General features: G+C 38.1%; 3 protein-coding genes and 1 pseudogene across 18 annotated transcripts in view; 2 read left to right on the forward strand and 2 right to left on the reverse strand.

Moving 5' to 3' along the window:
• The window catches only part of DENND2D (DENN domain containing 2D), a 19,167-nt gene extending 7,435 nt beyond the window's left edge, over window positions 1-11,732 (forward strand). For 3 of the 6 annotated variants that reach the window (XM_045896983.3, XM_045896978.3, XM_064588661.1), the window contains 8 exons: window positions 404-481; window positions 1,618-1,758; window positions 2,884-3,032; window positions 6,528-6,705; window positions 9,710-9,751; window positions 10,162-10,246; window positions 10,567-10,806; window positions 11,229-11,732. In XM_045896983.3, coding sequence (XP_045752939.1) covers window positions 404-481; window positions 1,618-1,758; window positions 2,884-3,032; window positions 6,528-6,705; window positions 9,710-9,751; window positions 10,162-10,246; window positions 10,567-10,806; window positions 11,229-11,305 — 990 coding nt within the window. In that variant the 3' untranslated portion in view covers window positions 11,306-11,732. Of the gene's footprint in view, window positions 1-403; window positions 482-1,617; window positions 1,759-2,883; window positions 3,033-6,527; window positions 6,706-9,709; window positions 9,752-10,161; window positions 10,247-10,566; window positions 10,867-11,228 lie in introns of all 6 variants that reach the window. The other 3 variants (XM_064588663.1, XM_064588665.1, XM_064588662.1) reach the window with 3 other exon arrangements.
• Window positions 11,733-13,589: 1,857 nt separating this feature from the next.
• Window positions 13,590-51,502, reverse strand: CEPT1 (choline/ethanolamine phosphotransferase 1). 5 transcript variants are annotated; one of them, XM_045896990.2, is made up of 9 exons: window positions 51,475-51,502; window positions 43,997-44,406; window positions 38,485-38,632; window positions 36,320-36,461; window positions 23,265-23,349; window positions 16,445-16,576; window positions 15,592-15,750; window positions 14,963-15,088; window positions 13,590-14,368 (listed from the first exon to the last, which is right to left on the reverse strand). In XM_045896990.2, the coding sequence occupies exons 2-9, from the start codon at window positions 44,333-44,335 to the stop codon at window positions 14,249-14,251; spliced, it is 1,251 nt and encodes a 416-aa protein (XP_045752946.1). In that variant the 5' UTR covers window positions 44,336-44,406; window positions 51,475-51,502; the 3' UTR covers window positions 13,590-14,248. The 5 variants fall into 5 exon arrangements, with proteins under 5 accessions (XP_045752946.1, XP_045752944.1, XP_045752943.1 ...); XM_045896988.2 differs by lacking the exon at window positions 51,475-51,502 and adding an exon at window positions 50,947-51,068; XM_045896987.2 differs by lacking the exons at window positions 23,265-23,349; window positions 51,475-51,502 and adding exons at window positions 30,449-30,533; window positions 50,927-51,067.
• Window positions 51,069-71,866, forward strand: DRAM2 (DNA damage regulated autophagy modulator 2). Of its 7 annotated transcripts, none has more exons than XM_064588670.1 (11): window positions 51,069-51,205; window positions 52,278-52,402; window positions 53,481-53,543; window positions 55,934-56,066; window positions 57,097-57,241; window positions 61,652-61,719; window positions 62,993-63,132; window positions 68,843-69,020; window positions 69,538-69,620; window positions 70,870-71,089; window positions 71,495-71,866. In XM_064588670.1, the coding sequence occupies exons 4-10, from the start codon at window positions 56,039-56,041 to the stop codon at window positions 71,053-71,055; spliced, it is 828 nt and encodes a 275-aa protein (XP_064444740.1). In that variant the 5' UTR covers window positions 51,069-51,205; window positions 52,278-52,402; window positions 53,481-53,543; window positions 55,934-56,038; the 3' UTR covers window positions 71,056-71,089; window positions 71,495-71,866. The 7 variants fall into 7 exon arrangements, with proteins under 7 accessions (XP_064444740.1, XP_064444736.1, XP_064444741.1 ...); XM_064588666.1 differs by having other exon boundaries at window positions 70,870-70,962; XM_064588671.1 differs by having other exon boundaries at window positions 70,963-71,089.
• A 25,753-nt stretch (window positions 71,867-97,619) lies between these two features.
• Window positions 97,620-98,308, reverse strand: LOC123860281 (beta-1,3-galactosyltransferase 6-like; annotated as a pseudogene).
• Between the last annotated feature and the right edge of the window lie 45,871 nt (window positions 98,309-144,179).

Below are 144,179 nucleotides of genomic sequence, written 5' to 3' on the forward strand. Positions count from 1 at the left end.
CCCAGGACTAGCTGCCTCGGGCCCTGGAGCCTCCCAGAGCGTAGACCGGGATTCAGACAATGATTCTTGGGTCTTGAGAGGATTCTCCAAGTCACTTTTACAGTGTTGTCGTCTCTAGCCATTCCCTCGTCTCCACAGCACTCTTGTTCCCTTACTCTGCAGACCCCAGGTGGTGCTGGTGCTGGTGGTGGCAGGGCTTGGCCCCTTCCAGGCCATCTGCTTTTGACTTGGGTGGCTGCTCCGGCCTTCCTGCTGTCCGTGCCACAAACAGAACCTCTGCCCACCTCTGCCCACCCCCTTCCCCCGTGAGCCCCCCAGCCCCAGCCTCGTGCCCCATCAGCCCCAGTTGGGAGAAGCCCTAGGGAGGCTGCAGCACTGAAGGAGCCTCTCTGTCCCTCCCCAGCCTGCCGGTCGTGGCCCTCGCCTTCCCAAGGTGTACTGCATCATCAGCTGCATCGGCTGCTTCGGCCTGTTCTCCAAGGTAGAGGTGGAGCGGGATTCCTCGGGGCCTGTTGGGCCCGTTCAGCTCCCAGGTCTGCCTGGCCACCTGACCCATCTGTGCTCCCGGGGCCCTGAGTGGAGCTCTTCCCTCACAGCCGGGGGAAAACCAAGGCACATTTGGGCAAACTGAGGCAGAGAGGAGCTTGGGCTCAACTTGATTTTAGAGAAAAGTGGGCGCTGAACCCAGGGGCCTGTCTCCCCTGCAGAGAGCCCAGGCTCCCCTTCTGGTCAGGGAAGAAAGCACTTGGAGCAGGAAAGCAGGGAGAGCCCCAGGTTAGGAGGCGGGATTTTCCCGTTCCTCATCTGGCAAAGCTGTGCAATGATCCCTCACCTCCCGACTCACGGTCTGGCGCGAGGCTCCGATGAAGTGACGTGAGAAACACGGAACACTGAACAAATAATGAAGATAGTTACTATACAGAGTCATAGTATACTATTCCGAGACTCCCTCCGACTCCTCGGAGGGTGGAGGTCTCTCGGGCTTCTCCTGCTGGAGTAACTGGGGCGTCAGTACACCTGAGTTGGTTCCCAGAATGAACGGGTGTGTCTTGGTGGCCACGCAAGAGCTTCAGTGTGCTCTGCCCCTAGCAGGCCTTTGGGAGGATGGGGAGGGGACACTGTCACCTTTGCTTGGCGGAGTGTTCTGAGGGATGGAGTCTGGCCCTGGCTCTGGGGAGTCTCCAGTGGAAGTAGGAGGGCCGAGTGTCACCCAAGAGGCCCACGCTTCGAGCTCCCACTGCATCCAGCATGACTGGACATGGTACCATCGTGGATGATGACTTACTCTGGGAGGACTCCTGGGGGAAAGGCAGCTAGGAGGAATGGGGCCTGGTAAAGAAGGTAAGAGGAAGAAGGCAGCAGGTCTCGTCTTGCGCAGGAGATAAACAGCAGACGGGGCTCTGCCAGAGAGGAGAGGGAAGCAGTTGGTGGAGGGGCCTGGAAGGTCCTCAAGGATTGGCTGGACCAGGGCAGGGGTGGGGTTCGTGGGGTAGTGGAGCAGGGCAGGGATGGGATTGGTGGGGTAGTGGAGGGGGGAGGCTCACACGTGGGGCCTCTGCCGCCTCCCAGTGGCTCCCTTTGAGCCTTGCCTCCCACAATCCATATCTTGCCTTGCAGATCCTGGATGAGGTGGAGAAGAGGCACCAGATCTCCATGGCGGTAATTTACCCGTTCATGCAGGGCCTCCGAGAGGCAGCCTTCCCTGCTCCCGGGAAGACCGTCACCCTCAAGAGCTTCATCCCCGACTCAGGCACGGAGGTGGGTTACTGAGTACATGAGCCCCTCCCTGGCTGGAGAGGGCAGGCTTGGCGGGGGGTGGGGGGGTGGGGGGCACCGCTCTCTCAGTCCTGCCATCCACCAGGTTAGCACAGACAGACTGAGCCAGGCAGGGATGGGGGCCCGACTGGAATTACCGACAGAGCTGAGAGTCAAACCCATGGTTTCTGATCCTCCCAACCTGAAGCTCACAAGCACCTCGTTACTGTTCAAGCCACCGAGACTTGTATTTATAATAAACCATGTAAGCTGAGGTTCCTGGTGCTAGAGTGGACGATGCCCACAGCCCCCAAACTGCCACTTGTCTCCATTCCACAACCCCCACAACCCCCACAACCCCCCCCCCCCTCGTCTTCCCGTGTGTGTCCAGGATCTCTACCTGATGGCCTCCGTCAGTCTACTTATCATCCATCCCCACCCATGCCTCACGGGGATGCTACAGTTGCAGGCACTAAGCAGACCGAGGCACCAAGTAGGACATTGTTTTAAGAATCCCAGTCCTGACCCTGGGGACTGCGGAGGATCCGTGTGTCTCTCTGAACCTTGGCTTCCCCACCTAAAGACAAGGGGAGGGACTAGGCTTTTCCCCTTTCTCCCAAAATAAATACGGAACGCTTGCCATGCGCCAAGCTGTACTATTTTCTGGATATGAAGTGGTGAATACAATGAATGCGATTCCTGACCTCCTGGAGCTTAAAGTCTAGCAGAGGAGACAGATGTTCAATAAGTAAACGCACGAGGAAAGTATATTATTTAAAATGGCGTGACAGTGATGAATGGGAAGGCACAGGATGCTTCCTGAGAACATGATGGGAAACACACATCGAATTGGAGGGGGCCTCTGAGACGGAGGGAGGCGGAGACCAGGGGGCCTGAGCCGCGAAGGCCCTTGGGCAGGAAGAGTGCATGGAGGGGCGGGCGCAGGCCAGCCTGTGGACCAGGCTCCGGACCGGTCTGCAGGGCCCTGAGCGCGAGGGAAAGGAGGGGAGGGGCGGGGTCCGATGTACGTCGGAGGGTCGAATGGAGCGGAGGCCGGTGGAGGCCCAACATTCGAGGCCCTGTGATTTTTCAGTGTGGCGATCCCTCCTCTCTCTGATTCCCCTGCAGTTCATCTCCCTGACGCGGCCCCTGGACTCCCACCTCGAACACGTGGATTTCAGTTCTCTGCTGCGCTGTCTCCGTTTTGAGCAGATCCTTCAGATCTTTGCCTCTGCGGTGCTCGAGAGAAGAATCATCTTTCTGGCAGAAGGTCTCAGGTGGGTCCAGCCGCTGAGCAGCTCTCCTGGGCTGACAGGCACCCCCGGGTTCAGAAGACAGGCTGGAGGGCTCTCTGAGGGAATCCGGCTGTAGGACCTGCGTGCCTCCAGGTCTGATTTTGTACTAAGCCTCGTAGAGAAACAGCTGTTGCAATTCCCCTGCTTCTGCCTCCAAACTTGATTGCTTCCTAAGCCTAAAGAAATTTCCAGATTTAGCTCTGAGCAGGGCTTGAAGTGTTCCTGGGACAGCTCAGGCGGAGACCAGTCAGGGTGGGTGCAGATGTGATTCTACTCCTGATGGCTTAGGGAGGGAGGCAGGGCACAGGACAGGGTGAGAAGGCGTATGCTGGTATGGAGGCCAAGCCCGTCATCCTTAAGGGCAAACACATCTCATCTATCCATTTATTCACTCATCCAACAAATATTTATTGTGTGTCAACATCAGGAAGATAGAGACAAACTAGACATGGTCATTGACATCTTAGGATATGTAGAATTCTCTAGTGGTTGAAAGCAGAGATGTTGAAATCAGCAGAACAAGGTTCAAATCCAATATATTCTTCCACCTTTAGCTGTATGCTTCCCCTTAGGTCAGTTTCTTAACTTCTTGAAGTCATGATCTCCTTATGTGTAAAATCAAGATAGCAATTGTACCTACCTTATAAGGTTGTGTTGAGGGTTAAATGAAACAGTGCACATCAGGTACCTACCACCTTTCCCAAGTGCATACATATTGGTAAGAGCTAGCTGGGATTTTTTTTGGGGGGGGGGGTCTTTTAATTTTACTTATTTTATTTATTTTTATTCTTTTGAATATTACTTTTTATTAAGTATAGTTGACATAGAGTGTTATGTTAGTTTCAGGTGTATAGCATATTGATTCAATAATTCTATACATTATGCAGTGCTTACCCGGATAGATGTAGTCAATGCCTGTCACCATACAATATTATTACAATATTATTGACTATATTCCCTATGCTGTACTTTTCATCTCCACGACTTATTTATTTTATAACTAGAAGTCTGTACCTCTTAACCCCCTTTGCTTATTTTGCCCATCCTTCCTCACACTTCCTCTCTGGCTACCACCAGTTTGTTCTCTGTATGTATGAGTTGGTTTCTGCTTTTGTTTTGTTTTGCTTTTAAGATTCCACATAGAAGGGAAATCACATGGTACTTGTCTTTCTCTGTCTTACTTATTTCACTTAGCATAATATTCTCTAGGTCCATCCATGTTGGTATGAATGGCAAGATTTCATTATTTCACATGGCTGAGTAATATTCCATTGTATATACATCTTCTTTATCCATTCATCAATTGATGGACACTTGGGTTGTTTTCATATCTTGGCTATTGTGAATAGTGCTGCAGTGAACATAAGGGTGCACATAGCTTTTCAAATTAGTGTTTTTGTTTTCTTTGGGTAAACACACAGCAGAATTACTGGGTTGTATGGTATTTCAATTTTTAATTTTTTGTGGAACCTCCACACTGCTTTCCACAGTGGCTGCACCAGCTTGCATTCCCACCAACAGCGCACGAGGGTTCCTTTTCTCCACATCCTCTCCAGCACTTGTCATCTCTTGTCTTTTTGATAGTACCCATTCTGACTGGTGTGAGGTGATATCTCATGGTGGTTTTAATTTGCGTTTCCCTGACGATTGGTGATGTTGAGCATCTTTTCATGTGTCTGTTAGGCCATCTGTATGTCTTCTTTAGAAAAATGTCTATTCAGGTCCTCTGCCCATTTTTTAGTCACTTGATGATGATAATTTTTGGTGCTGAGTTGTAGGAATTCATATATTGTAGATATGAACTCTTTATCAGATATATCATCTACACATCTTTTCCCATTCTGTAGGTTACCTTTTCATTTTATTGATGGCTTCCTTTGCTGTGCAAAAGCTAGCTGCTATCCTTAATAATAAGTTAACAGTTGAAGATATCTCTGGGCACAGTCAAAGAAGGGTACTGTCATGTCTTGGTCTCTGCCTCTTAGGGGCCTCAAGTCTGAGAAAAACATGGGGAGACATGTGACAGAATGGAGGAGAAAAATATGAAACAGTGGGAGGCTGACCGTCTATTGCTGTCTGGGGAGGGAGAAAGCCAATGAGATTGGGTTGACAACCCTGGTTCTGTCTTTTAGGGAAGAAGAAGAAAAGGACGTTAGGGACTCAAATGTTAGGCCAGAGGGTCAGGTGGATATCATGGGTTTTAGAGGAAAGGAAGTTTGGGCAGGGAGTAAAGGCTGTGGGTTGAACCTTCTACAAAATCAGTGATAACCAAAAAGGCACTAATTGTGAGCCAAATCCTTAAGGGAAGTGGTGTAATCTTTCGCTCTGGAAATAGCACTTCCACTTTCAATCCTGTAGAAGAGAAGGTTCTGTTGTGGCTAGGGCTGGGGTTCCTGCCTTTCCCCTGAGATCAGTGTTAAGGAAGTGAGGGTGACTCCAGGTGCCTGCTGACCTGGATACAGGCCCAGGTTGGTAGGATTCGCCACTCAGGTGCTCAGTTTCTCCAGGGGGATCCCACCACTCCCCATTTCCTTCCCACACGGAGTTTGCCAGGCTCCCAAAGCCCAGGTAGGGAGGGGACTTCCAGTCAGCCTCAGCCTTGGCTGGACCCTCAGAGACTCAGTCTTTCTAACTCAGGAATTGTGAGCTCCATACCAAGAACTGGAACAGGGTTCCTGCATGCGTGTTTTTATTGGCCTTGGCAGGAGGGTTGTTTGGAGAAATGGAGAGCCATGAAGAGGCCGTGGAGAGGAGAGAGAGCAGGGCTGCGTGTGTGTGTTGGAGGGTGGGTGGGGTGAGGAGTCTGCCTGAGCCGTGACCAAAGCAGTGATCACGCAGGGAATGCTTCACTGGAAGGGTGGAGGAGCCACCTCTCTGGGACTTTCCGGCTAGCAATCGCTGGGCAAAGGTTCCTGGAATCTAGGAATTTCCCAAGCTAACTCAGGCACCAACCTGTTAACTTTAAATAATCTTGAGGGGCCAGAGGGAGCTGGATGAGGGTGGATAGCCACAAGGAGGAAATAGGTCTTGGCCTCTCTGCTGTGTTCCTCTGTTTACATGTTTGTCTCCTTAACTACGCTGTAAGTTTGTTAAGCAGGGTCAGTGCCTTGGACTTCCTGGTCTCCACATCCTTAGTGCAGTGGCAAGCCTATAGAAGGCTCACCCCATGATTCGCTGGAGTGAAGGCATTTCCTCTCCCCTCCTCTTTGGGGCCACTAGTGTTTTTGTGCAGAGGTGAGAGAGAAAACTAACTGGGAAAAGAAGGATCAGAGAGAGGCCCTGTCCTTGATGAGAGGAGGCTCAGCCTCTCCTGGTTTCCGTCACTCCGCTCCCAGCTACCCATCCTCACAAGCTCTGCGACCAGCACAGCTCCCAGACTTGCTTCTGCTGTTGGCGGGGGAGGGGCCATGGGGGCTGCACAGGGGTGGAGGCACAGGGAGGCCTGTCTGACTCGTGTTCTCTGTGCCCTGTCCCCAGCACCCTGTCTCAGTGCATCCATGCTGCTGCCGCGCTGCTCTACCCCTTCAGCTGGGCACACACCTACATCCCCGTTGTCCCCGAGAGACTTCTGGACACTGTCTGCTGCCCCACTCCCTTCATGGTCGGAGTCCAAATGCGCTTTCAGCAGCAGGTCATGGATAGCCCCATGGAAGAGGTACGGTGCTAGAAGAGGGCATGACTCGGAGCCAGGCACAGCTGGAGTCAGACCTGGGCTCTGCTGCCAACAGCTGTGTGACCTGGAGCAAGTTGCTTCACCTCTTTAAGCCTGAGCTTCTTATCTGTAAAATGGGGATATCGGTGTTCAAGTGCTAGGGATTTGAGGGGAAATAACCTGCAAAAAGCTCATAGCCTGGTGCCTAACATAACTGATGCTCAGTAAGTGGCTGCTTCCTCCTCCTGAACGATTTCCTTTTGGATGTAAGGGGCAGCTTATTCAGGGGTCATTCAGCTGTCCTAGGTCAGTTAGTTCCAAAGGGCAGGCTTTGGGCTGTCCTATCTCTCATCTGAATGGACAAGCACAGCTGGTCTATACAACACACAGCCCACTAGAATTCATTCGCATTCCTTGCAAGTGAGCTAACGTAGCCCTCCTACAAACTATGAGTCTTGAAAAATGCAGATTTTTGTAGCAGGAGTTAACTTTTTTATAATTTTAATTAATTTATTTATTTTAGGGTGTGTGTGTGCATGCAAGTGGCGGTGCAGGGGGGGGTTGGGTGCTCAGAGGGAGAGGGAGAGAATCTTAAGCTGAGTGCGTAGCCCGATGTGGGGCTCAATCTCACAAACCTGAGCATGACCTGAGCTGAAATCAAGAGTCAGATATATAACTGAGCCACCCAGGCGCCCCAAGTTATCTTTCTGATTACCTCAGAGCGCACTTGGCTAATGAGGAGATAGGTCCAGATCCCCCTTGATTTTGTCATCTTATTTCTTAGCAATGCCCCAGACACACCAGAGGGCTCAGTGGTGAAAATGGGCATTGGTAGCATAAAGCTATCTCCAGTGTTGGAAAAACAACTCAAAACGTGCACTCTGCTTTGAGTTGTCGGTAGCCACTTTCCAAAGATCACCTTACTGTAATCTCAAGCCACCAGAGCTACTTAGTTGCGTCTGCACTGGCTAACCATGGACTCCCCTGTGCAAAGGGCTGACCAAGGGAAGAGGCAGGGTCTCGTAAGCTACTAAAGAGGCAGGAACCAGCCCTGGTGGGAGGACTTCTTCCACTTGTGTAAGAAATAACGGAGGTCCAGAGAACTCAGCTGACTCACTTGAGGCCACACAGGCAATGATGGAACCTAGCACCACAGATGCAACCAAAGCCCTTCTTATACAAAGTGTTGCCGGGAAGTAAAGAAACAGGCTGTTTCCCTTCCTCGCTTCCTTGGCCTTCGCAGACCTCAGAAGTGCTGAGTAGATGGGCCCTTTGAAGCAGCCTTTCCATGTGACTAACTGGGTCAGAGTAGCAGCCCCATGTTTGGCAATGACTTAAAATGTCCCACCCCTAGGAGTTATGAAACCTGCTGACGCTGCAGTTCCAGCCCCCCCCCCCCCCCCCCCGCAACAGCCAGGCAGGAAGATACCCCAAGGCCAGCCAGACTGCAGCTCCTGCTATCCAAGAGCCTTGGCCCACTTTAGTCCTCAGCAGCTGCTCTGTGAAATGGGCAGGGGATGAGGAAGGGGGAGGGCCAGGGGCCAACTGTGGCTGTGGGGGGATTCTCTGCCCACAGAAGCTCTGGAAGGGATTCCTCGACAGGCAGTATAATATAGCAAATACTGGAAAGATTTGGGGGAACTTCACAAAAAAATTCTTCATGCACATTCTTAGCTCCCTGAAATGAACAGCCTTCCCTGAATAAAGAAAGGCATCTGAGCCTGTGTCTTCAAGAGGTCTCAGGCCTGGGCTAGTTCAGCTTTTCTCCCCTGAGGATGAATGATTACACTGCCTGTTCTGTCTTTTGGCACACTTGCCTGTTCCTCTTTCCCTTTATTTGGAAGAAGGGCGCATAGAAGGATCATTCACAGTACTGAAATACGGAGAGTCTAAACTGAAAAGATGGGCCCAACAGGCATTTAAATGACCAACCCAGACTCTGGGGGATCCTGGTAAACTGCGAAGCACAGGTCCTGCCTAAAGGAGGCAGCTGCACTCCGTTCCATCCGAACATGGTCCTTTAGAAACGTGGACCAACCAGTGTTAGAGCTACTGACTTTTCAGAAGCCCCCAAAGCAAATTTGATGTGAAATTTTCCAATTTAAATATTGGAAACCAACTCAATTGTTTAAAAATACTCTGAGGCTCAAAGAAACAGATCGGCAGGCTGGACTCTAACCGGCAGGATGCCAATTTGTAATGTCAGGTCTAGACGGAGGGCCGCTCCGGCAGTGATGAACTCAAGTGCCAGCCTTGTGCTCGCCTTCCCCGCCGCCTGCAGACACACGGTCTCCTCACTGCCTTTCCTTCCCTGTTCCTGTTGCCCTGGGCTCATTTCCTTTTCTTCCTGTTTCCTCCGGGAAGGCCCAACGATCCCAGGGAGTTTTTCAAGTAGGACTCCCGGGCAATCGTACATAAAGTTGTTGCAAGCACTAGAAGATCAAAAGGTGTACACTGCTGGCCTAAATCTGATCAGAGGGCAGGGAGCTGAAGGCGTGGGGAGGAGAGGGATGCAGTACCTAGGACAGCTCGATCTAGGCTTGGAAACCGGTTCTACTATTTGTAGGACCTCAGGCGACTTCTCTGGTTCCTCATCTGCAAAATGGGGATAGTGCCTCCTTCTACAGGAGCGTGGGGAGGATTGAGGGAGAGAAAATGTGCAAAGCCTGATCATGTGTGCCGTGTGCTCAATGTTCCATATATAGAAGCCATTCCTACGATCAGTGTTTCATTAGGAGAGTGACCGGCTGTGGCTTCCCCAGTTGTAGTCTCTCCTACCTCAGCGCTCCTCCTCCCCCTTCCTACACCCTCCTACCTTTCCCCAGGAAGGGACCTGGGGTTTCCAAGGATGGTGAGAAAGGAGGGTGTCAGGCAGAAGGGAGAGTTGCCGGTGCTGATCTTGTTGCCCACTTGGGCCGACAGGTGCAGCCACAGGCAGAAATGCAGGTGCTGTGCTCCTGAGGTCTCTGATGGGAAGAGAGAAAGCCATTCGTTCTGTTTATTTCAGGTCCTGTTGGTGAATCTTTGCGAAGGAACCTTCTTAATGTCGGTAAGTATCTGGGCTCCGGCCCCCTGCAGGCCCACCACCAACTCCATCACTCTAGTGTCTCCCGTGCGCCACCTCCTCGCACAAACTTGAAGTGCTTTTCTTGGGTGAGAACCCATGCTAATAAGATCTCTCTCTAGGAGCCCGTGGCAAAGACGCAAACGGCTTCACTACCAGGCAATCGGTTTTGGTGCCTCTAGAGCAGGGATGTAAACCCCGTGCCACAGGGATACAGGGGAGAGTTGCTAATGTTTACAGTCAGATGGAAGGCCAAAAAGCGGCTTCTGTTGCTTCTCTCCTACGTGACCAACTTGGGGTGGAGTCGGGTGTAGAATTCATGCCCTCCTCAGGCTTTCTACCAACACTGCACACCTCCTCCCGGACTGCTTGACTTCCGAGCTCTCCTCTCCTAGGTTGGTGACGAAAAAGATATCCTTCCACCCAAGCTTCAGGATGACATCTTAGACTCCCTTGGTCAGGGGACCAATGAGCCACAGAGTAAGTCCTGGGTCCCCCTTATTTTGGGTTTCTCTACAGAACCTGAGGGCAGGATTCCCAAGTATCCCAGCCAGAACCCAAATGCACTCACTCAGCAGTCCTAGGCCAGTCTCAGGGGCCTAGATTCTAGGGCAAGTCTGAGTGTGAGATTTTAGTCTTCCCAAGCAATGGTGAAGAACCTGTACCCAGTCTCCCATTTTAATCAGTAATCATGAGCCTGACCCTAGCTGCTTCCCCAGGAGCTTTCGGCCTGCCTCAGAAGCCACATGGAGGCAGGAGTGGGTGGTTCTTCTGAGATGGCCTGTGTGTGTCTCCTGCAGCTTCAGAACAGCTCAACGAGCATGTTTCGGGCCCATTTGTGCAGTTCTTTGTCAAGACGGTGGGCCACTATGCTTCCTATATCAAGCGGGAGGCAAATGGGCAAGGCCACTTCCAAGAACGGGCCTTCTATAAGGCTCTGACCTCCAAGGCCAACCGCCGATTTGTGAAGAAGTTTGTGAAGACACAGCTCTTCTCTCTTTTCATCCAGGAAGCGGAGAAGAGCAGGAACCCCCCTGCAGGTATACGGTGACAGCCTCCTATCATTCCAAGGCCAGAGAGGGTCACTGCCTCCAAGTCAGGTGTGGCACTAGGATGAAGAGCATTGGCTCTGGAAGCCCGCAAAATAGACGGGAGTCTTGTCGGTGGGGTTGGACCGAAATAAGCTGAAGCCTCAGAAAATGCCTCTGGGCTGCCATTTTGTCCAAGTTGTTGTTTTAGTCTGGAGCTAATTTCTATTAATTATTCTATTTGTAGCCCCGGTTTGGGGCCAAACTGAGTACCTGGCTCTCGAGAGGCCCATGAGGACATGGGAATCCTAACAGGAATGTGGGTGTGGCGGGGGAGCACGGGGAGCAGAGAGGTTACTTCTGATCCCCATTGCTAAACTCATCATCGTCCGCCTGGCCAGATGACATGCCTCTAACACCTGTATAACCCACAGGCTACTTCCAACAGAAGATACTTGAATATGAGGAACAGAAGAAACAGAAGAAATCAAGGGAAAAGACTGTGAAGTAAGAGCTGTGGTCAACAGGAGGGACTGGACTCACAGGCCCGTTTTGGACTTTGGCCCCTGCCAGCATGGTGGATCGGCAAAGCACGCCACCGCCTCCAGAATCCACAGCCTTCTTCCAGGTCCTGGTAGCCAGGTCTTGGGTTTGGGACCCCTGGAATCAGCTTTCTCTGGACTCTGGGAAGGCTCCGGCCTGTGTGCTCAGAGCTGGGCTCCAAGCGGCATGTTCTGCACGGGCAGCGCAGGGCAGCAGGCCGCAGTTAGCACAAGTGCTGAGGAGCTTCAGAAGCCGCCGTGACTGCCCTCTTCCAGGAGCCACTATTACAAAATCCTCAACACGGAAAGCACTTGTGGCCCAAAGGCTCCGTCTCTCCACATAAAAAGAAGTCTGTGGACATGTGAAGCTAAGAATAAAGATGAACATCTCCTTGTTGTCTATGTGTTATCTTTGGCTTCCACTCTGGGGGCGGGGGGAGAACCAGGAGCACAAGGCCACAGATGAGAGTAAACGGACTGGGAGGGGGGACGTGGGCACAGTGGCCCCGAACTCTGGGGCTGTGTCTGCTGCATTGGGACAGCTATGCGGTCAGCAGCTCTGCTTCTAACAGAAGGCGGGGGACACTGGTTGAAGCAACAGCACTGGGACAGGGCAACAGTTCTTGGTTCCAGTCACGTGTGCCTTCCAGAACCTGGGAGGAAAGGCTGCTGGCCAGGGAAGCTTCTGCGGTCTAGGGCAACTTGAGGGTAAGAAATTTCAGTTCCCAGAAGCTGGGAAAGAGCTCTACGCTGCCTCCATGGACAGGTCTGTCTGCCCATCACTTCTGGTTTGGAGCCTTCAGTTGTAGACATCCAACTTCCTGCTTGGTGATTTTGAGAAGCCCAGTTCAACTCTTTAGCTACAGGTAGAGGGTTTGCTTCAATGCCATTTTTTTCCCTTTCAGAAAAGAGTATTATAATCTTAAGCGTCCAAAGGAGTTTAGTGGTCACCTCAACCATCTTCCCGCCATACTTTTTTTTTTTTTTTTAAGATTTATTTATTTGAGAGCGAGCGAGCGAGCATGGCAGGGAGTGGGACAAGCAGACTTGGTACTGAGCACAGAGCCTGATGTGGGGCTCGATCCCACAATCCTGAAGATCATGACCTGAGCTGAAATCAAGAGTCGATGGCTTCACTGAGCCACGCAGGTGCCCCTTCCCTCTATACTTCTAATGGCAGCTTCTGTTCCAACACTGCAAGGGGTGGGAAACTTTTAGAAGCCTCTGGTCTTTCAAAACTTTCACCTTTTTAATGTGTGTATGTGCCCTGGCATTTTCCTGCATGCACTTCTCTACCCCAGATGCTGGAGAAGTTGCTAGCAAGCAAAAACAGAGATTTCTCTTTACTGTTAAAGTCTAGCAAAGAAATGGAAGGTTTCACGGCCACTGCTACTCAAGATTACATGGGATTAATGGAAGCGTTAAGAGTGCAAGAAAGCAGAGTTCCGCCTGCCAGCTGAGGCAGTGCAGCTACTGTTCACCCACGGTTACGGAAACAGGGTATAAATAAAAACCAGTAAGAAGATACCTTGTTTTAGCCAATAGTTTCTTTTCTGCTGTCCCCCTCCATTCAAGCAACTGTACTATCTACACACAATGGAAACAGATCTGGATTATAGTTAGTGAAGAAACCTGGTTCTCATTTCCAACTGTAGTATACTGCGGAGCCAGAATAGGAGTATGACTTTTTAATAACTGCCCAGAGAGGCCTAAGCCTCTCTTCTTGATAATTTGGGGGAAAGGTTTGAGATTCCTAAGACATAATCTCAGGGCACCTGGGTGACTCAGTCAGCTAAGCCTCTGCGTTCGGCTCAGGTCATGATACCAGGGTCCTGGGATCGAGCCCCGCATTGGGCTCCCTGCTCAGTGGGGAGCCTGCTTCTCCCTCTGCCCCTCCCCCTGCTCGTGCTCTCACTCTTAAACACATAAATAAATAAATCTTTAAAAATAAATGATGCTGCCTTTAAAAAAAAGACAACTGCAACAAAAAGAAAAAAAAGAAAAACCTATTGAGAGGGAAAATGAACACAGTTCTCCTATGTTTCATTTTTTTGTTTCCTGTTTTTTAGTTCTCCTAGGTTTTAAATTAAATAGCTTATACAAAATAGAAAGATCGCAGGACACATAATGACAAAGCAGCTGACCGAATTTCCTTATTTATTAAAGAAGAGAAATAAATTTTGCTTGAATTTTTAAAAATGACATTAAAACTTAGTTATCTTTCCACTGAATAAAACTGAGAAAAAGGCTGGCTTTCAGGTCATATATTTATTTAAAAAAATAAAATGGATCAACAAAGTTACCACATTATTCTGCATGCTAATCAGATTTCCCAAGCCCATGAGAGATACCATTTCTTGAACAATAAAAAAAATGACTTCCTCACCAATGTAAAGATAGGAAACCTTTCAATCCAAATTCAAGGTCTTTATCACTAATTCCATCTCATAAGCTAGTGGGATATGTCTGTGCCACAAGCTGAGCTCTTTAGTTAAAGAAAGCCTGAGAAGACACTAAACAAGGATGTCACTAAAAGATGATGATTTGTTAAAATTATAAAGCAACCATCTTTTGGCCTGCAAATATTTTACATTAGACATCTCCACCACTGGGGATCTGCTCCCCAGGACAATTTTATTCTGAATCCAGGATAATTACAAACACGTGGCAATTTTTCCTGCATGCTTCCTCGGGCCAAACCCTGTATGACAACATGTACAATTACAAGATGGGACCTGAAATTCCCACTCTCACACAGGATAGTTAAGGAGTGTTACTAATAACAAAGAAAAGTTATACAACATTGATTATTATAAATTATATTTGTTCTTATCCACCCCATTCTCCTTAATATGTTCAGATTCTTTCCTGCAGAAAACAGGAGTTTCCTATATAACACCGAGTTTACGTCATTAATGATGATTAGAATGAGCTGTAGAGACCTTGATTCTGAAGACATGTATGTGCAGGTGTGACGCAATCTGATTGCAAACACTGACACAATAGCGGATCAAATCAAAGAAAGAGAAGACCTGGAAAGAAGAGAGACCGTTAGATTCTCAGGACCTGCTTAGGCCATCCCTGAGCTTCCTGAAAGTAAAGAGGAGGAGCTTCTCTGACTTTCTTCCCTTCTTTTCAGATTCGTCTTCAATTCCATACGATTTAATAACTTAATTTCCTCACAGACTCTTCCTTTACACTAAAGATCAACAAACTCTGAGAGACAGTAAATATTTTAGGCTTTGTCTGCATCTCAACTGCTCAACTTTGCCACCGTAGCATGAAGGCAGCCACAGACAATACAGAAATGAATGGCCATGGCTGTGTTCCAATAAAACTTTATTTACAAAAAACAGGTCACTGGCCCACAGGATGTAGTTTATCAGCTCCTACTTTACAGTCAGAAATCTGGAATTTTTAAGCCCTGACAAAGGCAGGACTAGTAAGAATAATGCAAAAAATGGCTCAAAGACAAAGCCACAAGGAACTTGCAAAGTCCCATAATTGTGGTTTTCTGGCATGCCAAATCATTACAATTATATGATCTTATCTTTTGGGACTGGCCCACAGAAACAAGAAAAGAAGTGGCTTCCAAATCATGAAATAGGACACAGTACAATACTTACCAGGGCAATCCAAAGTACAATATATTCATCAATAAAGCTGTTAAAATACTGGTCCAGAAACAAAAGTGCTGGGCCTATGAATGCTGTGTCGAGCAAATGCATTTCACTTTTAGTCATGTGTGCCACCTGCAAATAAAAGAGAAACCGTGATGTAGGCATTTTCATACTAGAGCAACTGTGAGCTACACAGTAAATCAGTTTTGTGCTCAAATCACAAGTTTCAAGAATTATTTAGCAATACTGAATAAAAAGTCGAATTTCCAAAACTAAAAAATTGACAAGAAGTATGTGTGAGAGCTATACACCAAAGGGACAGCCCATGTAGCGAAGCCCCCCAAAAGATGCTTTTCATAAAGAGCCTTAATTTGAATGTACAGACTGAGACTGGAGAAGGCAGATAAACTAAAGCACCAAATTAAGCTGCAGTAGAAAGAAGTGTTGCGCAGGTCCACGGAGCTTCTGGTAATGTCAAGTTGTAGCTTCTCAGAAGAGAAAAAGAGCTCCCATGTTGATGGAGGACAGCAAACTCTAGAACTGCTCGGGAAGCTGTGGAATGAAAACTAGGGCCATAAAACCAAAACAAGATGAATGTTAAAAATAAATAAATAAATAAAAACTCTGGTGCTTACCACAAGCTTATTAGTGATTTTAGCAGATACAAAACCAAATGTCAGTATATAAAGACAGGGATGCTTTTCAAAAAGCTGAACTGCCGATTTCTTATAGATCATTGCAGCTAGGGCAATCACCGATCCAATATGGAGAAAAGGAGAGAGGACGCTTGTTCCCTGTGCGGAGTAAAGAGAGGGGAGGGGTTAACGGCACTCAATACTGTCAGATACCACTTGGATCTGCTGTAAGGCAGATCAGCTCAAACTTCTGAGAGCCTCATGGTGCCTGCCAGCCAGCAGTTTCTGTAACTGAATACCAGAACAGCTAAGGAAGAAAGCAGTAGCATGGGCTGGTTAGGCCCAAACTGAGGATTTTACTTACATGGCCAGGTTCATTTTACAAAGCAGATCATACTTCTATTTACTTTAAAATTTTTATTTATTTATTTGAGAGAGCACAAGTGGGGAAAGGGCAAAGGGAGAGGGAGGGAGAAGTCCCAAGCAGACTCCACACCAAGTGTGGAGCCCGATGCGGGGTTTGACCCCAGGACTCCCAGAACATGACCTGAGCTGAAACTAAGAGCCAGTGGCTCAACCGACTGAGCCACCCAGGTGCCCTCGATCATACTTTTAAAAATATATATGTGCATAAATATGCATGTGTCTGTGTGTGCATGCACAAAAAAAAATGCATGTAAGCATATAAACGTATGCACGTATAGATAGAACTGAGAAGGTTTGGATATCACGTTTGTTTAAGACTAAGCAGAAACTCTAAATTAACAGTATTTTATACAATTCAAATAAAAAAAGCAACTACAAAACCAAGTCCTGGTATAAACAATTGCTGGAAATCTTAACATGTACTCACTGCTATCGTTGATCCGTTTTTTCCAACACCACCTGTGAAGATTACACGGAAGTAATTTGTACAGGAAAATATGGTCCCTGCTACAGTACAAAGTGCAGGAAAAATTTTCATTTGAATATTCAGCACTGGAATCTTTAATGGGTAGAGAGAGAGAACAATTAAAATATATACAAATTAAAATAAGAAAATACAACAAACATTTGATTCATATTGACATATATCCTCCATTCCTTCCAGTTTAGCAAATACTTAAATTAATGAACATTTCCCTCTTTCTATTATAAACAATATAACCAAGATAAGAGGCTATATAGAAATTAATCTCACTTCTGACACCAACCTTTAAAAAAATTACTGATCCAACTTTATTAATTTGTGCCACTCGCTAAGTAGAGTTCACCTAATGCATCCCAGAAGTCTGGCAACCGTGGTACAGGCTGTCTTCTGGACTTTGTATAAATGAAGTGTACTTTGCCTTTTTCTCTGTACATTTTTGGAACTCTGCCCTTAAATCTGTAGTTTGTTACTAATTGTTATGGGAGAGAAAGTGCAGAGCATAAAAGACTAGAAATATTTGCAACTAGATTTAAAAATTCTGCAAACTAGGGAATGGAAGACGAAGGTTGTACTCAGAAGAGTTCCCAACTCCCAACTGTTAGGATACAAGCAACTTGAAAAAGCAGAGGGCAGCCAAGAAGACATTCATATACAGGACAAAAAAGACATCAAGCACATCAAAGCAGGTACAATTTTGTATCCAAAATTTTAACATGTTTAGTTTCCTTTTCAGAATAAGCAAATAATGTACTTTTATAGTGTACTGAAATATGGATTGATTTACCTAAAAGTAAGGGGGGCTGAGGGCATTGGGATCACGTATTCAATCTTGCAAGCATAATATCCACCATTTCAAATGAAATACACTTGTACTAACTTTTTAAAATCATTTAAGATTTTCTTCCTTTTTGCACCTCTCATTCCAGCTTTTAAGAAGGCTCACATTGTGTCCAATATGGGTTGAAATTAAAGCAACATAAAGCGATATATTCTATTAATAGAAACAAATGAGTATAGGTACAAAATTTCAGAAGCCCACAGAGTTTAATAGGCAATGAGTTCTTATAATGAAAACATTTTAATTAGGGCTGTTTATACTTTTTAGGGATACCATTTCAAAACCAAATAGGAAATGTCACATTTCCCACTTTTTTTCTGTACATATAAAACCCAAGTAAAATTGGTAAAGACATAAATCTTAATGTTTAGATACTCTATTTCTTCAAAACTCTGAAGAACTCAGTTTATTTACACAACTCTATGACCTCTTGCAAAACTGCAGCTCAAAAAAAAAAAAACTGTAATCAACTGTTCAAATTTCAAGTTGTACTATGGCAGTGTTTAGTTTTCTAAAATGAAGTAAGTCAACTTAACAATTAAGCCCAGAACTTTACGGAGCATCCTAAATAGTCCTCTTCCTTCCCTAATTCATTTCTAAACCCTACAGCCCAAATCAAAACTTGTTTACAGTAAAGGAGAAAATCAACACCATGGATGCTTTGAGCTCCAAGAGATTTTTCTGCTCTAGTTCAGAAAACTAGGGATATTGCAATCTTAATCTGATGCACCTGGCTTAAATTTAATACCCTTGCTAGTTTCCTTTTCCCTCCAGATACAAAGGACCTGTATGGCAAAGGGGGAAATACTATAGTCCCTCAGATTTCAAAAGAAGCAAAGCATTAAGCCATTACAGGGGCATGCCTGTATTAGGGCCAGGGTATCAAATGAGTGCCAACCCTAGAGCAGCAATAATCTGTGCCACAATACTACTACAATTATAATTAAAATTTGGTGAAAATGCTCTTAGGTAAATGGAAACTGTTGCCTGTTGAAAGAAGAAAGAATAAACAGAAATATTGAAGAAGCCAGGCAAATTAGTAAATGGCTTGGACCACAAAGTAAGCAAGCAAGCTACAGACTTAGGAGAAAGGTATCATAAACATTCTTAAGACCCTCTCCACTTCCATCATATAGGATAGCTATATACACCAAACCGTAAGCTCCTGAGTGTAGGATTTTGTTTGCACTGATTTTTATATTCTCTGTAGAGCCGTGCATAAGTGCTAAATATACACTTGTGGAATGAAGATTAAGATCTCCCTTTCTCTTACTCTCTATACAGAATTATTGTATGGGAGAATATGAAGACACATCTTGCCCCTATATTAAGAAGGAAAAAGGATGTTAGCTAAGGAAAAAGGATGCTAGCTACAAGAAAATCTGAGGCAAAGTGAAGGAAAAGCTAGAATGAGAGGAATCCCAAGGCTCACCATGCAATCCCTTAAAACTCAGCACCAACTGAACCACTTATAAAAAGCACTAAAATTGTTGTTGCCATTTTCACCTCCCACCCAAGATCAAGGAGGGTGGGCACATTCTATCTTCCTCAATTTTTCCCTTTCTGTCCTCCTTCTCTTGGAACTTGTCTAAAGCAACCAACATGTATACACTCTACAGAAATAGCAAGGACTGATATTGAAAACACCTTCATCAGAGCTCTGGGTCTTTTGGACTAGGGAGAGTAAGAACTCCCTTGGGTCATGGTTTTTGCTCTACAGCCAGGGTAAAACCCTCTGGATTCATGCTACCACATTATGCATTTAAATAGTACCAATCCAATGTAATTCATTTTAAATAAAGTTAGAGATAGAAAAGCATTATTAAATTCTCAGATTTACCAGATTACAATGGACATGTTTTGGTTCAACAGTTTGGATCAATATAGAATATCAATTATTAATTTGTTAAGACTTAGGAGCATAAAATGTTCTTATAGGCTTTGCAAATTTCAGCAGAAATATAATGTATCACTTTGAGATTAGATACTATTAACTGTCTTCCAAACAACATGGCAATGATTGTTTATAAATACTTTTAATATAAGTGATTTCCATCTAAATTTAATATAACAATGATTACAGTGTCTACCAAGTGTTTAAGGAAAATCACCATGTCTTAATTATTTAAGTGTAAGGGTACTTCTTCAGTCTTTTAGTTTAAGAATGAGACACAAATAAATTACACTACAGAGTAAGTCTTTAGTTCTACCTAGGGAATTCTGAAACTTCACCTGAAGTCTCTCATGACTTGCCTTAACTGGATTCCAGAAGATATCTCATGATATAGTACACATTTAATCAACTACTACATTTAAAATAATCAAACATCAGTGAAAGTGACCATGAGGGGATTACAGGTGAGTCCCTTTCAAAGTGATGATATTCTCCTTAAAAAAAAAAGAAGAGTGATATGACAAATGATAGTTTCAAGACATTCCAAAAGAATATACTCTTTTGGGGAAGCAATACAGAAATCAACAATACGGATTGTTGTTTTATATCTTGCAATGTGTAAACCTGTGCACTGACTTTTGTGCATGAAAATAATTTCTTTCCTTAAAAAAAAAAAAAACACTCCATAAAAAACCACCAACCCAAACCAAAAGAACTAATTACAGACTTTGGTAAAAACCCATCTTCTCTGAAGAAAAAAAAAAAGCAGCAGCAAGAAATGGGTAATCTATAAGCAGCAGATATAAATCACTTATCTTTGCAAAACAGCTGATCTTCTGGAATCAGCTTTATGAAGACATTTGTACTGTTTTTGTTTGTTACCACAAATTTGTTTCCTAACTATCAGTAAAAGCCTTTTATGAGGATTTGGAAAGCAATGTCAATTTTATGCCCTCGACTTCAAAAGAGATGAAAATTTCACATCTGGGCCCTAAACAGGTATCTTTGCTCCATTTTGGCACACGAATAAGTGAGAATATTACATGTAATCTTTCCTAAACTAACATAATGCAATTTGAAACACCATATTCATGGGGCGCCTGGGTGGCTCAGTCGTTAAGCGTCTGCCTTCAGCTCAGGTCATGATCCCAGGGTCCTGGGATCGAGCCCCACATCGGGCTCCCTGCTCTGCGGAAAGCCTGCTTGCTTCTCCCTCTCCCACTCCCCCTGCTTGTGTTTCTCTCTCGCTGTGTCTCTGTCAAATAGATAGAAAAAAAAAAAAAGAAACACCATATTCACTGATGAATATGGGCCAAGTAAAAAGAAAAAAATATGGTGGTCTGAGGTCAATTATGGGAATCTGTACTGGGAACTGCTCAAAGAATACACAGTATTTCTCTGAGCCTCCAAATATCACCAGAGAAGTCAGGCCCTTCCCTATCAGTTTAATGATGGTAACAGTATGGCCAGTAACACTAAGACAAAGGCCTGGGAATCTGTTTCCCTATTGCAACCTAACCTCATTACTACTGGAACTGGATTGCTGGGCCTGGGGATTTTCAGTCTTCGATCTGAGACTTCCTAAGGTCACTTTTTAAAATATATAATAAAAAAGGATGATTATATTAATTATCGATAAAGACTGAACAAAATATTTGATCCTTTTAAAAGAAAAAAAAAATCACTTCTGTTAAGTACATGTATATAAATCCTAGTAAAAAAGGTAACAAGTGTACCTGAAGCAAATTCACTGCCAGGGACCAACTAAAAAAAATAAGGATATATACGGGCTCAGTCCGTTAAGTGTCTGATTCTTGATTTTGGCTCAGGTCATGATCTCAGGGTCACGAGATACAGCCCTGAGTTGAGCTCTGTGCTAGGCATAGAGCCTGCTTGGGAGTCTCTCTCTCCATCTGTCCCTGCCCCCACCCCACTGTGCGCTTTCACATGCGTGCTCTCTCTCCCACACACACTCTAAAAAAAAAGATCCTCTCTCGCCCTCTGCCCCTCCCCCCTCGCTCTTGCACTCTCTCAAAAAGAAAAAAAGGATATATGTATAGTCTATAACTTCATTTGCAATAATGCTTTATGTATTTCCATACTGATAAGGATAATCAGGTATATATAACCAACGCTGACTTGTTTTACAATGATCAAGCCAGAAATCAGTTTTTGGTTACTGGTATGACAAAACTTTATTGGTAATTTATATATGTTTAAGATAATATACTTAAAAAATTTTGGAAGAGGGGGGATTTTGGTATAAAACACAAAGTCTATGAACATAATAATCAACATAGTCAAGAGATACAAAAAATTTAAGTCAACATACAATTGACCCTCGAACAACATGAGGATTAGGAGTACCCACCCGCCCCCAGCTCCATGCAGTTGAAAATCTGCGTATAACTTTTGACTCCCCCCCAAAACTGAACTACTAATAGCATACTACCAACCAGAAGCCTTACTGATAACACAGTCAATTAACACATATCTTGTGTATATATATTATATACTGTATTCTTAGAGGAAAGGATATGAGAGAAAAGAAAATGATATTAAAAAAATCATAAGGAAAATACATTTACTGGGCTGTATGAAAAATCTTTTGCATATAAGTGGACTCTCACAGTTCAAATCTGTGTTGTTCAGGGGCCAACTGTATATATAAAAATAACAATATTTTTAACCTACTGGAAAGTAAAATAAAATTTTCTCTATATATGTATGTATCTATATCCATATATCTATCCATAGAGCTCAGATTTCACTAGAATATATCTTAGATTTCACTAAAGACCCATTGGCTTTTGAGACTAATATGTAGGAAAGATATGAATTTGCATGATATTATATACATAACTGGGTAGTTTCAGAATTTTCCTGGTTGACTATGGATTATTTTTATTCTTTTATCTCCTCCCTCCTCACAACCCTATCCCTCCCAACAAAAGGCATTAAACAATTTCTGGTGATGAATACTCAGGGAAGTATGTCAATTACACCTCCTCAAGTATCTAATTTACCATCATAAAGTGAATTAAGTATGGGAAAGATCTTGTTCAATTTCCCTTATACCTTAAAATTCATCTGAATTTTTAAGAATCGTTTGTTTGGGAGTAGTACATCTTTTGGTTAGATCACACCAAACAAACTGTAAATTCTGAAGCAGTGGTGGTAGTGATCAGCAGTTACCTGGACCAGGGCTTACAAACTACTGTGGCTCAAATCTGGAAGGAGTAATTCCAACTATAAGAGCGGCTTTCACTGATACTGTAATTGATACACACTGTTCTAAAGGCTTTACATGTATTATTCATTTAACAAAAAAGAATAACCCTATGAAATAAGTACTGTGATTGCCCTCATTTTACAGAGGAGGAAACTCAGCCACAGTGAGTTGAGTAACAGATGGTGTTCACATCATAGGCAGCGGAGCCTGGATCAAACTCAGGCAGTCTGGTTCCTAAGTCTTGGCCGACATATTATATATATTATGTCCCCTCTTTCAGAAATTTGTGGAAAACATATTTGTGTTTATAGGTCAGGTTGAAAGTCAAAGTCCTGGCTTGTTAAAACAATTCTATGTCACCGATTTCAATAAGCATTTGTTCTATTTTGGGGCTAGTTTATTTACTACCCCAAATTTGTTAATTCAGCTTTAAGCATATGATAGAAAAACTAGTAGACTCATATAGCTCAGAAAGAGAAAAAAAGTCTCATCTTGTCATTGGTTAACTTGGTATACTACCTGCTGTTTCCTCAGATGTAAAATGGGATGACAAATAATAATTCAAATAGCCTTCAAAAACAATAGCCCTGGAATGGACCTAATGTACCACCTAACTCCAAGTAGTAAAATTCACCATTCCCTAAAAAGAAGTTTGTGTCCTACCACTGCTGTGGTTTTTCATTTTCATAAAAAATAAAATGATTTTACATATCACCCTTTAACTGGATTATCCTATATTAGAAAACACAAGCAAAAGACAACATGCATTACATGGGATACACAATGTGAACAAAGTTACCATAGATTGCCAAAAAGGTGGTCCTCCAATCACTGCCAGCAAATGCATGATTATTATGAAGATTTGCACTTCAGTCACATCAATTCTGATTAGGTACAAAAAGCCAAAAAAGCAGAATTACTCAAAACAATTTCAAGTTAATACTTGCAAGCTTAGCAGCATTCCTCTATCATGCACAATAGAAAAAAATCTCAAATATTGAGGAGAGGGGAAAAGGAGGTGTCAAAAATTTGTTATGAGCAAAATCAAATAAAATCCAGAGGCTTTTAATTTAATTTGATGAATTTCACAGAGCAATAAAAACCCCTCCTTTCCATAGGAAATTTCTGACTCATTGAAGTTGGGCTGAAACTATAGCTTAACCTTTCCCACCAAAAAAACAAAAACAAAAACAAAAACAAAAACAAAAAGAAAGAGGCTGGGGCAGGGTATGTGTGTATTAAATTTTGAGTCTCAAGCAGAGAGGACTGCATTGTACTGCTATATAATATGAAATCTTGAAACAAGTGCTTTGTAATACCAAGTGGAGGAAATGGTGAGTTTTTACTAAAGCAACATAAATCACTGAGATCTTACAAAACTTACTGCCCTTTAGTTATAGTCATTTAATGCCTTCCATAGTAGGGGGTTTGAAAAAAAAAATTTCACTCAATTCTCAATCAAATTCTTATGCTTATTAGGTCAACTACCCTAAGATCTCTGGAAAGAAGAACTAAAAGCAGCCAAGAATTAGTTTTGAGGTTGCTGAAAATGATCTTATAGTCAAGAAAAGACAAACCTGGTACAAAAACAGGGCAGTAGAAATTAGAAGTCTGAAAGCCTGGAAAAAAAGAATATGGACAAAAAGACTGAGGAGCAAAGCACAAACTGGTATTCCTTTCCTTCTATAGACTAGCACTTTGTATAATCTTGAGATTATCATTCTCAGATTATTGGATCCAAAATTAAAATTTTCAGAATTTATCCTAGAGATATGGTAGCACAAAATGTTTGCACAAGGTTATTTATTACAGCATCATTTATAATAGGAAGATTTCTAAAATAGCCGTCAGTGCGGGAGTAGTTATAGAAATTCTGGTACTTCCATACAATGAAATATTTGGTAGTTTTAAAAAAAAAGAGTGGGCAGCTCCCTACATAGTGATATTGAAAAATATCAAAGACATACTAGGTGAAAAGGAATGTTGCAGAGTGTATAAATGGTATTTTTTTGTGTAAAAAAGAGGAAAAATAATATTCTATCTTTATTTTTGCCAGTAATTACATAACAAATTTCTGGAAGGATGTATACATTACAAACTAAGAACAGTGGTTACCTATTGGAGAGGACAGTGTGGGAATAGACAGCTGGGAGATGAGGATGGGAAGGAGACCATATACTGCATACCTTTTTTATGTTAGTTTTAAACAAAGTGAATAATTTATCTATTAAGAAGGTAAATTTTAAAAAAAATTAGTCCAAGAAAAATAGATATCAACAGTAAGGGGATTCAATTCCCAGAGTAGAATGGAGCCCCCATTTCTAAAACTGACACTTAAAACATATAATGTGAGCTAGATAAGTAAGCTTTCATGCCCATAATAAATAAGTTGAAACCAGTCTCTCATAACTAAAAAAACTGAGCTTTGTTTGCTCAAGAATGTTTTTTGAACAGAAGCTTATTAAATTGCAAACATATAGTGATGTAGTTATCTTTAAATACACATTTATTGGGGGGAAAATGGACTGAATTAAGCTAAAAAGAATCTGTAGAGCTGACCTGATGAGTGGTGTTGCCAATAAGGGGAATTACACTCAGTAGCAGATTCAGGAGACTAAGCAGGTGTCAAAGATGATCGACTCTGTCTTGGGTGGAGGAGGGTAGACATCTTACAACATTTTTCTGGATATATGAAGTAGCCTTTTGGGAGGGGAAGGGCCAGAAGTATAGAATTACAAAATAAAAATGGAGGGAACCTCATGCAATTAATCTTTGTACCTTGGATGAATGTAAAAGAGAATAGGAAACATGAAAGATCTTTACAAAGCCCCCAAATGGGATTCCTAGGTTAAATTTTATGGATTAGCTTGTTTGGAAATTTTGGAAGACAGAATTTTCTAAACCATTCTGATACTGTCATTGTATTTAGATCAATAATGCCTTAATGTTAGGAGGGAGAGCCCAGGAAAGCTTACTTACCAGTTGTAGGTAGTTACGAATATTTTTTCCTGTTTGCTCATCTGATTTAGAGGAGTACTCAGTACTCCTGAATGAGCCCCTCCTGCTCTGAATCATGAGAACTGCCTATCACCACTCCTGGAGGTGTGGCTCTAATCTTGACTGTCAATGAAAAAGGGTGCAGTAAGAGGCCATCCCCAGAGACAGGAACTAAGCAAGTTAAGAGGACAGGAGGCAGAAGCTATTAACAATGAACAAAAAAGTCAACAATTCTATTGAGGAAAGAGGGGTTATGTGGCAGTTCATCTTCCCACCTTTCCACTAAGAAGTCTCTTAGTATGGGCTGAACTTATTGTAACATGTATTAGGACAGGGCTCATTTCACTTCTTTTGGCTGGGGAGGAAAGGCAGTCATCCAGAAGGAAGAATGTTATAGAAAGGTAGGAATCTGGCACTTCTGTAGTCACCTCCTTATTATTATTTTCAAAATAATAACATGGGTGATAAAATTCCCAAATGTTGGGAATTCTCAAAACAAACAAACAAACAAATCATCCTCCATAACTACATCAAAAATAAGCCCTTCAAGATATAAAGAATATATGGTAAAAGAGCATCCAAAACACGAGTGATTTTTTTTTTTTTAAGACATATGGGAAAACAAATCTCTTCTCCACAGCATTAGATTTCCACAGCCTAAAAGTTTCAGAGGGGGAAAACTCAATGATAATACACTTCATTTTCTATAACCATGAACGTATTTGAATATCCTGAATGGTACTGCTTTAAATAATTTCCTATTTCTACTTTATTTTAGTATAGGTTGTCAAAGTACAAAAGGAACTTCCCCAACGCTGTGTTAAATCACTACTGCAAGCCACCAATAAACAACATTCTGATGGCTACCACAGAAGACAAATGGAAAGAAGCAAACCAGTTGTGGAGACTAAGCTCCCTCATTCTTCTGATGGGGAGGCTCTAATGTGGCACTCAAAGTAACTTTGAATAGTCATAATAAATCCCCTGGGCCCATCACTCCTAACAACATCTCAACGGTCTATTGACAAAGAGTTAAAGAGATCAAGGTACCTTAAATGAATATGAGTAATTTTAACTTCTAAACAGGGGACAGAAACTCTCTCTAGTTGGAGAGAACTCATGGGGCCTTCATCAAAACAGAAAGGCAGCCTAGATCAGTTATTACATCAAAATTACAGGTTTACAATATGACTCAGGGGTGTAACAACCCCAAACTATCTAAGTTAACTAATTATGAAGAAAATTTCTGTTTTGAATTTCATTTTTATTTTTTAGTGTTTAGAGAGATACCTAACAAATGCATTTGGCTTGAATTCCAAGACTCAGGAATAACAGGGATGTGAAAGGACTTAAATGACATTCTGTGAAAGTTGGTAAGCATGTTAATCTTTTCTCAGAATGTTTTATGTCTTTCCACTTTAATATCAGAAATAAGACAAGTTAATCTATTTTTCTTGTACGTGTAACATATGCATTCAAAGATATATTTGCAGCTAATTGGCAAACATAATTTGTTATACCACACATAGTAAATGTAATGGTGTTATAATCTGGGTTGCCTATTAGCTTGGTTAACACAGAATATGCTCTAGGGCTAAATTCACAACATCAAAAACCCCCAAATTCGTACAACTTGACTTGTGAGCTATTTATTATTTAAAAAGAAGAATTTTGTTTGAAAAGACATCCACTGGGGGCGCCTGGGTGGCTCAGTTGGTTAGGCGACTGCCTTCGGCTCAGGTCATGATCCTGGAGTCCCGGGATCGAGTCCCGCATCGGGCTCCCTGCTCAGCAGGGAGTCTGCTTCTCCCTCTGACCCTCCTCCCTCTCATGCTCTCTGTCTCTCATTCTCTCTCTCTCAAATAAATAAGTAAAATCTTAAAAAAAAAAAAAAAAGACATCCACTGAGGGTGTCTGGAATCCTATTCAAGAATTTGATTGTTGGGCGCCTGGGTGGCTCAGTTGGTTGGGCGGCTGCCTTCGGCTCAGGTCATGGTCCTGGAGTCCCGGGATCGAGTCCCGCGTCGGGCTCCCTGCTCGGTGGGGAGTCTGCTTCTCCCTCTGACCCTCCCCTGTCTCATGCTCTCTCGATCTCATTCTCTCTCTCAAATAAATGAAATCTTTAAAAAAAAAAGAATTTGATTGTTATTACCTACAGATTTGCAATTATCTATAAATGGATCTGTAGTTCTAGGGAGCTTATACGTAACCAGAACACTTATTATACCAGAAATACCATGGGTGGGGTGAAATCTTGGTAGACTGCAATGAAGACTGGCCTAGAAATTGATCACACTGCCTTCCAATATTTTACTTTCTACTCTTGATAAGGGACAAACTGGGCATGGCAAGCTAAATGTTAAGTAACATTAACCAGACAAGTGAATTATAACTATGATATTTTAAAATCAAGTGGTACATACAGAGAAATTCTAAGCATCTATTTTTGAGATAAGCTGAATTATTTAAAACCGTATTATCTACCACATGAATGACTACATGGATCTTTTCGATTATCTGAGAAGACTAAAAAATACGAACAGCAGCAACCCATCCAGGGATTTTTGAGTAGGAAGACAAAAACAGCCAAAGGCTAAAACATAGTAAGTCCTCTAAGAAGAACTCAAGTTCAGGTCTCACATTTAAGGGGACAGCAGACTCTTACGCCCTTGGAAACAGAAGAATTAGGAGAGTCCTCTCACCTCATTTAGTAATAATGTTGATGGAGTTAAATGAAGGGATCATGGACCTATTCTTCCTCTCAAACTAGCACAATCAATTCTGGAAGAAATCTGGAAACTGTTGGGAATTACTAACACAGGTCTTAAAATTAATATAATGATAGTGGTAACAAACACTACAGACCAGGCGCTATAGTTAGCACATTACATTTTGACTTTTTTAATCTTCACAGCTATCCTAGGAGGTAGGAACTACTGCCACCATTTTATAGATGAGGAAATTCAGTCAGATAGGTTAACTGACTTTTCAAGGTTAGAGAGATAATACATGGCAGAGCCTTGAAAGAATCTGCAAGTGTTGTACCTACACAATGCTAAAAACTCTTTAGTTTACTGATCAACTGGGGTAAAATTTGTCCTAAGTTTTTAACTTTTTATCACTAAGGAGCCCACACAGGATGATGTTTCTTATATACTAACACAACTTAAATTGGTAGAAAACAACAGGCAATAGAATAGGAAGTTTAGACGCTAATAAATTAAATTAACTCGAAACAAAATATAATGAACAACTCTTTCTTAAGCTTATTTTCCCCCTGAACTTTGTAAAAAAAGAAAGAAAAGAAAAACCCACAAAGAAAAATATGACAGTCTCATTTCAATGATCAAATCAGTTAAAGCAACAAATATTAAAAGCAAATCTCTGCAAGTTAGCAACTGATAAAAGAATGCATTTCCGAAAGATTTTTCAGGACGTTAAAATTAAAATGCATTAGTTTCTAGAAACATTTTAATAGGAAAGGCTCTATAAATACAGGTACTTTGTTATCATAAACAAGGTGAAAGTCATTTAGTCAGTATTCTATTTTCACTAAGAACACTGGGAAAAAAGACCTTTGGTGAGTGTAAGTAATTAATAATTATAAATGAGCCATCAAAAATTATAAATGTAGACAACTGCAGTGAGCATAAATTTTCAGGTCTTTGAAGAAAGTGCCAGAAGACAGGTTATGGGTAGAGGGGTGCTAAAAAATGACACATTCTTAACTATGCACATTATTTTACCCTACGAAGGACTCCCACAAATAATTATGCAAATACATTGTAAATTCAAATGAAAATGGCTTTTGTTTTGCTGCTAAATCATGCCTATATAGTACCTCTCAGTATTTTCCAAATTCTAAACTTATTTTGAAAAAAAGATGTACACTATCCCTCTCTATTAATCTGTCACCAAAGACGTCACTATTGCCACTGAATAAAAGGATTTACAATGCTGCAAGATACCTTTCAGAAAGAACTCTGCTACCAGACTTACTATTTCTATCACATTATTGAAACATTTTTGGGCATGGGGATTCAATATAGGAAACCTAATGCAGCCTTGTATTGCTAGAATGATCTGTTAGGTGTCCATATGAACAGTTCCCCAATACTCCCTGAAAGCAAGATAAATGGAATTTAAGTTCTATTTTTCTTGTGAATAAACCTTTCATACTAAAGTGTGAAGGATTCTTGGCTATTCTACTGGGAAACCATTTTCTAATGAATCTTTTCGAACTTTTAAAAGTCATAAGGTCAAAATTATAATTCTAATATGAGAGGAAAAGGAGATATTATTCACTCAGCATTAATTAAGGAAATACGGATTTACTAAAAACAAACCAAACCTGAAAAAGGAGGGTATTCAAAAGATAGCTATAGTAACATGAAAAGCAAAGGATACTTAGTTTTAAAAGCACAACTAAGAGAAGAAAACAATAAACAATACAAATAGGAATGAGAATAGTTTCAAGCATTAATTTTTTAAAAAATCAAGTTCATCGAAAACAGAAGAAGTGGTACTAGATTGCTTAAATAATGTATTCTAAAAGAGTTAAGAGAATACACAGAATCTTTCCTATTACTATTAAGAGTCCTCTCAATTTACTTATCTAAAGGGCAACCCTGCTTTATTCTATTTTCAAAATATAAATATCAAAAAAAAAATCTAGTTAATGGTGGAAAGGTATTTGTTTTAAAAATATTACATAGAGCAAAAATCATATTAGGTATAGTAGGTAAGTGAGATAGATATTTTTAGCATCAAATCACCAGAAATATTATCTTCAAAAAATTTTAATAGGGTGGATTTTTATTGCCCTATATATATTAAAATTATTTTCTATTAACCTGTTTGTCTGTGAAATACCACCAGAAGACGTTTTATTTTTTACATTTTAATTACTCTGTGCATGACAAAGGTGCTGTCTTTATTGAGTTCACGCCACTGTTCATTGGACAGCATCAATATTCTAGCAGTTACCGTGAAGTTCCAGAACCAAGGTCCCAGGGTTCCTGTGAGAAGCTGGCATATTATAATTATGATCTGGGACTCTGTAACATCGAATCTATGCATAAGGAAACAAACATTTCAAAATAACTTTACTCAGAGCTTTTGCCAAAGAGCCTTACAGGTAGCAAAAACAGATTTAGAAGGTAGCATTCTCCTTATAAAGACATCTAAAGATTCAATGATACAATTTATACAGTACTACTGTTATCCTTATGCAAACATGTATATTTCTTACCCAAACCAAAACATTAAGTGTAACACACTGAATAAATGACTTGTAAATAGGGAGCTGGTAACACTAGAACTAAAAACACAGTCAACTCTTAATTATCTTAGTGAATACTACTTGCCAAATAATCACATTATCTTTAACATAGGTCCTGTCAGTGCCAGAACCTACCCAGACTTCTCTGGAGAGGAATGTTTTCAGAAACCCTAGGGCACAGTCATCTATGTGTTTGAAGAACCACGAATCTATCCCGCACCTCTTCACTGCCCCACATCTCATCATACTCCTACCTCTGCTATCTCAGTAGAATTAGCACATGCATGTGGAAAGGACATGGGGAAACTGTGACTCCTTTGGATACGGTTAGAACCAAATCAACTGGTCAACTCCTTGTCCTGTTTCCTAATAATCTCTAGTCCAGAATCTTATCCTCTTTCCTCTTTTTCTTCCCTTAATTCCATACCAGCATTATAACTCTCTACTATATCGGATTAGTTTATTAGTGGTAAAAATTAGTAAAATGTCCAATTCAATCACTAATGAAGTTTTGGAACACAGATGGTGACAGAAAAAGACTTGTGGTATAGAACAGGCTTCAAATCAAAACCATGTAATCAAAATTAAGAGCTGAGGAATGCTAAAGAAGATAGAAACTAGTCTACGATTTTACCTGATGATCCAAGAGTCCAAACTGCAATCTAGGCTTTATGTTAATATAAATAGGTGTTTTAAGATATGTTCTATAACAATTTAACAAAATTAAAATGAGCACAGTCCTAATGACTGAATCATTACCAACAATAAAAAATACATAGGGAAACTAGAAACTGAAAGGAAAATCTCTGATATTTGCTTATGTGATCAATCTTAAACTTTTAAAGAGGCAAATATCCTATACAGGCATTCAATAGGAAGTTTCCTAATTCTTAATCCACAAAAAGTGGATTATACATTAACAGAGAGTTTAGATTATAACATTAACGGTTTTTAATTACTAGGGTCTCTTCAAATATTTATTCTTTAGAGGTTTCTTGGGTAAGAACTGAATCGGATTTGTTAGACTACAAGTAGACACATAACCTATTGACTTTTCTCATTTAACTAGAAAAGAAAAAGTCAGAAGTTATCTACTTACATAGAAATAAATGTGGTAGCAGTTATTAGCTAATGTAAGTGTGAAACATGAGAGGCATGAATTCAAAAATGTAATAAAGATAAATACTCTGCCTGCTATAATTATAAATAATTAAGTACATTGGAAACAACATCTGTGAAATTAATAGACTTTCAGAAGGAAACTTAGACACCATCAAATCCAAAACTGATTTACAAATTAGGAAATGAAAGTTGTAGGCCTTGCCCAAGCTGATAAACAGACAATAATTTGGAGATAACACCTGAGGTAAGATATACTGATCTGGTTCAATTCATTATAATTTTTTTGTCTTGTGAAAAGAGTGTCCTCCCGCCCCCCCCACGCCCTGCAAATGATAATTTGAGAAAGAATTCTACTTTTCACAGTGTGGAGGGTTTTTTTAAGGCCAGTATTTTGCATAAACAGTTTTATTAGAGATTGTTTAGAGTTTCTAAGCATTTAATTCATAAAAATGATTCCATATATATGTAGAAATTACCGATTTTAAAATATCTAGATATACAGGGTTTAAGCCTTAAGAGAGGAAACGACCACTTCCATTTAATATAATCCATAAACATTTTAAAGAATATTTTACAAATATTTACAAATGAGCTTCAACTCATAATTCTTATCCTCTTCCACCGGCCTGTTCCTTCTGTGAAGGTCTAGCCTCTGAGCCCATGTCCCTCCTGTCTTTCAAATCCAAGCTAGTAAAAATCCTAACAGGCTAAGCTAGACCAAGAAGGGTCCCAATGAGCAGTACTCATCTTTGTCAGATCTCCATACTAGCTTGGTCCAGAAGGACTGTGAGGACAGGGGTCTGTCTAGATGTGAAAGGTACTAATATTCTCTGTATAAGGAAGCTTTCAGCTGTGGTCAGAGCAAAGTGCTGAAAGATTTAGCTCATAATTTCAGGGATAATGTATCCAAATCACATTGGCTTTCTCATAATATCAGACTTTGAAAGGAAATTACTTATAGATGAATTAAATTACGGAGCCTATTTTTGATTGAGATACTATGAGCAAACTTAATAGCAACTAAAAATTATGACATTAGGAGACTAAGAAAAACAAATAAAAATCTCTTATTTGGCAAATACGGTATGTGGTTATTAAACACACAACAGCCTAAATTGGTTATATATAAAAAAGAAATCCTTGTGACTTTTTTCACTTGTGTGTAAACATCAAAATAAAACAATTAAAATAAAAATATTTTAAAATAAAATTTCCAAGGTACCTGAAGCTGCTTTCACTTTTTTCCAAAAAAGGGAATAAGAAAAAGCAAGGGATTTAAAAAAATTTCATTAGTCAAATTCCATTTCAGAGTTTATCTTATTATTTTCTAATTAAACAAAATAAAATTTGGACTTTCTCCTCCATACATAAACTTTAGTTCTATATTAGCGTATTATACACCTGCCTATTCTCCCTGCTCTTGAAAAGAATGTGAAATCTAAAATAGCATTTTTTAAAATTCTTTAGGAATATTGCTATTATTCCATATGCCATTACATTGGTATTTTGATAAATACCTCCTTAAATGTAAGCACTCACAGCACATTTCTATGAGTGCTGAGAACTGCTTTGACTTTAAAAAAGAAATAGTGCAGCCTTAATATGAATGCAGGATTTCAGAAAATTGTATTCAAATTTTCAAAATCAAAACCAATTTCTTGTAATACTAATATGTGATTTAAATTGAGATATTATATTCAAACTGGCCCCAATATTTCTATATAGATAGTCTCATCATAAGAAAGCACTAGAGTCTCAGGGGGAGAGTGTCCTCCCATGTAGCCCCAACTCTGGTCTTGCATTTTCAACAATCTAGCTCCATATACCCATCTCTCTCTTTTTTCCCCAAATGTCGTCAATCTCTTCTCTAGTCAATTTCTTCTGTGTAAATACAAAACCCTCCTTTCTTTGAACCTATGTTTTCTTCTAACAGATGCCTTGCTCCTTCCCATCATCACAGCCACCCATCTTCTAAGTCACCTGTACTAAATGTGTGCTTATTTATTCCCTTCACTTGTCATCCCCTACAATCTGGCTTTTACCCTACTGCTACAGAGAAACGACTCTGGATGGCCTCACACTGCCACATTCAGTGTACAATTTTCTGTCCTCATTTTGAGTCTTGGCAGCATTTATCGTTGTTCTCTTTTGAAATTTCTGGCTTTTCATTCTGGTATGCCTCCTCTGGCTGTTCAATCATTTTCACGGGCTTCTTTCTAGGCTTGCTTTCTAAGTTTTCTAAGCTATTTTCATTCCATTTGGATGTCTAAAATCCCTCACATACACGTTCTAGTAGAACTCTCCCTTTCACAGAGGTTCCTCTGCCTGTAGTGCCTTTCTCCACTTTCCATCCAACCACCCATGGAGGGGAACTGGGAGTTAAGTCCCTGCTCACTCATTCATTCCCCATATGCAGACAGAGACGAAGTCCTACAGTTTCTACCTCTTAACCTCCCTCCAACGTATGACTTTCTCTCTGATTGCACTGTCATCACACTAGCTTGGGCATCAGCATTCCTCACGCTGATGATGCTGATGACTTCTAAGGGTCTCCTTACCTCTGTCACAGCCCATTCTAATTCACCCTCCGAATATGCCAGCCTGCTTTTTCCAAACTGTCCTTTTGTCATTTCCCTGGTTTAGGTCCTGCAAAGGCTCCCCACAGATTCAGGACAAAAGCCCCTATTTCTTGGCAGGACACAGAAGTCCCTGATTCTCTGGATCTCCTCCAGCCTTATCTCCTGCCACTCCCTACAAGCATCTTATGATTTAACGGTATAGAACTGCTCATAGTTCTCCAAGTACATATTTCATTAAAAGAATACACCACAAGGGACATTCCAAGACTGGCAAATAGAAAGCTGTGATATCAAATCGCTCCTAAAAACACTATTTATTCTTCCCCTCCTTCCATGGTTCCTTCGCTCTCCTTCCTTCAGTTCCCATACCACATGGTTGGTGCTGCTTTACTTGAAAGGGAAAGATAATTAATTAGAGCTGATGATACATAAGCTTTCAAAATAAGGGCTTGAAAGTTAACTATGAGATAACCCCCACTGAAACAAACTATGTCAAATTCAGATATTACAAATTCTGCTATTTTTGAAAACAGTAACATCACTAAAAACTAAAAGTGAATTAGGGCGAACCAAGTGATCTTAGAAGTCTAATATATTTTGTGGTTTCACCAATGCAGAGAAATACTATGAAAACATTATTGAGATAAAGGCTATAAAAACAACATTGAGAAAAAATACATCTGCACGTAATATTTTCAATTACTGCTTTTTTTTCTATCAGAAATCCATAATATTTTCTGAGCACTGATCATTTTATAAATTGCTGAAGAACATAGAGGCATAGGATTTTCAATTGGACACACATGTCCACTATTGTCACTAAGGGCATTAAGATGGGCTTTAAATATGTTTTCTAAACTTCTAGGACATGTCTTTTAGTTAACATCCAAAATTTTAATAGTTACTGTTACTGTCATAAGTTAAGAACATCTTAAGTTCTATTTAAATAAGTTTAACAAAAATCATTTGAACTAAACTTGTAAGGAACAGCTGAATTTCTGTGCAGCCTAGTTCTTACAAGACCTAGAAAACTAAGTTAATTCGGGATCTAAAAATTTAAATATCCACTAATGATTCACCTTAAAGGGACTAGGTTAAGATGTTCTATCATTTGCAATCACAGATTTTTATTTGGCTATTTCATGAAGTATTCAGTCTTTTCTCAAGTTCTTTGTCTTTTAATCCTACACCACGAAAAAAATACTAACTTGAGCAGGGTAAACAGGATCTGTGATACTTAATTAAACACTGGTTGATGAATTCCATCCTTTACCTCATTCTAAGACTAGTTTACTCATTAGTATTTACAGAAAAGTACTGATCATCAGGTAGAAACCATTCATTTTGGAGTTTGAAAGCAGTATGTATTTCATTTTTTAAATTCTTGGGCATTTTGGTGGTGGTAGTAATCTACATGGTATGTCATGTCAGCTGAATTATCAAGAGCTTAGATTTTTATAGATTCATAAAGAATATGAAAAGAACAAAATCTAATTAAACTATGATATTTAGAGAGGAGAGTTGCTCTTTGCTCTCATAAACTATCTTATTTTTCCTGAAAACGCATTTCGTATGTCAAAATAAAACATGGAATTACGGTGAATAACAATAGGAAAAATACAGTGAATTTATCTGAGGGAAAAACAAGTGGGTATGAGAGAGGAGGGACAACTGCTTTTCATATTATTTAAAAAATATTGGTTGGGAGGTTCTAATAGTTCCATTAGGCAGCTATGATAATGAGTTTTAAATTTCTTTTATTTGTTAAACTAATTTAATGCTTTGATCCATTCCTAATATTGAAATACTTAAAAGCAACATTCTCCATATCTTAAAGAGGAAACAACAACAAAATCACCATTAAGTGTTACTTACATTCCAAATCGCAATGTTCCAGAAACATATGTCTGCCAGTGTGCACAATAGAACATGAATGTCCCAGCAAAACAACAAAAAAACATCCAGTCAGGGTTTGTCCCCAGCTGCACTGCGATACAAGTTCCAAGAACCACGAAAACTGCAAGAGAAAGATCACAATTAAAACTGAATAATCTGAAAAATCAACATTAACTGAGCTGGGAATGATTTTAGACGAGGCAAAAAGAAGACATGCTATGAATGTACAATCTTCTCTCTGTTATCCAAGGTACCAGAAAAGCAGGATGTAATCTTTTACCCCATATTTTCAATTTCTTCTTTCAATACACCACATAGTGGAACCAAAGGTCTCAAAAGCAACTAAAATACTGAGCATTTTTTGGAGTATACTCCCAACTCAGTGATACTAATGAACAGTAAAAAATTATAGACCAGAGTTAAAAACAAAACAAAACAAAAAAACACCCCCTGTGCCTCCGCTTCCTCATTTGTAACATGACGATCAAAACCAGATAAAATAGGGCGCCTGGGTGGCTCAGTCGTTAAGCGTCTGCCTTCGGCTCAGGTCATGATCCCAGGGTCCTGGGATCGAGCCCCACATCGGGCTCCCTGCTCCGCGGGAGGCCTGCTTCTCCCTCTCCCGCTCCTCTGCTTGTGTTCCCTCTCTCGCTGTGTCTCCCTCTGTCAAATAAATAAAATCTTAAAACAAAACAAAAAACCAGATAAAATATATCAGTATTGTAAAGGATTTCAAACAGTGCCTGAAACATATTAAACACTATGTGATTGTTGAAAAAAAAAAGAAAAACTAAAGGCCTACATAATTCAAAAAAGGACTCACTTTTTAGATTCATAGCTATCTTTTCTTAGGTAGCAGATATAATTACGGGTGACTTATATAGAAAAATACTTCCTATAAAAGTTTGGAACTCAAACTACAGCACAAAAATGACTATCACTTAAAATAAAAAATAGGATACCTATCATTCCATAGTCACCTAATTATAATATCCTTTCAAGACGCCCAACAAGCCTTTATATTCAGTGAAAGTCTTAAGTTTTTCTTGAGTCCTATAAGTTATAAGTGCTTAGCTATTCACTCTCCTCTACTAAGCAGGCTATTGTTAGGACACACCAAAACAATGATTTTCACATGAACCTACATCTGCAAATCTGAGTTCAGGAGCTAAAATTATCATGGGTTTTTGTTTATTTTAAAAATATTTAAAATGCTATGCCAAATGACAAGAAATCAACAGAAAAACTAAGTAAAAATATGTGTGTGTGTGTGTGTGTGTGTGTAAGGGGGTGGGGACATTCCTATCAGGAAGGCTAGACAGAAACTGTCATTTAGTTTCTAAGTCTCTTTTTTCCCTTTCAAAAAGTACTAAAATATTCTTAAAGTACTAAAATATTCTTTTTAAAACAGTACAAATAAAGATATATCAACTATAATCTAATATATAGTAACTCATCTACTGCTAGCACTTTAGTATATTTCTTTCTAGTCTTTCTTTTTTTTAAAGATTTTATTCATTTATTTGAGAGAAACAGAGATAGCGACAGAGATAGTGAGAGAGAGCATGAACAGAAAGGAGAGGGAGAGGCTCCCTCCCCAAGCAGGGAGTCTGATGTTGGCCTAGATCCCAGGATCCTGGGATCATGACCTGAGCCGAAGGGGGATGCTTAAACAACTAAGCCACCCAGACGCCCCCTTTCTAGTCTTTTTATCCAAGCCCATTACCAGTTATACTCCAAGTCTACAACATAATCTTAAACATCCACAGAATATCCATTTAAATATAAAGACCATGAATTTCCTAGTCTCCCACTATTGTACCATCTATAATTTCTGAGATTTTTGATGATGACAATAAAATCTTTTAAAAAGATTTTAAAAACGGTAGGTGCCAAAAGAATAATATTTAGGTTTAAAAATAACTTCAGTAGAAATAATTTCTAAATTAATTTCTAAATTTCCCCATACAGGCAATAGTGAACAAACATTAACTGTATTTATAGTCTTTTGAAAACATTAAAACTTGATATAAATCACTTATTCGGATAACTATCATAACACCATAAACCTCTTATTTATTCCAACACTTTTCTCACATTAATTTTTTCACTATTAATCATTAACATTAAAAAATCAACAATACCTGTTGATAGTGAATCACAACCATGATCAAAAAGTTCTCCCAAAGGAGAACTGCTATTGGTTCTTCTTGCCTGTTTCCCATCTATAGCGTCCAAAGATTGGTAAATGAAAAGGCCACATGCACAAGCAATATATGCCCACAGAGGAGCCTGTGAAACAAATAAGAAACATAAGTGTTATAAAGACATTCATTACTATGTTTTGCTGATATATTTTTACTCACAGATATTTTATCTTTATTCTCCAGAGAAGTACTACTGGTTGGAAGCTATGGGAGAGAATCCAAGAACAATGTGATGAAAAACTTTTTGAGACAACTGGAATTGTAAAAGAATCAAAATTCTTTGCTTTGTAGGGGTGCTTAAGCAGATGCAGGATAACTACTTCATAAGGTTATATAAGAGATCAGACTAGGTAACTTCCATAACATTCCTCCTAACATTTAGACTCTAAGAGTCAATTAAAAAATAATCTAGTACAGTTCTTCCCAAATTGTATCTTTCAAGATGTTTACAGGTCTTATGTGAAGAAAATGAATTCCACGCTAAACTCACGTGGGAAATACTGGATTAAACAATGTTAAACAGACTTCTCTACTGCAGGACTTCTGCCAGCCATTAATCTTGCTAATACACACTGTGAATATTCAAGAAGGGGGACACAATATGCTGCCATTTTCCAAATTTATTTGAGCATGTAACCTATTTTTCAACACACTTCTTCAACGTTCCATGGAATTACACTAGGGAAATGATGATCTAGTACAGAGTGCTTAGAACATTATTTTTCAAATATTTATGGCCACATTTTCAAGGAACAATTTCTTTTCCCAGACAGAAACTGAACCACTAATACAGGATTTAAACGTTGTGTTAAAAAAGGGAAGCTTCTATTTGACATGTTCTCTTTAAGAATGTAGAAGAGTGTTTTTTATGACTTTTCACTATTTTCCCATGCCCAAACCATGAAAAAATTTCTTTAATCACAAGGTTGTGATTCACTATTTCTCAGATATTGGTTATCAAGTTAAACCAAGTGTTAAATGCTCACAGCAGCAAATTAAAACTACTCAGAGCTGCAAATAATATTTATATTCTGCACTGCAAAGAGGTTTCTCTCAAAGTGCTATTTAGTTCTCAGTATTAAAGGTAAGGATCTTCTCTTAAACATTTTCTTAGAGTCTCATATTTTAGAACACTGAAGCTGTCAAAAGGACCATAGCATAAACCAGAGTTACAAACCCTGAAAGCAATCACTGTAATTGTGTAATCATACTTTATGTGCAAGCTCACTGGACTGATTAGTCCTGAGTGACTAAGAACCCCACCTTCTAGACTTTAAGTCTACTGCTCCTTGCTCCTAAAGGAATCTAGTAACTCTCTAGAGCTGCTCTGTCCTACATTAGCCATTTTAGTTTAGATTATTAGATATATTTTAGATTATTTTAGTTTCAGTTTAGATTATTAGATTATTTGGATTAGCTATTTTAGTTTAGATTCACTAAAATAATAAAACTAAAAACTCAGTTCCTCAGCTACACTAGGCACATTTCAAGTGCTCAATAGTCAGATGTGGCTATGGCTACCATACTGGACCACACAGACACAGAACGTAACTATCATCACAGAAATTTCTATTGGACAGTACTGCTTTACAGGACTAGAAAGCTGGGGACTTCTTGGGGTCCAAACTTTGGATTTAAATGGGGGCAAAGTGTTAGTCTGAAACAGAGACAGCTTCAACTATCAGTATACACAAAGTCCTAGAAAATGGCAAAATAGTAATTACATATATATATATAAGAGAAAGCAAAGTCCTGTAGTCTTCGGATCGTTCTTTCTTCCTGTGAATCTGTAGAATACTAAACTAATATTTACGTATTTCTTCCTTGTTCCCATTCTTTCACAAGTCATAAGTGTTTTAGGAAGAAAGCTTTCTCGGGGCGCCTGGGTGGCTCAGTTGGTTAAGCGTCTGCCTTCGGCTCAGGTCATGATCCCAGGGTCCTGGGATTGAACCCCCACTGGGTTCTCTGCTCAGCGGGGAGCCTGCTTCTCCCTCTCCCTCTGCATCCCCCTCTGCCTACTTGTACTCTCTCTCTCTCAAATTAATAAAACCTTTAAAAAAAAAATAAAAGGAGGAAAACTTTCTCATTCAGGAATAAGCCTGGTCTCAGCTGGTTTAAGAGCCTGAGAGATACACTGAATCAATAAAGGAACACATTTATCACTCAGGAAAGCATCACACCCTGATAGGTGGGTGGAGAAGAATCTGCATAGGAAAATAATCTTATCACAATCAGGCAATGAACTGACTTGCAAAATCTTGCAGAGATGTTCTTATACAAGTCAACTCATGTGAAAAAATTCTAAGAAACATGGTTTTATGGAGCTTTTGAAACAGAACTGTGGGGTTTACATTCATACAAATATGTACATAGGCTGATGCAATAGTGTTTATTTTTTTCTTTTTCTGGGAGAATATATCAAAAACTTATTTACATTATGTACAAGAAGAGGAATTAGAGGTAAGAATGGAAAGGGAAGTCAGGTAAAAAAGATTTTACTTTTGTTTTATTCCTTTCTGTTTGAATTTTTCCAACTATGTAGTTTCCCTTTTCAATGTCAGTAGGAGTCTGGGCAGTAAGATTATGGGCAATGTGCCACTTTAATTTTCTTTCCAATCTTCTATATTAAAAAAAAAAATCTAAGAAATTTCTTAGCAAATCAGATCAAAAACATTAAATTTGGCAATATAAAACAAAAACAAATGAACGTTAAAACAAAAAACTCTTATGATCATATTCCAAAAAGTTATATTTAAACCTGATGGGAGCTCTCACTGGTAACAGCACATAGCTCAATTCTGGTTTTCCTGTGTATAAAATAGCTAATACCAATTTATCTATCTTATGCAGCAAAGGTAACTCAAGCATGTGTAACATATATCAAGCTGCAAGATAAATTCCAAATTAACTTAGGAAACTAAAACCAAAGCTACTAGCTGATAAGATTTAAATACTTAGGCTTAGAAATAGATCATGAGGATATTATGGTATCCATATAAAAAGGGCTAAGTCTACATTTCTACCTTAGAACCGTGAAAAATAAGGGCTGATTTTCCTTTCTTATCTACTGGAAAGTTATTTTTTAACAAGAATGGCAAACTCCACCAAAACCATCACAATAGTGACATTCTTTTCTACTAGAAAGATTATCTGAAACTCTAATGTATTAAAAGAAAATCAGTAACATAAAAAATATATGGAAAGTTCACAACACCTGGTGACATGAAATTTAATGTTCACCCACTGGGACAAGGCCTAAAGGAATTAGGGCTAAAATGAATGAGAATGTCCCTGGGTAATAAATTTATGGAACACTTTGACTCCAAAACAGTGATTAAAAAATAAATAAATAAATTCAATTAAGGACTTAAATAATTTGTGATACCACATATATGTACTATTAGGGGAAATCAGAATAAGAGGAAGGTTGTGGGAAAGAAAATGTTACATACTTAATGTTTTTGACCAATGAAATAATAACCAGTTATTGAGCATTATATGTTAGGCACTCTAAATGGATAATTTTTATTTCTCTTAATACCACAAAATAAAATTTCAAAGGATAAACTGTGACTTAGAGAATTTACATAATTTACTGAAGATCACAGAGATATAAGAAGACATGGAAGACAGCCATGACCTATTTTAATGCACTGTGATCTAAAGCCTAACTAGGATTTCTACTGTGCAGCTATAAATGCATCCAGGCATAGCCTTTGTGGACACTATCTTCCCTAGCAGAGCACCAAACAGTAGCTCCAGTCATGTTCTACCTTGATTCCTCCTAGCAGCAATTCTGAAAAGTTCTCTGTGATTAGAATAGTTCCCATTCAGGAAGTTTCCTCAATAAATGTATTCAATAAATGACTATTAGTGGTTGAGCTACCTTTGAACTTCGCTCAGTCCCTGATCCCCATCATGGAACTAGCTTAGGATTGTTGGAGAGCTTCCTTTAGAATCAACACACCTCCCTGTTGTTCTGCTGTATCTCTAAGGATATGTGAGACCTGGACCAAGTTCCTCTGGAAGTGGCTATGAGGTCCTCAAATAAGCCACAGGTAAAATAGTTCAAAGGACATGTGATAAAGAATCCCAGAACACATTTAAACAGTCATACTGGTTTTTGTTTTTTAAGTTTCCTGATTGATATAAAGGAAGATAGTTAAGAAAGTGATAAAAACCAGAAATATATTCATACAATCTGTATGAATATACAATCTGTATGGACGGGATTTGTATAGTAAAAGAGGAATTAAAATAAAAGTATTCAAGGGTGAGGAAAAAATGAACATCTGGAAGAACACAAAAAAAACAAGTAAACGTGTTTTATAGGTAACTGTGAAGTTCAACAGCCATTTACTTTAAGAGCTATATGTGGAAACAAATAAATTGATGATAACCAAAAAGGACAGACGGAGGGTTGTATGGTGATAATTTTACTGCAAAGAACAAATCATCTGAAAAGACTACTTAAATGATTACTTCAAGTTTAAAACAAGGACTATTGTGACCATGATGATTTCATATGGTTCAGAGTCACCTCTGACACCTTCAGTTGAGGATCACCTTCTATTTTCTTGATTACCCGCGACTGATCCCTTGGATTAACATAGGCACAATAAATGTTTCTGATTCTCTTCCATTTACCTATTTTAGTTCCCTTTTTATCAAGGAAATTTTAAAACCAAAGAGATAAATATCGATTTACTTATTCTGATGAAGAGCTCTAGTTTCAGTTTTGGTTTTAAGTAATGGGTACAGAGGGTAAAAGAGGGACCAGCAATAGAGACTTGTGCTTAAGAAAGCCCAGGAAGAAAGTCTTCATCAACAATAACTGCTCCCCTTCTTAACAGCAGCCATTGCAGAATACAGAACAGGAAATGCATTATATTGACTTTTTCTTACATGTCTTTTGCTTTGTTAGTATAAGAGAGATATACCTGAGGCCTATCAGTCACATATATTTACAGGAAGAGAAAAGGGATATTCAAACAATTCTCACAGGAATGGAGAGGAAACCACTTTTGATAAAACTGATTTACAGCTGTGCCATCTCATTACTAGGGACTTTTTCTCTCTGATCGTTTTAAACTTTGCTAAGATTTCATTCAGCTATTAAAAAATTAAAAAAATTCACTCATTTTTAAAAACTTTTTTTATATTGAGATTTACTGATTTTAAAAGGAGTATCTTTACGTGTTAATCCCCGATAACATTAATTTACCTACTAGAATCAGATTCCACCTTTTGCTTCTGGGTTTCATAAACAGAGGGTATAAAATAGACTGCAGTTATAATCTTTATTAATAGTATGTGTGATATGGTATTTTAAAACAGCTGATAAACAGCTGTCAAATCATCTTATCTTTAGCTAAAGTGACCTAAAAATCCCAATTACAGTTTTGGGTACATAACAAATGCTCAAAATCTGTTAAGAAATTCATCTTACCTGCTCTGTAGCTGTGGGACAGTAGAAGACTAATAAAACAGTTGTACAGATATTTATTGACAATCCAATGATGGTGATGAGATTTGGGGCAATCCAGGAGGGAACTCTTCCAACTAGCCATTCCCAATACCCCTGCATTAAGGGCTCAAGCAAGGACCGTCCAGCACTCTGATATCTGTGTTCTTCTAGCCGCTTTAGTTGATGTCTTGACAATGGTGGTGTAGGTAACTGAAACAATTTATTTAATACACACCCTGGAGTACTCATATGCCCAAAGCCCACAGGGGACTCCGGGTGAGAATCTCCACATCGTTTCCTCGTTGACCGATGCCCACTCATGGATCTTGGCTGTCTTTTATTTGAAGAGAATAATTTATCTTGTTTCACGGCTTTTTGTGGCTGGTCTTTACCTGAAAAAGAGAGAAAAAGACACATCTGTCAGCCACTATTTATATCAATGTCAGTAAATTTTAAAAACAAACTAGTAACAGTAATGCATATCAAACAGATCAGAACACCAGGGATCTGTTTTTAGTTCTTGTTCTTACTGATGGTGTGAGCCAAAAGAAGTCATATAACCTCACCCTCAGGTGAAAAATATTAAGGGATTTTAATAGTAATATGCTTCTTGATACCTTACAGCTTGTGTGACTTCAAAGCTCTTGCCCTTTTTTCCTATCTCACACTGATTTCAGTAATACAATGGAACAAATCTTACAAATGACCTAATCATTTCACATACATGGACACTGAGGTCCAAAGGCATACCCAAAGACGACAGCAAATTAGTATTAATATCAGAGGAATGACTTGAATAGTATGGGTCTTAAATCAGATTTTAATTTAATGTTAATAGCTAACATTGGGCACTTACTAACACTAACACTTCAAGCATGTTTCACATTTTAACTCATTTAATCCTCACAACAACTCTAGAAGGTAAAGATTATTAATTATCCCATTACAGAAAATGAAACTAAGGCACAGGGGCTAACTTGTCCAAGCTCATACAGCTGGTAAGTGAGGTTCACACAAACATAGGGTTTCTGTCTAAGCTAAATTGAAAGATAAAACTTAGTGGAAAGGGATATTGATGACATTTCAGCATTTCAGGCAGGGGTGAAGAGCAAAAAAAAAAAAAAAAAAAAAACCAAAACCTCACCCTAGGAAGACAGAATATACATATTAGCAGAGTGACCTAATAATACCTAATAAAACTAAAGTAGTAAGAAAAAAGTGTAAGTGTATTAAGTGACGACTATTCATAAAGGACCTTGAGTTTAATCCCTGAAGTACTTGCACTTGACTTAGAAAAGATTAAAGATAACATAATTATTATAAATTACTAAGCAACATGAGAAAATGACAAGAATATTTTCAAGATTAAAGAGTAGTTATATATATTCATCAGACTGCAGAATGTAGTGAGAACACTCAAAAATTAGTATGGTGACTTCAAACGTTTGAAGTGGTGAGCACCTAGAAGAGGGTGGTAAAAATGGAAATGTGAAAGACAGTCAAATCTATAATTTCTATTTAGAAGGAAGAATCAAGGGAAAGCACTTAGGAATTAGATATGAAAGGTGAAGGAGCAGAAGAAAACACAAATCAACAGAGACAAAAAAGGGGAGTTAGGAAAGAAAACCAGTTACTTTGGGTTGGAGGGTGATGGAAGGGGATCTGGGGATACAGGTTAGAAAGACATAAAAGTAACTTTTTAAGTAGATATGTTTTAGACAAGATCAAATACCTGGAGTTTGAGACTTGAAAATTTCAAGTTATCAACTCTGGATGCTAAAATCTAGTTTTTTGTTTTGTTTTGAAAGTAGAAAAGTTCTCAACGGGATTAAGTATGAGGAAAAAAGGAAAATGATAAAGAACTTGGAGGAAACTCAGGGTTACAGAGCAGAAGAAAGGAAAGCCATAAAAAGATTAAAGGGCGGGGGGAGGGATAATCTCGATAGAACTAAAAGGGTAGTGGCATCAAACCAAGAGAGGTGTACTTCGATCTTCTGGTAGAAAGCTATCCAGAATGCAATATGAAATTCCCAGAAATGTTCCACTAGAGGAATACAGAATGTGATACAGGAAGCAGGACATTTCAACAATGGACCCAGTATCAAACATGCCCAAGACTACTCCTTTCTATTCCCATACATATCGAGTTCCAAAGTTTCAATATCACCAAGGATCTAGAGTGACAACCAAAATTTCAATCATGTGTCTCAATTGGTTCAGAAAGTAGTTTTGTAATTATCAACTGCCTTAAATTTTCAAAAATCTTAAAAAAATCACCAGTGCCGAAATTTAACTAAAGTGCTCTGAGATAAAAAATATTGAAATAATTTTCAAACCAAGGCAAATCAAAGCTAATATCTTATCATTTCAAAGAATTCTTCCACACACCCAATTGTATCACAAAATAATTGATTAATGTCAACTGGTTACAAGATCATTTTAGAGAAAGTGACAGACTGATAACCACACAAAACTTAATTTTATAGTAGTCAAATTTTTCTATAGTTAAATTAAATGATGCATCTTCACATCTGATGAGCTATAATAAATCAGCTTTAAAAATTCAACTTAAAATGGGAATAAAAAGTTTATTCACCTCAATTTATATTTTATTATTGTAGTATTCCATTTTCCTACTGTAAGAATCAAGTGACATATTGAGGGTGCTGTCCTGCTTTTGGCACTAAACAACTACAAGCAACTGATCCTAATGGTTTTAAGTTTGAGCATTTGGCAGGATTATATGATAAACTGATACCTTCCTTCTGAGTGCTTTCCCCCTCTAACCTAGATTTTTTTTTTTTTTTACCTTTTATCTCTCTTTTAGAAAAGTCTACATTTTGAAAAACCTTCCTAGATCTAGCCATCACATAATTCATACATGAAAAAAAGCCAATGAGGGGCGCCTGGGTGGCTCAGTCGGTTAAGCGTCGGCCTTCGGCTCGGGTCATGGTCCCAGGGTCCTGGGATTGAGCCCTGCATCTGGCTCCCTGCTCCGCCCTCTCCCACTCCCCCCTTTTGTGTTCCCTCTCTTGCTGTGCCTCGCTCTGTCAAATAAATAAATAAAATCCTTAAAAAAAAAAAAGCCAATGAGTTTTTAACTATTTCAATTTGGCAACATTGTCTCTATGAAGCTATTAGCAACAAGATTGCAAATATAAATTCAGATACATGTAGCCCAACCTACAGATATCTACTTTGCCTTTCAATACATGCCTATAGACATAGACACAGAGGTTGTTGTCACTGCCACAGGTGCATCTCCACTCTTCGTTCATCTGATCACATCGAGACCCAGAGGCTACTGCAATTCAAACCATCTCAGGAGAAAACAGGTGCTTTTGAACTTCAGCAAAGGAAAAACAAACATATCTCAAGGGAGTGCAACAGGGTAGGTGACTATTATAGGAAGATCGAACTTTATGGAGAAAAAGGGAAATAGGATGTGGGATAGGAATATGGAATGGAGAAGCAAATAGTACAAATATTATTCTAGCCACTTGAGATTGTTTACCTAGACAGGCCTATGCCCAAAAGGGTGAAGAGAAAATGTCCTTTTCCTGCCACACTACAAGGAACTAAAACAATTAATGTAAGGAGTTAAAATTTATTATTGGCTAGCCTAGAAACCATCAGTCATAAGTTTTTATGAGAAAATGAATTCCAAGTTCCAAATGGATTCAGCCAATATTGAGTGCAGTAAACAAGACAGACATTGTCCTGGTTCCCATGTCCAGTTGGAAAATAACTAAAAACAGGTAAACAAGCAAACAGCATTACACATTGTGATGGGTGCTATGAGGAAAACAAAGTGTGGAGCTAGAAAATAGTAAGGGGTGCACATTTTAGATAAGGTGGTTGAAATCTATGAAGAGGTAGCATTTATATCAAAATCAGAGGAAGAAAAGGAGCTAGCCATTCCAAAAACAGAAGGAAGAACAGTCCAAGTAAAGGGAACAGGCCCTGAGGCAAGAAAAGAGCTTGTCTTGTTCAGGTGCCTTTGAGATCACTATGGCTGGATAGCAATAAATCAGATGGAAGAGTGACATAAAATAAAGTCTGAAAAGCCAGACAATGCAGAGGTTTATAGACCATGGTAAAGAACTGAGATTTTATATTGATGTTTTGAAAAGTCATCAATGAGCTTATAAAAAATTTTGTAATTTTGTAGCACAACCTATTTATTAACTGAGGATATATTTTCATAAATCATAATAGTAAAAGTGAGTATTTTCAGGTGAAAAACTTCCCATCACCTGGAATTCATTTTGGTATAATACTGATCACAGGCCTATAGCTATTGTAAACTTTCCACTTGTAATCAGCAAATTCCCCTTCTCTGTTATAACCTGGCTCTAGTGCAATACTCATTTCATAGCACTTAATCACATTTTGAACTTTTCTGTTTGTTGTATTGTTTTTGGTCTTTTCCCCACACTGGTCTATTAGCTCCATGAATGCAGAGACCATGCCTGTCTTAACATTCTTTTCTCAGACTCTCCTATCATAACCAACATTAAGTAGGTAATTAGGACTTATTTGTGGAACAAGGAACAAAAATGGTTCATCTAGTATTTAATGAGCACCTAGTTGTTCTAGACCCTGAAGAAACAGACAGACTGAAGTATGCCATCCATGATTCCAAGAAACTCAAGGGGGGTGGGGACGAGAGTCTTATAAACAACTAAGTTATAATGTGCTGTGAACAAACCGTTGTGGTAGTCCAGAGGAGGGGGGGGCACATATGGTCTAACAAAAAATTTTCTTTGTGCAGGCATGAATATTTATGTGAAAAGCCCAACAAAGGTACAAAAATGTAATCAGATATTTAATGAATACCTTTACTAAAATTACACACAAATTGTGAAGCTAAATCTATGACATAGAACATCTGTGCTTATAGCAGCTGAGGAAAATGGCATGCTGCCTACATTATTCCTGTGTTCAGCTTTGGGGAACATCCGAAAAGTATCCCACTAAAAAAAGGCATCTCCAACTGCTCAGCAGAGCATAAGGTAAACTTATACAATATCGAACCTGTAGTGTGAAATTCCAGAATTCCCATCCCCCATGCCTAAGGGTGCCAAGTTTTGAGCTGCACCACTGATTCAGCAGTATCTTTACAGTCCTTTCACAGGAATTAGTGACTACACAGCTCTTTCCAACCTTTATGGCACTACTAAAGAAAAATACTAATGGCCAACACTATTTGGAAGGTAGAGCAAATTATAAAAAGTAAAAAAAAAGGGGGGGGGGAACTAATAGGATCACAGGATTACATTCAGCATTATTTAACAAGTGATACATAGAACAAGTTAGCAAAAACAAAAGCCTTTTCAGCAGACTTGGAAGCAAAAACAGTACTGTGTAATACAATTCAGATCTATGTTTTGCTGGAGTGAAATCTTACATTCCTTAAAAAAAAAAGGAAACTTCCTCTAGAAAAAAAGAAGAAAAGCAAAAGCCTGGCATTTTACAGATTATTTCCGTATTCCCTTAAAAAAAGACAACACAGCATGACCCTCAAAAGAACATCACCAGCACTTTTAGCCAGTTTAAAGAACAACTCTACTGCTGCCTAGAAAACAAATTGACTATGCAATAAAATGTAAGTTGACTTATAGCGAAGTTTAGAGTTATAGTATTCAAACATTTTAAGTGTTTATAATGTAAATTTGAAGAGAGACTGGGTGTGGGAAAGGAAGGAGAATAAATTTATGAAACCATAGTTGTAAATATTCAGAACAATCTAGTAATTGGACAAAAAAATAAAGATGCCTCTGGCGGAACAGGTTAATACAAGAGGCAGATTTATCGAACTTATTTCTCAAATGGAAGCACTGTACAGACAAGTTGTACAAGGGGCTCTGACTAGTTTTTCTCAGCACAAAACAACTATGTCGCAAAATAAATGCTTTCAGAACTTCAATCGCTGGAACTTTATGTGAACGCCAATGTTCTAAAGTAGTAATGCTAAGTATCCTTACGACAGTCTAACTTGTCGTAAGTCAATTAAATACACACATTGAACACCTTCCCATCCTACTAGTTCGAGTGTAGAAACTGAATCTTTATTCTCTGCCCACATACAAGACACTAATATTTGCTGAAAGATAACTATGAATTTGCCTATTATAATATGGATTCATTAATGAACTAAGAAACCTCAAGCAAAATTATATATTCGATACCAATGATGCAAAACAGCAAAATGACACAACGCCAAGCACCGAATTGGAGAAAACACGTTAAACACAGCTAATTGCAAAGATCCTATTCATCCAATGTCCCTGGGAACACTTGCAAACACCGGCAACCCTCCTGTCCTTTCTCCTTCCAAGAATACTGCTGAAATAAACCCTAGCTATTTATATACTAGAAATATATGCTGAAATTTCTAGAAAAGTTATTGATCAAGAAGCGTGGCCCAGCCACGAAACACCAGCACCGCATTCCAAAAGGCCGGCCACCCCGGCACCGGCTGCAACACGGCTTGGGGACCTGGCAGCACCTGAGCAGGAGGGTGTGGACCTGACATGGCAAGGTCGGTTCCACGCGGGCAGCGCCCCCAGCCCTGAGCCCGCCCAGCCCCGGCCGGCCGCGGTTCTCCGCTCCACACCTCCCGGCTCCCCCACTCAGCAGCCCCCGGCCTCCCGTGCCAGCACTTCGCCACCTCAATCTCTCCACCCGGGGCCAGAGAGGCAGGCGCCCCTCGTCCTCCCCACAACCCCGCGTGCGAGGCCAGCCGGCGCGAGGAAGCACTGCGTTCGCCTCGCTGAGTCCATACACACCTATATTCCAATGCCCCACCCCAGAGCATACAGCTCTCTCTCCACGCCTCTCGAGAGTCGTGCCCCCCAACACGTCCGTCACACCCGGCCATCTTCCCAAGGCCGAGCCCCGCAGCCTTACCCCGACCCCCGAGAGCACACCGTTAGAAATAAGACCTCCGCCTCCAGACGACTGAGTGACTCTGAACGGCGGCAGCCCGTTCGCGACACTTTCGCGTTGCCGTAAAGGGATACAGGGTCGGAACTAGCGGCGGCGCGGGCGCGCGCCTCGGGGAGGTAAGCGCGCCCCAGGACGGTCCTGGCTGCTCGGGAGCGCGCCCTAGCGTCCCGCCCTGTCTCGGTCCCGCGGGCCGGCTTCGGACGCGGCGGCCAGCCCGGCGGGGTCATCCAAGCAAACAAGGTAGGCCGAAAGGGCCAGAGGGTGGGCCCCAGCCCCCTGTAGGGGTGTGCGTCAGAGAAGGGGATTAGGCGGGTCTGGGAAGTGGAGTCGCCCGGAGCCCCTACCCCCATGGCCCGCGCGCGAGTCGCGTGCCGGATGGCCCTGCCTCCCGGGACTGCACTGTGCGAAGCGCGGGAGAGGGACCCGCTGGTGGCCGGAGCGCAGGCGGGCTCCTGGGGACCTGGGGGGCGGGGGCGGGTGCGGGCTGGGCTCAGGCCTCGGCGCTTCACCTCTGCCTCCCCATCCTTGGTCTCTCCCAGCTCCTCTCCCTTGCTAACCCCGAGCAGGCGGAGCCAGGGTCCGCTTCCCGCATCGTTTCCGGGCTGCAGGCAAAGCCCAGATGAGATCTGCGTTCCAGGGCTATGCGCCTCTGTAAGGAGGCAGCGGTGTAAATAATGCCTTGGGTTTTGTTTTAAGCGGCTACCGAGAACCTTCGCCCTAGTGCCCCAAAAACTGCGGTTGGGTACGCGTTCCAATTTTCACTCCCGGGCTCAGATTCCAAGGTAGGGGGGTTGGGGGCAGGTTTGAAATTGAGATCTGTGGTGACCTTGTGTTTATCCGAAGATCGTCTACCACGCGCAGTTCTGTCGCGGGGCGGACCTGAGGGGCAGAAAGGTAAATGGCTGGTCCTTTGTATCCCCACACTGTTCGTTTTTTACATTAGGATACATTTGAAAACCAGTAAACACACCGGGGAAATAATTTTTCCAGTTCTCCCAAATTTTAATTTATAAATCAGTACCCAAACCCCAGTTCCGTAATTCTTGTGGCATTATCAGATTCTCCCCCGATTTCTCCCCTTGTAACATTTGATCCAACATATATAAAAAGTTACTTATCTTCTAGAATCTTTAGGATTTAACAATTACAACAATATCACATTTGTCAGAAGGCCAGGTTAGAGTTTAGAAAAATAACCGTTTTCTCTTATGCTTTGCTTTGGGCCTGGTGGTTCTGTGGACTTTTAAAAAGAGCTTAAGGCTTTCTCTCTTCACTTGGAATATCCAGAATTTACTTTCTTATTGTTTCTTAGCAGTCACCACTTAGAGGAGACAGTATAAGGAATTAATCTTATTACCAGTGGCATTCAAACATTTGTGAAATTTAAGAATTGTAACTGCTGTTCTGATTCATGGATCTTCAAAGAAAGCAGAGAAGGTAGGTGAGAGATGCAAGAATATTTCATTAAGCACTCTGACTGCTAGATGGAGGTTGTTCTTGCCTATTTTCAAAGATTTCTTAAATCATTAACTATTAAAATTTTAATTTTGTTTACTTGGCAATTAGCCAGCCACACTTCTAGCTTTCCACTGTGAAAATACATGGGCAAAAGTAGTCTTCCTCACCAAGTCAGGGCCCTTAAATTTTTCAGTTGTCATTAGCAGACTGGTAAATCATTTCAAGCCCTGCTTGTCTTCTAAACTGTCAGTTTAAACAGAAACCTCAAAGGCTGAGGAGATAGGAATCCAAGATGATTCACACATGCAAAGAATTAAGTGTTGTTGTTCCCCATCCTTGTGGCTAGTTACAGTTGTACCGAATTGATAAATCAGCTATCATTGTTATATTGTATGCTTTCTCTGTTCTACTCTAAGGAACAACCCTTTGAGATAGCTACTTTACAAATCAGAATACTGTAACTCAGAGAAACTTAGTAATTTTCCTAAAATCATACAGCTGGGACTTGATAAAGCTAGGATTTGCACTTGGGTAAAGCTGATCTCACAACTATGTTCTTCCCGTTGCATCACACAAACTAGTTAATGTTTTATTTTGCTTAATAATAAACTATTGTTCTTTGCTCATTTCTGTCTTTCCTTCCATAGGAGGAAATTCAGTGTTTTTCCTTTTATTTTATCTTTTTTGACATCAGTGAAAGGTGTCTAATGTGAGAAAGGATAGGAAAATTGATATCCTAAATTTAAAATATTAATTTCAGATGGTACAACATCATTGTAAAACAAACTAGTACACTTAACCTGCTGAGCACCAGGTATTGTATGGAAGTGTTGAATCACTGTATTATACACCTGAAACTAATATAACCCTGTATGTTCACCAAACTAACTTTAAAATAAAAAAATAAACACAAGTATTGACTCTTCAAAGAAAAATAACTTATTAATAATTCTATAACATAGTGTCCTACCCATGAACAAATACTGGTGCATTGACTTGAAATTGTATGTTTAAAAGAATGTGGTTTGAAACATTTTCTTATTTTCTTTGTATATAGATTTGAAGATTTATACTTTGTATGCAGATTTGAAGACCAATACCTTATGAGCTTGTAAAACAGGTAATTCATCTTTTACAGTCTAAAAGAGGAACAACAGCCATTTATTGATCATCTGTGACAGTATTTTACATATATAAACTCATTTAGTTCTTGCATAAACCTCTGTGAAGTGGGTATTATTTTAGACCATTTGACAGTACTAAAAGCTACCACTTATTATGTATCAGTAACGTGTTTCTTTACTTGTGCTATGTCAGTACAATCCCTATAATAGCTACTCAGCAGCATCCAGTAGAACTTTCCCATGTTCTCTATGTTCACCATCCTTTATGGTAGCCTCTAGACACATGGGGCTTTTGAGCACTTGACATGTGGCTAGTGTGACTGAAAGAGTAAATTTTTAAGTTTTATTTTAGTCAATTGAAATTTTAATTTAAATAGCCACATGTGGCTAGAGGATGCTGTTTTGGAACCTAGCGTTACTCTCAGGTCTTAGAATCTGGATAACCTGGAAAAATGGCAATGCTGTTTACTGAAATAGAAAAATCATGAATCTTTTTGGGGTTTAAGAAGATTTGTTTTTGGCTGTTTGTTCAATCAGAAAATATTTAGTGATTACTATAGGCAAGGCCCTCTGCTATGCTTAGTGGAGTCTCTCACCAAGGATTTTATCCACTTAAGAGCCTTTCCTTGTTTGTCATACTGTAGAAGACGATAGCCATAAGAGATGTGCAAATCAAGTGTTCGCAGAAGAAGGAGTGCTTATTTCCGGATGCAAAGAGATTAGGAAAGGTCGAGTGTGGAAGATCGTATTTGAGCTCGATTTTAAAGAATAGGAAGGATGTGAGCAACAAAAATGATTAAAGGAAGAGGAGGTTATGCTTCTAGCAATGAGATGGACACAATGTTTTGGAAATTCCTTTTGCCAAAATTCCTAAATGCTGGATTAGCCTTTTAAATGCACTGAAGGCCTGTAGAACAGAAAGGGAAATCCCCAGTGCTAAAAGGTCAAAGAGAAAACAAACCAGAGTAGTAAACTAGCAGTGTGTCTTTTGGTTTGGCTGATAGTAGAAATAAAGCACAATTAGGGACAGGTAATAGGCTCCTCTTGCTCCCCACCCAAGGTAGAGAGAGAGAATTCATAGCCCTTTGACCTCTCAGGTATACAACTCCAAGAGGCACCATCCACATGGTAGTTTGTATAAACATGTTTCAGGGGATGATTTTGTTCATAAAAGTTAAAATGTAAATATTTCTACTTGAAATTGTACAACCCATGGCCTTGGAGAACCACCTTCCCCCGAATTCAGCCTGGATCCTCAAAAACTACACTTCATGAAAGGTGGGCTAAGGAAAATACCTCCTTCCTGGCCAAGGGGGATCACAAAGAAATCTGTTCATTTTCACCCAGGTCCAGGTGGGTGAGTAAAGCTACCTCTTGTGAACTTGAAACTGCAGGGTCTGCCATCACTCAGATTCAAGGTTCAAATTTACATATCTACATGGTCTAAAAAACCTGAAAGTCAGGAAATTAAAGTTGGCCCCTTGGTAATGTGCCAGACTGCTTGGCAAAAACAGATATAGACCCTCCCTGGAATGATTCACCCTTAACCTAAGCCTTTTAGAATACTCCCAATTAAAATCCAAATACTAAAGGTCATAGTCAAAAACTACAAAACAGGTGCAAGGGTTGGTGGAACCAACAAATATGAAACTAGATGCCTCTAAGGATGTTGTTAGAATTATCCAAAATAAAATGTTTTTCAAAGAGAAGGAAAGAAAGATTTAAGAAGTAATTCATAATTTATAGAAATTGAGAATTATTGTCTCAGAAACTTATGCTGGGGAAAAGCACTATAGGAATGTGGCAAGGAATTGTCATGTTTAACTAAATTGATGAAGAAAATTGATAGAATGTTAAAGACTAAAAAGGAAAAAAAAGAACAAAAAGGAGGAGATTATGATAATTCAAGCAGGAAATTATTCAAATCAAGTCTATAATGGTGACTTTAGGGATAAAGGAAAAGAAACTTATTTAGCAAGATTTAAATGTACATATTTAGCAACAAGTCAGATGATCAGAGTAAATGACAAGTACAAGTCAAAAATGGCTGAGATTTCATTATTTGGAAGAAGCTGAGCACATTGGAGGATTATGCAGATAAGAGTTGTTACAAAGTTCATGGGAAATATTCAATTTCTGTCCATCAAACTATGAGAAGATACTCCTCCAAACATGACATTATTTTTACATGCATAGGAGTAATTTCTTATAATTTGAAAGTATTTCTGTATTTATTTTTAAAAATTAAATGCATTCAGATACATTAATGTCAAGTAATCATAAGTGAATTCGGAAACAACATCCTCAGTCTGGAATTTAAGAGAGAAAGTGGTGATGTGTGATATGTGTGTATTTAGGTGCTCTTTTTCTTTTCTCTCTCATGTAGGAGCTGGAAATAGAATGGTGAACAAAACGGTTGGTTGCTGCTCTGTCAGAACCTAAGGTTTAGTGAGGAAGATAAAACCAAGCAAACAAGCAACAGTTAAGTGAGATGAATGCCCTGGTCGGGGAAGTAAAAGGTGCTCTTGGAAACAAAGTAGGGACACTCAGCTCAAGCTGGAAGAGTTGGTACTTGATAATACATAGGAGTTAACAGGTGGTAGTGAGGCTGGAGGGTGATAGCATGGTAGTCTGTTACCCAGATAGAACAGTGTATGTGAAGGTCTGCAAGTGTACAAGAGAGCATGACACATTTGAACATCTGAAAGAGGTTTGCTGTAGCCGTATAGCATAGTAAGTAATTGATGTTGGAACAGAATTGCCTGAGTTTGAATTCTGTCTCTACTGAGTCCCAGCCCTGTGACCTTGGACAGTGCTCTTAACCTCTGTAATTCTGTTGTGAGAAGTAAATGAGATCATGTGTTTAAGGTGATTAGTAACATGCTGACACAGAGTAGACACTTGTTTGCATTTGTAACAATGATGAAGACAATGAAAGCTAGAGCAAGGAATTGGGAACAGAGAAGTAGCCAGAGATGAATTACCGAAAGGTAAGTAGAGATCAGACAATGCAAAGACCCTGTAGACTGAGTTAAGGAGGAAAGACAATTTATAAAGGCACAGGGAGGAACCTGAAATATTGTTCGTAGGTGAATAGGTAGTCAGATTGGTATTTCAGAATTAGAATGATCACTCTGGTTTTAGGGTGGAGTCTAGATTGGTCATGGTCCACACTACAGAAGGAACATTTGGGAGATTATAATAATAATCTGGCCAAGAAATGATGGTGCTTTAGGTAGAGTAGTGGCAGTGAAGATGGAGAGAAAGGGTAGATTTGAAGGAAATTTAGGAGGTTGAATAAACTGCTTACTACTTGATTATGTGTGGAAAGCTGGGGTAGAAAGAACGTTTCTGGATATGGCAAGTGGGTGAAGCTTGGTTCCATTTACAGAGAAATTGAAAGCAAGCAGGTGTAGTAGATGGTGTGGGGGATGATTTCAGAAGTGGAACAGCTCATGGGATAAGTACAAGATAGTGGGAGTGGGTGGCTAAAGTAGAAGAGATGAAATACTTGTGAATAATCTTCTCTAATTTTTTTTTCTACTTCAGAAGACCTGTTTGAGATGTGGTGGTTTCAGCAAGGTCTCAGTTTCCTCCCTTCTGCCCTAGTAATTTGGACAGCTGCTGCTTTCATATTTTCATACATTACGGCCATAACACTTCACCATGTTGACCCTGCTCTGCCTTATATCAGGTCAGTGAAATATATTTTTTTATAGGAGACTGTTTATGCATCATTCACATTCTTTTTTTTTTTTTTTAAGATTTTATTTATTTATTTGAGAGAGAGAGAGAGAGAGCACATGAGAGGGGGGGAGGGTCAGAGGGAGAAGCAGACTCCCCGCTGAGCAGGGAGCCTGATGCGGGACTCGATCCCGGGACTCCAGGATCATGACCTGAGCCGAAGGCAGTCGCCTAACCAACTGAGCCACCCAGGCGCCCTGCATCATTCACATTCTAACAGTGAAGCTAACATTCCATATTAACATTTTAAAATTCAGATTTTATATTCGACATTACAACAACAAAAAGAATATAAAAAGGAAGTTGTATTTGGTTCTTTCCGTGTGATAGAGAAAGGTGGAGACAGAGGGGTATGATTCACTTAGTGAATTAGTTAGTGAATTAGGACACTTTAAGTGCCTTGTCTTCCAAATAAATATTTGAGGTTGTCTCAGAAGATAGAAGTGAATTATCTCCCCTTAAAATTCAAAAATGCTGCAAACAACAGTAATAGTATTAAAAGATAATGGTAATGACAACTATTTATCCATCTACTTACTGTGTGCAAGGTAATGTTCTAAGCATTCTTCAGATGATAACTGAATCCTTACAACTACCCTTTGAAGAATTTTTACCCCCATGTAAGAGAGAAGGAAATAAGTTATTTGTTCAAGGCCACATGACTCAGTAAGGGGTGGAACCAAAATGCAGTTTGGGCAATCTGACTCTAGAGACCCTGCTTTTAACCTTTATGACATACTGTCTAGATCTTTCTGACATGTTAAATATCAAAACTTACCAGTAATATTTTTTAAATTTCAAAACTAATAATGATATAAGTATGGGCACTCAGTTGCTTGTGCTATGTTCATAACTCTTTTTTTCCAGTTATAAAGGCAATATATACTTATCCTAACAAATTTTAAATAATAGTAGACTGATTATAAAAGCAAAAAATGAAAGTCTATTTCAACCCCTCTCCAGCTCCTGCCTATCCAGGGTTAATTAATGGTTTGATTGATTTTCTTCCATAGTTTGTTGTTATAGTTTTTCATTTATTTATTTGTTTACATTCTGAAAAATAACCTCTCTAACATAGAAAATAGTGAATTTTTTTTTTTTTTAAAGATTTTATTTATTTATTTGAGAGAGAGAGAATGAGAGACAGAGAGCATGAGAGGGAGGAGGGTCAGAGGGAGAAGCAGACTCCCTGCCGAGCAGGGAGCCTGATGCGGGACTCAATCCCGGGACTCCAGGATCATGACCTGAGCCAAAGGCAGTCGCTTAACCAACTGAGCCACCCAGGCGCCCCGTAAATAGTGAATTTTTAAAGGATGACAAACCAGAAGCTAAATTTATCTTTTTAAAATATCAAGAAGAGATCAGAATGTTACTATCTACATTTGTTCCCACAATGGTACGGTATGGAGCAAAGGATAGCAACAAATTGGCTACACTTTGGGAAGATGTGCAAAAACCAAAGATATTTTAGAATTTAAGGTTCCAACTCTAGGAATAATTTGATGACTAATCACCACTGATCACCACTCTGCTAGACGAACATGTAGCTTAAGGAGCCAGTTCATTCTTTAGTAACTTTTTAGAGAACATACATCAGTAATTCCTGAGTGCCTTTCAGCATTTTTATTTCCCCTTCGGGAACTTGTCTGCTTTCACTTTAAAGAGCTTTTAATCATTTAAGAGGCCTTTGGGTTCTTTTTCAGAGTTTCAGTTCTCGATGGTACTGCATGTGATTTTCTGATAGTACCCTAGACACTTCCTTTTCCATTCCTGTTCTGCCCTTTTATTTTTCTGTATTATTATTGTATTATGTAGTATTATTACCCTGGGATCTTTCTCCAATGTTCTAATACATTTAAACTCAGTACTACTTAATTTTACTTCCCAGGCTCATTTCCTTCATTCGAAGAATGCTTAAGTTAGACTAGATGCTCTGCAAAGTTCCTTTCAGTTCATAGACCCCCATCTAAAAGGTTTAATTGTAATAGTCCCAAAAGAAATAACCAAATGTAAATTTCACTCCAAAGACAATTCCACTGCAAGTATGTTTCAGGTGTTCTCTTAGTTGGTTCAAGTAGTGGATGCCCAGGTAGAACACAGGAGAAGAGTACTGGGGCACGAGAACAAATTATTAGAATTTCTATGTATACTTTTTAATCTTGATATTTGAGCTTATATAATAAATACATATATTTTGAAGTTATATAATCACACCTTTTTTTTTTTTTTTGATGACATGTGATCAAAATAGTTTGATGACCACTGGGTTGGAGTGCTGTGCTGATGAGGTGATGGACTGGGCTGTTTTCACTTGTAGGCCAGTTTGTATCAAACTGTTCCAGAGCCAAGGCAGCCAGCCATTTTGGAAATGCATGCTTTTGTTTCTTTCTAGGATATTTCGAAACTGCAGCATCTCTTGAAATACAACTATTAAAATTTTAGGGAATCAGAAAATTTTTTTTCTGATTATAAGAAAAAATATATATATATATTGAAAATTTGAAAAGTAGAAGAAACAAACAAAAAACCATAATCCTCACTCCCTGAAGATGATCAGAGTAACAAAATCTTTTGTTTCTGAAGATACATCTTAGAGTCGGAAGGAGCAATCCTTAGAATTTATATGTGTTACTTTACTTTTCATAAACCTAACCCAAATGTTCACCAAACCTTATTGATTCCTTACCAGACGTGATTTTCCATCTCTTTTTTATTCCCATTACATTGTGTTAGCTGAGATCCTTATTATCTCTTTCCTCTAGTACTTCAATTCGTGGCCAAAGACTTTGTCTTTTTCATCTTTACTGTATTTTGAGGGAAGGGAAAGGAACTATTTTAATGGGTGTCTCCCGTGTCTGCTGCTGTGCTAAATCTTCACATGTATTGTCAGTTTCATTTCCTCATGTTGAGCTGATGAGACTGGGAGGGAATTAATGGCCCCACTTTGCCGATAAGGAACAGTCATAGAGAGATACAAGAGCATACCCAAAGTTCTACAGTAAATGGTAGGTGGGCTGTTATCTGGACCTGTGTTTTCCCTGCTGCCCTGAAACACAAGCATGTAAGCCGATGCATCGCAATACATTGTGATCAGTGATTTTAACAGAAGTCTGGACAGAATGCTCTGCGAGTCCTCATTCTGCTAGAGGAGTTGGCCAAGGCTTTGGAGGGTAGGGAAAAATTGGTCTCCTAAAATGGAAGCTCCAAGAGGGGAAGGGCTTTGTGTCTTTTACTAACCACTATACTTCTGTCCCTAAAATACTGTCAGGCACATAGTAGGTGCTTGATAAATGTTTTTTTAATTAACAGGAAATGATTAGGTATTAATTGATTTGTAGACAGGGTCAACAAACAGTTGACAAAAGCAGAGTTGTGAAAGGACCTATAGTGTTTAGGGAACATTCAGGTGGGACAGAGGAACATACCTGCCCAATTGATAGAAGTTAGTAACACAGCCCTAACATACCCAGGATAGTTTTGGTTTTTTTGTTTTGTTTTGTTTTGTTTTTTTTAAAGATTTTATTTATTTATTTGACAGAGAGAGACACAGCGAGAGAGGGAACACAAGCAGGGAGAGTGGGAGAGGGAGAAGCAGGCTTGCTGCTGAGCAGAGAGCCCGATGTGGGGCTCAATCCCAGGACCCTGGGATCATGACCTGAGCCGAAGGCAGACGCTTAACGACTGAGCCACCCAGGCGCCCCTAGTTTTGGTTTTTAAAATTTTTTTATTTGTATATATTTTTAAGATTTTTATTTATTTGAGAGAGAGAGAAAAAACAAGCGGGGAGGAGAGGGAGAGGGAGAAGCCGGCTCCCCACTGAGCAGGGACCCTGATGTAAGACTCGATCCCAGGACCTTGGGATCATGACCTGAGCCAAAGGCAGACACTTAACTGACTGAGCCACCAGGTGCCCAGGTTTGGGTTTTTTTTTTAATCAATTTCTATTGATTTCTGTTATCTGAAAAAGAAATAATCTCAAGTGATATGAGAAAAAAATGAACTAGGATGCCTGGGTAGCTCAGTCGGTTAAGCATCTGCCTTGGCTCAGCTCATGATCCCACGGTCCTGGGATCGAGTCCCGCATCGGGCTCCCTGCTCAGCGGGGAGTCTGCTTCCCCCTCTCACTCTCTCTGTGTTCTCCCTCTCTCTCTCTCAAATAAAATCTTTAAAAAAAAAAAAGTGAACTAGATAAGTACTGTGAGCTCAAACTGTCATGTTCTCATAAAATTATATGAGTTAAACTTACAAATGTATAAAAAGATACAGGATTTGAAGTAGCCCATTATTTCTTATTCTTTAGAAAAAATACACATGTATATTTAGTGTGAGAAATCTACATACCTTCTTTTTTTTCTTTCAGTGACACTGGTACAGTAGCTCCAGAAAAATGCTTGTTTGGGGCAATGTTAAATATTGCCGCAGTTTTGTGTAAGTAATGGGAATTGTTTTAAAAATCAAAATTAATAGTGAAATTGCCCTTTCCTTCTTTAAACACTTGTGTTACTTGTTTTAGTTTCTGGTTATACCTGAGGGAATGTTATCACTAAATTATTGGTCCCAGATATGTTCCTTTTAAAAGAAAAGCAATTTCTAAAAATGCTAAATTATAGAAATAAATCCTTAAAAAATATCTATAAGGCTATTTGACTACTCATCCAAATAGAAGTTGTAAAGTATAACCAAATATTTCTTGAGACCTTAAGTGGATTTCTTAAGTGACCAGTAGAGGACAAAAAGCTATAAACACACCGACCACAACTAACACCAACTAAATTCATTTAGGAAAAACAATTTAGAAGTTTAAGAGTATAGCAGTGGAACCGTGTTTTGATTTTTGAACAATGTTCTAACATCAAAGGAATGGAATTCTACTGTATTTTACATTCCTGTTCATTATTTATTTTTTGAATCAAGCTTTTATTAATGATTAAAATATTTTTTCCATCAATTGTGATTGATTTAAATATTTGAACTCTTCCATATGATATTTATTACCTGCTTGGATCAGAAATTGACGTCAAGGAAATGAATGATTCAGTGCATAGGAGTTCACCTTATGACTAAAATTTTCAAAAACATTTCTACAAAAGCATATCTTTGTTTCATTTTCTACACTTCTGAGTTCTTTGACAATATTTTTGCAATGGAAAATTTTATTTGATTTGACCCTTTCTTGACTAACAAGTATGGTAAAGTGGGTGTTTTTGTTTTCTGTGTAATTGACTGCTATATCTGATTGAACCAAGTTGTAATAATTTGAAATAAAATGCAATGGGAGTGAGGCAAATCACCTTTTGGTGTTTTTTTTTTTTTTTTTTGCCAGTACCCATTTTATCCATATTTTAGCAATAATTACTTTAAACTTTAATGCTTATCATATAGGATATTTTGTTTTATATAAAACATCATTAGAAATTGTCAGAAAACATCAGACTTATCTCTTAAATTTTATGCTAAATATTTGTAAATGTGAGGCCCATGGAGGCCAGTGCCTTTCAGTCACACAGAGATATTACTAGTTTCATAATGCAGCCTTAAATGTTCTTTAAAATCAACAGCTGTTTCTGCTTTTTGTTTTTTCTCTTCTCTCATTAAATTTGAAAGGAAGATACATGTTAGGTGACCTTTGTTAACTCTTTGTTGGCAACTTTATTCCCTGCTTACTTATTACTTTGTTGTCTTTCGGATTATCTCTTCCCAGGCATTGCTACCATTTATGTTCGTTACAAGCAAGTTCATGCCCTGAATCCTGAAGAGAGTCGTATCATCAAATTAAACAAGGCTGGCCTTGTACTTGGGTTACTGAGTTGTTTTGGACTTTCTGTTGTGGCAAACTTCCAGGTTTGTGTTTTAGCTCAGCATAGGTATTTTCCTGAGGTACATAAATTAATACATGTTAAAAAGGAAACCTGAAACATTCAGTTACACACTGTTATTGTTTCTTTGCCTTAACAGAGTAGAATCCCCTGCCTTTAAATTATTTGACCTTCTTCAGGATCACTACATACACAATTAGAAAAATTCATTCTCAGTAAGCTCCTGAACACCTATAAATTATTCTGACCTTTTAAGAATTCACAGGACTCTATTAGATTCTTCATTACTACTTAGTTGGAGATTACTCTAAGACCAGAGAGAATTGATATAAATTATAAGTGACACAATTATAGATTTAAATTAAAAAAAAATATATATATATATGAGAGGAGCACCTGGCTGGCTCATTTGATAGAGCATAGAACTCTTGATCTCGGGGTTGTGAGTTCGAGCCCCGTGTTGGGTGTAGAGATTACTTAAAAATAAAGATCTTTGAAAAAAAAAAATGCCTAACAAGTTACACTCATTTACCTATTTTATATTCTTGTTTAGATGTTCCCATTGATCACCTCTATTTCTAGGTGCTCAGCCCCTCATATGAGGAAGTAAAGGGAGGGTATGGAGCTTTTTCCAGCTTTTTCTCAGGGAATTCTTTTTTTTTAAGATTTTATTTATTTATTTGAGATACCGAGAATGAGAGAGATAGAGCATGAGCAGGGGGTAGGGCAGAGGAAGAGGGAGAAGCAGGGAGCCCAATGTGGGACTCGATCCCAGGACCCTGGGATCGTGACCTGAGCCGAAGGCAGACGCTTAACCTACTATGCCACCCAGGTGCCCCTTCTCAGGGAATTCTTAAAGTAGCAGGTTAACCTTCACAAATATTTGCAAACTCTTCACATTCCTTTCTATTGACATTCTTTCAGATGAGTCTTCGGTAATACCAGCTGTATCCTGGGCGTATAGGTGTTTTTTTTTTTTTTTTTTTGATTAATCTCTCTGCAGTCTTCAGAGTTTCAGTTTAGACATCTGATAACCTATTTAGACATCTAATAGCTATTAGTACACACTCATACAGATACACATATAGAGGCATATTCATGCATCCACTCCGGGTATTTTTGGCTGATAGACGGCTTTCCTCCCACAATGATTTAAGGCGCAGACACTATCCATCCTTGAGCTCTCCCATTCTCTAAGTCCTTATTGCCCTCTGCATCCAGCCGATTGAAACAGTCAAAGAGAATATAGAGAAATCACACCTGCTTCTTAACAACCTTGACCTGGCAGTGACTCACATCATTCTACTAACATTTATTTGCTAGACACAAAAGGGGCTGGGAAATGAAGTCTTTCTGAGCATCAGTTCCTGGGACAACTCCATACTATGGAAGGGACACAGAATTTTTGATGGATAGCTAGCTAGCTGTCTTTGCCACAAAGAGGATCCTGCCTTCACTAATCAGTTTCTAAAGCTCAGTGTTAAAAATATGTTTTGGGGAATTTTTAGTATATGGATAGTGATTCTTTTTTCCAGTTGTCCCTTTAGCAATTTAACAGTATCTCTCATCTCTGTATGGTAAAAATGAATCCCAAAGTGACCTCCACACTTAAGATGCTAACTCTGTTAGTAACCATATTTGTTTATGTGATCCAGTAAATTCCAATGGCATGCCGTTCCTGATTGTAACCTGTGCACTCTGCCTTTCTACCTTTTCCTCATTTGCCTACAAAAACGGTTTATATACTTTTTTTACTGTGTTCCTTTTAGCTTTCATTCTAGTTAATCTTCACCCCAGGGGTCCCTGGGCCTTTGAATTTTGAATCAAATTTCCTTTTTTTCTCTCTTGATCACATCTCTTTTCATGCAACATTGGACCTCTGCATCCTTCACTGATGGCTTCATTGCTGGGCCCTATTTATAAGCAGACTCTATAACAGTACCCCGATATCCTTCCTTCCTTTCTCATGTAAACTTTTACTGCTTATTTTAAGTGGTGAGTGCATTGCCCCTGCCTCTTCCCACTCTGTCTTGCAGAAACAAACTCAAGTTATAGAGTTTGACTTGGAAGAGACTCTAGCACTGTGTTTTAAAGTAGGGGCTTGTTGGTTTTATCCCTTAAACATTTCTTGAAAACATCTGCTTCTCTCCATTTCCATCTCCGCTTGCTCTCCCTACCATCTCCTCAACCAGATCAGATTTCATTATCTCTCATAGCCTGGCCTGCTACCATAGCCTCCTAAATACTTCCTCTGCCTTCACTCTTAACATCCCTTTCATTTAATATTGCAGCCAGTGTAATCTTTTGGAATTATATATATATCCCACTCTGTTTCCTTGTACCCCTGCTTAAAGCTGAACAGCGCCAAAGTTCCATGAAAAGAGATGTAATCAAGAGAGAAAAAGGAATTTGATGAACTGCCAAGCTGCTTAATTAATTCAAAGGTCTTGCATGATCTGGCTACATGATCTACTTCTCCAGCCTCGTTCTACATCATTCCCCTTTTTAATATCCTCCCTTGTGTATAACACTGGACTTTCTTTGTTCCTTAAATAAGACAGGTTTATTTTACTCCATTTCACATGTTTCTTTTGTTGGACATTTCACAACCCCAAACCTAAATAGATCTAGGTGTCTTCAACATCTTTGTGCAAACTACTTCCTCAGGGAGATCTTCTCTGTGGTTCCTATATAGTTCTAGTTTTCTTTATTTGTATTCTTTGTGCTCTCTAAGCCTCTGGAAACAAATTCTTCACAGCACTTACTATAGTCTAATTTTATATCTATGGTTTTTAAAAATTTTAGTTGATATTTTTCTCCATTAATTCTAAGCACAATGGTTTTATTCACCATTGTATATTCAGCACCTAACATAGCACTTCAAACAAAGATGTTCTCATTGTTTAGTGACTTATTAAAGAGGCCAAAGGGACTATGCATGATGGATAAAAATTCTTTTGCTATTACTGTGGTTGTCTATGCTTAAAGAGACCCGATGGGATTTGAAAAAATCTGACTGAAAAAACACAAATTTAATTTCTTTGAAAACAACTGTGTATAATAATATTCAGCAAAACAAACATATGCTAAGAGTCCTCAGTGCCTATTTAGAGGAATTTTTCCCTTCCTAGGACATTTATCCTCAAGGAAACTTGGAAGGGATAAGTAAGCAGAAATCTATATTAATTTCATAGGGCTGCCATAACAAAATGCCATAAATTGAGTGGCTTATAATAATGGAAATTTATTCTCTCAAAGTTCAGGAGGCCAGAAGTCTAAAACCAAGATGTTAGTAGGGATAGTTTCCTTTTGGGGACACATGCCTCTTTTCTAGTTTCCAGTGGTTACCAGTAATCCTTGGTATTGCATGGCTCATGGCAACGTAATTCTATGATATGTGCCTCTGTTGTCACATGCCATTCTTTCTTCCTATAAAATTTATCCTCAAGGAGACTTTGGAGAGAGGATAAGGATAAGTAAGCAGGAGATTAGTTCCTAAGTTTCATTAACTGCTTGTAGGTAAAGATTACAGACCATTGAATATATAATTTATAAGTTCTTTATCAGACATTTGCTCCTGACCACACGTATCTCTGTAATTTTTCTTGTCTTTGTCAAAGGATAAGTTTTTGTCTTTGTTTTGTGAAAGGATATATTTTTAAAGAGGATAAAATAATGACTTTTGCACATGTGCCAAAGATTTTATTTAACTTATTAATTAAGGAGGGAACTTTAGGTATTACAAATCAGCTCAAAAGAAAAGTCAAGGTACCACACGTTTGTAGTCAGATAGGGAATGCTAAAATAAATTTATGATGTAAAACTGGTCATATTCACAGAGTGACAATTAATAACATTAAAAAAGACACAACTTGCATTTGTATAGATATGGATTATTTGCCTTGCTATCAGTTTTCTGTAAGTTAACTTCTGTCTCTACACATAACTTCTAAGATGACGGAAGTTTTCTGTGAAAAATAGCCTAATCAGAGCCAAGTAAAACTCACATTTGTGTAGAACCAGCCCCAGAGGCTCTAACATTCCACTGGAAAAATACTCTCTGGCCTATTTCAAGATCTTTTGCTGTTTCCCTGGTCTCTAAAATGACAAAATTGAATGTACAAGCAGAAGTACTGCCAGTTAAAACCAGTTTTAAATGCCTTTATTTTTAATTATAAAAAACAGTAATCACTCTCCATTCTTTTTTTTTTTTTTTTTTAAGATTTTATTTATTTATTTGCGAGAGAGAGAATGAGAGACAGAGAGCACGAGAGGGAGGAGGGTCAGAGGGAGAAGCAGACTCCCCGCCGAGCAGGGAGCCCGATGCGGGACTCGATCCCGGGACTCCAGGATCATGACCTGAGCCGAAGGCAGTCGCTTAACCAACTGAGCCACCCAGGCGCCCCTCTCCATTCTTTACTCTTACTTTTTAATTCACAGGATTTTGTTGTTGGGACTGTAGAGTGATCACAGGTGGGCATCAGTCAGGCTATATCTGTATTTATCTTCATCAATACATATGAGAATTTTTTTAAGGAAAAATTCACCTGCTCGTAGTCCTAAAATAGTTAATTTCATTTTTGCCTATATTTTTCTAGCCTTTATTCATATGTATAGATAAATTCCCATAAGAAGATAATACCATTTTGTATTATGTTTTACGGGTGTTGAAGTTTTTTTTTCTTTGTTACCCAAAGTGGTAATAGCAATGCATTTTTTTTCCCTTCCCAGTACTCATAACATTGCCAGTTATAACACCACAGACCGAATCAAAATAGCCCTTCCTCTCCAAAAGAAAACCAATGGCTTTGGCAAAACATTACTATCTTTTACTTCTTATAGCTTCAACAAGAAAATTGGGCTCTGTGTTTGTGAATTAGCACAGTCGATTGTGAAAGAAGGAACCCAAGCCTTAACCTCTCCCCTCTTGTTACCCCATCATACACTCTCTGCCAGGTGCTCTACGGTGCCTTCTCAACCAAGTGAAATACAGACCGCATCACCTTCAGAAACTAGAGTGGTTCAACCAAAAACGTTTGTAGAATTTTTGGAGAGCTACTTTGTCACTTTTAAGCAGAGGGTACATGTGATAATAAGTAAAATGTAAATGGATACTGATGAGTGAGATAAAGGAGAAAAGAATTGGAATTTATCAAAACCAATCAGTGAGAGCCAAGAGGGAATGCTTTAATTTTTTGACCATTCAATTGTACTTAGATTTAAATTAGATTTAAGTTGAAACTCCCTCCCTCCAGTTTCCCAACCATCCTGATCCTCCTTTGCCATGCACTACTCTTTTTCTATAACCCTTATTACCATCTAGCGTACGATGGACTTTACTTATTTCTAAAGTTTATTACTTACTGTTTGTGCTTCTTCACTTGAATGTAAACTCTGAGGGCCAGATTTTTGTCTGTTTTGTTCACTAATATATCTGAGTACTTACAACAGTGCTTGACACAGAAAAGGTACCCAAATAAACCTATTATTCAATGAGTAAATGAATAATTACTGTCATATTTTCAGTAGTGACATGTGAACAATTTGGTTTACTGTAATCTGGCTTTTATGGAGTACTCTGACAGAATTGCTTCAGGAAGTAATCTCTAGAATTCACAGTGCTTTTCCATTCAGCGACTGTTCTTTTGAGATCACTAGCTTGTGCTTTCAAATATTGTGTTGGCAATATGTTTTGAGTTTCCCTTATTTACTTATTTCTTCTTTCTGCCTCTCAGAAAACAGCCTTTTTTGTTGTGCATGTATGTGGAGCTGTGCTCACCTTTGGTATGGGCTCGTTATACATGTTCGTTCAGACCATCCTTTCCTACCAAATGCAGCCCAAAATTCATGGCAAACAAGTCTTCTGGATCAGACTACTGGTGGTTATCTGGTGTGGAGTAAGTGCATTTAGCAGTATCCTTTGCTGTAAAATGTGGCTATACTTGGAAGGGAATTGAATAACAGAATTTAAGTGAACACTGTTGGCATATTATGAGCAGGCATCTTGTGAGTGAGATTCTTGGGTTAGTAACCCTAAATTAAAGGACTTGAAACATGAAATTCAAATTTTACATAGGATCTCAGTAATTGAGTTGAGAACAAAGATAAGATTTAGCCTGATCATACTCATTTCAGAGATAGGAAGGATGAGTTAATTCCCTCCCGAGAACAATTATGTAGCAGAATCTTAGGCTAGTGCTGCTGATTTACTGAGCAAAGAGGGATTGACTATGCAAACCATTTCATAGTAATCCTCTGGGTACATTTTAATTTTCACTACTGCTGTATAACATCTAGTCTTTAAGAAAATGGGTTTGAACCTTGGAAACAAATGTATGAGTAATCCTTGTGGACCTTTAAAGTGATTTTTATTTTGAATCTAAGCTTACAGGTTTTCTCTGAGATTCTCCTTGACTTACTTTTTTTATAGTGCTGACTTGCTCATCCCTTTTGTACAGTGGGAATTTCGGCACAGATATCGTACAGAAACTCCATTGGAACCCCGAGGACAGAGTAAGAACTTGGAATCTATAAAACTTAGTTTAATTGTATTAAGGATAACTATTATGGTTGATTTTGATGTATTTTTCATGTCATCACTAAAAAAATCATACTTTTTCAGTAGAATAATCATTTTGTTAAATTAGGATTATTTTCTATGTATGATTGAGTTTATGTAGCACCACCTATATTCTTCTGTCACGTTTCAACAGTGAACATTTTCAAGACACAAAGAGAATTGTGATGGCAAAGAGTTTTCTCAGAAATTGACTCCTCTAAATACGTATATAATGTACAACATACCCAACTGAGATCTTTTATTATTAGAATACTTGTTTTCTGAATTACCATCTAGAGATTTATTATTATGGACTCTGCATTTGGGTTTCAATATAGTGGATATCTGAATGGAGATAACATCTTTGACCCGGAGGGAAAAAAGAGGAGGGATATATACTAGCTAGATGATAAAATAAGTTCATCTGTTTTCACAAACCTTGCAGTGGCATTTCATTTTGAATTGTTTTTAAAGAATTAGCCCCGGATGGGATATGTTTGTGAGAATGAAAGGATGAAATAATTTACTAGTTTCCTTCAGTTATAATCCATGTATTATTTAATGCTCTAAAAATAACACGTTTATCATGAGCATTTTTTACTGACATTTTTAGTGGCATTTAATGAATCTTATGGCTGTGGGAAAGGCAGTAACTTCCCAATTATAGAGTAGAGGTTCTCTTGGTCTTAGTTCTTCAAATGGAAATTTTATTTGCTCTAGAGGAGGTTATGATAGCTAGATCATTTAGGAGGACGTTCCTAATGTCTTTCTTTAATTCTTGAGATATGTTCAATAAATTAAGGGTTGTTTCGTTTTGTTTTCCAGAGAGTTCAGATATAGAATTATTTATAAAAGATAAATAGAATTAAGTTTTTAAACAAACCTTATTTTAGGCAGTTTTATATCTACAGAAAATTGTGAAAATAGTGCACAGGGTTCTATGTTATCAATATATTCTGTACCTGCCTCTTTTAGTAACATCTTTAATTAATATGGCATGTTTGTTACAATTAATAAACTCATGGATACATTTTTAACAAAAGGCCATAGTGTATTAATATGTCCTTAATGTTTACCTGATGTCCTTTGAATTTCAGAAGGCAGATTGGTTTGCAGGTTTTATGGGTCTTTTATTTGAGAGAAATTCTGGATCATTCAGATGAAATTTCACAGAATTACTTTTTTTTCCCGTTGTCACTCAAGGGTTATGTGCTTCACATGGTCACCACTGCAGCAGAATGGTCTATGTCTTTCTCCTTCTTTGGTTTTTTCCTGACTTACATCCGTGATTTTCAGGTAAGAAAACACAGCATTAGATTTATGCAAACTTCCCTCAGGTGGAATAAAAGAAGTTGCTATAGTCAAGTCTCCAACCTTTCTGAAAATTAACTTCATAAGCAGCGATGCCAGAAGAGCTTCTCAGGTAAATCATTTCTGTGTTTGGGGAAGTAGTGTGTTGTTAGTAAGGGGTTCAACCTTGAAAATAGGATTGTAAAACAAGTAAGCAGAAAACTTTTCACAGAATTTTCATCAACTCTGCCTATGTTTACATAGGCCATCCTCAACATTTAGTTTCACTGATTCCTTTTAGTAACCGAAGAAAAATGAAGAACTTCTGAGTAGGAAAGCTTGGTTTACCTAACTGTTGGTACTACAGATGATACCTTTGGCAGTACAACATCTGTCTCAATCTTGTTACTCCTTAGAATTGATTTACATCTCCAGTCCCACAAATATTCTTCAGAACATATTGAAGATGTGATGTTGAAGACATTGAAGATGTCTTTAAGGAACAAACGCCTATATATAATTTTCTTTTCTGTTACAGAAAATTTCTTTACGAGTGGAAGCCAATTTACATGGATTAACTCTCTATGACACTGCCCCTTGCCCTGTGAACAATGAACGAACACGGCTACTTTCCAGAGATTTATGATGAAGGGATAAAATATATCTGTGATGATTATGATTCTCAGGGATTGGGGGAAATGTTCATGAAAGTTCCTTATTCTGCTCTGAAATTTTTAACCAGTTAATCAAGGCTGACAGTGATGTTGATGAGTACTGATAATCAAGAGACATAAATAAAGCCATTTCACAAGTTATTTTAAAGGATATCTTCAAGAAGACCATGTAAAAACATTTATGCCTATACTTTTTTTAATCCCAGAAAATAAAACCAAAGGACTACAACACTGTAGATTTTTTTCTACTTTATTTAAGAGGAACAACAAAAGTGCACCAAGCAGTCTACAAAATCCAGCCTTTCATATTTTCTAAATCATTGTAAACCATGTTTTGTTTGGAGCACTTTTATGAGAGATATTTTCCAGGACCCCAGATAATCAGCATTGCTCAACAGCTCCTTTAGAATTGGATTTTGAAATAATAGTTTTACCATATCAGTACATTTCTTACAGTCTTTATAAGATGTTTTTCTTCTGGAATCCACTTATTAAGGGGAGCAGACCTGAATTCATGTAAGTGCTTTCATTGCTTAAGTTTTGCACAGGTGATTCTCTAGGTATGGACTTGATTCCTGCCACAAAGCCAAATACTATGCCAAGTGGTCTGTCACATACACTTGCAATAGTTTCATGAAGCTTAGTCTCTAAAATGAGATTTTAATCACTAATGCATGAGAGAAGTAGCTATAGGCAGATTTACTTCAGTTGTGTTTTACATAAAACAAGGGTTCGTGTTCATACATAAGGCTGAGAAGTTTGTGAATAACAGCAGATGTGATTAATGTAAGTTACCACAAACTGCAGTCAAGAGCTTAGATTTTCATTTATAGCAAATTATAATTATTTATAGAAGTAGTCTTGAATGGGCAGATATTAAGCCTTTTAAACAGGGTGTGAACTTTGTAGAACCCAAATTCTAAAGGACAAAATCAGTCCAAAAAAAAATACAAGGTACAAAATAATTGTGATATAGGTATCCACCAAAATGGTTTTCTTTCTCTCTGTCATGCAAATGATCAGATAGCTTCTACTTGGATCCCTATCTGTGCAGATAAAGGATGGTTTACAGATCCCAGATAAAATTCAAATTCAAATTACTCATCCAGAAGGTGCTCAGTGACTGGTTCTCAGAAGAATCTTTGAAGAAGATTAACAAGGTTTATCATTTTAGAAGAAATGGTTCTGTAGCCAAAATAAAAAATGGTGAGAACAAGGTTAAAGTACAAAGAAGGAGCACTTTTAAAGGAAAATGGATATATGGTGGAAACAGATCTCAATTAGGAATAAGTTGCTAGATATAGGACTATGTAAATAATATTTCTGAAGACTTCTGGGCTAATAAGACAAAGTGGAATAAAATACTGTTTATCATGCAGCAGTGAACATGGAAGATATTTCAGTAAACACTGATTCATTGAAATCTGGCATCACTAGAAAAAAAATGGTTACAAACCATAAAAAATTTGTCATGCCTCTGAAAATTATGGTGCAGCCACACCTGAGAAACAGCATTCAGTCCTGACTCCTGTACATCAGGGAAGATGAAATTCAAGTTGTGAAGGACCACAGTGTGGTGAGAGAGGAATTGATAGAATCGAAGTTTATAAATTGTATGTGGGGAGGATGGCATAGGGAAAGACTTGGATTTATAGGTCCATACTAGAATATTAGGCTTAGAAATGTGCACTAACACATTAAAGAAATTATTTTAAAACAAAATGTTACTTTGATAGTATTTTAATCCCATCATTTAACCTTTACCCTTAGGCATAACAGAGGCTGAAAATATTGTTTAAAGGGGATTATAAATAGATTTTTGAATATGTGTTTATTCTTCACTTATGGCTAAAGTAATGGAAGGTAACCACCTCCTCCCTCAAAGTATGCCTTGCCTCCACTGTCAGTACAGTAGCTTGGATAAGCAGATAAGGCATTCCTTTTCAGTTCAATCAGCATTTTTGTATTGAATATTTATCTTTAAAAATAAAAGGTCTTAAGCTGACAAAATTAGCAGGTTCTATGAACTGAGTGTATCTATTTCTTTTTTGTCCTGGAAACCCAGCAAGACTATATTTCCCAGCTTCCCTTTCCAGCTTCCCTTTCAATTAAGTATGAGCATGAGACTGAATTTTAGCCAGTGAAATGTAAATGAAATGGGTGTTCATTATTTTCTCATTAAGATCCTGAAAAATGGGAATGCTCTTACCCAATTTTTTCTCCTTACACTAAATGGATATTGATGACAAAATTTTAGGAGATGACAGAATCACATGATAAAATGAACCTGAACTAGTCCACTTCTACTTTTAGATTTTAGAAAATCAAATGAGATCTTTTATAATTTAGGAACTCCATTTTTATCCATCCCAGTTACTTAGATTATATTGTATGTTGCCAGAATAGTGCCATATATCGTAAGTGTTCAGTGGATTTGTGAAAAAGAAAGAGAACTTTTCTTTATCTCTTCAATGTCCTGTATAGGCTCACTGTGAAATGAAGTTCAGTAAACATTGGCTTATTAGTATCTTTGTAAATCCACAACGTATGTCTTATTTTCAACCAGCCAGATTGCTAATTTTAGTAAATCACTCATTTATAGGAAGATAACCTAGAACAGAACTAAAATAAAAAAAAAATCTGAGGCTTTGTGAGTATAAGCAACTGTACCCTCCAAAAGGCGTGGTAATTTGAGAGAGAGTTCACCTACTCAGGAAGCCTGAGTAGAATACAAAGAGAATACTTCAGGAATTCTAAAATATGCTGTTGGAATGTAGTGCAGAGAGGAAGGCCCCATGTTTGGAAACCAGGCAGTTTAGCTGAAAAGCACAAAGATTCCACTAGGATCTCACCAATGCTCAGATCCCAATCCCTGCTGAAAGGAAACCCTTTTAATTTAAAATATTTGAAGCAAGTGGAAAAGTTAAACTAAATCAGCAGCAAAGCTCATCTCCACCTCAACTACAGATTAGATTAACTCACCTTCCCACTCTAAGAGCCTGACAAAGGAACAGGCATGCCCTTTTGTGGAGGTAATTATTTATTTTCATTTTATTTTCTACTGTTCTTTTATGGAAAATACCCAGCATACAGCAAGAAATTATAAGACCTGCAAAGGAGCAAAAAATTTGATCCAGAGAGCAAAGAGTCAATAGACGCAAACTCAGAGATTGCCCAGATGTTACAGTTATCAGAGGTAGATTAACTATGATTAAAATGCTGAAGGAAGTAGTAAAAAGGGTGGAAAACGTGCATGAAGAGATGGGGAATTTCAGCAGAGACATGTAAATTATGTGAAATAAAGAAAATTCTAGAATTGAATATGATAGGATTACACATAGAAGAAATGATAGACTTGGAAGACAGGACAATCAAAAGTAAAAAAAGAGAAAAAGGGAGTGAAAATAAAAAGTATAGAGTATTTGAGTTTTGTAGGCAAAATCAAATGGCCTTGCATCTCGTAATTGAGTTTCTGAAGGCGAAGATAAAGAGAATGGTACAGAAGAAATGTTTGAAGAGATCATGTTGACTGACAACTTATCCACAATTGTTAGAAATTAACACAAAATCAAAATCAAAAGTGAGATTTTGAAAATGATAAAAATTGATAAACACTTATCAAGAATAATATACAGGCTTGAATAATAGTCATGTCCATCCAGAACTTTAGAATTTGACCTTATTTGGAAATAGGGTATTTGCAGATGTAATTAGTTATGAGATCATATTAAATCCAATGACTTGGTGTCCTTATAAGAAGACCATAGACAGACATAGAAACAGAAGGCCTAGTGAAGACAAAGGCAGAGATTGGAGTAATTCATCCTCAAGTCAAAGGTTGCCAGCAACCAGAAACTATTAAGAGGTGAGGAGTAATCCTCTCCTACAGCCTTTATTATTTTTTTAAAAGATTTTATTTATTTATTTGAGAGAGAGAGAATGAGAAAGAGAGCACATGAGAGGGGGGAGGGTCTGAGGGAGAAGCAGACTCCCTGCCGAGCAGGGAGCCTGATGCGGGACTCAATCCCGGGATTCCAGGATCATGACCTGAGCCGAAGGCAGTTGCTTAACCAACTGAGCCACCCAGGCGCCTCTCTCCTACAGCCTTTAAAAGGAGCCTTGATTTTCGATTTCTGCCCTCCAGAAATGTGAGAGAATACATCTCTGTAGTTTCAAGCCACTCAGTTTATGGTAATTTGTTATGACAGCCTAGTAAAAAACCTGATCAAGTGAAAAAGAGAAAACACAAATTACTAATATCAAGAATGAAAAGGAAGATACCACTACATAGCTTGTTGGACATTAAAGATAATAAGAGCATGTTATGGATAACTTTATACCAATAAGTTCAACTACTCAGATGAAATGGACAAATTGTCTTTTAACCCATAGCTTGTCAAAAATACAAGAAGAAAAAAATCTAAAAATATTTCCATATTTATTAAAGTATTGAATTTGTAATTACATATCTTTCCAATAAGAAAACTTCCAAACTTCTACATAAACTCTTTCAAGAAATAAAGAGGACTTTTCACCTTGTTTTATGAGGCCTGCATAACTCTAGTAACAAAACTTGACAAATATGAGAAAAGAAAAAGATTAATATCCCTCATGAATCCAGCTGCAAAAATACTTAAAATAGTAGGAAACAAAACAATGAAAAAAATGATATAGCATGACCAAGTTGGGTTTATTCCAGCAATATAATTCACCAAATTAACATAAAGGGGAAATGACAGTAATGAAAACAATTTGAAAAAATTAAACACTCAAGATGAAAAACTCCCAGTAAACCAAAAATAGAAGAGAATTTTTACCATTCCATAAGGACATCAATGGAAATCTAACAGCTAATGTAATGTTTAATGGTTTAATATTAAATCCTTTTCCCCTGGAATTGGAAAGGAGGCAAAAATATCTATGCTTGCCCCTTCTGTTCAACATCACAATAGAAGCCCTGGCCAGTACAATAGGTAAGAAAAAGAAATAAAAAACAAAGATTAATAAAAAAAGGGAAAGTAATTGTGTATTTACAAAAATTATATGAAATTTTCAAAACTACTAATTTTGGATGAATAAGTGAATTTAGAAAAGTTACAGGATAGAAGTTCAATAATGATACACTGCAATTCTATATTAACAATGAACACTTGAAAACTGAAATAATATGATCTATAGCATAAAATAGTCATATACCTAGGAACAAATCTAATTACATATGTATGAGAACTTTATACTGAAAGGTACAAAAGTTGCTGTGAATAATTTAAAAATGCCTAAATAAATAGAAAGGTATGTCACATTCCTATGTTGGAAGACTCAATATTGTTAAGATGCCAATCTCTACTTGATCTATGGACTCACTGTAACTCCTAAGAAAACCCCAGCAGGATATTATGAGGAAATTGACAAGCTGATTGTACAATTTGGAAATTTACAACATCTAGAATAGCAAAACCAATCTTGAAAAAATTGGAGGACTTACACTATCAAACTTCAAGATGTATTCTAATTAAAATAAACAGAGCAGTGTAGTGTTGACATATGGATAGACAAATACACCTTGAAACATTAAAGAGTCCTAATATAGACCACACATTACATAGTCAATTGATTTTCAACCAGAGTCAAGAAAATTCAAGAAACGGAAAGTCTTCAACAACTCATATTTTTACAAACCAGACCATCCAAATGGAAAACAGTGACCTCAACCTTTACCTAGTCCTAAATAGACATTTTGAGGTGTTTCATGGACTTAGAGGAAAGAGCCCAAACCGTAAAGCTTCTAGATGAAAACCTATGAGGATATATTTGTGACATTGAGGAAGGCAAAATTTTCCTAGAAACATAAAATGATACAAGGAGACTTTTTCAAAATTTAAGATTTCTGTTCATCAAGAGATACCTAAGAATCTAAATAGGTAAACCATAGACTGGGTGAACATGTTCATAGTATGTACATTTTACAAAGAACTTGTTTGCAGAATGTATAAAGAACATGAACAAATAAAAAATAAAATGAACCATCCAGATTTTTTCAGATGTGCAAAGGACTTGAACAGATACTTCACAAGAGAAGATACATGAATGGACAAAATGCACATGAAAGAATGCACAACATGGAATAATGGAAATAAGTGCCAGAAGCAGATGTCATACCCAATAGTGGCTTAAACAATAGAAATTTATTTTTTTTTACAGTTCTGGAGGCTAGTAGTCCATGATCAAAATGTCAGCAGGTTTGGTTTCCTTTGAGGCACCTGCTTGGCTTCCATATAATTGCCTTCTTGCTGTGTCTTCATACATGTCCTCATGTGCGTGCACATGTGTCTCTCTCTTAATGTGTCCAAATTTCCTTTTCTTGTGAGGACACCAATCAGATTAGATTAGGGGCCAACCTAATGGCTCTGTTGTAATTCAATTACCTCTTTAAAGCCCTGTCTCCCAAAAATGTTTTATTCTGAGGAACTAGGGATTAAGACGATCAAAACACCCCAAAAGTCTTGGTCAATTTCATCAACTCTAATTCCCAAATCTCATCTAAGTATCATCTAAATCATATGTGGGCAAGACTTGAAGTATGATTCATCCTTAGGCAAAATTCTCCAGTTGTGAAACTATGAAAGCCATATAAGTTATCTGCTTCCAAAATACAATGATGGAAGAGACATAGGTTAAACATTTCCATTTCAAAACGGCGAAATCAGAATGAAGAGAGAAGTCATGGTCCCATATGAGTTCAAAACCTAGGAGGCAACTTTCACTAGATTTTAAGACTGGAGAATAATCCTCTTTAGCTCAGTGCTGTGTCTTCCAGGCCACTGGGGAGTAATCCACCTTCTTAGCCTGCTAGGGTGGTAGTGTATGGCCCCTGAGGCCCTGGGTGGCAGTCTTTCCTTTACAGCCCTGAGCAGCAATCTGGCCTACTGAAAACCGTGAGATGGTTCTGCCCTCTGGAATCAAAGTTAACAAAGGCTTCAAGAGGAAACAAAGCCTTGACCCGTGGACCTGTGCCTTATGATCCCAGAGTAGCAGTGGCAGTCTTACTGATCTCGGAATACCTTCAGGGTCATTCTTCCCTTTTCTTGAAGTCTAAAACATGTTCACAGATGGATAGTTCTGAGATCCAATTCTGTAGTATCCCGGAAGTCTGATAGCCTGCCTTTCTATTTTCCCATCTCTGTCCCCTTCAATCCAAGCTAGCAATGTTCTGCTGGTATAACCCCATCTCTCTATTCCTAGCTACTGCTGAGACAGCTGATTGATCTATGAGTAACATCCTGTCTTAGTCCATTCGGGCTGCTGTAACAATACTATAAATATGGTGGTTTATAAATAACACATTATTTCTCACAGTTCTAGAGACTACGCCCAAATCAAAGTGCCAGCAGTTTTGGTGTCTGGTGAGGGCCCTCTTCCTGGTTAATGGTTTGGTTTTGTTTTCTTTCAGTATCCTCACATGGAGGAAGGAGAAAGGTAGCACTCTTGGGTTTCATTTTTAGAAGGGCACTAATCCCATATGAGGGCTCCATCCTCATGACCTAATCACCTTCAAAGGCCCTACCTCTAAATACCATCATATTGGGGAATAGGTTTCAACATTTGAATTTTGAGGGATACAAACACTTGTAATCTCTTTATCAAATGAGTGTTTAGCCATACTCTTAGTGTTATCTCAAAAAATGTTTCTCGATTTTTGTAACACTGATGGACTGGGAATATTCTAAATCATCAAGTTTAGGGGAGGGGCAGAGGGAGGTGGAGAGAGAGAATCTCAAGCTGGCTCCATGCTCAGCTCAGAGCCCAATGCAGGGCTTGATGTCACAAACACTGAGATCATGACCCGAGCTGAAATCTAGTCAGAAGCTTCACCAACTGAGCCACCCAGGTGCCCCACAACTCCATCTTTTTTTCCCCCATTTATTTATTTATTTATTTATTTATTTATTTATTTATTTATTTATTTATTATTTATTTATTTATTTATTTATTTATTTTAAATTCCATGAATTAACATATACTGTATTATTAGTTTCAGAAGTAGAGTTCAGTGATTCATCAGTGCTCATTACACCCAGTGTTCATTACATAATGTGCCTTCCTTAATGCCTGTCACCCAGTTACCCCATCTCCCCACCTCCCTCCCCTCCAGCAACCCTCAGTGTGTTTCCAAAGGTTAAGAGTCTCTCAGGGTTTATCTCCCTCTGATTGCGTCTTATTTTGCCTTCCCTTCCTCTATGCTCCTCTGTTTTGTTTTGTTTTTGTTTTTTAAATTCCACATATGACAACTCCACCTTCTATCATCTCTCTCCTCTGATATTTTACCATAAGTAGCAAATAGGAACAGGCCACTTTAGCAGCACTTTGCTTAGAAATCTCAGGTAGGGGCACCTGGGTGGCTTAGTTTAGTGTATAACTCTTGACCTCAGCTCAGGTCTTGATCTCAAGGTTGTGAGTTTGAGCCCTGCATTGGGCTCCACCCTGGGTATGGAGCCTACTTAAAAAAAAAGAAAACAAAAAAAGAAAGAGAGAGAGAGATCTCCTCAGTTAAATACTCAATTTCATCACTTACAAATTCTATCTTCCACAAAACACTAGAAAACAGTCCAGGCAAGTTCTTTGTCACTTTTTAACAAGGATCACCTTTCCTCCAGTGCACAACACATTTCTCATTTCCATTGGAGGCCTCCTTAGAAGCACCTTTAAGATCCATACAACTGCCAGTAGTCTCTTCAAAAACAGTGTAGGGTTTTTCTAACATGCACGTCAAAGTTCTTCCTCTAGTCATTAGTTCCAAAGCTACTTTTTTAAGAAATCTGTTATAGCAACATCCCACTATTTGGGATTAAAATTCTGTATAATTTTGTTAGGGCTTCCATAACAAAATACCACAGACTGACATTGTGCAGAAGAATATCTTCTTTGACCACAATGGGATGACATTAGAAGTTAATAACAGAAGGAAAACTAGAAAATTTACAAATTTCTGGAAATTTAACAGTATAATCTTTAAAAATGGGTCAAAGAAGAAATCGCAAGGACAATTAGAAAAATGTAGGGAAGAATGAAAACAAAGAAAAAAACACCAAAACTTGTGGGACACAGGAAAAGTGCTGAGGGGGAAATTTATAGCTATAAATGCTTACATTGTAAAATGTAAGAAAGTACATTATTACAAAGTACTTCAACAAACTAATTTATAATTTAATGAACTAGAAAAAGAAAACTAAGCCCAAAAAATTAGCAAAAAGAAGGAAATAATAGAGATTAGAGGAAATTAGCAAAATAGGAAACTAATCGAGAAAATCAATGAAAAAAATGTTGGTGTTTTGAAAAAGTCTGCAAAATCAATAAACCATTACTTAGATGGACTAAGAAAAAGGGGAAAAGATTCTAATTACTAAAATCAAAAGTGAAAGTGAGAACATTCCAACTGATTCTACAGAAATAAACAGGATTGTGAGTACTATGAATAATTGTATGACAACAAATTAAATAACCTATATAAAATGAACAAGTTCCTAGAAATTCAAAACCCACCAAAACTAAATCATAAAGAAATAGAAAATCTGCTAATGTCCTCCATGCAATGAGCACTGGGTGTTATGTGCAAACAATGAATCATGGAACACTACATCAAAAACTAATGAACTGTATGGTGATTAACATAACATTAAAAAAAAAAAAACTCTTCCAAAAATGACCAAAAAAAAAAAAAAAAAGAAAATCTGAATAAACCAAAAATCCTAAGGATAGTGTATCAAGTGTATCAGTAATAAAAAAAATCTTCAAAGAAAGAATACCTCTGGACCTGGTAGATTCATGGTGAATTCTGCCAAGCCTTTAAAGAAGATCTAATACCAATCCTTCTCAGACTTCCAAAAAGTGAAGGGTACATTTCCTAACTTACTCTAAAGGCCAGCATTACCTGTATACCAAAGAAACTACAAGAAAACTATAGACAAATATCCCTTATGAACATCAACGCAAAAATTCTCAACAAATATAAGGAAGCAGAATTTGGCAGGACATTTAAACGATTAGAGAACCTGAGCATCAAAATTTATTCCTGGAATGCAAGGATGGTTCAACATATAAAAATTGATCAATGTAGGAGCACCCGGGTGGCTTAGTCAATTAAGTGTCTGACTCTTGATTTCAGCTCAGGTCATGATCTCAGAGTCGTGAGATCAAGTCCTGGGTTGGGCTCCATGCTCAGCAGGAGTCTGCTTGAGATACTCTCTCTCTCCACCCTTCCCACCCCTCTAAAAAATATGCTAACAGTGAACAATCTGAAAGGGAAATTACAACAATTTTATTTAAAATAGCATGAAAAAGGGCGCCTGGGTGGCTCAGTCGTTAAGTGTCTGCCTTCGGCTCAGGTCATGATCCCAGGGTCCTGGGATCGAGCCCCACATCGGGCTCCCTGCTCAGCAGGAGGCCCGCTTCTCCCTCTCCCACTCCCCCTGCTTGTGTTCCCTCTCTCAGTGTGTTTCTCTCTGTCAAATAAATAAATAAAATCTTTAAAAAAAATAAAAATAAAAAAATAAAATAAAATAGCATGAGAAAGAATAAAATACTTAGGAATTAACTTAACCAAGGAGGTAGACAAATTGTACAATGAAAACTACAAAACACTGCTGAAAGAAATGAAAGGAAACATGAATAAATGGAAACACATGCTATGTTCCTGGATTGGAAGACTTAATATTGTTAAAATGCCAGTACTACACAAAGTTATCTACAGATTCAATGCAATCCTTATCAAACTGCAATGATTTTTTTTTTCAGAAATAGAAAAACATATCCTACAATTCATGTGGAATCTCTTGACCCTGCATAATCAAAAGAATCCTGAAAAATAAAAAATCTGGAGGGCTCACACTTCCTGATTATAAAACTTACTACAAAGCTACAGGAACCCAAACAGTGTGGTATTGTCATAAATACAGACTTATAGACCTGTAGAATAGTATTGAGAGCCCAGAAATAAATCTTTATTATATAAAGATATATATGGCCAAGTGATTTTTTTTTCTCCAAGGTTTTAAGTTCCAGCTAGTTTACATACAGTGCAATATTAGTTTCAGGTGTATAATTTAGTGATTCAACACTCACATACAATACACGGTGCTCATCATGACAAGTGCCCTCCCCAGTACACATCACCTACTTAAGCCATCTCCCCACCAACCTCCCCTCCAGCAACCCTCAGTTTGTTCTCTGTAGTCAAAAGTCTGTTTCCTGGTATGCCTCCCCACCCCCATCCCCGCCAATGTTCATCTGTTTTGTTTCTTAAATTATACATATGAGTGAAAGCATATGGTATTTGTCTTTCTCTGACTTATTTTGCTTGGCACAATATTCTCCTCCATCCACGTTGTTGCAAATGGCAAGATTTCATTCTTTTTAAGGCTGAATAATATCCCATTGTGTATGTGTGTGTGTGTGTGTGTATATATATATATATTATATATATATACCACATCTTCTTTATCCATCAATGGACATCTGGCCTTTTTCCATAATTTTGCTATTGATAATGCTGCTATAAACATCAGGGTGCATGTGCCCCTTTGAATCACTATTTTTGTTTGCTTTGGATAAATACCTACTAGTGCAATTGCTGGGTCGTTGGGTAGTTCCATTTTTAAGTTTTTGAGGAACCTCTATACTGTTTTCCAGAGTGGCTGCACCAGTTTGCAGGGTGAAAGGGTTTCACTCTTGCCAACATCTGTTGTTTGCTGAGTTGTTCATTTTAGCCATTCTGACCAGTGTGAGGTGGTATCTCATTGTGATTTTCATTTGTATTTCCCTGATGATGAGTGATGTTGAGCATTTTTTCATGTGTCTGTTAGCCATTTGTATGTCTTTGGAGAAATGTCTATTCATGTCTTCTGCCTGTTTCTCGACTGGATTTTTTGTTTTTTGGGATGTTGAATTGGTAAGTTCTTTATAGATTTTGGATACTAGCCCTTTATCTGATATGTCATTTACAAATACCTTCTCCCATTTTGTATGTCGTTTTTTTAGCTTTCTTGATTGTTTCTTTTGCTGTGCAGAAGTTTTTTATCTTGATTTTTGCCTTTGTTTCCCTTGCTTCTGAAGATATGTCTTGTAAGAAGTTGCTGCAGTCTAGGTCAAAGAGGTTTCTGCATGTGTTCTCTCAGATTTTGATGGATTCCTCTCTCACATTTAGGTCTTTCATCCGTTTTGAATTTGCTTTTGTGTATGGTGTAAGAAGGTGGTCCAATTTCATTCTTCTGCATGTAGCTGTCTAATTTTCCCAATACCATTTGTTGAAGAGGCTGTCTTTTTTCCATTGGATATTCTTGCCTGCTTTGTTGAAGATTAGTTGACCATAGAGTTGAGGGTCCCTTTTGGGGTTCTCTATTCTGTTCCATTGATCTTTGTGTCTGTTTTTGTGCCAGTACCATACTGTCTTGTTGATTACAGCTTTGTAATTCAGCTTTAAGTCTGGAATTGTAATCCCTCCAGCTTTGCTTTGCTTTGCTTTTCTAACATTACTTTGGCTATTTGGGTCTTTCCTGGTTCCATACCATTAGAATTGTTCGTTCCAGCTCTATGCAAAATACTGGTGTTATTTTGTTAGCCATTGCACTGAATGTGTCGATTGCTTTGGGTACTATAGACATTTTAACAATATTTATTCTTCCAATCCATGAGCATGGAATGTTTTTCCATTCTCTGTTTCTTCCCCAATTTCTTTCCTAAGTGTTCTATAGTTTTCAGAGTACAGATCCTTTACCTCTTTGGTTAGGTTTTTTCCTAGGTATCTTATGGGTTTTGGTGCAATTGTAAATGGGATCAATTCCTTGATTTCTCTTTCTGCTGCTTCGTTATTAGTGTATATAAAAGCAACAGATTTCTGTACATTGATTTTATATCCTGTGTCTTTGCTGAATTCCTCTATCACTTCTAGCATTTTTTTGGTAGTCTTTTGGGTTTTCTATATAGAGTATCATGTCATCTGTAAATAGTGAAAGTTTGACTTCTTCCTTGCCAATTTGGATGCTTTTTATTTCTTCTTCTTGTCTGATTGCTGAGGCTAGGACTTCCAGTACTATGTTAAATAACAGTGGTGAGAGTGGACATCCCTGTTGTGTTCCTGACCTTAGGGGAAAAGCTCTCAGTTTTTCCCCATTGAGGATGATATTAACTGTGGGGCTTTTTGTATATGGCCTTTATTACGTTGTGGTGTGTTCCCTCTAACCCTGCTTTGTTTAGGGTTTTAATCATGAATGGATGTTGTACTTGGTCAAATGCTTTTTCTACATCTATTGAAAGGATCTTATGGTTTTTATCCTTGCACTCATTAATATGATGTATCATATTGATTGCTTTATGAATATTAAAGCACCCTTGCAGCCCAGAGATAAATCCTACTTCATTGTGGTGAGTGATTCTTTTAATTTACTGTTGGATTAGATTTGCTAGCATTTTATTGAGAATTTTTACATCCATGTTCATCAGGGATATTGGCCTGTAGTTCTCTCTTTTAGTGGAGTCTTTGGTTTTGGTATCAGGGTAATGCTGTCCTCATAGAATGAATTTGGGTTTTCCTTCCATTTCTGTTTTTTGAAATAGTTTGAGAAGAACAGGCATTAACTCTTCTTTAAATGTTTGGTAGAAATCTCCTTTGAAGCCATCTGGCCCTGGGCCTTTGTTTGTTTGGAGATTTTTGATTACTGGTTCAATCTTTTTTGCTGGTTATCAGTCCAAGTTTCTATTTCTTCCTATTTCCCTTTTGGTAATTTATATGTTTCTAGGAATTTATCAATTTCTTCCAGTTTGTCCAGTTTGTTGGCATATGGTTTCTCATAAAATTATCTTATAATTGTTTATATTTCTGTGTAGTTGGGTTTTTTAAATTTACATTCAATTACCCAACATAATTATTATCATTAGTATTTGATGTAGTGTTCATGGTTGTTGTTTCTCCTCTGTCATTTCTGATTTTATTTATTTGGGTCCTTTCTCTTTTCTTTTTGATAAATTTGGCTAGGGGTTTATTAATTATTAATTTTATTAATTCTTTCAAAGAACCAGCTCCTATTTTCATTGATCTTTTCTACTGGTGTTTTTGTTTCAGTATCAGTTGTTTCTGCTCTAATCTTTATTATTCCCTTCTGCTGGCTTTAGCCTTCATTTGTTCTTTTTCTAGCTCCTTTACGTATAAAGTCAGTTTGTTTATTTGAGATTTTTCTTGCATTCTGAGGTAAGCTTGTATTGCTATTTACTTCTCTTTTAGGACTGCTTTTGCTGCATCCCAAAGGTTTTGGACTGTTGTGTTTTTATTTTCATTTGTTTCCATGTAATTTTTTTCTTCTTTGACTTCCTGGTTGACCCATTCATTGTTTAGTAGCATGTTATTTGACCTCCATGTATTTGTAGTCTTTCCAAATTTTTTCTTGCGGTTGACTTCAAGTTTCATAGCATTCTGGTCAGAAAATATGCATGATATGATCTCAGTCTTTTTGTACTTGTTGAGGCCTCATTTGTGAACTAGTATGCAATCTATTCTGGAGAATCTCCCATGTGCACTTGAAAATAATGTATGTTTTTCTGCTTTAGGATGAAATGTTCTGAATATACTACTAGGTCCATCTGGTCCAATGTGTCATTCAAAGCCATTGTTTCTTGTTGATTTTCTGCTTAAATGATCTGTCCAGTTGCTGTAAATGGGGTATTAAAGTCCCCTACCATTATTGTATTAGTATTAATGAGTTTCTTTAAGTTTGTTATTAATTGATTTATATATTCAGGTGCTCCCAAGTTGGGGGCATAAATATTTACAATTGTTAGATCTTGTTGTTTAGTCCCCTTTATTATGATGTGGTAGTCTTCTTCATCTCTTGTTAGTCTTGGCTTTAAAATCTACTTTGTCTGATACAAGTAGTGCTACTCCATTTGGGTGTCCATTTGCATGATACATATTTCTCCATTCCCTCACTTTCAATCTGCAAGTGTCTTTAGGTCTAAAATGAATCTCTTAGAGGCAGCATATAGTAGATGGGTCTTTTTTTTTTTTAATCCATTCTGATACCCTGTGTCTTTTGATTGGAGCATTTAGTACATTTACTTTCAGAGTAATTATTGATAGATATGTATTTAGTGCCATTTTATTACTTGTTTTGCTGTTGTTTCTGGAGATTTTCTCTGTTCTTTTCTAGTCTTTGTCACTTTTGGTTTTTCCTTTCCACTCAAAGATTCTCCTGTGGAGTTATTCTTAGAAAATATATTGTAAACCCTAAGGAGTGAGTGTGGAAGCAGCTGAAACATCAGCAGCATTCTTGTTTTGGGCTATTGAATGCAATGGCCCACTAGGAACAGGATCCCATGATCTCCTGGGGTAAGGCATAGATTAACAGAATATATTGTAAACTCTAAGGAGTGACTGTGGAAGCAGCTGAAATGTCAGCAGTGTTCCTGTTCTCGGGCTATTGAGTGCAGTGGCCTGGTAGAAGCAGGATCCCATGATCTCTTGGGTTAGTCTTAGAAAGTATATTGTAAGCCCTGAGGAGTGACTGTGGAAGCAGCTGAAACGTCAGCAGCATTCCTATTCTCAAGCTATTGAGCACAATGGCCTGGTAGAAGCAGGATCCCATGATCTCTCAGGCTATTGAGCACAATGGCCTGGTAGAAGCAGGATCCCATGATCTCCAGGGACAGGGCATAAGTTAAGAGGTATAAAAGAATGTGACCCTCAGTACCCCCTTTCTGCACCTGGCAATTGCTAGCCCAAACATCTCGCTCCTCCCTTATCCCATGACTGACTCCCTGCGTGCCTACGTGTAGGGGAAAATGCTAGCCTGCTTCAAGATATTCGCCATCCCTTTGTACTCCTTTCCCACACTTGGAGGCATCTGTCCTTGCGTTTCTGATAAAAAACAAAATAAAAGCTATGTGCAGGATTCAGTTGCTGCTGCTGTCCCTTGCAGAGGCAGCCCTGCATGGCTGCTCAGATTGGTGTCTGAAAACTTTATTTCAGTGCGTGAGGACAATCTCCTTTAATATTTCTTGCAGGGCTGGTTTAGTGGTCATGAACTCCTTTAGTTTTTGCTTGTCTGTTAAACTCTATCTCTCCTTTTATTCTTAATAGTAGCTTTGCTGGATAGAGTATTCTTGGCTGCAGGTTTTTCCCATTCAGCACGTTGAATATATCATGCCACTCACTTCTGGCTTGCCATGTTTCTCTTGAGAGATCTGCAGCTAGCTTTATGGTTCTTCCCTTGTAAATTAGGGACTTCTTTGTCTTCCTGCTCTTAGGATTTTTTCTTTATCACTATATTTCGCAAATTCAATTACAGTATGTCTTGTTGTTGTACGGCCAAGTGATTTTTGAAAAGAGTATCAAGACCATTCAATGGGGAAAACCCAGTCTTTTCAACAAATGGTGGATAATTAGATAATTTAAATAAAATGAAAAAAAAAAACAGAGAGAAGATTAGGAAAACTGGATATCTACATACAAAAGAAAATATTGGACCCTAATTAACAACACTTACAAATTTAAAATGGATAAGGAATCTAAATATAACACCTAAAACATAGATCAAAAGCTTCACAGCATTTGATTTGGCAGTGATTCCTGGGATATGACACACTAAAGGCATGGCTATCAAAAGAAGAAATAGATGTTAGACTTTGTGAAAATTAAAAAAATTGATATTGTGATATTTTGTGTATTATCAACAGAGAAAAAAGGCAACACACTTAAAGTTATAAAGATATTTGTAAGTCATCTTTCTAATAAGGGCTTAATTATCCAGAATATATAGAGAACTTCTAAAACTCAACAGCATAAAGCCAAATAAATCAATTCAAACTTGAGTGAAGGACTTAAATAGATATTTCTCCAAAGAAGATATGTGAATAGGCAATAAACACATGAAAAAAATGCTCAATATCACATCATTAAGGAAATGCAAATCAAGAGCAAAATGAGATACCACCTCACATGTATCAGGATGGTTACTATTAAAAAAAAAAAAACCACAGAAACCCCCCCAAAACAGCAAGACTCATTATTGCTTTTTTTTTCTTTGCCAAAAAACATTGCATAGTATAAATATACCACATTTTACTTATCTGTTTAGCAGTTGGTGGCAATCTGTGTTTCTCCTTTGGGGTTATTATGAATATTGTGGTTATGAACATTTGAGTACAACTTTTTTTGTGGATGTATGTTTTTATTACTCATGTATATACTTAAGTTGGATCATATGGTAAGCACCTTTAATAAATTTAAAGGTTTCCAAACTCTTTTTCAAAGTAGCTGTAGTATTTTATATTCCCACCAACAATGTATAAAGCTTCTGATTTTTCCACATGCTACCCAATACTTGCTTATCTGACTTTTCTTTTCTTTTTTTTTTTTTAAGTCACCCTAGTGGATTTGAAGTGTATTTTATTGTGGTTTTGATTTGCATTTCCCTAATGAGTAATGATATATCCCATCTTGTCATTAGTTCATTGGCCATTTGTGTATCTTTTTTGGAGAAATATCTATCTAAATTCTTTGCTTATTTATTAATTGGGTTATCCTTTTTATTATTGAATAGTAAGAGTCCTTTCTATATTCTAGATACAAGTAGTTTATCAGATATGTGTTTTATATTCATTTTTACCATTTAATGGGTTATTTGTATTTTCTTAATGCTGACTTTCAATACACAAAAGTCCTTAATTTTTATGAAGTCCATATTATCTATTTTTTCTTTTGTCACTTGTGCTTTTGGTGTTATTTCTAAGGAATCTTTGCCTAAATCAGGTTTATGGGGATTTATTTGTAACCTTTCTTCTAAGAACTTTATAATTTTAGCTATTTCATTTTTGTGTATTATGCATTTGAGTTGATTGTTTTGTATATGGTGTGAGGTAGGGGTCCCAATTTATTTCTTTGTATGTGAATATCTAGTTGTTCAAGCACCACTTGTTAAAAACACTACTTTTTCTCCCATTGCGTGTTGTGGTTTTCCTGTTGAAAATAAGTTTACCACAGATATCTGGATTTATTTCTCTACTCTCAATTCTATTCATATATATAAATATATATGTGTGTGTGTGTGTCTTCACATCAGTACCATGCTTTCTTGAATTCTGTAACTTTATAGAAAGTTTTAAATTGAGAGGTGTGAGTCTTCCAAATTTATTTTTCATTTTAAAAATTGTTTTGACTATTCTGGGTCCCTTGCATTTCATTATGAATTTTAGAATCAGATTGTGAATTTCTGCAAACAATCTAGCTAGGATTTTGATAAGGACTTTGTTGAATCTGTATATCAATTTCAAGAGCATTATCACCTTAACAACCCATGAGCACAAGATGTCTTTCCATTTATTTTTTTTTGTTTAGTTTCTTTCAACAGTGTTTTATAATTTTCTGTGTACAAGTCTTACACTTGTTTTGTTAAATTTATTCTTATTGTTAAGTGTTTTTGATGCTATTGTAAATGGAATTGATTTTCCAATTTCATGTTATTTTGTTTATTGTTAGTGCACAGAAAGACAGTTGTTTTTGTATATTGATTTTACAATCTAGCTGAATTTATTTATTCTGATAGTTTGTGTGTATATTTATATACAAAATCATGTCATCTCTGAGCCAAGATGATTTTGTTTCTTCCTTTCCAATATGGATGCTTTTCATTTCTGTTGTTGTTGCCCAAACAAGAACCTTTGTTATAATGTACAGTAGAATTGACAAGAATGTATTTCCCTGATAAAGGACATTTCTTCCTTCTGATCTTAGGGGGAAATAATTCACTCTTTCAACATTAAGTATGATATTGGCTGTAGAGTTTTAAATAATGCCCTTCATCAGGTTTAAAAAGTTCCCTTCTATTCCTAGTTTGTTGAACATTTTTATGAGCATTTTATGAATGGGCATTGAATTTTGTCAAATGCTTTCTCTGTGTCTACTGAGATAATCTTGTGATTTTTATTTTTAATTAAATCAATATGATATATAGCATTGCTTTTTTTGGTGTTAGATAGCCTTACATTCCTCAGATAACTCCTGCTTGGTAATGTTGTATAAAACTTTATTATGTGTTGCTGGATTTAGTTTCCTAGTGTTTTGCTGTGGATTTTTCATCTATATTCTTAACAGATACTGTTTTTTGATACCAGGGTAAGACTATGGAGGACTGATTATAGTTCTTAAACACTTAAGCTAGTTGGACCTGGGGTTTTCTTTGTAAGTTTTTTAAACTACTAATTCCATCTCTGCTTGTAATAGGTCTATTCAGATTTTCCATTTCTTTTTTAGTCAGTTTTGATAGTTTGTGTTTTTCTAGGAACACATTGGCATGTAGTTCATAATATTTCCCTTTTTCCTTTTTGTTTTTTGTATTTCAAGTTTTTATTTAAATTCTAGTTAGTTAACATATAGTGTAATATTGATTTCAGGTGTAGAATATAGTAAAATATAGTGATTCATATAACTTACATATAATACCCAGTGCTCATCACAACCACCCTCATTAACACCCATAACCCGTTTAGCCCATTCCCTGCCCACTCTCCTCCAGCAATCCTCAGACTATAGTTAATAGTCTTTTATGATTTGACTCCCTTTCTCTTTTTTTTCCTTCCTTCCCCTATGTTCATCTGTTTTGTTTTTTAAATTCCACATATGAGTGAAATCACATGGTATTTGTCTTTCTCTGACTTATTTTGCTTAGCATAATGCACTCTAGCTCCATCCACGTTGCAAATGGCAAGGTTTCATTCTTTTTGATGGCCAAATAATATTCTAGTGTGTGTATATGTGTGTGTGTGTGTGTGTGTTTGCCACACCTTCTTTATCCATTCACCAGTCAATGGGCCTTTGGGCTCTTCCAATAATTTGGCTATTGTTGATAATGCTGCTATAAACATCAAGGTGCACGTGTCCCTTCAAATCAGTATTTTTGTATCCTTTAGGTAAAAACCTAGTAGTGCAGTTGGTGAGTCATAGGGTAGTTCTATTTTTAACTTTTTGAGGAAATTCCATACTATTTTCCAGGGTAGCTATACCAGTTTGCATTCCCATCAACAGTGTAAGAGGGTTCCCCTTTCTCCACGTCCTTGCCAACACCAGTTGTTTCCTGGGTGGTTAATTTTATCCATTCTGACAGGTGTGAGGTGGTATCTCATTGTAGTTTTATATTTTCCTTTGATATTCTCTTATTTCTGTTTGGTCAGTAGAGAAATCCCTTTAGTTATTCCTAATTTTAGTAATTTTAATCTTCTCTCTGTTTTTTTTTTCATTAAGTTTTGGTAGGAGTTTGAATAGAATTGGTACTAATTTTCTGGGTTTTTTTCTCCTTTAAATGATTGGTATAATTCAGTAGTGAAGCTCTCTACTCCTGGACTTTTCTTTTTGAAAGAAAAGTTTTTGATTACTGATTCAATCTCTTATAATAAATCTATTGAGATTTTCTATCTCTTCTTGAGGTCAGTTTTGGTGATTTGTGTATTCTAGGACTTTGTCCATTTTATTTAAATTATCTAATTGTTGGTGTATTATTTATAGTATTCTTTCAAAATCTTTTTAATTCTTTAAAGTTGGTAGTAATGTCTCCACTTTCATTTCTAACTTTAGTTATTTGCATCTTCCTTCATTTTTTTTTTTTAGCATGGGTAAAGGTTTGTTCATTTTGTTATTATTTTCAAAGAACCAACTTTTGGTTTAATTTATTTTCTCTTTTTTCTGTTTTCTATTTCATTTATCTCTGTTCTGATTTTTATTATTTCCTTCTTTCTGCTGGCTTTGGGTTTAGTTTGTTCCTCTCTTTTCTGATCACTTGAGGTGTTGACTTAAGTTGTTGATTTGAGATTTTTATTTATTTTTAATATAAGCATTTGTAGACATAAATTTCCCTCTTAGCCCCACTTTGGCTTCATTCTGTAAGTTTTGGAATTTTTCTTTGTCTCAAACTATTTTCTAATCTCCATAGTAATTTTTTCTTTGACTTATTTGTTGTTTAAGAGTGTATTTAATTTCCACACAGTTCTGAATTCTACAGTTTCCTTCTGTTACTGATGTCTAGCATTTCCATTGTGTTAGAAGAAGATATTTTGTATTTCAATCTTGAGAATTTTATTGGGAATTGTTTTATATACTCGAATGGTCTAACCTGAAGAAGGTTCTATGTGTACTTAGAAGAATGTGTATGCTGAAGTTGGATGGAGGCTACTGTGTCTATCTGTTAAGTTTAGTTTATTACAGTGTTCTTCAAGTTCTCTATTTCCTCACTGATCTTCTGTCTAGATGTTCAATCCATTATTGGAAGTGGTGTATTGAAATATAGAACTATCTATTTTTCCCTTCAGTTGAGCTCTGTTTTTTGGTGCATGTATATTTTTTCTTGATGAATTATCTCTTTATTAATATATAATGTCCCTAAGTCTCTTGTAACAGTTTTTGATTTAAAGTCCATTTTGCTATTGTGGACATTGCTGCTATAAACATTGGGGTGCATGTACTCCTTCGGATCACTACATTTGTGTCTTTGGGGTAAATACCCAGTAGTGCAATTGCTGGGTCGTACAGTAGCTTTATTTTCAACTTTTTGAGGAACCTCCATACTGTTTTCCAGAGTGGCCACAATAGCCAAACTATGGAAAGAGCCAAGATGTCCATCAACAGATGAATGGATAAAGAAGATGTGGTATATATATATAAAATATTATGCAGCCATCAAAAACCCCAAAATCTTGACATTTGCAATGATGTGGATAGAACTAGAGGGTATTATGCTTAGCAAAATAAGTCAATCAGAGAAAGACATGTATCATATAATCTCACTGATATGAGGAATTCTTAATCTCAGGAAAGAAACTGAGGGTTGCTGGAGTGCTGGGGGTGGGAGGGATGGGGTGGCTGGGTGAGACATTGGGGAGGGTATGTGCTATGGTGAGTGCTGTGAATTGTGTAAGACTGATGAATCACAGACCTGTACCTCTGAAACAAATAATACATTATATGTTAAAAAAAAAAAAAAGATAGTAGAAAGGGAAAAAATGAAGGGGGTTGGATATCAGAGGGGGAGACGAACCAAGAGAGACTATGGACTCTGAGAAACAAACTGAGGGTTGTAGAGGGCAGGGGAGTGGGGGGATGGGTGGTGATGGGTATTAAAGAGAGCATGTATTGAATGGAGCACTGGGTGTTATATGCAAACAGTGAATCATGGAACACTACATCAAAAACTAATGATGTAATGTTATGTTAATCACCATAACATAATAAAATAAAATAAAAAATAATGTCCATTTTGTCTGATGTTAGTATAAACACTCAGCTCTCTTGGCTGTTATTTGCATGGGATATCTTTTTTCCATCTTTATACTTTCAACATATTTGTGTCTATGTATTTAAAATGAGTCTGGTCCATGCAACATGTACTTGGATCATTTTTTTAATTGATATGCTATGACAAATCTGTCTTTTAATTATGACTTTAATACATTTAAATTTAAAGTGACTATTGACAATGAAGGACTACTAGAATTTTACTATATTTCTATATATATTTCTATATGCTTTATACCTTTTTTCTTCCTCAGTTCTTTCTAATAACCCTCCTTTGTGTTTGATTTGTGTTTGTGTGTGTGTGTGTGTGTGGTGTAGAATTTTGATTATCTCTTTATTTCCTTTTCAGTGTATATACATATTTCTTGGTTATTTTCCTAGTGGTTACTATGGGCACTAAAGATAAAATGTTAACTTTATAATAATTTAGATTGAATTGATACCAACTTAGCTTCAAAATATACATGGATGCTTCTATTTAGCTCTGATCCTTCTTTTATGTTGTTATTGTCACAAATTACATCTTTTTACATAGATTTGTAATCTTTTATGTGTCTTTTAAATCTTATAGGGTATAAAAAGAGGGCTTATAAACTAGAAAACAATTATACTTGCTTTTATGTTTACCAATGTAATTACCTTTACCAGTGATCATTATTTGAATGGCTTGGAGTTACCATCTAATGTCCTTTCATCTCAGCCTGAAGGACTCCCTTTAGCATTTTTTTTTTTTTTTGATAAGGTGACTCTGATATTGACAGCCCCTCTTAGCTTTTGTTTTTGTGAGACTGTCTTATTTTTTCCTTTATCTTTGAAGAGTAGTTTTACCAGATAAAGATTTCTTGGTTGACAGATTTTTATTTTCAGCTTGCTTTAAATATATCCTTCTACTACTTTCTCTCTCTCTCTCTCTCTTTTTTTTTTAAGATTTTGTTTATTCATTTGGGAGAGAGAAGGAGCACACAAGCAGGGGGAGCAGGAGAGGGAGAAGCATACTCCCCACTAAGCAAGGAGTCCAGTGTAGGGCTAGATCCCAGGACCCTGGGATCAGGACCTGAGCCAAAGGCAGACACTTAACCAACTGAGCCACCCAGGCACCCTCATTCTACTACTTTCTTGCCTCCATAGTCTCTGATGAGAAATTGGCTGTTCATCTTCTTGAGGATCCTTTATACCATGAGGAGTTGCTTTTTGTTTTTTTTTTTTTAAGATTTATTTCTTATTTAGAGAGACGGGGGAGAGGGGCAAAGGAGAGAGAGAATCTCAAGCATACTCTATGCTGAGCACAGAACCCAGCATGGGACTCAGTCTCATGACCCTGAGTTCATGACCTGAGCCAAAACCAAGAATCGGATCCTTAATCAACTGAGCCGCCCAGGCTCCCCAGTGAGTTGCTTCTTCCTTTCTGCTTTTAATATTCTGTCTTTGGTTTTGTCTTTCAGTAGTTTGAAATAATTTGTCTTTTTATAGATAAAATCTGTTTATCCTGTTTGTAATTTATTGAGCTTCTTGTGTGTGTAGACTTATGTCCATCATAATTGGAAATTTGGGTCTTCAAATTTTTTTGTCTTCTCCTTTTCTTCTCTCTTCTCAGACTTCCATAATATGTATATTGTTAAGGTTACTGGTGTCCCACAAACCCCTTGGTCTCTGTACACTCCTCTTAATCTCTTTTATTTTTCCTCTGAATGGCTAATTTCAATTATTCTATCTTCAAGTTCTCAGATTCTTCCTATCTGAATCTGGTATTGAGCTGCTCTAGAGAATTTTTTATTTTAACTATTGTATTTTTCAGATGCAGTATTTCTATTTGGTTCTTTCCTATAATTATTTTCTCTTCATTGATATTCACTATTTGCCCATACATTGTTCTCTGATATCCTTTATTTGTTTGTTCATTATTTCCTTCAGGTCTTTGAGCATATTTAAGACAGAGTCTTTGTGTCATCAAGTTCAATGTCCAACATTCCTCTGGGCTGGTTTCTATCAATTTTTCTTTTTCCTTTGAATAAACCATGCTTTTCTGTTTCTTTGAATGCTTTGTAATTTGTTGTTCTTGTTCATAACTGGACATATTGACCATCATAATGTACTGATTCTGGAAATCAGATTCTCCCCTTCTCCAGGGAGTTCAATTGTTGGTTGATGATAAACAAAATTATTGTTTCTTTAAAAGGTGACTTTTCCAAACTATTTGCAAATGTTGTATTCTTTGTCATGTGTGATCATGATGTCTCTGTTCTGTTAGCTACATGTTTAGCCAGTGACCTGACAGAGGTTTCCTTAAATACTTGTACCCAAAAGGAAAATACAAGTGTTCTTTCCCTTTAAGTTCTTTAGACAGTGGAAATCACTTCTGTCTGTGTTTGAAATGATCACCCACTGTGCTTTTATGCGTTTGTCAGTCAGATCAAAATATAAACCTAGAATTTTGGAGGACAAAGCTTCTCTGGAACTAACAAGCCATAGCAGGATATGGACCACTATCTTATGGCCGGCTCCTGCACGGCTTCCCAATTTCTTTGCATGATTCATATTTTTTGTTAAAAACTAGTTATTTTGCTTTTCTGATTTTTTTGTTAGTTTTAGAATTCTTCCACATTTAAACACATGCAGGAATGGGTCTACAACTCAAGCCATAAAAGCAGGTTGATCCAAAAATTCCAAGTTTTGATAGAAAAGTCTTCCCTTAAATAATTTTAAAAATACTGAGACCTATACACTCCCAACTTAAACTCTTACCTACACAAATTTACAATATTTATAAATAAGTCACAGGCTAGTGCTGAATTGCTTTTAACATGAATTCATTCTAGAGCAACACAGACCAAAATATCATTGAAGCTAATTAATATAATACAAAGTTAAGTTAAGACTTCCACATGACAAATGATACCAACATGAGACACTGAAGAAGGTAACCTAACCCAATAAATCTACAGCAGTTTTGATAAAAACCACTGAAGTACAACACAGCTAAGTTGCAACATGCAAGGGTCAGTTCCCTGCCCCCACAGCTCTTGGTGCAGTGATTTCCTAGGTGGATGGTCTACACAGGATGCAGGACATGACATAGTCCTCACCCCTGAACAAGTCCAGTTTCTTTTTTGGGGTCAGGGCCTGCAAGTGCCTGTCAGCTCCAGCCTTTAGGTGCTTGCCCCTACCTTGGGAGAAGACAGCAAGTGGACAGGCTGGGGTGGGGCTGTAAGCCCCCTGCTGTCTGCCATCATACGCAAACTGGGCATCTTCCCAGTCTAGGCCAATGCTGGCTGAAATCCAGGGACAGGACATTTCTGCCTGGAAATAATGTGTTGCCCTGGCAAGCACCATAGGTCTCCTAGACCCAGAACAAGATGCTGTTTGTGGCCACTGGGGTGCACAGCCCTTGGTACCTGCTAGAGCTGGGACCCAGGCTCTATCCACTACTGCTTGGCATCTGCCTGAAAACCTCACTGGTCACAATAAATGAGGTCCTCTCAAGGGCTGGACTCATTCTGGACTACTAGCCAGAACCTGTCACTTTGCCCATGCAAGGTCAGTGGGAGGCCACCTCAGTGGCTACTCCACAGGCCCACAAATGACTCTGGCTGTGGCCACCTCCCAAGGCATCTGTCCTGGCCTCCTTCCAGAGCCATTGTGACATATGGCAGGTCAGTGGCTGCAGCTCAGGGTATGACCTCTTTCCTCTGACAGCATTGTGAGGGAGGTGGGGACCAGTCAAAGATGTCGGAGAGCCACAGCTGCACCTCCTGCTTGTACAAGTAGCCCTCTTGCATCAGTATGTGGTGCTTCTCCAGCATGTCCTCTAGGCTGGGTTTGTGTGTCACCAGGTACTGGCTACTGCAGGCACAGTACTTGTACTTGGTGTTGAAGCCTGGGTTGTACACATGCTGTATGTCCATAGACAAGAGCCAAGCACCCAGGAACACCTAAGTTACTGTGCCATGTGCACAAGTGTGGCTGAGGTACAGATAGTGCATCAGGTTGGTTGAGAGCACATAGCCACCCCCCAGCGTGTAGGGTAGCTAGTAGTCACAGAGCAACCAGGTGGCCTCGTACTAGTGCTCCTGGGCTTGACATGTACTTGGCCTAAAAAGAAGCCTCAGTAGAGGTGGGTGCAATGCACAGGGTCACACATGTGCAGGTTGGCCAGCAGCCGGTCCAGCTGCATGAACAAGTCTGCATTGAGCACAAACTTGAAGGCCACATGCTCAGCCAGCATGGCCAGCTCCTTGGCTGTGAGGTTCTTGTACGTGTTGTGCATTGTGGACAGCAGCAGTAGGTCACCATGCTGTGCCTGCTCATACCCCAGGACACACCCCTCCCCCACCCCCAGGCTGCCTGTGCCCACCATGAAGCATGCCTACACATCATCTGGGCTGCCTTGCCATGCCACTGCCAGCCATGTGCCATGTGCCAGGCCACCCAGGCCTAGTGCCATCTGGTGCCGCCAGGCAGGCCACAGCAGCTTCATGACGCACATGTGGGAAGAACCCAAGGCCCTGAAGTCAACGGGCAGGCCATGTCCACTGGTGGTGGAGGCAGAGGGCCAGGGAAAAGCTAGTATATAGGAACTCTAGAAATCAGTCCTACTCACCCTTTACCCCCATTTCCAAAAGTTTGTTACTTTGCTGCTTGATTACTTATTTGGATCAATTCTGTACATTCCATATTCTTTGTTGAGCCAACAAAATCTTTGGTAAGCTTCATAGTCAGCTAGTGACTGGTAGAAACTTTCTTAAATGACTTAAAGCAATAAATCTTCCACCATTTGCAAAGAGGCTCTGTGTATATATGTTGCAGTATGCCTTCAATGCTCTAATACTTTACAGTTCTTTCTTAGCTTTCATTTCCTGCTTGTGCAGTAATTCAGAGTTTCCATAGGGGAAAGATTAGGATCTTTTAAATTACCTTCCTGAGCGTGCATCTATCCTTGCCCATGTATTCTGCCATCTGGGTCTCTAGGAATAGTGTGTAACCTTTCAAAGCCATTTGTGAACATTTATTCCCTTGATTTTCCTATGTAATTTTCTTGGCCATCTTTTTTTGCCCTAACTAGTTTTTCTGCCCGAATTTTTTGCCCTAACTAGTTTTTCTGCCTAAAATTGCAGCTGCAATTTTATACAATTGCTATTATTTGTTTTTGACTATCAACCAGATGTTTCCTCACTGCGTGAACTCTGAGTCAGTTCAAAGCCCTGTGAATGGGCATTTCCAGGAAGCTTCCAGTCAGGTCAAACAGTGACAGTTCTCTGGCAGTGGGCTTTTTTGGAAACTTCCCAAACAATTGTCCCTTCAGTGGCTACCACACTGCTGGGGTTTTGTTTTGTTTTTAGTTACTCTTGCTCTTAGGCCTCTCTTTTTCAAGACTACCACTGACCTGTGGAGGTGAGTAGGAATAGAGCATCCTCAGAGCTTACAGGTCTCACTAAGATTTAATTGTTGTTCTTAAAGAAATGCTCTCCATCTTGTTGCACCTTTGGGTCATTTACAAAGTTTTGAAAAAGTTGATGTTGACCACTTTGCCAGTGTTCTCTCTGTGTCTGTCTCTCTCTGTGTGTCTCTCTTATAGAGGAGTGGATATAAGAAGTCCTTACTTGACCTTTCCAGAAGTTTCTCTAAGACACTTTTTAGTAACATGTTTAGAGTTTGAAAAAGTGAAGTGAAAATACTCGGTCAAAACAAGATTCTTGCCAGCCCCACAATCAGGTGTACCAATTATTTTAAATAAATCTCTTTCTCAAGAATTTAGTTTTGGAAGCAGGAGGTGAGGAAATGAGTCTTGCTTACAAAAACTTATGAAAATAATACATCACATATATCTGGTCTACATATTTTTAACATGGGTTCCAAAGAAAGTCAGTGAAAAAAAACATAGTTTTTTCATCAAATAGTGCTGGAACACTGAATAGACAAATAGAAACAAAACTGGCACTTACCCAATACCTTACACAAAATACATATTCTACATAGACCTCTATTTAAGATTTCTAATTTATAAAATTGATAAAAGTGTATTTATGAGTAATTTTAGCAGTCTTGGGGTAGGTAAAGGTTTTTTTTATATATATATAAAATGTAAAAGGCTTGAGCCATTAAAATTGATAAATTAGACTCATCATAATTAAAATTTTCTGCTTCAGACACTCTGTGATGATTAATTTCATGTGTCCAGTTTGGCTAAGCTATGGTGCCCAGTTGTTTGGCCAAACACTAATCCAGATGTTGCTGTGAAGATACTGTTTTAGATATGATTAACTTTTATAATCAGTTGACTCTCAGTAAAGCAGATCATCTTCCATAATGTGGGTTAGCTACATCCAATCAATTGAAGGACTTATGAGCAAAAACAGGTTTCTCAAGAAGAATGAATTCCACTTCCAGACTGGAACATAAAAAGTCTGACTGAATTTCCAGTCTTTTGACCTGCAGTGGAGATTTTGGACTCAATACTGCAGTGTCAAATTCTACCTGAATTTCCTACTTGCTGACCTCCCCTATATATTTCTGACTTGCCAGCCCACACAATCATGTGAGACAATTTTAAAAACTCTCTACCCCCCTCCACATATATGCTCACATGCACACACATACACACACACATACAGGTTTCTTTGGGGATCCCTATACACACCCTTAAGAAAATGAAAAGGAAAACTGGAGAGTAGGGCAAACCATTTTAAACATATATTTTACAAAGGACTTGTATCCAAAATATTGAAAAACTCTTTTAATCCATCAACATAAAGATTCATAAAGAAGGGGAGCAAAATTAAACACTTTGTAACATGAGATAAACAAATGGTCAATGGCAGAATCAAATTATATTCAGCATTGTTTGTCATTAGGGAAGTGCCTATTGAAATGTCAATATAATTATACTACACACCAACTAGAATTACTAAAATTGACATAACTGACACAAATATTGCCAAATATGGAGTATTTGAAATTTTAATATGTTTCTGGTTATTGTAAAATTTATCACCACTTTTAAATATTGTTTAAATATTGTTTGTTTTGTTTTGTTTTTTGTTTTTGTTTTAATTTTATTTTATTATGTTATGTTAGTCACCATACAGTACATCATTAGTTTTTGATGTAGTGATCCACGATTCATTGTTTTCATATAACACCCAGTGCTCCATGCAGTACGTGCCCTCCTTAATAACCATCACTGGGCTAACCCACCCCCTCCCCTCTAAAACCCTCAGTTTGTTTCTCAGAGTCCATAGACTCTAATGGTTCATCTCTGCCTCCGATTTCCCCCCTTCAACAAAACAAAGAGGCAACCCACAGAATGGGAGAAGATACTTGCAAATGACACTACAGATAAAGGGCTGGTATCCAAGATCTTTAAAGAACTTCTCAAACTCAACACCCAAAAACCAAATAATCAAGTCAAAAAATGGGCAGAAGACATGAACAGACACTTCTCCAAGGAAGACATACAAATGTTTGGCAGTTTTTTATAAATTCAAATTTACAATTACCATACAAGTCAGCTGGATATTTACCCAAAGTAAATGAAAACTTCTGTCCACAAAAACACTTGTATTGGAATTTCATAGAAACTGTATTAATAATGACTATAAACTGGTAATAATGCAAATGTCTGTCAGCAGGTAGATGGATGAACACATTGTGGTGTATCTGCACAATGGAATGCTAATAAAAAGAAACAAATTGCTGATATATGCAAAGATATAGATAACATTTTAAAACAGTGTTTGCTAGACACAAAAGAGTACATTAATATAATTTCATAAGAAATTTTAGAAAAGGCAAAAAACAAATTGTAATTTGTAGTTATATAAGACAAATCCATCTTTGCCTGGGTTTGGGTCTTAGGAGATTGGCTACCAAGGGAATTTGGGGGAAATGAATACTTTTACTTCCTAATTCTAGTGGTGTTTACATTGCTGTATATAGTTCTTTTTTTTCTCTCTTTTTTTATTATGTTAATCACCATACATTACATCATTAGTTTTTGATGTAGTGTTCCATGATTCATTGTTTGTGTATAACGCCCAGTGCTCCATTCAGTACGTGCCCTCTTTAATACCCATCACCAGGCTAACCCATCCCCCACACCTCTCCCCTCTAGAACCCTCAGTTTGTTTCTCAGAGTCCATAGTCTCTCATGCTCAACATCGCTCAGCATCAGGGAAATCCAAATCAAAACCTCAATGAGATACCACCTCACACTAGTCAGAATGGCTAAAATTAACAAGTCAGGAAATGACAGATGTTGGCAGGGATGCGGAGAAAGGGGAACCCTCCTACACTGTTGGTGGGAATGCAAGCTGGTGCAGCCACTCTGGAAAACAGTATGGAGGTTCCTCAAAAAGTTGAAAATAGAGCTACCGTATGACCCAGCAATTGCACTACTGGGTATTTACCCCAAAGATACAAATGTAGGGATCCAAAGGGTATGTGCAACCTGATGTTTATAGCAGCAATGTCCACAATAGCCAAACTATGGAAAGAGCCAAGATGTCCATCGACAGATGAATGGATAAAGAAGATGTGGTATATATATATAATGGAATATTATGCAGCCATCAAAAGGAATGAAATCTTGCCATTTGCAATGACGTGGTTGGAACTGGAGAGTATTATGCTGAGCAAAATAAGTCAATCAGAGAAAGACATGTATCATATGACCTCACTGATATGAGGAATTCTTAATCTCAGGAAAGAAACTGAGGGTTGCTGGAGTGGTGGGGGTGGGAGGGACGGGGTGGCTGGGTGATAGACATTGGGAAGGGTATGTGCTATGGTGAGTGCTGTGAATTGTGTATATAGTTTTCAAAACTCATCTAACTCTATTTATACTTACATAGAATACATTTATTTTATGTGAGTTATACTTCAATAAGGTTTATCCTAAAAAGCATAAATATGTTAAAAGGCATCAAAACTTACATAAGTATATTGGCAAATTTGGGAGCCAAACTTTAAAAAGAAGAAATGCCCAAAGAAGCAATCCTGTCATTGGTGCTGCTTTTTCCTCAAATTATAGCAATTGCTGATTCTAAAAGTAGATACAGAGAGTGTACAAAACCAAGCATCACTTTCTGTGGAGTCACTAATAGTATATTGACAAATATTTCAGTAATTGGCCCTAGGAAGGAGGTGAGACCTTGGGAAATAAGCCCACACATTCGGTTGGGACTCTGAAAGGAGTGAGGCTGAGGTACATGTAGAATTTCCCTTGTATAGTTTGAAGGCAAGCTTCAGATCATATTATTCCTTAAATAAGTCATCCTGCTGTGGGATTTCTAGTTCCTTTAGCTTATCTTCCTAACAGAAGCATGAGCAAATCCTGTCTGGAGAAAGGTCACATCACCCAGAGTCTCAAATTGTATCTATAGTTTTTCACATTAAATCTCACATTAATATATCTGACAACTAAATGAGTATATGGGTGGGGGAGGGGGGAAAACCAAATACCAAGAAAATATTTTAGACAACCAAGAAATCCAAATAATGGAGTTAACAGACATGGACTTTAAAACCATACAAAAAGATCAAATGGATTTGTTAGATAAAAACTTGTAATAACTGAAAATAATATTCACTTAATAGATAAGATGTAGAGGAAAAGAGAATAAGCAAACTGGAAGACTGGTCAGAAGAAAATATTACAGTGATGTCATAGAGAAGCAAATAGGTGGATATTTGAAGAAGGACCATAAGAGATATGTTGGTTATAGTGAAAAAAGACTGATTGGAGTGAAGAAGATGGTGGAGAGAGAATAGTGTTGAACAGTACTTGAAGAGATACTGGTTAAAGAATGTTAGAAGATTGAAGAAAGATCAATCTGCAAATTAAAAAAAGCATTATAAACAAACTTAACAAAGGTAAATTAAAAGCAAACATACATAGGTACATTATAGCAAAACTAATAAAAATTAATGAAAAGGAGAAAGTCTTCAAAGCACGCAAAGAAAAGAAAAATTGTGTTTAAAGGGGGAACAAAACATTTACAAGTGACTTGGTAACAGAAATGATGGAAATTAGAATTCAATGGAATAATATATTCAAAGAACTAAAAGAAAATAATTGCCAACACAAACCTGTGTATCAAGTGAAACTATCAAAATTAAGTAAAAATGATGACATTCTCTCCTTTTTTTCTTTTCCCCCCTTCCCATATGTTCATCTGTTTTCTTTCTTAAATTCCACCTATGAGTGAGATCATATGGTATTTGTCTTTATCTGACTGACTTATTTCACTTAGCATGATACACTCTAGCTCCATCCATGTCATTGCAAATGGCAAGATTTCATTCTTTTTGATTGCTAAGTGCTCTAGAGAACAAACTGAGGCTGGATGGAGGGAGGTGGGTCAGGGATGAACCAGATCAGTGATAGGTATTAAAGGGTGTTGTGAATCACTGAATTCTACTCCAGAAACCAATATTGCACTGTAAGTTCACTAATAAAATTTAAATAAAAAATAAATAAATAAATACTCTAAGTGAAAAAATAAATTTTTTAGACAAAAAAATGATGACATTTTTGGACCTATAAAGCCAAGACATTTCACCATTAGGCCTTCATTAAAGAAATATTAAAGGAGGTTCTTTGTGTAAATTTAAAATTCCAGAAGCACTATTAGCAATTAAAGAGTAAACAGAAACAAAATGGATATATAAATGGGTAATTCTAAATTACTGTTGATTGTATAAAATCATCATCATCATTATCATATCATCATCGGCCTAGGCCTAATATATATGCAGAAGTAAAATATATGAAAAAATACACATAAATCAGAACAAAGATAAATGGAATAGAAATGTTTTAATTTCCTTTAATTGCCCCAGAAATACACAGATTTTTATTTTAATAAGGGGTGTCTGCTGGAATCTCTATATACCCCTAAGATTTTAGTATGAGAATGTGTAATTAGGAGATAATAAAGGAAAAATGGAATAATAAAAATTAAGCCAAAATAAAGCAAGAGGATTGAAAAAGAGTACAACTGAGATAAATGTGAATATATCTATGTTTCTTTTTTTTAATTTTATTATGTTATGTTAGTCACCATACAATACGTCATTAGTTTTTGATGTAGTGATCCACGATGCATTGTTTTCGTATAACACCCAATGCTCCATGCAGTACGTGCCCACCTTAATACCCATCACCAGGCTAACCCATCCCCCCACCGCCTCCCCTCTAAAACCTTCAGTTTGTTTTTCAGAGTCCATACTCTCTCATGGTTCATCTCCCCCTCTGATTTTTCCCCTTCATTTTTCCCTTCCTTCTCCTAATGTCCTCCATGCTATTCCTTATGTTCCACAAATAAGTGAAACCATATGATAATTGACTTTCTCTGCTTGACTTATTTCTTTTAGCATAATCTCTTCCAGTCCCATCCATATTGATGTAAAAGTTGGGTATTCATCCTTTCTGATGGCTGTGTAATATTCCATTGTATATATGGACCATATCTTCTTTATCCATTCATCTGTTGAAGGGCATCTCAGCTTTTTCCACAGTTTGGCTATTGCGGACATTGCTGCTATGAACATTGGGGTGCATATGGCCCTTCTTTTCACTACATCTGTATCTTTGGGGTAAATACCCAGGAGTGCAATTGCTGGGTCATGGGGTAGCTCTATTTTTAACTTTTTGAGGAAACTCCACACACTGTTTTCCAAAGTGGCTGTACCAACTTGCATTCCCACCAACATTGTAAGAGGATTCCTCTTTCTCCACAACCTCTCCAACATTTGTTGTTTCTTGCCTTGTCAGTTTTTGCCATTCTAACTGGTGTAAGGTGGTATCTCAATGTGGTTTTGATTTGAATTTCCCTGATGGCTAATGATGATGAACATTTTTTCATGTGTCTGTTAGCCATTTGTATGTCTTCCTTGGAGAAGTGTCTGTTCATGTCTTCTGCCCATTTTTTGACTTGATTATTTGTTTTTTGTGTGTTGAGTTTGAGAAGTTTTTTATAGATCTTGGATACCAGCCCTTTATCTGTAGTGTCATTGTAAATATCTTCTCCCATTCTGTGGGTTGCCTCTTTGTTTTGTTGACTTGTTTCCTTTGCTGTGCAGAAGCCTTTTATCTTGATGAAGTCCCAAAAGTTCATTTTTGCTTTTGTTTCACTAGCTTTTGGAGATGTATCTTGAAAGAAGTTGCTGTGGCCAGTGTCATAGAGGTTACTGCCTATGTTCTCCTCTAGGATTTTGATGGATTCCTGTCTCACATTGAGGTCTTTCATCCGTTTTGAGTTTATCTTTGTGTATGGTGTTAGAGAATGGTCGAGTTTCATTCTTCTGCATGTGGCTGTCCAATTTGCCCAGCACCATTTATTGAAGAGATTGTCTTTTTTCCATTGTATGTTTTTTCCTGCTTTGTCGAAGATTATTTGACCATAGAGTTGAGGGTCCATATCTGGGCTCTCTATTCTGTTCCATTGGTCTATATGTCTGTTTTTGTACCAGTACCATGGTGTCTTGGTGATCACCACTCTGCAATATATATTTAATAGATTTAAATCTGATATATTAATAATTATAATAAATATTAACTGTAAATTGTCTAAAAGGCAAACACTGCTATAACTCTATAACAGAGTGGCAAATAATGTAATGAAAATGGGCAGAGAACTTATTTATTTTTATATTTATTGAAATATCATTGAATATAACATGGTGTCTATTTTAAGTTTATGATGTATTGGGTAGATACATTTATATATTGCAATATGTTTATCATCTTAGCATTAGCTAATACTTCTATCACATCACATAATTATCATTTCTTTATTGTAAAAACAATTAAGGTCTAGTCTTTTAACAACTTTGAAGTTTATAATAAAGTATTATTGACTGTAATCACTATGGTGTACATTAGATCTCCAGGATGTGTTTATCTACTAGTTTCAAGTTTGTACCATTAAATATTTTTCCAATTTTCCCACTCCTTAGTTCCTGGTAACCACTATTCTACCTCTGTTTTTACTAATTCAGCTTTTTAAGATTACACATATAAGTGATATCATGCAGTACTTCTCTTTCTCTCTCTGACTTACCTCCCCTAGCAAAACGCCTTCAAGGTCCATCATGTTGTTCCAAATGGCAGGATTTCCTTCTTTCTCCCTGCTGAATAATATTCCATTGTATGGGTGTTTGTGTGTCTGTATACACACACACACACACACACACATATCCACATCTTCTTCATCCATTTATCTACTGATGGACATTTAGGTTGTTTCCATATCTTAGCTGTAGTAAATAATGCTGCAGTGAATATGGAATAGCAGATACCTTTTTGAAATCCTGATTTCATTTCCTCTGGATATATACCCAGAAGTCGGATTGGTGGATCATATGATCACTCTATTTTTTATAACTTGAGGAACCTCCATACTGGTTTCCATAGTATCTGTACAAATTTACATTCCCACCAAGACTGCACCAGGTAGGATTCTCTTTCCCACATATTTTCACCAACACTTGTTATTCCTTATCTTTTATATGCTAAAAATTCTAACAGGTGTGAGATAATATTTTACCATGGTTTTGACTTAGATTTCCCTGATGATTAGTCATATTAAACATCTTTTCATGTTTCCATTGTCTATTTGTATGTCTTCCTTGGGAAAATGTCTATCGAGTTATTTTGCCCATTTTTAGTTTGATTTTTTGTTGTTGTTATTCAATTGTATTACCCTTATCCAATATATGGTTTGGAAGTATTTTCTCCTATTTTGTAGGTTAACTTTTCATTTTGTTTATTGTTTCTTTTCCTGTGCAGAAGTTTTTTTGTTTCATGTAGCCTCAACTTGTTTGTTTTTGCTTTTCTTGACTCTATTTTTGGTGTCATATACAAAAATCATTACCAAGATGATGACCAATGCCATTACCAATGCCAGGGAGTTTCTTCCTTATGTTTTCTTTTTTTTTTAATTTTTAAAGATTTTATTTATTTATTTGACAGAGAGACACAGCAAGAGAAGGGAACAGAAGAAGGGGGAGCGGGAGAGGGAGAAGCAGGCTTCCCATGGAGCAGGGAGCCTGATGCAGGGCTGGATCCCAGGACCCTGGGATCATGACCTGAGCTGAAGGCAGACACTTAATGACTGAGCCACACAGGTGCCCTATTCCTTATGTTTTCTTGAAGGAGTTTTGCAATGTCAGGTCTTATATTTATATCATAATCTATTTTGAGGTATTTTTAATGAGTGCTGTAAGATCGGGGTCTGATTTCATTTCTTTGCCTGTGATTATCCAGTTTTCCCATCACCATTTGTTGAAGAGGCTACCCTTTCCCTACTGAATGTTCTTGAAACCATTGTCAAATATTATTTGACCATATATGCAGGGGTTTATTCCTGGGCTCTCTCCCATTGGTCGTGTCTGTTCTTATGCCAGTACCTACTATTTTAATTACTGTAACTTTGTGGTATAATTTGAAATCATGAAGTTTAATGTCTCCAACTTTGTTCTTTTGCCTCAGAATTGCTTTGAGTGTTTGGGGTCTTCTGTGGTTTCAAACCAATTTTAGAATTATTTTTTCTGTTTCTGTGAAAATCACCATTAGGATTTTGATAGGGATTACACTGCATTTATAAATAGTTTTGGTGGTATGGATTTTTAACAATATTAATTCTTCTGATCCATGAACATGAGATATCTTTCCATTTATTGTGTCTTCTTCAATTTCATTCATCAAAGTCTTACAGTTTTCATTGTACTGAATGTGCACTTCATTGGTTAAATTATTCCTAAGTATTTTACTATTTTTCATGCTATTGTGAATAGGATAGCTTTATTTCTTTTTTCAGATATTTCATTGCTAGAGTATACAAACACAACTAATTTCTGTATGTTGATTTTATATTTGTGACTTTCCTGAACTCATTGATTTGTTCCAACATGTTTTGGGTTGAGTCTAGTATTTTCTATATGTAAGACCATATCACCCACAAATAATAATTTTACTTATTTCCCAATTTGGATGCTTTTTATTTCATTGTCTTTTTAAATTTCTGTTCCTATGGCTTCCAGTAGTATGTTGAATAAGAGAGGTGAGAGTGCATGAGGGAAAAGATGGCAGAGTAGGGAACCCTATTCTAACTGGCCCCCGGAATTGAGCTGGATATCTACCAGACCACTCTGAGCACCCACAAAATCAGCCTGAGATGTAAGAAGATCTGGATCTCTACAAACAGAAGATCGCAGGTGGTTGGTTTTGAGGTACAAAGCGGGGAACCCTGATTCTGCGGGCAGACATCGGAGGATAAACAACAGAGGGAGGGAGCCTGGCCCTGGGGATCCTACACCATGGTGACTGATAGCCTCCAATGCTGGGGAAGGACACAGACTCGCAGACTGGTAGCAGTAAGGAAAAGACTTTGGGGCAGCCCCCAGACGGACACCCAGAGCAGCGGGTCACGTGTGCGAACTGGGGGTGGCTGGAGGTTTTAGAAGCACAAAGGGCAGAGACATACTCTGCCCTGGAGGTGAGGACTGGGAGCACTGTGGAGGGGCGCACAACCCAGGATACTGCAGTTTATAGAAGCACAGACAAAACGGAGACAGTGTGGCCTGGAGAGTTCACTGAAGAACAGACTGCGAACTATCTGCTCTGAAGCAGAGGGTGGGAAACGGTCTCCTTTGCTCTGATTCTTGGAAGAGACGTTGAAAGCCACCAGGGAAAGCCGCCAGAGAACAAAAGCCCCAAAACACTGGTTCCCACTGAGCCCATCCGTCCCCACAGGGGGGCAGGGCAACTCTGCCCAAACAGGGTTGCCTGAGTAACAGCGTGGCAGGCCCCTCCCCCAGAAGACAGGCTGGGAGAACAAGAGGCCAGCAACCCTAAGGTCCCTAGAAAACAGGTGCATCTTGCTTGGGTTCTGCTCAATAATTTGGACTCTATACATTCCCTCAACCACCCACCAACAGAATGACTAGGAGGAAGAACTCTCAAAATAGGAAAGACTCAGAGATTATGACTTATACTGCAGATTTACAAATGGATGCAGATATAACCAAGATGTTGGAGATGGAATTCAGGCTAGCAATTGTGAAGACAATAGCTAGAATGGAGAAATCAATTAATGGCAACATAGAGTCTCTAAGGGCTGAAATGAAAGCTGAGTTGGCAGAAATTAAAAATGCTACCAATGAGATCCAGTCTAATCTAGATAATCTAACAGCTAGGGTAAGTGAGGCAGAAGAAAAAATTAGTGACCTAGAAGACAATTTAATAGACAAAAAGGGAAAAGAGGAGGCCAGGGGGAAAGCAACTCAGAATCCTTTAAAATAGAATCAGAGAAATAAGTGACACTGTGAAACATTCCAATGTCAGAATTATTGGAATCCCTGAGGTGGTGGAGAGCGAGAGGGGACTAGAAGATATATTTGAGCAAATTGTAGCTGAGAACTTCCCTAATCTGGGAATGAAAAACATTCATGTCCTAGAGGCAGAGAGGACCCCTCCCAAGATCAAGGAAAACAGGCCAACACCCCGGCATGTAATAGTTAAACTTGCAAATCTTAGAACCAAGGAAACCATCTTAAGGGCAGTTAGGGGGAAGAGATTCCTTACATACAGAGGGAGGAACATCAGAATAACGTCAGACCTACCCACAGAGACCTGGCAAGCCAGAAAGGCCTGGCAAGACATATTCAGGTTACTAAACGAGAAGAACATGCACCCAAGAATACATTATCTGGCAAAGTTGTCATTTAGAATGGATGGAGAGATGCAGAGCTTCCAAGACTGGGAGAAACTGAAAGACAATGTGACCACTAAGCTGGCCTTGCGAGAAATATTAAGGAGGGTTCTATAAAAGGAGAAAGACCCCAAGAGTAATCTACAACAGAAATTTACAGGGACAATCTATAAAAAACAATGTCTTCACAGGCAACATGATGACAATTAATTCACATCGTTCAATAATCACCCTCAATGTGAACTGCCTAAATGCTCCCATAAAATGGCACAGGGTTGCAGATTGGATAAAAAGACAGGACCCATCCAGATGCTGTCTACAAGAGACTCATTTTGAACCTAAAGATACATCCAGACTGAAAGTGAAGGGATGGAGATGCATCTTCCATGCCAGCGGACCTCAAAAGAAAGCTGGGGTAGCAATTCGTTTATCAGACAAATTAGATTTTAAACTAAAGACTGTGGTTAGAGACACAGAAGGACACTATATCATTCTTAAAGGGTCTATCCATCAAGATCTAACAATTGTAAATATCTATGCCCCCAACATGGGAGCAGCCATCTACATAAGCCAACTGTTAACCAAAATAAAGAGTCACATTGATAACAATACGTTAATTGTAGGAGACCTCAATACTCCACTCTCAGCAATAGACAGATCATCTAAGCAGAAAATCAACAAAGAAACAAGAGCATTGAATGACACACTGGACCAGATGGACCTCATAGATATATACAGAACATTCCACCCTAAAACAACAGAATACTCATTCTTCTCGAGCACACATGGAACTTTCTCCAGAATAGACCACATACTGGGTCATAAATCAGAACTCAACCGATACCAAAAGACTGATGTTATTCCCTGCATATTCTCAGACCATAATACTTTAAAACTGGAACTCAATCACATAGGGAAAAAATTTGGCAGAAATTCAAACACTTGGAAGCTAAAGACCACTCTGCTCAAGAATGTTTGGGTCAACCAGGAAATCAAAGAAGAACTTAAACAATTCATGGAAACCAATGAGAACAAAAACACATCAGTCCAAAACCTATGGGATACTGCAAAGGCAGTCCTAAGGGGAAAGTACATAGCCATCCAAGCCTCACTCAGAAAAATAGAAAAATTCCGAATTCACCAACTAACTCTACACCTTAAGGAAATAGAGAAAAAGCAACAAACGATGCCTAAGCCATGCATTAGAAGAGAAATAATTAAGATCAGAGCAGAGATCAATGAATTAGAAACCAGAAACACAGGAGATCAGATCAACGAAACTAGAAGCTGGTTCTTTGAAAGAATTAATAAGATCGATAAACCACTGGCCAGACTTATCCAAAAGAAAAGAGAAAGGACCCAAATTAATGAAATTATGAATGAAAGGGGAGAGATCACGACTAACACCAAGGAAATAGAAACAATTATTAGAAATTATTATCAACAACTATATGCCAATAAACTGAGCAATCTGGATGAAATGGAGGCCTTCCTGGAAACCTATAAGCTGCCAGGACTGAAACAGGAAGAAATTGACAACCTGAATAGGCCAATAACCAGTAAGGAGATTGAAGCAGTGATCAAAAACCTCCCCAAAAACAAGAGTCCAGGGCCTCATGGATTCCCTGGGGAACTCTAGAAATAATCTAGAGTTTATCTCTAATCTTCTGAAGCTGTTTCAAAAAATAGAAACAGAAGGAAAGCTTCTAGATGCATTCTGTGAGGCCACCATTACCTTAATCCCCAAACCAGGCAAAGACCCCATCAAAAAGGAGAATTTCAGACCGATATCCCTGATGAATATGGATTCCAAAATCCTCAACAAAGTCCTAGCCAATAGGATCCAACAATACATTAAAAGGATCATCCACCACGACCAAGTGGGATTTATCCCCAGGATGCAAGCGTGGTTCAACATTCACAAATCAATCAGTGTGATAGAACACATTACTAAGATGAGAGAGAAGAACCATATGGTTCTCTCAATTGATGCAGGAAAAGTATTTGACAAAATACAGCATTCTTTCCTGATTAAAACTCTTCAGAGTATGGTGATAGAGAGAACATTCCTCAAGCTCATAAAATCCATCTATGAGAAACCCACAGCGAATATCATCCTCAATGGGGAAAAACTGAGAGCCTTTCCCTTAAGATCAGGAACACGTCAAGGATGCTCACTCTCGCCACTCTTGTTCAGCATAGTACTAGAAGTCCTAGCCCCAGCAATCAGACAACAAAAAGAAATAAAAGATATTCAAATTGGCAAAGAAGAAGTCAAACTCTCTCTCTTCACAGATGACATGATACTTTATGTGGAAAACCCAAAAGACTCCACCCCCATTTTCCTAGAACTCATACAGCAATTCCATAATGTGGCAGGATACAAAATCACAGAATGCACAGAAATCAGTTGCTTTCTTATACACTAACAATGCAACTGTAGAAAGAGAAATTAGAGAAAAACAGTCCATGCTCATGGATCAGAAGAATAAACATTGTTAAAATGTCTATGCTACCCAGAGCAATCTGCACCTTCAATGCCATCCCGAAAAAAATTCCAATGACATTTTTTAAAGTGCTGGAACAAATAATCCTAAAATATATATGGAATCAGTAAAGACCCTGAATCACCAAGTAAATGTTGAAAAAGAAAAATAAAGCTGGGGGCATCACGTTGCCCAATTTCAAGCTATATTACAAAGCTGTGATCACCAAGACAGCATACTACTGGCACAAAAACAGACATATAGACCAGTGGAACAGAATAGAGAGCCCAGTTATGGACCCTAAACTCTATGGTCAAATAATCTTTGGCAAAGCAGGAAAAAACATGCAATGGAAAAAAGACAGTCTGTTCAGTAAATGATGCTGGGCAAATTGGACAGCCACATGCAGAAGAATGAAACTCGACCATTCTCTAACACCATACACAAAGATAAACTCAAAACGGATGAAAGACCTCAATGTGAGACAGGAATCCATCAAAATCCTAGAGGAGAACATAGGCAGTAACCTTTATGACATCGGCCGCAGCAGCTTCTTTCAAGATACATCTTCAAAGGCAAGGGAAACAAAAGCAAAAATGAACTTTTGGGACTTCATCAAAATAAAAACTTCTGCACAGCACAGGAAACAATCAACAAAACAAAGAGGCAACTCACAGAATGGGAGAAGATATTTGCAAATGACACTACAGACAAAGGGCTGGTATCCAAGATATATAAAGAACTTCTCATACTCAACACACAAAAAAACAAATAATCAAGTCAAAAAATGGGCAGAAGACATGAACAGACACTTCTCCAAAGAAGACATACAAATGGCTAACAGACACATGAAAAGATGTTCATCATCATTAGCCATCAGGGAAATTCAAATCAAAACCACATTGAGATACCACCTTACACCAGTTAGAATGGCTAAAATGGACAGGAAATGTAACAACAAATGTTGGAGAGGTTGTGGAGAAAGGGGAACCCTCTTACATTGTTGGTGGGAATGCAAGTTGGTACAGCCACTTTGGAAAACAGTGTGTGGAGGTTCCTCAAAAAATAAAAATAGAGCTACCCTATGTCCCAGCAGTTGCACTACTGGATATTTACCCCAAAGATACAGATGTAGTGAAAAGAAGGGCCATATGCACCCCAATGTTCATAGCAGCAATGTCCGCAATAGCCAAACTGTGGAAAGAGCCGAGATGCCCTTCAACAGATGAATGGATAAAGAAGATGTGGTCCATATATACAATGGAATATTACTCAGCCATCAGAAAGGATGAATACCCAACTTTTACATCAATATGGATGGGCCTGGAAGAGATTATGCTAAAAGAAATAAGCAGAGAAGTCAATTATCATATGGTTTCACTTGTTTGTGGAACATAAGGAATAGCATGGAGGACATTAGGAGAAGGAAGGGAAAAATGGGAGGGGGGGAATTGGAGGGAGAGATGAACCATGAGAGACTATGGACCTGAGATACAAACAGGGTTTTAGATCGGAGGGGTGGTGTGGGGACTGTTAGCCCAGTGATGGGTATTAAGGAGGGCATGTACTGCATGGAGCACTTGGTGTTATATGAAAACAATGCATCGTGGATCACTACATTAAAAACTAATGATGTATTGTATGATGATTAACGTAACATAAATAAATTAAAATATCATTGAGATATTAAAAAAAGCAAAACGGAGTGGTGAGAGTGGGCACCCTTGTTCCTGATCTTAGAGTAAAAGCTCTCATTCTTTCACCGTTGAGTTTGATGTTAGCTGTGAGATTATCATGCATGTCCTTCATTTTGTTGAGGTATGTTCCTTCTATACTCAATTGGTTGAGGGTTTTTATCATGAAATGATGTATTTTGTCAGATGCTTTTTCTGCATCTATTTAGATCATAAGATTTTATTTTTCATATTACTATTGTGATTTATCACATTTATTGATTTGTTTATGTTGCATTTCAGGGATAAATCCCACTTGGTCATGTTGTATGATCATTTTAATGTGTTTTTAAATTCAGTTTCCTAATATTTTGTTGATAATTTTTGCACCTAAGTTCCCCAGGAATTGTAGTTTTCTTTTACTGGTATTATCATCAGTGTAATGCTAACCTCGTAAAATGAGTTTGAAAGTATAACCTCATTTTCAGTTTTTTGGAAGAATTTGAGAAGGATTAGTATTAATTCTTCCTTAAATATTTGGTAGAATTAACCAGTGAAACCATTTGGTCCTGAGCTTTTCCTTGTTGGGAGTTTTTGACTAATGATTCAATTACTATTCCAGTTTGGGTCTGTTTAGACATTCTATTTCTTTCTGATCTAGTTGTGGTAGGTTATATGTTTCTAGGAATTTATCCATTTCTTTTAGATTATCCAGTGCTTTGACATAATTTCTTATAATAGTCTCTTATGATCCTTTTATCTGTGTCATCAGTCCTAATGTCCCTTCTTTCAGTTCCAATTTTATTTATTTAAGTCTCTTGCTGTTTTCTTAGTCTAAGGGTTTTTCAATTTTATCTTTTCAAAAAGCCAGCTCTTAGTTTTATTTTTTTATTATTTTACTATTTCTTTGATTTTTGCTCTAATTTTGTTATTTTCTTCCTTCTTGCTAACTTTGAATTTGGTTTATTACAGTTTTTCTAGTTCCTTGAATTGTAAAGTTAGGTTGTTAATTTGAGGTTTTTTCTTTTTTTAATGTATACATTTATCACTATGATTTTCCTTCTTTGTCCTGCTTCTGTTACATCCTCTCTGGGAAGTCTACCACTATGATGGCTGCTGGTTACCTCATTGAAAACTTTAAGAAATTGATGAAAGAAAATGAAGATACAAATAAATGGAAAGATAGCCCATATTACATATCCACTCTATCCAAAGTGGTATACAGAATCAATGCAATCTCTATAAAAATCCCAATGATATTTTTCACAGAAATAGAAAAAAAAAAAAGCAATCCTAAAATTCACATGGAGCCACAAAAGATCCCAAATAACTAAAGCAATCTTGAAAAAAAGAACAAAGTTGGAGTCATCACACTTCCTGATTTCAAAGAAGATGTGAAATATATGAATATATAATATACATATATTATATAATACATCTATGGAATATTACTCAGCAATCAAAAAGAATGAAATCTTGCCATTTGCAAAGACATGGGTGGAGCTATAGTATATTATGCTAAGCAAAATAAGTCAATTAGAAAAAGACAAATACCATATGATTTCACTCATGTGGAATTTAAGAAACACAACTGATGAACATGGGGAAGAGGGGAAAAAAGGAAGCAGACCATAAGAGAATCTTAACTATAGAGACAAACTGAGGGTCGATGGAGGGAGGTGGGCAGGGGAGGGGCTAAATGGCTGATGGGTATTAAGGAGGGCACTTGTGATGAGCACTAGGTATTATATGTAAGTGATGAAATTACTAAATTCTACTCCTGAAACCAATATTACCCTATATGTCAACTAGAATTTAAGGAAAAACTTGAAACAAACACAAATGTTACTAGGGATATATTTGCATTAAATGTATCACATTTCTATTTATTTTCTATTTCTCCCATGTGTTCTGTGTTTTCTTTTTCCTAAGATTTTGGCCTTGTTTTTGGTTAAATATTTTTGTGTTTGTGTGATTCCAAACAAAACAAAACAAAACAAAACAAAAAAAATCACCTATACCACAAAGTTATAAGATCAAAACAGTATGGTACTGGCATAAAAACAAGCATGTAGACCAACAGAACAGAATAGACACCAGAAATGAACTTACACATATAGAGTCTACTAATCTTTGACAAGATTATCAAGAACACACAATGGGGAAAGGATAGTCTCTTCAATAGAGTGTTAGAAAAACTGATTATCCACATGCAAAAGAATGAAACTGAACTTCTACTTGATAAGGAGTTAATATCCAAAATATATAAAGAACTCATACAATTCAATAGCAGAGGGAAAAAAACTCATTAAAAATTGGGCAAAGGACCTAAATAGAAATTTTTCCAAAGAAGATATACAGATGGCTACAAGTACACAAAAATATACTCAACATGATTAATGATCAGGGAAATCTAAATCAAAACCACAATGAAATACATCTCACATCTGTTAGAATGGCTATTAACAAAAAAAAAAATAAGAGATAGCGTTCATAAGGTTGCATAGATAGGAGATCCTTGTACACTATTGATGGAAATATAAATTAGTATAGTCATTATGGAGAACAGTATGAAGATTCATCAAAAAAGTAAAATTAAAACTACCGTATGATTCACCAAAACCAGTTTTTGGGTATATGTCTGAGGGAAAAAAATCAGTATCTCAAGAGATGTGTGCATTTTCATGTTTATTGTAACATTCACACTAGCCAAGAATGGAAACAACCTAAGGGTCCATTTTTTTTATTATGTTATATTAGTCACCATACAGTACATCATTAGTTTTTGATGTAGTGTTCCAGGATTCATTGTTTGCATATAACACCCAGTGCTCCATGCAATATGTGCCTTCCTTAATACCCATCACCAGGCTAACCCATCCCCCCACCCCCTCCCCTCTAAAATCCTCAGTTTGTTTCCCGGAGTCCATACTTCTCATGGTTCATCTCCCCCTCTGATTCCCCCCCCCGCCTTATTTTTCCCTTCCTTCTCCTAATGTCTTCCATGCTATTCCTTTTGTTCCACAAGTAAGTGAAACCATATGATAATTGACTTTCTCTGCTTGACTTATTTCACTTAGCATAATCTCCTCCAGTTCCATCCATGTTGATGCAAAGGTTGGGTATTCATCCTTTCTGATGGCTGAGTAATATTCCATTGTATATATGGACCACATCTTCTTTATCCGTTCATCTGTTGAAGGGCATCTCGGCTCTTTCCACAGTTTGGCTATTGTGGACATTGCTGCTATGAACATTGGAGCGCATATGGCCCTTCTTTTCACTACATCTGTATCTTTGGGGTAAATACCTAGTAGTGCAACTGCTGGGACATAGGGTAGCTCTAATTTTAACTTTTTGAGGAACCTCGACACACTGTTTTCCAAAGTGGCTGTACCAACTTGCATTCCCACCAACAGTGTAAGAGAGTTCCCCCTTTCTCTACAAGCTCTCCAACATTTGTTGTTTCTTGCCTTGTCCATTTTAGCCATTCTAACTGGTGTAAGGTGGTATCTCAATGTGGTTTTGATTTGAATTTCCCTAATGGCTAATGATGTTGAACATTTTTTCATATGTCTGTTAGCCATTTGTATGTCTTCTTTGGAGAAGTGTCTGTTCATGTCTTCTGCCCATTTTTTGACTTGATTATTTGTTTTTTGGGTGTTGAGTTTGGGAAGTTCTTTATAGATCTTGGATATCAGGCCTTTATCTGTAGTGTCATTTGCAAATATCTTCTCCCATTCTGTGAGTTGCCTCTTTGTTTTGTTGACTGTTTCCTTTGCTGTGCAGAAGCTTTTTATTTCGATGAATTCCCAAAAGTTCATTTTTGCTTTTGTTTCCCTTGCCTTTGGAGATGTGTCTTGAAAGAAGTTGCTGTGGCCAAGGTCAAAGAGGTTACTGCCTATGTTCTCCTCTAGAATTTTGATGGATTCCTGTCTCACATTGAGGTCTTTCATCCGTTTTGAGTTTATCTTTGTGTGGTGTAAGAGAATGGTTGAGAAATGAATGGACAAAATAATGTAACATATATATACACACAGACACATTTATATAAACACACATATATATGAATGCATATACATATACACACACATGCATGCACACTAACAGATACACACAGTGGACATTATACAACCAAAACAAGAAGGAATTCCTGTGTTTTGCAACACAATAAACCTGAGAGACGTTATGCTAAGTGAATTGATTTAGAGAAACATGAATATTTTATCTTATCACTTATATGTGAATCTTAAAAAAAGTCACACTTATACATGCAGAGAATAAAATGGTGGTTGCCAGGGGCTGTGGAATGGGAAAAAATGGGTACATTTTGGTCAAAGAGTATCATCTTTTAATTATAGGATGAATAAATTTTCCATTTGTAATGACATGGATGAAACTAGAGGGTTTTATGGTAAGCAAATAAGTCAATCAGAGAAAGACAATTATCATATGATCTCACTCAGATGTGGAATTTAAGAAATAAAATAGAGGATCATAGGGGAAGGGAGGGAAAAATAAAACAAGATGAAATCAGAGAGAGAGACAAACCATAAGAGACTCTTAATCATGGGAAACAAACAGGGTTGCTGGAAAAGAGGGGGTGGGGGACGGGGTATCTGGATGATGGACATTAAGGAGGGCATGTGATGTAATGAGCACTGGGTTTTATATAAAACTGATGAATCACTGAACTCTACATCTGAAACTAATAATATATGTTATTTGAACCTAAATTTAAATTTTTTTTAATTAAAAAAATAATCAGACACTACAAAGACTTCAATACCCACATCACAACCCTAAAAAAAAAAAATCAATAAGTTTTCAGGATGTAATGTGAAGTAAGATTGTTGTCTGTAATATTTTATTGTATCTTTGAAAACTTATTAAGAGGGTATATTTTAAGTGTTCTTAACAATAACAATTAACTAACTATGTGTGGTGATGGACATGATAACTTGATTATTTCATAATACATGTATATATAATCATTTCCATATATATATATGAAATTTTCACATTAATCACCTCAAATATTTTCAATTTCATTTCTAAAATTTTTACTTCAATAAATCTACAGAAAAGAAATTTAAATGAGTTTCTCATAGCTGGCATATAGTTGGTACATTTTTAAAATCCAGGGACACCTCCATGGCACAGTTTGTTGGGTGTCCGACTCTTGGTTTTGGTTCAGGTCATGAACTCAGGGTCGTGATCTCAGGGTCATGGGATTGAGCCCCACATCAGGCTCTTCACTCAGTGTGGAATCTGCCCGAGACTCTCTCTCCCTCTCCCTCTTTCCCTCCCCCCCCACCTAAAATAAATAAATAAACCTTTAAAAACAGGTAAAAATCCATTCAGCCCCTTTCTGTCTTTTGATTAAGGGACTTTAATCCATTTACATTTAAAGTGAATAAATTACTATTGCCATTTTGTTGATTGTTCTGTTATTTTGTAGTTCTTTTCTCTGTTCCTCTCTGGCTGTCTTCCATTTTGTTTTGTTGATTTTTGTATTGATGCACTTTGATTCCTTTGTTTTGCTTTTGTCTGAGTTCTATAGTTTGCTTTACTTGCAGTTAACTTGGGCTTACATAATATTTCATATACCTATTACAGTCTAACAATTTAAGTTCAATTACACACAAAAACTCTGCTTTAGTTTCTCCCCCTTTATGTTATTGTTGTCATAACTTACATATGTTAATATTATAGATCTTTAAACATATATAATTATAGTTATTTTTAATGCTTTTGTATTTTAATTATATCCTTGAATTAAAGTGATTTCCCCACCATCATTAAAGTAATAGTATTCTTTATCTTTTTACTTACTTTTACTAACGAGTTTTATACTTTCTAAAGCTATTATGGTGCTGTTCAGCATCCTTTCATTTCAACTTTGAGGACTCCCTTTAGTGTTTCTTGTAAGAGTCTCTTATGGTTTGCTTTCTCTTCTCTTTTTTATGAGTCTGGCTAGAGGTTTATGAATAATGTCTAGTGGTGATGAACTACCTCAACTTTTCTTTGTCCTGGTGTGTCTTTAAGTCTTACTCATTTTTGATGGAGAATTTTGCCAGATATGATATTCTTAGTTGGCAGTTTTTAAAGAATTTTATTTTTCCTTTCATTATAGTTTTTAATTGATAAAAATATATGGCTATGAAGAGAGAGCTTGTTTGTTAACATAAAATTCTAATTCATCCATTGTGATGAATTCTCTCACTTTTCATCTACATACCAATATACTGTTTTTTGTTTTTTTATAAATTTGTTATTATGTTATGTTAATCACCATACATCATTAGTTTTTGATGTAGTGTTCCATAATTCATTGTTTGCTTATAACACCCAGTGCTCCATGCAATACGTGCCCTCCTTAATACCCATCACCAGGCTAAACCATCTCCCCACGCCCACCCTTCTAAAACTCTCAGTTTGTTTCCGGAGTCCATAGTCTCTCATGGTTTGTCTCCCCCTCTGAATCCCCCCCTTCATTTTTCCCTTCCTTCTAATGTCCTCCATGCTATTCCTTTTGTTCCACAAACAAGTGAAACCATATGATAATTGACTTGCTCTGCTTGACTTATTTCACTTAGCATAATCTCCTCCAGTTCCATCCATGTTGATCCATCAAAATCCTAGAAAAGAACATAAGCAGTAGCCTTTTTGACATCGGCCACAGCACTTCTTTCAAAACACGTCTCCAAAGTCAAGGGAAACAAAAGCGAAAATGAACTTCTGGGATTTCATCAAGATAAAAAGCTTCTGCACAGTAAAGGCAACAGTCAACAAAACAAAGAGGCAACCCATGGAATGGGAAAAGATATTTGCAAATGACACTACAGATAAAGGCCTGATATCCAAGATCTATAAAGAACTTCTCAAACTCAACACACAAAAAACAAATAATCAAGTCAAAAAATGGGCAGAAGACATGAACAGACACTTCTCCAAAGAAGACATACAAATGGCTAGCAGACACATGAAAAGATGTTCATCATCATTAGCCATTAGGGAAATTCAAATCAAAACCACATTGAGATACCACCTTACACCAGTTAGAATGGCTAAAATGGACAAGGCAAGAAACAACAAAAGTTGGACAGGTTGTGGAGAAAGGGGAACCCTCTTACATTGTTGGTGGGAATGCAAGTTGGTACAGCCACTTTGGAAAACAGTGTGTCGAGGTTCCTCAAAAAGTTAAAATTAGAGCTACCCTATGACCCAGCAGTTGCACTACTGGGCATTTACCCCAAAGATACAGATGTAGTGAAAAGAAGGGCCATATGCACCCCAATGTTCATGGCAGCAATATCCACAATAACCGAACTGTGGAAAGAGCCGATATGCCCTTCAACAGATGAACGGATAAAGAAGATGTGGTCCATATATACAATGGAATATTACTCAACCATCAGAAATGATGAATACCTAACATTTGCATCAAAAGAACTTTAAATATATCATTTCACGCTTTTCTGGCCTTCAAGTGTTGTTTTTGTGTTATTGTTTTGCTTTCATGTTTTTATTTAACTTCTGGTTAATTAACATATGTGGTAAAATTGGTTTCAGATATAGAGTATAGTGATTCATCACTTACATATAACACCCTGTGTTCATCACCACAAGTGCCCTCCTTAATACCTATCACCCATTTAGCCCATTCCATACCCACCTCCCTACATCAACCCTCAGTTTGTTCTCTATAGTCAAGAGTCTCTTATGGTTTGCTTTCTCTTCTCTTTTTTATGAGTCTGGCTAGAGGTTTATGAATAATGCTTATCTTTTCAAAGAAACATCTCCTGATTTCATTTATCTGTTCTACTATTTTTTTATTTAATCTTTAGCAAATATTTATTTTTATTTATTTTTTTATTAAGTTTTTTTGCTTGTTTTTAGTTTTTTTTTTAAGATTTTATTTATTTATTTGAGAGAGAGAATGAGATAGAGAGAGCATGAGAGGGGGGAGGGTCAGAGGGAGACGCAGACTCCCTGCTGAGCAGGGAGCCCGATGCGGGACTCGATCCCGGGACTCCAGGATCATGACCTGAGCCGAAGGCAGTCGCTTAACCAACTGAGCCACCCAGGCGCCCTGTTTTTTAGTTTCTATATCATTTATTTCTGCTCTAATCTTTAATATTTCTACCCATCTGCTGGTTTGGTTTTTTTTTTTTTTTCATCTTTTTCTAGCTCCTTTTGATGTAAATGTTGGTTGTTTGAGATTTTCCTTGCTTTTTGAGATAGGCCTGTATTGCTATAAACTTCCATCTTAGAAATGTTTTTGCTGCATTCCAAAGGTTTCAGGCCTTTGTTTTTTTCATTTGTTTCCATTTACTTTTGGGTTTCTTCTTTGATTTCTTGGTTAACCTATTTATTGTTTAGAGGCATGTTATTTAATCTCCATGTATTTGTGGTCTTTCCAAATTTTTTCTTGTGGCTGATTTCTAAGATCAAAGTATTTTTGTCAGAAAAGATGCATGATGTCATCAAGCTTGAATTTTGGGTCTTGTTTTGTGTCCTAATATGTAACCTATTGGAAAATGTTCCATGTGCGTTTGAAAAATTTTGTATTCTGCTGTTTTAGGATGGGATGTTCTGAATGTATCGTTAAATCCATCTGGTCCAGTGTGTCATTCAAAGTCACTCTTTCCTTGATTTTTCTGTTTGGATGATCTGTCCATTGATGCAAGTCGGGTGTTAATCTCCACTACTATTATTGTATTATTATTGATCCATTTCTTTATGTTTGTTATTAACTGTTTTATGTATTTGGGTACTGCCATGTTGTGTGCATAAATATTTACAATTGTGATGTATTCTTGTTTGATTGTCTTCTTTATGATTATATACTGTCCTCATTTGTCCCTTCTTATAGTCCTTGTTTTAAAGTCTCTTATCTGATATAAGTATTGCTACCCCAGGTTTCTTTTCATATCCATTTGCATGATAAATATTTCTCTATCCTCTCGCTTTCAATCTACATGTGTCTTTAGGTGTGAAATGAATCTCTGTCTTTTGATCAGAGCATTTAGTCTATTTACAATCAAAGTAATTATTGGAGGGGGAGAAAGATGGCAGAGGATTAGGGGACCCTATTCCAACTCGCCCCCAGAATTGAGCTGGATATCTACCAGACCACTCTGAACACCCACAAAATCAGCCTGAGATGTAAGAAGATACATCAGGATCTCTACAAACAGAATATCGCGGGTGGTTGGTTTCGAGGTATGAAGCGGGGAGCTGTGATTCTGTGAGTAGTTATTGGAGGATAAACGGAAGGGGGTGGGAGGTGAGCCGTTGGGATCCTACACCACCCCAGTGAGCATATAACCTCCCACGCTGGGGACCAGGAACAGATTCGCAGACTGGTAGCGATGGGGAAAGGACTTTAGGGCAGCATCCCTGACAGAAGCCCAGAGTGGGGCCATGTGTGTGTGAACTGGGGGCAGCTGGAGGTTTTAGAAGCACAAAGGGCAGAGACGTGCCCAGACCTGGAGGTGAGGACTGGGAGCACTGCTGAGGGGCACACAACCCAGGACACTGCAGTTTATAGCAGCACATAAGGAAACAGAGATAGTATGGCCTGGAGAGCTCACTGAAGAACAGACTGCAATCTCTCTGCTCTGAGGCAGAGGGTTGGAAATGGTCTTTTCTGCTCTGACTCTTGGAAGAGACATGGAAAGCTGCCAGGGAAAGCTGCCAGAGAACAAAAGCCCCCCAAAACCGGTTTTCACTGAGACCATCCCCTGCCAGAGGGGGCATGGCAACTCTGCCTAAACAGGGTTGCCTGAGTAACAGTGCGAGAGGCCCCTCCCCCAGAAAATGTGCTGGGAAAACAAAGGCCAGCAACCCTAAGTTCCCTAGAAAACAGGTGCATCTTACTTGGGTTCTGGTCAATAATTTGGACACTAACATTCCCTCAACCACCCCTCAACAGAATGACCAGGAGGAGGAACCCCCAAAATAGGAAAGATTCAGAGACTATGACTTAAGCCACAGATTTACAAACTAATTCAGATATAATCAAGATGTCGGAGATGGAATTCAGGCTAGCAATTGTGAAGATAATAGCTAGAATGGAGAAATCAATTAATGCCAACATAGAGTCTCTAAGGGCAGAAAAGAAAGCTGAATTGACAAGACTTAAAAATGCTATCAATGAGATCCAGTCTAATCTAGGTAATCTAAAAGGTAGGGTAAACGAGGCAGAAGACCGAATTAGTGACTGAGAAGGCCAATTAATAGACAAAAAGGGAAAAGAAGAGGCCAGGGAAAAACAACTCAGAATTCATAGAAATAGAATCACAGAAATAAGTGACACCATGAAACGTTCCAATGTCAGAATTATTGGAATCCCTGAGGGGGTAGAGAGAGAGAGAGGACTAGAAGATATAGTTGAGCAAATCATAGCTGAGAACTTCCCTAATCTGGGGAATGAAACGAATGTTTCATTCAGGCAGAGAGGACCCCTCCCAAGATCAAGGAAAACAGGCCAACACCCCGGCATGTAATAGTAAAACTCGCAAATCTTACACCAAGGAAACCATCTTAAGGGCAGTTAGGGGGAAGAGATTCCTTACATACAGAGGGAGGAACATCAGAATAATGTCAGACCTATCCACAGAGACCTGGCAAGCCAGAAAGGCCTGGCAAGACATATTCAGGTTACTAAACGAGAAGAACATGCACCCAAGAATACATTATCTGGCAAAGTTGTCATTTAGAATGGATGGAGAGATGCAGAGCTTCCAAGACTGGGAGAAACTGAAAGACAATGTGACCACTAAGCCGGCCCTGCAAGAAATATTAAGGAGGGTTCTATAAAAGGAGAAAGACCCCAAGAGTGATATACAACAGAAATTTACAGGGACAATCTATAAAAACAACGTCTTCACAGGCAACATGATGACAATTAATTCACATCTTTCAATAATCACCCTCAACGTGAACTGCCTAAATGCTCCCATAAAACGGCACGGGGTTGAAGATTGGATAAAAAGACAGGACCCATCCAGATGCTGTCTACAAGAGACTCATTTTGAACCTAAAGATACATCCAGACTGAAAGTGAAGGGATGGAGATGCATCTTCCATGCCAGCGGACCTCAAAAGAAAGCTGGGGTAGCAATTCTTTTATCAGACAAATTAGATTTTAAACTAAAGACTGTGGTTAGAGACACAGAAGGACACTATATCATTCTTAAAGGGCCTATCCAACAAGAAGACCTAACAATTGTAAATATCTATGCCCTCAACATGGGAGCAGCCATCTACATAAGCCAACTGTTAACCAAAATAAAGAGTCACATTGATAACAATACGTTAATTGTAGGAGACCTCAATACTCCACTCTCAGCAATAGACAGATCATCTAAGCAGAAAATCAACAAAGAAACAAGAGCATTGAATGACACACTGGACCAGATGGACCTCATAGATATATACAGAACATTCCACCCTAAAACAACAGAATACTCATTCTTCTCGAGCACACATGGAACTTTCTCCAGAATAGACCACATACTGGGTCATAAATCAGGACTCAACTGATATCAAAAGACTGATGTTATTCCCTGCATATTCTCAGACCGTAATACTTTAAAACTGGAACTCAATCACATAGGGAAAAAATTTGGCAGAAATTCAAACACTTGGAAGCTAAAGACCACTCTGCTCAAGAATGTTTGGGTCAACCAGGAAATCAAAGAAGAACTTAAACAATTCATGGAAACCAATGAGAACAAAAACACATCGGTCCAAAACCTATGGGATACTGCAAAGGCAGTCCTAAGGGGAAAGTACATAGCCATCCAAGCCTCACTCAGAAAAATAGAAAAATTCCGAATTCACCAACTAACTCTACACCTTAAGGAAATAGAGAAAAAGCAACAAACGATGCCTAAGCCATGCATTAGAAGAGAAATAATTAAGATCAGAGCAGAGATCAATGAATTAGAAACCAGAAACACAGGAGATCAGATCAACGAAACTAGAAGCTGGTTCTTTGAAAGAATTAATAAGATCGATAAACCACTGGCCAGACTTATCCAAAAGAAAAGAGAAAGGACCCAAATTAATGAAATTATGAATGAAAGGGGAGAGATCACGACTAACACCAAGGAAATAGTAACAATTATTAGAAATTATTATCAACAACTATATGCCAATAAACTGAGCAATCTGGATGAAATGGAGGCCTTCCTGGAAACCTATAAGCTGCCAGGACTGAAACAGGAAGAAATTGACAACCTGAATAGGCCAATAACCAGTAATAAGATTGAAGCAGTGATCAAAAACCTCCCCCAAAATAAGAGTCCAGGGTCTGATGGATTCCCTGGGGAATTCTACCAAACATTCAAAGAAGAAATGATACCTATTCTCCTGAAGCTGTTTCAAAAAATAGAAACAGAAGGAAAGCTTCCAGACTCATTCTATGAGGCCATCATTACCTTAATCCCCAAACCAGGCAAAGACCCCATCAAAAAGGAGAATTTCAGACCGATATCCCTGATGAATATGGATTCCAAAATCCTCAACAAAATCCTAGCTAATAGGATCCAACAATACATTAAAAGGATCATCCACCACGACCAAGTGGGATTTATCCCCAGGATGCAAGCGTGGTTCAACATTCACAAATCAATCAATGTGATAGAACACATTACTGAGATGAGAGAGAAGAACCATATGGTCCTCTCAATTGATGCAGAAAAAGTATTTGACAAAATACAGCATCCTTTCCTGATTAAAACTCTTCAGAGTATAGGGATAGAGGGAATATTCCTCAAGTTCATAAATCCATCTATGAAAAACCCACAGTGAGTATCATACTCAATGGGGAAAAACTGAGAGCTCTCCCCCTAAGATCAGGAACACGGCAGGGATGTCTGCTATCACCACTGCCAATCAACATAGTACTAAAAGTCCTAGCAACAGCAATCAGACAACAAAAAGAAATAAAAGGCATTCAAATCAGCAAAGAAAAAGTCAAACTCTCACTCTTTGCAGATGATATGATACTTTATGTGGAAAACCCAAGACTCCACCCCAAAACTGCTAGAACTCATACAGGAATTCAGTGAAGTGTCAGGATATAAAATCAATGCACAGAAATCAGTGGCATTCCTATACACCAACAACAAGATAGAAGAAAGAGAAATTAAGGAGTCAGTCCCATGTACAATTGCACCCAAAACCATAGGATACCTAGGAATAAATCTAACCAAAGAGGCAAAGAATCTGTACTCAGAAAACTATAAAATACTAATGAAAGAAATTGAGGCAGACACAAAGAAATGGAAAAATGTTCCATACTCATGGATTGGAGGAACAAATATTGTAAAGATGTCAATGTTACCTAGAGCAATCTACACATTTAATGCAATCCCTATCAAAATACCATCAACTTTTTTAAAGAAATGGAACAAATAATCCTAAAATTTGTATGGAACCAGAAAAGACACCGAATAGCCAGAGGAAGGTTGAAAAAGAAAAGCAAAGCTGGTGGCATCACAATTCTGGACTTCAAGGTCTATTACAAAGCTGTAATCATCAAGACAGTATGGTACTGGCACAAAAACAGACACATAGATCAATGGAACAGAATAGAGAGCCCAGAAATGCACCCTCAATTCTATGGTCAACTAATCTTTGTCAAAGCAGGAAAGAATGTCCAATGGAAAAAAGACAGTCTCTTCAATAAATTGTGTTGGGAAAATTGGACAGCCACATGCAGAAGAATGAAACCGGACCATTTCCTTATACCACCCACAAAAATAAACTCAAAATGGATGAAAGACCTAAATGTGAGACAGGAGTCCATCAAAATCCTTGAGGCGAACACAGGCACAACCTCATCGACCTCAGCCACAACAGCTTCTTCCTAGAAACATTGCCAAAGGCAAGGGAAGCAAGGGCAAAAATGAACTATTGGGATTTCATCAAGATAAAAAGCTTTTGCACAGCAAAGGAAACAGTCAACAAAACCAAAAGACAACTGACAGAATGGGAGAAGATATTTGCAAATGACATATCAGATAAAGGGCTAGTATCCAAAATCTATAAAGAACTTATCAAACTCAACACCCAAAGAACAAAGAATCCAATCAAGAAATGGGCAGAAGACATGAACAGACATTTCTCCAAAGAAGATATCCAAATGGCCAATAGGCACATGAAAAAGTGCTCAACTTCACTCGGCATCAGGGAAATGCAAATCCAAACGTCAGTGAGATACCACCTCACACCAGTCAGAATGGCTAAAATGAACAAGTCAGGAAATGACAGATGTTGGCAAGGATGAGGAGAAAGGGAACTCTCCTACACTCTTGGTGGGAATACAAGCTGGTGCAGCCACTCTGGAAAACCATATGGAAGTTCCTCAAATAGTTGAAAATAGAGCTACCCTACGTCCCAGCAATTGTACTACTGGGTATTTACCCCAAAGATACAAATGTAGTGATCCGAAGTGGTCTGCACCCCAATGTTTATAGCAGCAACGTCCACAAACTATGGAAAGAGCCAAGATATCCATCAACAGATGAATGGATAAAGAAGATGTGGAATATATATACAATGGAATATTATGCAGCCATCAAAAAACCCCACGAAATCTTGCCATTTGCAACGACAATGTGGATGGAACTAGAGGGTATTATGCTAAGCAAAATAAGTCAATCAGAGAAAGACATGTATCATATTATCTCACTGATATGAGGAATTCTTAATCTCAGGAAACAAACTGAGGGTTGTTGGAGTGTTGGGGGGTAGGAGGGATGGGGTGGCTGGGTGATGGACTTTGGGGAGGGTATGTGCTATGGTGAGCGCTGTGAATTGTGTAAGACTGATGAATCACAGACCTGTACCTCTGAAACAAATAATACATTACATGTTAAAAAAAAAAGAGAGAGAGAGAGAAGATAGGAGGAAGGGAAAAATGAAGGGGGGGATATTGAAGGGGGAAATGAACCATGAGAGCCTATGGGCTCTGAAAAACAAACTGAGGGTTCTAGAGGGGAGGGGGGTGGAGGGATGGGTTAGCCTGGTGATGGGTATTAAAGAGGGCACATATTGCATGGAGCACTGGGTGTTATACGCAAACAATGAATCATGGAACACTATATCAAAAACTAATGATGTAATGTATGGTGATTAACATAACAAAATAAAATTTTTTAAAAACTAATGTATTGTATGGTGACTAACATAACATAATAAAATAAAATTTTTTAAAAAACAAATTATTGATAGGTACGTAACCATTTTGTTACTTGGTTTATGGTTGTTTTTGTAGTTTTCTGTTCCTTCTCTTGCTATCTTCTCTCATTATAAGTTGGCTCTCTTTAGTGATATACTTTGATTTCTTTCTATTTTTTTATATTTATTACTGGTTTGATTTGTGGTTACCATTAAGTTTGTATATAACCTAATATCTATACATACATAGTAATCTATATTAAGTTGGTGGTTGCTTATGTTTGAACCCATTCTTTACCCGCCCCCCCCCCCCCACCATTCTGGGCATATGGTGTCATCCTTTATATCCTTTTACTTTCGTTGTCCCTTGACTGATTTTTACAGATACATTTACTTTTACTGCTTTTTTTGTTTCCTACCTTTCATTCTCTTACTATGGTCTTTCCTTTCCATTCATATACTCCTCTTTAACATTTCTTGTAGTGTTGGTTTAGTGGTCATGAACTCCTTTAACTTTTTTTTTTTTTGTATGGGACATTCTATCTCTCCTTCTATTCTGAAGGGTTAGCCTTGCTGGATAGAGTATTCTTGGCTGTAGATTTTTTCCTTTCAGCACTTTAAATATATGTCACTTTTTTCTGGCCTGCAAAATTTCTGCTCAAAATTCAGCTGATAGCTTTATGGGGTTTACCTTGTATGTAACTGTTTTCTTTTCTCTTTCTGCTTTTAAAATTCTCTATTGCTACTTTTGCTGTTGTAATTACTATGTGTCTTTGTGTGGACTTCCTTGAGTTGATTTCACTGGGATATCTCTGTGCCTCCTGAATCTGCATCTCTGTTTCTTCTCCAGATTTGGGGACTTTTCAGCTATTATTTCTTCAAATTAATGGTCTGTCCCCTTTTCTCTCTCTTCTCCCTCTGAGATCCTATAATACAATGTTATTAACACTTGATGGTGTAGCTGAGTTTCCTAAGTTTATTCTCATTTTGCATAATTTGTTTTTCTCTCATCTGCTCCCCTTGATTACTTTCTATTATACTGTCCTCCAGGTTACTGATTTGATCTTCTGCTTTCTCAAGTCTGCTATTTATATCATCTAGGGAATTTTTAAATTTCATTTATTATGCTCTTCTTGGATTGGTTCTTTTTCAGCTCTTTGTTAAGGGACTCACTGATATCCTCCACTCTTTTCTCAAGTCCAGTGAGTAGATTTATGATCATTACTTTAAATTGTCTATCAGGCATATTACTAATCTCCATTTCCCTAAGGTTTCTTGTTGTGATTTTGTCCTTTTCTTTCAATGGGGACATTGAAATTGTCTTCTCATTTTGTTCTATTCTCTGTCTGTTTCTGTGTGTTAGGAAGTTAAGCTAGGTTTCCTGATCTTCAAAGTAGTGACTTTATGAAGAAGAGGTCTTCTAGTGCTCTACATTGAAGCATCTTCTGTTACTGGAGCCTGGCATTTCAGGGATGTCTCCTATGTGTGTTATGTGCCCACTACTGTTGTGGCTTAGCTGCTTTTGCTTTCAGTTCAGTCATCTGCAGTAGTTCTTTTTGCCTGTTGTGGGCAGTGTTTGATTCCTGTAGTGTTAGGGGGCCAGTCTGGGGCTGTCTTGGGTTTGAGGTGATTCAGACCAGGCATTTGTCAGAAATGTAGTAGCACCAGGGGCGCCTGGGTGGCTCGGTCAGTTAAGCTTTGAACTCTCGATTTCGGCTCAGGTCATGATCTCAGGTTTGTGAGATCAAGCCCTGCATCAGGCTCCATGCTCAGCGGGGAATCTCCTTGGATTCTCCTCCTCTCCCTTTGCCCCTCCCCCTGGCTTGTGTTCTCTCTCTCTAAAATAAATAAATAATTTAAAAAAATTCAGTAGAACCAAACTACAGTGTGCTTTCTCTGTGTCATCCCCTGAGAAGTTTTCATTGGTTGGCATAACCTGTAGTCAAACCAGCTCTCTGCCCCTTGTCCAATGCTGTGACTGCAGTTTGACTGGTGTGTTTAGTTATCTTTGCCTCTCCTCAGGGCAGGAGCCACTTTGGAGTGGTGCTGGCCCGTACTGGGGCTGTTTGCACACTGCCAGGTGTGGTACCACTTTGGATGGGCTCTAGCCAAGAATGTATTGGAGGTGGCAGATTGCAACATGCGGAGTGGTGGGGCATGCAGTTTAGCAAGGTTGTTAGCCAGTCTTGAGAGGGGACCTCAGCACTAGAACTATGGTAGGCAGATTCATCAAAGCATGGGGGGTGTATGTGGCAGGACACTTGGTGTTATCAATTTTGGTAATGAATGTCAGCACCACACTGTTTTCTGCAGGTGGTTGTGTGTTTATGTTGGGAGGCGGAGATGGGGAGTGGGAAATGGCACCTGCCAGCTCCTTTGTTCTGGAGGAGTCTCACAATGATCTTTGTCCCTCTAGGGCATGCTCTGAGATTAGTAAACTATTTTCCCTCCTGTATGCCCCAGGCATTTTTCAAACTGCTGTTTCTATTCTGTATCTCTGGGGGCTGTTTGTTGTGCTGTCTCTTTAAGGGCAGAGACTCAGTTTCCTCTCACCCTATCAGCTGTCCCAGAACTGAGACTGCTAAGTTTTAAAATTCCTGGTTTTAAGTCCCTCTGGTTTAAGAAGTCATGAAATTCCATCCCTCTGGTTTTCAAAGCCAAATGCTATGGTAATTCATCTTTTCTATGTGGGTTCCCCAGTGTGACAGTCTTTCTCTTCCCTCTCTGCACCCATGGGTCTCTCCCTCCTGCAGACAGTCCCAATGGTCCACTTAGTTCCTCCCTGAGTCTCTATCATTTCTACCTTTTTCAGTGTTGCCTCATCTCTACATTTAGTTGTAGAGTTTGTTCTGCCAGTCTTCAGGTGGTTTTCTGGGTAATTTACACTCATGTGAGTATTATCTAGTTGTATCTGTGGGATGAAGTGAGCTTAGGGTCATCCTACTCTGCCATCTTTCTTGTCAACCTAGTCCTGTTCATTATTGAAAGTGGGTCATTGAAGTCTCCAACTATTACTGTTTGTGTGTATTCTCCCTTTCTTTTTTTGCTTTATATATTTTGGTGTTCTGTGATTGGGCATATGTATGTTTATATTTTTAAGGAGGGCACGTACAGCATGGAGCACTGGGTGTTACAGGAAAACAATGAATTGTGGATCACTACATCAAAAATTAATGATGTTTTTTATGGTAACTAACATAACATAATAAAATAAAATTTAAAAAAATATATCTTCCTGTTGGATTGACCCCATCAAAATTATAAAATTTCTCTCTTGATAACATTGTTTTAAGATCTGTTTTATCTTATAATAGGCATTCCAGCTTTCCTGTAGTTGCATAATATATCTTTTCCATTCTTTTTACTTTCACTCTATTTGTTTCTTTGTATCTAAAATTTCTCTTTAAACAACATAGAGTTGGATCATGTTTATTTATCCACTTTGAAAATCTGCCTTTTGATTGTATTATTTCTTTTATTCACATTATTGATATAGCTAGATTTATGTCAGCCATCTTACTTTTTGTTTCCATACATCTCATGTCTTATGTTTATCCTTTTTTTGTATTTTTTTACATTTTTGCATTGTGTGAATATTTTCTAATATATGAATTTAACATCATTAATAATTTCTTCACTATATTTTTAAAGTTCTTTTTATGGTTGCTCTAGGCCTTATCATATACATGATAACTTAATAGAATCAATTTCAGGCTTATTCTGGCTTAATTATAGTAATATATAGAGATATTAGTCCTTGTTAGGGGTTGAATTGTGTCCCTCCACCCCCATTCATATGTTGAAGTTCTGTTACCTTAGAAAGTGACTATTTGGAGATAGGGACTTTCAAGAGGTAAGTAAAGTAGAATCACTATGGTGTGCCCTAATCCAATATTACTGGTGTTCTTATAAGAAGAGGCTATTAGGACACAGACAATACAGAGTGATGACCATGTGAAGACATGGCTAGAAGGCCCATATGCAAGCCAAAGAGAGAAGCCTCAGAAAAATTAATTCCATGAATACCTTGATTTCAAGCATCTAGCCTTCCTAACTGTGAGAAAATAAATTTCTGTTGTTTAAGCCACTTATTCTCTGATATTTTGTTATAGTAGCCTTAGCAAAGTAATGTATATTCCTATATAACCCTATTCCTTTCCATATTTTTGTGGTATTATTGTAATACATATTATATCTATTAATGTTACAAACACAACAATGTATGATTATAATTATTACTTTGCCATTTGTTACCATTTTATTAGCCATTAGGTCTTTCCTCTCATTCACATCCTTTGTGTTTTTGTGGTAAGTTTGTTAAACATGTATTTCTATATGTTATACATAATTTTTTTTGCTGATATTTTGACTGTATGTGTATTCAAATTCATGTCTGAGGTCATTTGCTTTTAGCCTGAAAAGTTCCTTTATTATTTGTTATGAATGGGTTAGGTAGGAACAAATTCACTGATTTTGTTATTCTCGGGAAGTCTATATTTTGCCTTCATTTTTGAATAATAGTTTTGATAGACATAGGATTTTGCTTAACAGGGTTTTTTTCTCTTTAAACAATATGAACATGTTATCTACTGCTTTATGGCCTCCATTGTATCTGCTGAGAAGTCAGTGACAAGTTGTTTTTGTCTTGCTGATTCCAAAATTTTTTGTTGTCTTTCACTTTCAGCACTTTTACCATGATGTGTCGGTCTCTGCATTTTTTATTTGGAATTTATTGAAGTCTTTGTCTGGTTTTGGGATCAGACTAATAGAGGCCTCATAGGATGAATTTGAAAGTTTTCCCTCAGTTTCTATTTTTTTGGACAGTTTGAGAAAAATAAGTATTAACTCTTCCTTAAATGTTCAGTAGAATTCTCCTGTGAAGCCATCTGGCCCTGCACTTTTGTTTGTTGGGAGATTTTTGATTACTGATTCAATTTCTTTGCTAGTTATCTGTCTGTTCAAGTTTTCTATTTCTTCCTGTTTCAGTTTTAGCCATTTATATGTTTCTAGAAATTCATCAAATTCTTCCAGATTGTCCAATTTGTTGGTGTATAATTTTTCATAATATTCTCTTATAATTGTATTTCTGTAGTGTTGCTTTTTATTTCTCCTCTCTTATTTGTGATTTTATTTATTTGGGTCCTTTCTCTTTTCTTTTTGATATGTCTGGCTAGGGATTTATCAATTTTATTAATTTTTTCAAAGAACACTGATCTGTTCTACTTGAGGTTTTTGTTATTTTTTGGTTTTAGTTTCTATAGCTAAATTTATTATTTCCCTTCTGCTGGCTTTAGGCTTCATTTGTTGTTCTTTTTCTAGCTCCTTTAGGTGTTAGATTAGGTTGCTTATTAGTGATTTTCCTTGCTTTTTGAAGTAGGCCTGTATTGCTAAATACTTCCCTCTTATGACCACTCTTGCTGCATCCCAAAGATTTTAGACTGGCATATGTTCATTTTCAGCTATTTCCATGCTTTTTAAAAATTTCTTCTTTGATTTCCTATTTGACCCATTCATTTTTTTAGTAGCATGTTGCTTAACCCCCATGTATTTGTATTCTTTCCAAATTTTTTCTTGTGATTGACTTCAAGTTTCATAGCGTTGTGATCTAAAAATATGCATGGTCTGATATGTCTTTTTGTACTTGTTTGGGCCTGATTTGTGACCTAGTATGTGAGCTATTCTGGAGAATGTCCAGCTTGATAGATGTGTAGGCTATTGTTTTGGTAAATTCAGGGAATTTTCTACTGTTATATCTTCATTTTTTTTTCTTTCTCTCCTTTTCTGCTGGTATTCCCATTGCACATGTGTTGGTGCATTAAATGGTGTCCTATATTTCTTTGATGCACTCTCCATTTTTATTCATTCCTTTTTATCTCCATCTTCAGCTTGCTTAACCTCTATTGATCTTTCTTAAAGCTCAATTTTCCACCAATTTTAATCTACTGTTGGGCCCTTTAGTAAATTTTTAAGTTTTCATTTATTGTAAGTCTTTCCTCCAAAAAGTCATTGGTTCTTTTTTATTTCTTTTATTTTTATTTTTTAACTTAATTTTATTATGTTATGTTAGTCACCATACAATACATCATTAGTTTTTCATGTAGTGATCTACAATTCATTGTTTTAGTATAACACCCAGTTCTCCATGCCCTCCTTAATACCCATCACTGGGCTAACCCATCCTCATACCCCCCTCCCCTCTAAAACCCTCAGTTTGTTTCTAAGAGTCCACAGTATCTCATGGTTCATCTCTCCCTCTGATTTCCCCCCTTCATTTTTCCCTTCCTTCTCCTAATGTCCTCCATGCTATTCCTATGTTCCACAAATAAGTGAAAACATGATAATTGACTTTCTCTGCTTGATTTATTTCACTTAGCATAATCTCCTCCAGTCCTATCCATGTTGATGTCAAAGTTGGGTATTCATCCTTTTTTTTTTTTTTTTAGATTTTTTATTTATTTATTTGAGACAGAGAGAATGAGAGAGAGAGAGCACATGAGAGGGGGGAGGGTCAGAGGCAGAAGCAGGCTCCCTGCTGAGCAGGGAGTCCGATGCGGGACTTGATCCAGGGACTCCAGGATCATGACCTGAGCCGAAAGCAGTCGCTTAACCAACTGAGCCACCCAGGCGCCCGCGGGTATTCATCCTTTCTGATGGCTGAGTAATATTCCATTGTATATATGGACCACATCTTCTTTATCCATTCATCTGTTGAAGGGTATCTCGGCTCTTTCCACAACTTGGCTATTGCAGACGTTACTGCTATGAACATTGGGGTGCATGTGCCCCTTCTTTTCACTACATCTGTGTCTTTGGGTTAAAATTGCTGGGTCATAGGGTAGCTCTATATTTAATTTTCTGATGCACCTTTTTTCCAATATGGCTGTACCAACTTGCATTCCCATCAACAGTGTAAGAGGGTTCCCCTTTCTCCATAACCTCTCCAACATTTGTTGTTTCTTCTCTTGTCAATTTCTGCCATTCTAACTGGTCTAAGGTGGTATCTCAATGTGGTTTTAATTTGAATTTCCCTGATGGCTAATGATGTTGAACATCTTTTCATGTGTCTGTTAGCCATTTGTATGTCTTTGTCAAAGAAGTGTCTGTTCATGTCTTAAGCCCATTTTTTGACTTGATTATTTGTTTTTGGGTATTGAGTTTGAGAAGTTCTTTATAGATCATGGATACAAGCCCTTTATCTGTAGTGTCATTTGCAAATATCTTCTCCCATTCTGAGGGTTGCCTCTTTGTTTTGTTGACTGTTTCCTTTGCTGTGCAGAAGCTTTTTATCTTGATGAAGTCCCAAAAGTTCATTTTTGCTTTTGTTTCCCTTGCCTTTGAAGATGTATCTTGAAAGAAGTTGCTGTGGCCGATGTCAGAGGTTACTGCCTACATTCTTCTCTAAGATTTTGATGGATTCTTGTCTCACATTGAGGTCTTTTATCCATTTTGAGTTTATCTTTGTGTATGGTGTTAGAGAATGGTCAAGTTTCATTCTTCTGCATGTGGCTGTCCAATTTTCCCAGCACCATTTACTGAACAGACTTTTTTCCATTGAATGTTTTTTCCTGCTTTGGCAAAGATTCTTTGACCATAGAGTTGAGGGTCCATATCTGGGCTCTCTATTCTGTTCCATTGGTCTACATGTCTGTTTTTGTGCCAGTAGTATGCTGTCTTGGTGATCACAGCTTTGTAATATAGCTTGAAATTGGGCAACGTGATGCCCCTAGCTTTATTTTTCTTTTTCAACATTTACTTGGTGATTCAGGGTCTTTACTGATTCCATACATATTTTAGGATTATTTGTTCCAGCACTTTAAAAAATGTCATTGGAATTTTTTTCTGGATGGCATTGAAGGTGCAGATTGCTCTGGGTAGCATAGACATTTTAACAATGTTTATTCTTCTGATCCATGAGCATGGACTGTTTTTCCATCTTTTCGTGTCTTCTTCAATTTCTTTCATGAGTGTTCTGAAGTTCCTAGAGTTTGGATCCTTTACCTCTTTAGATAGGTTTATTCCGAGGTATCTTATGGTTTTTGGTGCTATTGTAAATGGAATCATTTCTCTAATTTCTCTTTCTACAGTTGCATTGTTAGTGTATAAGAAAGCAACTGATTTCTGTGCATTCTGTGATTTGGTATCCTGCCACATTATGGAATTTCTGTATGAGTTCTAGTAAAATGGGGGTGGAGTCTTTTGGGTTTTCCACGTAAAGTATCATGTCATCTGTGAAGAGAGAGAGTTTGACTTCTTCTTTGCCAATTTGAATACCTTTTATTTCTTTTTGTTGTCTGATTGCTGTGGCTAGGACTTCTAGTACTATGCTGAACAAGAGTGGCAAGAGTGAGCATCCTTGACGTGTTCCTGATCTTAAGGGAAAGGCTCTCAGTTTTTCCCCATTGAGGATGATATTCGCTGTGGGTTTCTCATAGATGGATTTTATGAGCTTGAGGAATGTTCCCTCTATCCCTATACTCTGAAGAGTTTTAATCAGGAAAGGATGCTGTATTTTGTCAAATACTTTTTCTGCATCAATTGAGAGGACCATATGGTTCTTCTCTCTCATCTCAGTAATGTGTTCTATCACATTGATTGATTTGTGAATGTTGAACCACCCTTGCATCCTGGGGTTTAAATCCCACTTGGTCGTGGTGGATGATCCTTTTAATGTATTGTTGGATCCTATTAGCTAGGATTTTGTTGAGGATTTTGGAATCCATATTCATCAGGGATATCGGTCTGAAATTCTCCTTTTTGATGGGGTCTTTGCCTGGTTTGGGGATTAAGGTAATGATGGCCTCATAGAATGAGTCTGGAAGCTTTCCTTCTGTTTCTATTTTTTGAAACATCTTCAGGAGAATAGGTATCATTTCTTCTTTGAATGTTTGGTAGAATTCCCCAGGGAATCCATCAGACCCTGGGCTCTCGTTTTTGGGGAGGTTTCTGATCATTGCTTCAATCTCGTTACTGGTTATTGGTCTATTCAGGTTTTAATTTCTTCCTGTTTCAGTCTTGGCAGCTTATAGGTTTCCAGGAAGGCCTCCATTTCATCCAGATTGCTCAGTTTATTGGCATATAGTTGTTGATAATAATTTCTAATAATTGTTTCTATTTCCTTGGTGTTAGTCGTGATTTCTCTGTGTTTCTGGTTTCTAATTCATTGATCTCTGCTCTGATCTTAATTATTTCTCTTCTAATGCATGGCTTAGGCATCGTTTGTTGCTTTTTCTCTAGTTCTTTAAGGTGTAGAGTTGGTGAATTTGGGATTTTTCTATTTTTTTTTGAGTGAGGCTTGGATGGCTATGTACTTCCCCCTTAGGACTGCCTTTGCAGTATCCCATAGGTTTTGGACGAATGTGTTTTTGTTCTCACTGGTTTCCATGAATTGTTTAAGTTCTTCTTTGATTTCCTGGTTGACCCAAACATTCTTGAGCAGAGTGGTCTTTAGCTTCCGAGTGTTTGAATGTCTTCCAATTTTTTTCTTGTGATTGAGTTCTAGTTTTAAAGTATTATGGTCTGAGAATATGCAGGGAATAATATCAGTCTTTTGGTATCGTTTGAGACCTTATTTGTGACCCAGTATATGGTCTGTTCTGGAGAAAGTTCCATGTGCGCTTGAGAAGAATGAGTATTCTGTTGTTTTAGGGTGGAATGTTCTGTATATATCTATGAGGTCCATCTGGTCCAGTGTGTCATTCAATGCTCTTGTTTCTTTGTTGATTTTCTGCTTAGATGATCTGTCTATTGCTGAGAGTGGAGTATTGAGGTCTCCTACAATTAATATATTGTTATCAATATGACTATTTTGGTTAACAGTTGGCTTATGTAGATGGCTGCTCCCATGTTGAGGGCATAGATATTTACAATTGTTAGGTCTTCTTGTTGGATAGGCCCTTTAAGAATGATATAGTGTCCTTCTGTGTCTCTAACCACAGTCTTTAGTTTAAAATCTAATTTGTCTGATAAAAGAATTGCTACCCCAGCTTTCTTTTGAGGTCCGTTGGCATAGAAGATGGATCTCCATCCCTTCACTTTCAGTCTGGATGAGTCTCTTGTAGGTTCAAAATGAGTCTCTTGTAGACAGCATCTGGATGGGTCCTGTCTTTTTAGCCAATCTGCAACCCTGTGCTGTTTTATGGGAGCATTTAGGCCATTCATGTTGAGGGTGATTATTGACAGATAGGAATTAATTGTTATCATGTTGCCAGTGAAGACGTTGTTTTTATAGATTGTCCCTGTAAATTTCTGTTGTAGATCACTCTTGGGGTCTTTCTCCTTTTATAGAACCCTCCTTAATATTTCTTGCAGGGCCGGCTTAGTGGTCACATTGTCTTTCAGTTTCTCCCAGTCTTGGAAGCTCTGCATCTCTCCATCCATTCTAAATGACAACCTTGCCAGATAATGTATTCTTGGCTGCATGTTCTTCTTGTTTAGTAACCTAAATATGTCTTGCCAGGCCTTTCTGGCTTGCCAGGTCTCTGTGGGTAGGTCTGACGTTATTCTGATGTTCCTCCCTCTGTATGTAAGGAATCTCTTCCCCCTAACTGCCCTTTAGATGGTTTCCTTGGTTCTAAGATTTGCAAGTTTAACTATTACATGCCGGGGTGTTGGCCTGTTTTCCTTGATCTTGGGAGGGGTCCTCTCTGCCTCTAGGACATGAATGTTTGTTTCATTCCCCAGATTAGGGAAGTGCTCAGCTATGATTTGCTCAATTATATCTTCTAGTCCCCTCTCTCTCTCCACCCCCTCAGGGATTCCAATAATTCTGACATTGGAACGTTTCATGGTGTCACTTATTTCTCTGATTCTATTTTAAAGGATTCTGAGTTGTTTTTCCCTGGCCTCCTCTTTTCCCTTTTTGTCTATTGATTGGTCTTTCGGTCACTAATTCATTCTTCTGCCTCGCTTACCCTAGCTGTGAGGTTACCTAGATTAGATTGGATCTCACTGACAGCATTGTTAAGTTCTGCCAATTCAGCTTTCTTTTCTGCCCTTAGAGACTCTATGTTGGCATTAATTGATTTCTCCATTCTAGCTATTGTCTTCACTATTGCTAGCCTGAATTCCATCTCCGACATCTTGGTTATATCTGAATCCCTTTTTAAATCTGTGGCACAAGTCATAGTCTCTGAGGCTTTTCTATTTTGGGGGTTCCTCCTCCTAGTCATTCTGTTGAGGGGTGGTTGAAGGAATGTATAGAGTCCAAATTATTGACCACAACCCAAGCAAGATGCACCTGTTTTCTAGGGACCTTAGGGTTGCTGGCCTCTTGTTCTCCCAGCCTGTCTTCTGGGTTAGGGGCCTGCTGCACCATTACTCAGGCAACCCTGTTTAGGCAGAGTTGCCATGCCCCCTGTGGTGGGGAATGGGCTCAGTGAAAACTGTTTTTGGGGGGCATTTTTTCTCTTGCGGCTTTCCTGGTTGCCTTCTGCATCTCTTTGGAGCGTCTGAGCAGAAGAGACCATTTCCAGCCCTCTGCCTCAGAGCAGAGAGATCGCAGTCTGTCCTTCAGTGAGCTCTCCAGGCCATAATATCTCCATTTCTGTCCATGCTGCTATAAACTGCAGTGTCGCGGGTTGTGTGCCCCTCAGCAGCGCTCCCACTCCTTGCTTCCAGGTCAGGGCACATCTCTGCCCTTTGTACTTCTAAAACCACCAGCCACCCCCAGTTCTCACGCATGCCCTGCTGCTCTGGTTTCTGTCAGGGATGCTGTCCTAAAGTCCTTTACCCGTTGCTACCGGTCTGCGAGTCTGTGCCCTGTCCCCAGTGTGGGAAGCTATTGCTCACTGGTGGTGTAGGATCCCCATGGCCAGGCTCCCTCCTGCTTCCATTTATCCTCCAATATCTGCCCGCATAATCACGGCTCCCCGGTTCTACCTTGAAACCAACCGCCTGTGATATTCTGTTTGTAGAGATCCAGATCTTCTTACATCTCAGGCTGGTTTCATGGGTGTTCAGAGTGGTCTGGTAGATATCCAGCTCAATTCCGGGGACTGGTTGGGATAAGGTCCCCTACTCTTCTTCCATCTTTTCCCCCTCCATTGGTTCTTTTTAAAATCTGTATCTCTTTATTGACATTTACCATTTGACTTGATATTTCTATCATACATTCCTTTATGTCTTTGAACAAAATTCCTTTACTTCTTTTGCACATATTTATGATATTTACTTTAAAATCTTCCACTTTTAAGTTCAATATCTATTTTTCAAAAGTCTTTACCTTTGTTTCCTCTTTTTTTCCTGATGAGTCATCTTTTCCTGTTTCTTTGCACAGCTTGTTATTTGTTGGACTCAGTATTTTAAATAATATATTGTAGCAACTCTGGATACTGGTCCCTTATATCTGGGTCTTGGTATTGTTTTTGTTGATTATTTGTCTAGTCGTTGGATGGATTGTTTTAGTGAAGTTTATTTTTCATACTTTCTATTTACCCTCACAATATTAAGTCTCTGAATTTGCTTCTCAGTGCAGCACAGCTTTGGTTATGCCCACAGTCACCCTGGAATGACAGTGGTCCTTGTAGGCTTTTCCACTCTTCTTCTGTCCCCACTCAGCTGTTAAAGTCCCACTAATTGCTCCATTTGTTCCATTATTTACAACGATGCAGGAACATAAGTTTCTGTACAAATTAATATAATCAAAGTGTACTTCCTCTGATGGGCTATTTCATGAGGTTAGAGTTTGCTATTTATTCAGATCCAGTAGGACTCCTTCCCCTATCCTTTTCTCCAGTTGTATCTTGCGAACTAGCTGCCCTACATGCTAGGGTATATATTCATTAAGTCCATAAAATTTCCCCCCAAATCTTTTCATCACAACTTCAACTGTTTTTGTGAGGGCTCTTAAGTATAATCTTCTCCATACTCTGTTACAGATCCTTCAAGGAGAGATTAGGTTCTATCTGTTTTATAGCCTGTTTCTCCCCCAAGGCAAAATCTCTGAGCCTAGACTCTGGATCTGATGGTGAAGACAATAACAAGTTTCTCTCTAATTGACACCCATGCAGTAGCCTGAAGTCCTGTGGCTTGCCACTTCTGGTATGGATCCATGGACTTAGTAGTTTCAGCACACTATGGTTGAGATAGAGCCTCCAAAATGAGTGGGGGCTGGGCAAAAGATAAGTGTCCCAACCTCATGATCAAACTTGCCCAGGAATTAGCCTCATCACTGACAGCTGGGAAAATGACAAGAAATGCCAAAATGAAAGTAACAATTATGCTTGCATTGACTTACTGCAATAGTGGAAGCAAGAAAGAAAGATGTACTGGCTCCTCAGCATTCAGTACCCACCCCACAACCCCCATGAAATGGCACTGTATGAAGGTTAGATAACATGGTGCACAGATTGGGGGAATTGTTTAACTGCCTAGGAATCCTGAACAAAAGCCTTCTCCAGCATCTTTATGAACCTGTTGGCCAGGTGGCAGGAGAGGGAAAAGTTTAGAAGTAGAAAGGTAGTGAGTCAAAGTGAAGAACAGTGCTTCTGCCAAGGCTTCTGATAAGGAAGCCACCAAATCGAGGTACTTGGGCTAGAATGTAGACACTGTATGAACCTAGATGGCTCAGGGTGGGGTGAGGGGGATGAGCCCTTGACAGGAACTCTCCCATTGCAGAAAACTGCAATGCACTAGCTGTGCACCAAATCTGGTGTGAGTAGGGTAGCTTCTTCTCATGACTTCTGCTAGACCAAGCCTTGTAATTGCCTATAGTTCCTTCTAAAAGATCACACATAAGATTCTGGCTTAGAGCTAGACTCTTCAATTAACAAAACAGAGAAAATTTAACTAAACTAAACAAGAAATGTAAGAATGTTCAAATTGCTAAAATCAGGGCTGAAGAAGGGAACATTATTTCTTACATTACAGAATACTAGGAACAACTCTATACCAACAAATTAAATAACTTAAAGGATATTGACAAATTACTTGAAAGATACAAACTACCAAACTCATAAGAAATGGAAAATATGAATACATATATAAAAAGAAAAGACATTAAATAACTAATTTTAAAACTTCCTACAAAGAAATGCCCAGTTTCATATGGCTTAACTGCTGAATTCTACCAGACATTCAAAGAATGAATACCAAATCTTCATAAACCCCTATCAAGCCATTCATTATATGAGGCCAATATTATCCCTATACCAAACCAGGCA

The sequence above is a fragment of the Mirounga angustirostris genome, unplaced genomic scaffold, assembly GCF_029215605.1.
Source record: "Mirounga angustirostris isolate CCGP_5_RB_7025 unplaced genomic scaffold, mMirAng1.0.hap1 SCAF_4, whole genome shotgun sequence".
NCBI lineage: Eukaryota > Metazoa > Chordata > Mammalia > Carnivora > Phocidae > Mirounga > Mirounga angustirostris.

What these genes read in the sequence shown, in the direction of transcription:
- CEPT1 (XM_045896990.2), bottom strand. Translation starts at nt 44,335, where the DNA reads ATGAGTGGGCATCGGTCAACGAGGAAACGATGTGGAGATTCTCACCCG. An exon ending in TTGTGATTCACTATCAACAG is followed by an intron (nt 36,462 to 38,484) that starts GTATTGTTGATT and finishes TTTCTCTTGCAG; the next exon opens with TTTTCGTGGTTCTTGGAACT. An exon ending in GGAACATTGCGATTTGGAAT is followed by an intron (nt 23,350 to 36,319) that starts GTAAGTAACACT and finishes GTACCTAATCAG; the next exon opens with AATTGATGTGACTGAAGTGC.
- DRAM2 (XM_064588666.1), top strand. Translation starts at nt 56,039, where the DNA reads ATGAATGCCCTGGTCGGGGAAGTAAAAG. An exon ending in CCTGGTCGGGGAAGTAAAAG is followed by an intron (nt 56,067 to 57,096) that starts GTGCTCTTGGAA and finishes TTTCTACTTCAG; the next exon opens with AAGACCTGTTTGAGATGTGG. An exon ending in TGGAGTAAGTGCATTTAGCA is followed by an intron (nt 69,021 to 69,537) that starts GTATCCTTTGCT and finishes CTTTTTTTATAG; the next exon opens with TGCTGACTTGCTCATCCCTT.